At 35.8% G+C, this 144,179-nt stretch overlaps 1 protein-coding gene, 1 long non-coding RNA gene and 2 pseudogenes across 6 annotated transcripts in view; 2 read left to right on the top strand and 2 right to left on the bottom strand.

The window, feature by feature from the left end:
* LOC149555603 (uncharacterized) overlaps window positions 1-16,058 on the top strand; it is a 22,528-nt pseudogene extending 6,470 nt beyond the window's left edge.
* A 14,687-nt stretch (window positions 16,059-30,745) lies between these two features.
* LOC149555602 (uncharacterized) lies at window positions 30,746-71,521 on the top strand (annotated as a pseudogene). Its single transcript, XR_016364530.1, has 3 exons — window positions 30,746-31,582; window positions 70,619-70,906; window positions 71,101-71,521. The product of XR_016364530.1 is annotated as an uncharacterized LOC149555602 (transcript).
* A 58,012-nt stretch (window positions 71,522-129,533) lies between these two features.
* The window catches only part of LOC149555601 (uncharacterized), a 15,323-nt gene continuing 677 nt past the window's right edge, over window positions 129,534-144,179 (bottom strand). The window contains exons 1-2 of one of the 2 annotated variants that reach the window (XR_016364529.1): window positions 130,188-130,256; window positions 129,534-129,903 (exon numbers count right to left, since the gene is read on the bottom strand). This is a non-coding gene — a long non-coding RNA (uncharacterized LOC149555601). Of the gene's footprint in view, window positions 129,904-130,187; window positions 130,257-144,179 lie in introns of those variants that run through there. The other variant, XR_016364528.1, reaches the window with a different exon arrangement.
* LOC149555600 (DNA/RNA-binding protein Kin17, conserved region) overlaps window positions 130,032-144,179 on the bottom strand; it is a 24,892-nt gene continuing 10,744 nt past the window's right edge. For 2 of the 3 annotated variants that reach the window (XR_016364527.1, XM_089829716.1), the window contains one exon: window positions 144,081-144,179. This exon is cut by the window's right edge. The gene's annotated coding sequence lies outside the window, so the exon portion shown is untranslated. Of the gene's footprint in view, window positions 130,259-144,080 lie in introns of those variants that run through there. The other variant, XM_089829717.1, reaches the window with a different exon arrangement.

Here is a 144,179-nt window from a genome sequence, read left to right as displayed (position 1 = left end):
TCATTTTGAAAGTTTTTGGTCTTTTATGCATATTAATATAGCTTGGTTTGGTTCCTTAAGTGCAAAAATGACCCAAGATTAAGATTTGATAATCTAATTATCATGATTTAGCCTTGGGGATTCCTAATGATGTAAATAAACTAGTAACAAGTTGTTTACTTTTACACAAGAATATATTTGTATGATAAGCATTCTATCAGTAAAAAAAAGTGACTCCAAACGAAAAGACTTAAGTGAATAGATATAATTATGTGATCATTTTTACCTATCTTTTTTGTTTATTTGAAGATTTTTCTGATCTACAATAGTTTCTTTTATGTTAATATTTCAACTTATTTATTATATAATATTGTGTTTATTTTTATTTTTAAACTAAATTATTTTCTTTTTTTTTTTTGTTTGGATTGGTGGGCCGAATCTGATATCTGCATGCGGATCGAGTAGACTCAAACCCAAGAACTCTTGAATAAGAGGCTCACAACTTACTATAGTGTTGAAAGGTGTTCTCCCTTTTTTCATTTTTTTTTAATTTCATAATTGAATTCATGTACTCTTTTTGCCAATTTTGGAGGCTTTCAAACCTTGTTTACTAGAGAATGAGAATATCTTCAAATTTTAGATTTCTACGAGCAACATTTTCTTTGATGTTTCTTTGTGATCACTTTCTCAATTTGACCTTTAGCCAAAGACCTTTGGGCTCGTAAAGGGATTTGATTATTATTATTCAAACTCATCTCAAACATCTTTTCCATATTTAGAAAAAGTCTACCTTGGATTGAATCCATGGTCAATTTGTGGTTTTCAATAAAGATTTTAACTTCAACCATTCTTGAGTTATCTTCTTTTATAAATGCTTCATAGGATTATGGTCAAATGTTCTAGGTCATACTAGAAAGATTAGAGATAGTTTCTAGATACTCCTTTCACATATACAAGCCTTGCAAAGTCTACGTAGAACTTTATATACATCATCTTTGGTTCTAAATCTAAATAGTACACTAATTTTTTAGTCTACAACCATTATATGACAAAAAGACTTCATGCAATATCTGAATATCTTGCTTTGTATATTCTTACTTCTCTCCCTATAATGTATTGGTTGATCCATTGAAGTGTTGTAATCCATGTTGTCCTTTTGTGTTCACCTAGAAATTCTTAATTACATCTTTTGATTTTGTTTATGGGATCTTTTTGGACTTAGGCACATGATTTATCTGAGCATATTAGATATACGATACTTCTTGGCACATTATTTAAGTGTGGTTGTAAATTTTGGTTGAATCCGCTGAAACTTGGTTTTTGGTTTTACAATTTTTGTTGAATATTTGAGGAAAGATAAAATATCAACTCTTTCTAGAAGCTTCTATTGACTCACATTTACCCTTGTATATTGTTATGACCTATCCTTTGATGTTCTTTATATTTTGCTTGGTTGGTGACTTTGATGACCTTTGACTTGGTCAAACTATGTTTGTAGATATTGATTAAGAGAAATATTTAAGCTAAATCTATTACTTTTGTATTTTAATGGGAATTAGATGATGCATTAATGACCAGGTTAAAGATGCTTTTAAATTTTGTGGATATTATATGATGCCTTAATGAATGTTCATGAATCATGATATTAATGATAATGTTGCTACATCATCTCATTATATGAACATGATAGTAATTATTAATTTGGATTAGTTAAATTATTTTATCTATTAATGATTATAGCATTAATGTGTGGATACTAAGTCATCATATATTTTGAGTGTCTAAGTGGTTGTGGGAATGACAATACAAGGGTGTGGTTGAGGTAGAGGAGGCTAGCTCCTCAAAAGGACATGGTTAAATCATCTGGCAGCCCACACACCACTGAGGAAACTCTAAATGGACTTAGTTATGAATTTTGTGTTTATTTCTACCTTACTCTTTCTTGTGATGGTAATTATGAAATGATGGAGATGGGATAAAATAAGTGGAAATGAAATTTATAATTTATTGTAGAATCAAATGCTAAAAGAAATCTTTACATGATTGTATGAAATATTGTACTTGTAAACATGATAGGATGTTATAATTGGATGAGGTTACAATTAAATATTTGTTAAATTCACACTAGGCAATATGAATTTTTAAATTTAGTATTAAAAATTATACAAGTTGAAGTGTGGGATTTGTTAGCCAATGACAACTAATAAAAAGTGTGGAAACTAATTCCTTGTATTCATCTTCTTTAACTTTAGCACATTAAGTTAGAAGATCAATTTTTTATGTCCAATTTTTTTTAGGAAAACACCAAATTGGGTCAACTACAGACAACAAGGTAGTTAAAAGAGCCTTGGCAATATTCTTTGGGAATATCATTGGGTCTTGGAGAGTTGGAGAAGAAATGACAACAAGATAGGAAGGGAACCAAACTTGTAGTTGGCATTTACTATCTAGAATTACCAGGTTCCTATTCTTATATTTTTGCATTAAAGTTTTTTTCTTGATATCTGAAACTATAATTAAATTTGAGAAAATATCTTGATAGGTTGAGTTAAATTGTAGCTTAGTAAATTGCATTGTATTGACTCTACATGTTTGAGCATTTTTGTATTGTATTGGCCCATGTGTTGAAAAATGTCATATTTGTAATGGATGTGTGCTTGAACCCTTCTGTAGCATGCATATATAAACAATTCCTATGCTTGTATTCTTACAACCTGCATGCATATTCATCTCTTTCTCCAAGGGATCAATTTTTAGAGGATTAAAAGGGATATGCCTCAAGTGAATCACACAATGTATGTGAGTTCCTAAAGATTGATATGATAAGGTTCTAAAATTAAATGATACACTTATCATTCCTTTAGCAAATCATGTTGAGTTCATTTATTCATCAATGATATCGCCTAATCCTCGAATACTTCCCTACCACTACTACTTAAAATGGAATTGTGTTGTTTGGATGTTATTTAGGGATGATTATAGTGTTAGGATTAACCATAGATAGAAATAATAATTACTTGCAAATATAACTAATATCATAAAATAATAAATCACATAGAAGAGAGCATAAGACACAAATATTTAACGTGATTCACCCAATCCTTGGGCTATGTCCACCAACAACAAGATCAATATTATTATTATCCAGCAATTACAAAGCATAATCCCTTACAACTCAATACCAGTTCAAGTAGCTACAATCTCATCATACATTATGAAATCCCTGAACCTAAGACATTTTATACAAGCTTCTTGTCGCTTACAAAATAAGGGCTAGAATTTAAGTCATCCAATAGAAAAATAGTAGTTGACACCTTTTACAGTAATAAAGTCCCATGAGATCTGCAGAAGTGCATTGGGGCTCTACCCCAGGACTCCACAAGGGGTGCTATCCCTTGACCACAACTTGGGGGCGTTGCCTCTAAACCCTTGTAGTAAAATATGGGGCAAAACTATGCTAAATAAAGTGGGGAAAACTTAACCTCTAAGTCTGATTAGGCTCCACATCATGATATATAGAGCCTTGCCATTGTAGAACATGTTGTGTCAATGCTCCCTTGTAAAATAAACTACATGATAACTAAATTCTTTAAAATACGAGTGGTTAGGAGGAATTTTCCAGCTATATTGGTACTTTGGGAATTAGTTACTCTCTTTAGTTAGATAAATGGTATTGTGACCATTGATCTTAGAACTAATCCAATGAATGTACTAGAAATATTTTATTTTCAATATCTAAACATTCTTCTTAAATGAATGATGTACATATGGATATGTACCATAGTGATAGCTCTAGTGTAACTAACTAGCTACACCAATTTGAAGAATTTCTTGCCTTAAATTGAACAGTTGGTTTGAGAAGAGTGAAAGTATGCAAATGAATAAACAAGTTACAATTAATTGGTAGGTACTAAGAGGTTATGTTTCCTTCTCTTTTGCAAGAAAATAACTTCAATGTATTATATGTAATCATGCATTGATCTTACATTATAAGTCTTCCTTGAAAGGTTAATTAGCCTAATCATATCATGTCCATTAGAATGGACCACACAAAATTAGAAAAAAAACAAAATATTGATGTCAGCATATGAATGACCCTGTGACTTTTGAACATAGAAGGGATGTACTTAATTAAGTTTCCATTTGTTAAAACTATTTTGGTGTCTAGATCTATTGTGTTCAACATAAAAGTGATGTAATTACATTGTATCTCTGCATCATAAATGGTATATAGGTAATGCATTCCTTATAAATTAGTCAATCAGATTTTAATATAGCGTGACACATTACACATAACCACTTTTTGGAAAAGAACAATGATTTATATATATTTTTATATATACATATATGTTGAAGTTTTCTTAATTGTTTTGGCAAATGCTTTACTATTGCATTAATAAACAAAGGATAAGTTGAACTACAACATTATGGTAAATGCTTGATTATTATATTAATAAACATATACGTTACACTAGTCTAGCTGGATAGATGTTCCATTATCTTATTGATAAACAAAGACTACTTCATCTTGGTACTGATAAAAAAATATGCTACATTAGTTATTTGAATATATGCTTCAATTGTGTTCATTAAGGAGTAGAACATATGCTACATAACAACAATTTTGATTAATGTTGTTGACTATATTATTAATTGACAAGGATGTGAGCCAGTATTAACTAATGAACTAGACATGAGTGTGTTATGTTACCTTATGAGATGGGTGCCAAGAGTGGATAATCGGGGAGGGATGTAAATGGATACATTATTTTTTTTTAAATTTCTATCACATAGTCATTCTAAATTGAAATGGATACATTGTTTTTGTTTATTTTTATCAATAATTTTGGATTAAGTGCTTTGACCAAAGTTGCTAATGCATGTGTTAGATATTTTTGTGTATTTCATTTCCCTACTACTTCCACAAATTATGTTCTATGTGTAGGTAATATTTTGGGATTGTAGTTACTTTCACGACTGCACCAGATCCATCTGATCCTCTTGTTATGGGTTGATAGGCTTCTCTAACTAGGGTTGGGGTCTTATTCATGTCAGGAAGAACCTCAAGGAAGCTAGCCTCTTTGTGGTATGGCGGTAGAAGAACTTGGGCCACACTCCTATCTCAAACAACAAATAGACAATGTCCAATGGCTAGGGAGATAGGGACTTACAGATAGACACTAAGGTCTAAGGGCATTTCTTATTTTCATATATATGTCTTTCTCTTTCATGATATGGTATTTGAATGATGTACATATTGTTCCATGTTCAATGTGTAGGTTGACATTTTCTATGATGCTCATTAATAAATGACACTTCAAAGTTATGTATAATGTATTACTATGTTGGAATGAAGTTTGATGTGTAGATTTACTTTCTTAAATTGTATTTTATTAATGACATAGTCACGTGATGATATATGTTTGATAGTTTGGTTGACATGTGGCTTATGAAATGTAATTAATTATGTAGTTTTTCATTCAACATGTAGATCAAAATCTAGTGTAGTTTATATAATTATTGAATTGACTATTATAGTCAACCATTGACTTTACTTGACTTTTTTGCATTTAACATTCATTGATTAGGTGACAATATCTAGTAGAATTGGGATCTAACATGTGGTATAAGAGAAGTGTTAAACCTTGGGGCCTTGGGATATTGTACTAAGTGCATAATTATTTTTGGGTGCAAGTGTCGAATTGTTACCCTAACCACCATAAGTAAGACATGGGATAGGTTGAACAATGGTCCACAAAATGATAGATCTAACGAGAGGTTGAATAAGATTTTAGCCCTTTTTACCAACAAGGAGCCTTATTGCAAAAACAAGTTTGTCATATGGATACCTTGGAAAATGATGTGAAAAGTAGACATGGCAAGGATGAAGCTAGGAAGAAGGATGAGGATCACTACCTAGAGGCCCCACATAGGCAAGATGAAGAGAAGAAGAATAAAAATGAAGAAGATAAATTATCATAGGCACACAAGAAGTTGAAGGAAGATAGGAGGAATGAGGAGAAACAAAAGATGGAAGTTGACCATTGAGTTGTTGAGAATGTTACTGATAGAATTCAAATTGTAGTTGATTTAAGCAAGGCCCTCAAGAAAGGTCACTTATCCTACCTTCAATGGCAAGAAACCCAGGGAAGATGTCGAGGCATAGATAGCTACCATGGAAAAATATTTCCCTTTCTGGAATTTTATAGGAAAATCAAAGGTAGTATGAGGCACTTGTCAGCTAGTTGGTGAAGCAACAATATGGTGGGAGAATGTAATGGCTTAGAAGAAGATACATTATGGTGAGATCTCATGGGAAGAATTCTTGCATCTATTTTATAAGAGGTGATTGCCTTAGTTATTTTATGATAAGAAGGATACTGAGCTCTACAAGTTGATATAGGGAGTTAAGACAATTACTCAGTACCATGAGTAGTTCTATCACTTGATTAAATATGTATCTCAATACCAGAATGATGAATTGTTCAAGTTCCATAAGTTTTTTATGGGATTATGTCTAGAAATATACAATGAGGTAGACATGTACAAGCCAAAGAAATGGATTATTCACTTAGGAAGAACCTCAAATAGGAACAAAGGTAGAAGGATGCAATCTTGGTGAAAATACACTACTCTCAAGGATTCAAAAGGAAATTTTAGGATGATAAACAGGAGAATAGTGGACATCAATAGATTCGGAAAATGAAGGGGAAATGATCTTTTGGAAGGAATTTCACTTGGCATTCTTGAAATAAGAACATATGTTATAATTGGAAGGATAAATTAGAGGGTACAGACAAGGATCTTGAGGCAATTATTTTGAACATGGAGATGAACATTATGCTAGGGATTGTCCACAACACATGAACTATAGAGAGGGAAAATCCTCTATGACACCACATCATAAAAATGTAGTTGTTGATCATAGACATGAAGATAACTAAATTTTTCATGTTCAATTCAAAATTTCATGATTCAGGGTTGATGTCAAGGAGCTCACTTGTCTCATTGACTATAATGTTATTTGAGTATACGAAAGAGATGTATTGTAGTACAAGGTCTAGTGGGATAAATTTTTGGCATTACCACTTGGAGGAGGATGATGCACAGGATGTGCATGGACCTTTTTCTTATTTCTTTTGGATATTTTATGTGTGACTTCATCTTATTAGATATCTGGGTGTATTGTGTGATTGATTAGACGTCAAATTGATATCTCTTCCCAATGGAGAGGGATGTCACAACCCAACCTTTGATGTTCTTGATATTTTTCTTGGTTGGTGACTTTGAAGACCTTTTTCTTGGTCAAATTATATTTGTGGATATCAATTGAAAAAGATAATTATTTATGTTAAATACATTAATTTCATATTTTAATGGAATTAGACAATGCATTGATTACTAGGTTAAAGATGCTTTAAAATTTTGTGGAAATTATATGATGCCTTAATGAATATTTATGAATCACGATGTTAATGATAATGTTGTTACATTATCTCATTATATGAACATATTAGTAATGATTAATTTGGATTAGTTAAAGTGTTTTATGAATTTTTGATTATAGCCTTATTATGCGGATATTGACTTATCCTATGTGTTGAGTGTTTGAGTGGTTGTAGGAATGATAAGATGAGGAGGTGGTTGAGATAGAGGAGGCTAGCTCCTCAGAAGGGGATGGTTGAATCATCTGGTAGACTACACATGACCTAGGAAACTCTAATTGGTTGACTTAGTAATGAATTTTGTGTTATATTTATACCTTACTCTTTCTTGTAATGATAAATATGAAATGACGAGAATGAATAATATGAGTGGAAATAAAATTTATAGTATATTGTAGGATCAAATGATAAAGTGAAATTTTACATGATTGTATGAAATATTGTACTTGTAAATATCAAAGTATGTTATAATTGGATGAGGTTACAATAAAATATTTGTTAAGTTCACACTAGGAAACAAGAATTTCTAAATTTGTTATTATATATCATACAAGTTGAACTATGGGATTTGTTGGCTAATAATAGACAATGAAAAGTGTGGAAACTAATTCTTTGTACTCATCTCCTTTAGCTTTAATGCATACAGTTAGAAGATCAACTTTTGATGCTTAATTAAAAAATTAGGGAAATACCAAATTGACGTAGTGCAAGGCAAGAGAATCCCCAAAGGAGATGTCCTAGCCCCCATAAAATAATCACATAGCACAAATAATATAATAATTCAAGACCAAATACCAATTTAGAACTCTTTATTCATAAAATAATTGTTACATGCAATGTGCCCAACTATAAGGCCTTCTAGGTTATGGCCAAATAAAATAGCAATTACAATAATAGTTCTGCAAGATCCCTCAAGATCTAACTCAATTTCTAGCTAGGCTAGATCTGCAACATAACAACAATCTGATAGAAACCTCTAATATCTCAACTTGTGCTTGCAAGCCACCAAAAAACCTCCTTGTTTCTAAACCGCAGCCACTAGCTCTTCTCCAAATTCATTATCTCAGCTACTCCTCTACTGATGATAGTGAGTCCTTCAAATTATGATCCAGAATAATAATCCTCCATTTATGATTTCTACATGAACTCAAGCTCCTTATATAGCTAGCAAGCCACAAGTTGGCTAGTCAAGCATTTAATTACATTATAGGTCCACCTTGGAAAAGTAATCCAAAACTATAGAAAATATGAATAAAAATTGATACCAAGTTATATTTAGGTCCACACATGACATAATAATATTTCCCTAACTTAAAAAGATCACATTTCATCATACAAAACCGTGCAAGATGAAACACTCCACACATTTTGCAAAAACTGGCCAAAAATCGATACCCGAGGAAAATAATGATATCTCCCAACTCTTAATAAATTAGGACTTGAGATATTAACTAAAGGTAGAATTTTAGGTCCTATTTAACCTATTAAATGCAAAAAATCTGATTCATTAAGGATACATAGCTACACATCCCACAACTAGCATGCAAAAAATAGAAAATATAGCTCCAACTGCAAGGTAAAACAACTTTAACTTCAACACAATAACTCCAATCTCTATGTTCACATAAGGAAAGGTTACCCAATGTACCTTGAAAAATCCCCCAACCACACAAATCATAACTCCAAAACTTAAGCATGAATCCCCATCATACATGATTGCTGACTTCCCTAGGATGCTCCTACATCAGACACCCTAAGTGAGAAGAAAAGATGTTCTTAATGGCTAGAAGAACATTTTTCAAGGTTCAACACATAAACCCTGAACTAGTTCATCACATACATGTCCTCCACCACATCAACTTGTATATTCTTTCCTTTATTATTCTTTTGCAACTTCTTTTCTACAATTGTCATCTTCACATATATCTTTGGTGTACAACAGGTTTTCTTTCCATCATTATATCTAGCCCTTTCAAAATCCTTTAACTCAACTTGGATACCAATACTCAGGTTCCTATTGAGCTCTTCATTCCACAAAGGAATCAAGGAATTCTTCCTACCACCCTTCTCAAGCATAAACACATTCTTGACACAATCATGCACAACTCTGCAATCATACTGCCAAGGTCTACCAAGTAATATGTAACAACTACTCATGTCCACAATATCAAACAACATTTGATCCTTATATATCCCAATCTAAAATTTAACAATACATTTCTCCCTCGCTTCTAGAGCATGTTCATCTTGTAACCAACCAATCCTATAAGGACAAGGATGTCTTACCCTCTTTAAACCAAGTTTTTGAACCATCTTTTCAAAAATTAAGTTATCAATACTACCACCATTTACAATCACATTGTAGATCTTACCACCATACTTACAATAAGTCCTAAACAAATTCCTCATTTGACAAGATTATAGTGTCTTCTTTCCAAGGAAAACTATTTGAATCAACAAGTTATCCCCATCCATCTCAAGTTCATCTACAGAATCTTCATCTTCTTGCACTACAATAGTTCTACTATCACTAGCCTTAGGACATTCATAAGATCCATGTCCTTCTTCATGACATCTATAGCAAGTACTCTTAAATGCACCTTTGTTTGTTCTCTTCCTCTATTCAAAAGTTTTTAGTTCATCGGCAACTATTTCTTTATGCTTCACTAAGTGATCTTGCTTCTCCTTTCCTTTACGGTTACTGTGATGTCTTCTCTTCATCGTCTCTTCTGCTCTCAAAGTATATTAATAAGCATCCTCAACCGAAGTAATATTAAGAATACCAACCTAATCTTGAATATTCAATATCAAACCATTAATATATCTAGCCACCTTCTCCTTAGACAATTCTTTAGGTTCAAACCAAATAGTCAACTTGTAGAACTCCTCTATATAATCTTTCACAATCATATCATTCTACTTTAGATTCTACAATTTCTTAAACAACTCAAGTTCATAATCTACAAGAATGAACTTAGCCTTCAATTTAGTCACCATCAATATCCATCGATAGTAATTTTTAATTCACCTTATTCTTCTTGATCTTGCTATGATTCTTTCCACCAAGGAGCAACATGCCCTTTCAACTTAGTTAGTGTCAACCTCACCCTAAGTGGATCTTCAATATCCTCTAACTCAAAGTAGTCTTCCAATTATCCAATCCAATAAATTAGGTCTTCAGGATTCAAATTACCTAAGAAATTAGAAACTTCCATCTTATGCTTCAATTTCAACTAAGATCCAGGCCTAACAAATTGACTAGCCCTATTTCCCATAGGTGTGTCCAAACAATCAGTTCTACCCTCACCACTTGATCCAACAACTTCAAAGTATTCAACAACTTTCTCATAACTATCTTTAGTACCCATATGTCAAGGTAAACCACATATATGACTTACGATCTCAACAATCATATCACTCTTCATCAGTGCCATCTCAGATCTAAAACTAGCTTAACCTCCTCCATTTTAGATCTAAAATCTTTTTTAACCTTCTTTGCAATCCTTTCTTCCACAACATCACTAAGATTTTCAATCACCCTAGGGTCCAATATTCTTGGAGGTCTCTTCTAAGATCTTCACAAACCCTCTACAATAATCAACTAGATCATACCTTCACTCTGATAATCTTCACCCTAGGTCCTAGTGAAAACTACCTCAACTTCGGTGATCTATCTACACACTTAGGAAAAACATTCGCTCTAATAACACCCAACATAGTGCAAGGTAGGAGAATCCCCAAAGGAGATTTCCTATCCCCCAACAAATAACCACACAGTGGAAATAATACAACAATGCAAGATTTGATACCAATTCACAACTCTTTATTCATAAGATATCTGTTATATGCAATGTACTACACTGTAAGGCATTCTAGGTTACAAAAAAATATAATAGCAATTACAATAACAATTCTACAAGATCCCTCAAGATCCAACTCAATTCCTAGCTAGCCCGAATTTGTAACATAACAACAATATGTTGGTCTCAAAATTGGTCTTGATAGAAATTTACTAAGTTCATGCCAAGTTGCAATGAGTGCCGAGTGACTCATGTGCTAAGTAAATAGTAAGTGAAAAACAAATAGACAGAGCCAAGAAAGTTTGAAGTGCTGAGTGAATAGTTAATGCCGAGAAAATTCAAGTGTCGAGCCAAACATAATTATAATATGTGCCAAGCACTAGTATCAACAACTGTCGAGTAACACAGAATTGGCCTAGTTATTTATGATGGCACAAACAACTATGTAAACCATTTTTGAGCTAACATATGGATAGATCTTGAAGCTTTGAAGATAAGATAGAATCTATTTGATTCCATATGCGATCAACATGTAACCAATTAGAAAAATGGAAGGAATTGAGCGAGAAATTTGGATGAATCTCAATCGTAGATTCATACCTAACCCTGAGCCACCAAAGTCTTTTTAAAGGGAGACAAGACCCCATAATTTAGTATGAATGCATGGGAAGAGGTAATGCTAGCAAAGATTTGATAGCAGTGAAAGGGGTGAATTGATCAACATACATTCAAGGTGACTTAGAAGAAGGACAAAATTGCAGAATCAGTGAGCAGAACAAAGGATCAAGGTTTAAAAAAATTTATATCAAATCAGAGAGGATAGAGATGAACTGAATTGGGATATGAAATCAATAATATCAGATTATAAGTGTATTAGATCAAACATTCTACTGTACTTTCTAACAATTGTATCATCAGAATGAAATCCTTTGTATTAAGGTTCATTTAACAATCATTGAGAAATCCTTTAACAGGGTGACATTCCAAGTGAGTGTTCTAAAGTCCTTTAGCCAGGCACACTTTTAATAGGGTGTTAAAATCCTTTAATAGGGTAGGATCTAAAAATCCTTTGTAAGCCTTTAACAGGGTAGATCATGAGAATGGTCAAATCATGTAACCTTAATAGGTGAACTTTATTGTTGCAGTAGTGAAGAATTGTGGGTATCATCCCCACCCTAGTTTTACCTTCTCATTGGAGAGTTTCTAGGTAATCATATTTGGTGTCAAGCGTTTATGTGGATGCATTTACTTTACATGTTAATACTTTGTTTTAAAGTTCAAATTTTTTATTGGTTAGAGTTTATACTTTTGATTCACCACCCCCCCTTCAAAAGTATACATTTCCCATTTGTAAGTCCAACAATCAGTATCAGAGCTAAGTTCTCATTAGGAGAAGCCTTATAGCTTGGAGAAAAGATCTTAAGATGGAAGTCTACAAGTTGGGAAAAACCATTGAGAATCAAGAGATTGAGATACATCTCTTACTACAACAATTGAATGAAGCTAGAGATGCCTTGAGAAGTTCACTAAAGAGAAGGAAAGAGATTGTGATAGCTGAAAATGACACTCAAAAAAAAGAGATTGACACCACAAAGCTATTTGTAGATGGTAACTCCTATAAATTTGATGCAGCAATTACAGATCTCATCAATAAGAATAGAGCATAAGTTGAGGAGATCAGAAATCTCAAGTTGGAGCAAGAATCACAAGCAATATTATTATGTGAAGTGACTAAACAAAAGAAAAAAGCTATAGAAGACAAGGCCATGATTGAAGAAGACAAAATAATTTTGGTTAATAGATTTATCTAGGATTTCAAACATGCAATTGGACACCCTAAGCCAAATGATGAACACCCATCATGAGTTGAATTTCAAGGACATTGAGACAACTACATTGAAGTTGCAAAATGAGCAACGACAGAATGACTTAAAAAGAGAGGAGTTTGCTAAAAAAATTAACAAGTCAAATGAAGCCATCAAGTACTTTGAGAAATTATTGAAATCTCCTAGATCTAGTAAAGACAAATCAAGATTGGGCTACACAAGCACTGAAGAAGGAGAATCATCCAAAGCTGCTAAGGAAAGAAACAATAAAGGTAAGAACTCTGGAGCTTGCCCCCAGTGTAGAGTGCAAGAGGAAGAAGAAAATTGAATGGATGGATAAGTGGAAGTGGAAGTGGAAGGCAATGGATACATGAGGACTAGCATCTTCGAAACATGGAGGAAGAGGACACATGTCATGGAAGGTGGAATTTTTATGTTGACTTGCTAAGAGATAATTCTTTAGTTGCTCCATTTCTATGGCAAGGGTATTTTTGTTGGAGGAATTGTGTGGGCTATGAATGGAATCGTATGTAGTGGAAGAGTAATGAGGTGGATTTCCCTTGTCAAAGGTAGAAGAATAAGGAACATGAGATGGATGCGAGTTGGGTATGAAATGTTGAGGATGAATTTGATATGTAGGTTGAACGGGAGATAGAAATCCATATTGTCTTTGAAGATCGTCAACCATTTGATTAAGCCAACTCGGATCCATGGATGTTAGATGAAGAGTGATGAAAGATTCAAGGATGGATGGAATATGAACTTAGGACTAGGAGAAATTTAGGACTTTGTGTTGACTTGATTTGAATTAGATTGGACTTGATATTGATTTGATTGAATTTGATATTGATTTGATTGAATTTGATATTGATTGGATATGATATGATTTGATGAGGGTTTGATTTGATTTGATAAAAATCCTATGAGATTATGAACAAGTGAATGTGAGATTTGAATTAAAGTCCAATGTTGATGACAATACTCCTATGCCCAAAGTAGAAGATTGATGCAAAGTTGAATTAGAAGAAGATGTGAATGAAATTAGGAAGATTGATTATGCAGGAAGATATAAATGGATTGAATTAAGAATTGATTTGAAAAGAATGAATTTGACAAGGGATTGGATTAAGAATCATGAGGATGAATCATTGAATGAGGTAATTGGATCTTGATGCAGATTATGAAACATGATTAGGATGAAGATTATGAATTTTATTAAATGATTAAGAAAATGAGGAAATGATTTGGATGAATAGAGATGATTAAGACTTCAAGGAATGGTTTGAATGATGAAGACTAGAGATTTATAAGGTTGATGAATGTGATGGAAAGAAGAAGTGACGTGGAAGTGATTTGGAAAACTTGACTAGGGGAATCTAAACCAAGACTTGTTTTTGTTGTTTTTGAAATTGTTTTTTGATTTTTTGGATTTTTATGTTTTATGATTTTTTTGGATTTTTATGTTTAAGATGAAAAATCAAACAAGGAAATATGTACAAGGCAAGTGTGTTTCAAACACTCAAGAACGTCAAACACACCAACAATCCTATAAAGTTTTGACTAGGATGTACAAGGATCAACTAGAGGACGTCCTCGATATACACAACGTACGTGAGGCCCAAATCTATAGATGAAAAAAAATATTGCCACACAGTCGGGGGGAGACGATAACCCAAATCTCCTCCTTCACTTCCCAAAGGTATAAAGTTCTTTAGGGCTTAGCCAAGAGTGACAATATTATGCTTTCAAGAGAAGTGTCTTTCAATTCACCTCCCGATATTTATACTCTGCCAGAACACTGGAGTTGAGGTCGTCCCAAGGGTTGATGAAATCCCCAAGCAGGCCTCCTAAAAAAAAAGAAAAATAAGACCACTTATTTCTTGTGCACCCAAGATCACCCAAAGGCACGAGAGGAGAGAATAAGTAAGCGGCCTTGGGGTTTAAAAGACACTTGTTCATTCCCAATGGAGCTTTAAGTTTTCTATCTACTTGAAGACACTCATGATTAAAACATACAAGGTTCTTTCCAACTTTAAATAGCGCTAACGTAAATGAAAATGCTGATTCGTCAACAAGAAAGTAAAGCGAGTGTGCATAAATGAAATGTTGAAAATGAAAGATGTTGAAAATAAAGTCAATTTCTTTTAGGGCATTCAAGAGTGTGTGACTTCATTTTATGCACCAATTCCAAATGTTGCTTCTACCCTAAGCATTCATGTCAATTTTAAACACCAAGTCTAAATGTTTTCTATGCCAAGATTCATCCATTCAAATGAAAGTGATTAATCCATACAAGTTCATTAACTTTTGAGTCTAAGTGATAAAAATCACTTCAAATTCCTTTAGTGATAAAAATCACTATTGGTTTGTTTTATGTCTTTCAAGGTTAATTCTCAAGAACAATAAAACATTAAGAAAAATCTGCAAGAAAATAGGTTAGGTGTTTAAAATGCTCCAATCTGCAATGCTACAACAAACAAGTTAATTAGCTTCAACAAAAAAATTTAAAATGAAGGCTAACTATGGAAAAATTTTATTTTAACTTTTTTTGTTACTTTTTCTACATGTAAATATGCTTAAAATGATCCAATTCCTACAAAACCACCAAAAGTCAAAATTTGATTTATACTTTTAAAAAAATTGCAGACGACAGAATACAAATAGAGACGACAGAATGTGCAGACGACAAAAAAGCAAAGACGACAGAATAGAAGGTTGTCAAAAAAGTGCAAACGCCAAAATAGGAGGTTGTCAAAAAAGCACAGACAACCGAATAGGTCACAAAATGCACAGATGACAGTTTTAGAGGCAGAGACGACAATTTAGTGCACCCACAACGCAGACAACAACCTACGATGCGAAGATGACAAAAATTTGGAGACAACAAAACAAAAAAAATTTGAATTTTTTTGTAAAAATGCAAAAACGCTAATTTGCACAGACACCAATATGTGCAGACGCTAAATCTGCGTAGACACCGATTTGCAAAGACAACAGAACGCAGATGACACTGCATTCGATGCAAATGACAAAACAAGGTTTTCAGCGACAAATCATGGATTTTTTGACAAATTTTTGGATGAAAAATAGGGACGTGGGTCCCACCGAGCGTGCCAAAATGTGTGTTAGAAAATGTGACCTGATAGTAGCATGAGTTAACAAACAAACATTAGTTAAAAAAATCTTGAAAGTGTATCAAAGATTCATCAAAATGAAAGGAACAAATACTAACTAATGCTTGCTTGGGTTTCGCAACCCTAAACAACTAACAAACCCAATCTTCTTACGACCTCTACAGCTCAACAAAGGCACCCATAAGAGGTCTTGTTGGTGTGTTAAGATGGGGGGTATGTTTGGTGTGCTCTCCCAAACACAGCAATGGAGTGAATCTCTTGAGTCGATGTGCAAGTGTGAGTGAAAATAAAATATGAACTTAGGCTAGATGAAATGAAGAACACCTCAAGAAATGGCTATGGAGAAAGCCATACTTGAAGGTATTCAAGAATGAAACTATGAAATGCAACAAAGAAACTAAATAGATATTCAAGCTAAACTAAGATGTAAATGAAATGGAGACGAAAAAATGCATGTAAACTAAACCAATAATGCAAATGCAAAGCTAAACCAGCTACCAAATGGTTAGTATTCACCTAAAAATCTCTATGAAAACTCAAACTACAATGAAAATCCTAGCATGAAAATTCAAAATGGCATGGTAACAATGCAATAATGGGAGATACCAAATGTTTGAGACAAGGCCTCTATTTATAGGCTCAAGAGAGGGCTTGGTGAGGTGGCATCCATATAGATGCCACATAAGGTGACATGCAAGCCATGCAAATGGTCAAGAATTCAAAGTTTGGTCACACATGTGTGAGAAAACTTGAGAAGAAGAGTGAGAGACAAGAGTGCAAAGGGGAGTGTGTAGGCATGCCATTTCACACATGTGTGAGCACACTCTTAGGCTAATGAGGGGGATTAGAGAGGAGATTTGGAATGATTAAGTGGGATTAGAGAAAAAGTAGGCTTAAGAGGATGAAAATGATGGTTATAGGCTAGGCTCTAGGTTAGGCTTAAGATTAAATTAAATGAAATTTAATTTAATCATGGATTTAGAGGAATTAATAAGATGTGAGAATTAAATAAACAAAATTTATTTAAAAAGGGAATGATGGAGGATCATGTGTTAAATTAATTTAACACATTAAGGCTAGGAGTATTTAAATTAAATTTAAATACTTAGGAGAATGAACCCATTTAATTAAAATAATTTAATTAAATAAGTAGAAGAATGTGAACAATATAATTAATTAATTAATAATTAATTACAATGTCACGAGCAATATTAATAAATTAATATAGTCTTTAGGGATGATTTTAAGCTTCTACACCTACTTGTCATCATTGTGGAAAGAAAGGACATATAACCAATGCTTGCAGTAACAAGAATGCTAGTCAGAATGTCAAGCCAAAGAACATGATTCATTGTCACAAGTGCAAGAAACAAGGTCATCAAGAACATGAATGCAAAATAAGGACCATGCATGCACCAAGATTTGAAGGACATTGCTACAATTCTCAAAATTTTGGACACAAACCCTTTGAATGTAGATCCAAGTCCACATGGTTAGTAAAAAAGGGAAGAAGCCATGAAAATTCCTATAATTGAGATTACAATACAAGACATAGTTGTCACTATTTTCAAGAGTATGAACACATTCCTAAGAATTTCATAAGAACACATTTTAGAGGTAGCTACAACAGATGGTTAAGTCAAACTACATGCTTTAGTTGTTTGAAGACTGGTCATATCGGCAAGCATTGCCCAACAAGGACAAAGGCACCTAACTTAGAGGCAAACAAGGAAAAAGGCAAGGTAGATATTGAGCACATCAGAGGAGAGATGAACAAAACATGAAAGAAGAAAGATGGATGCAGCACATCAAACAAAGGGATCACTTCACCTAAAGGGTTAAGTGGTTACACTTCATCAAACTAAGTAAAAGGAGGTATGCGGGACTGGCATATAAGTGCCTCATCATACATAAGTTCCAAGATAAAGTTAGTGCTGAAAAGGAAAAATTAGCATGAATAAAGATGCAATTCAATAAGGAAAAACCAAGGTAAAATCTCTAAGTTTTCATCTTACTGTCGAGTGTGAAAGTTCTCTTCAATTGCCAAGTAAGTTTTAGTGTGTGCCAAGTTGTCAACCAAAGTTAGTTGAGGCCGAGTCAGTAGTATCTGTTGAGTGAAGGTAATTCCTATTGAAGCCGAGTAAGGGTAATTCTAGTGACTGTTGAGTGATGGAAAATCAATGAATGTCAAGTGAAGTAGAAATTGTATAGAAGCCAAGTTTACAGCTATACATGCACCATGCATTAAATGTGATGTTTTGAAAGGGTATAAGGCAAATTTATGCTCATTTTTTGTCATTACGAACATAGAGCAAGATCGAGCAGAGAAAAGAAGTGACTAATGAGTAGAGATTGAAGCATTTGCACAAATTCCAGCCAAGATCAAAGCATTGTTTCATCAATTTAAAGATATTTCTTCACATGTCGAGTTATGTAGATATGCAATTTAATATTTTTAAAACCCTAGCTTGCAAAATGGCCTCTCATTCTAGAAATCCCAAGGATAAGGAACCTTTTGAGGTTCAATTGGTTAGTAATGAGGTTAAGCAACCAGATTTTAGGCCTATTCCTGAAGTTGCATATAAGAATGACCCGACAAAGGCATTGTCAACCATTCTACCCAAGGTTGTAATGGTTTAGGATGTAAGAAACTACAAGGTTGGAGGGTTAGGAGACATGAAAATTTGCTAGGAATATGAAAAATTATATGAGAATGGAGTATTGAAGGAAGAATTCCAAATTGTTGAAAGGGTTTAACCCATGCCCTAGATTTCCCCACCATTTTTAAGACTGAATGGATATGAATTGTTTTGAGTAGAATCCATGATGGATGCATATGGTTAGAAGGAGGACCCATCAAGTTGTCAAAAAGGATTATGCATAGGGTTACAAGGTTTCCAACCCTAGAATGGCCCAAAACCCTAAGAAGCGATTCTAAAGAAGCAATTGAGAATAATACAAGGCCAAAGTGGAATAAGAGGGGAATGACTATTGATGCCATCAAAGATCCACTTTTAGAATTCGTAGTGAGGGTCATATCTCACAAATTCTATCATTCAAGTTGACTAAACAGTGTGTCATGCATTGCAATTGATGTAGGGTACAAAGTTGTGAAGAAAGATCACACTCATGATCTGACAGAGCTATAGTTGCAACAGATCATGGAGAATTTAGGAGCAATAAGGAGATCAAAAGGTGCTCAATGCAAATTTGGATCAATTTTGATATGTATATTTTTCTATGTTCAAAATGAGTTTCCTTCTTTTGGTAAGATAGGATGGAAGATTAATAGGTTTGTAGCTATACAAATTAATGAGTACATAGAGCAAATGGGAGACAATTTTGAGTCTATAATGACTAGTTATTTTGAGGATTTCAAGAAAACCATGAAACAAAGACTGAGAATCCTAGTTTCATTGGTAGAGAAGTATTACAATGACATATGTTTCTTAGTAGACATTGATTACACATTTATCCAGGCTATAGTACCCAAAGTAAGATGGCTAAGGCCTTTGGGGTATGAGATCAATATAGATGAAGCATCAACAGCCATCACTGCATTACTTGCAAAAGAAATTGATAAGTTAGCAAAGATCTTTGGCAACTATGATGTTGTGAAATCCAAGGTAGAAATGGAGTTGAAAACTACCTCAACTCTCAAAAAGAATGATAAACTGGTGAAAAAGTTGAAAGCCAAATTCAGTGAAAGTGCTGAAGGAGATGATGATGAAGAAGAACAAGAACAAGAACAGGGACAAGAACCTCTTGCCCTAACACAAGGAATGGGTGAAGATGAAGAAGAAAGTGTTGAGGAGGAACAAGCTAAGGAAGCACCAGCAGTACAAGAGCCAAAGAAAAGAAAGGCTTAGAAAAAACCTGCAATGTAGCTCAAAGGAAAGAAAATTGCTAAACCAAGCCCTGCTAAGCCTATACTCTAGCCACAAGAGCACCTACAAGGGCCACAACTCAGAAGGCTAAGGAGCAAACAAAAGAAAAGAAGAAGGCTACAGAGAAACCAGGTCTAGTGCAAAAGAAAACAAGGAGGAAATATGTTGCATAACTTGAATCTGATGAAGAGAGGACCGAGTCAGATGACAATAGCCAGTTTAGAGTGGTAAGTCATGTACCCAAGTCTAATCTTGAAAATATTTGTGATAGTATTAGGGATAATGCAGACTTAACTGGTTTTAAAAGTATTGAATTCAATAAATTGAATAGAGAGGATCAAAATAAGATTGAGGAATCAATATATGCCATGATGACAAAATTCAAGAATACTCCACTTGAATTTGACACTAACATACCTAAGGATTTATATTCCATTGTTGAAAATAAATGGCATTATTACCTAAACATGGAGAAAGAAATAAGAGAATCCACATTGGCACAAGTGATGCCAAATTTATCAAAAGGACAAATAACAGAGGCAAATAAAAAGCATGGTAGCAAATTTGCACCTAAGTATAGAGCCTTCAACATTCTTCAAAACAAGATTGAAGATGTTGTCAAGAAGTCCACTCAAATGTGGAAATTGACATATGGGCTAACCATTGTTAAGGAAGGAGAGTAGGATCCCTTTAAGGGAAGAAACAATGGAGAAGAAGAAGAGAATGATAAAGAAGGAGAAGTTGAGAAAGAAACGGAAGGCAACACAATGGAGGAGGCATCACAAAAGGGAGAAGAAATGGCAACTGCTGAGGAGTAGAAAATAGATCAAAGTGTGCAAGACACATAATTTCCACCACTAAGCCCTCCACATGACTCCAACACACTTGCAAAGACAATCAAAGTAAAAGATATTCTTGACAGCTTTGTTCAGAACATCAACCCACTCACTATAGAGGATCTAAAGAAGATCCTTGACTAATCAAGGTTATAAGAAAAGTAGTGTGATAATCTAGTATTGGTTAGTGTAGATGAGTTACAAAAGGCAGTAGTTGACCTAACTAGGGACAAGGTGAATACACAAGAACCACCTTCTGCCATCCCTACAGCTACTAGAGGACAACCTCAAGAGCAAGCATCAAAGGATACATCAGTTAAGGTTGATACCACAGTTAAATTTGTTATGATTGAACAACAAACTCAAACTGCAGAAGAGCCAACAAAGGAACAAACATGACAGACAGAGGTATTTGTTCCTATTGCACAAACACAAGGTACACCATCAATAATTGTGATTGATCGAGGATGATCACAAGAAGAAAAGGACATTCCAAAGTAAAAGGAGTAGGAAGAAATTCAAACTTTGGTTAATCTACCAACTACTGGAACTCCTAAAAAAGTACTTCAGAAGCCAAGCAGTGATGCAATGCCACTCCAAATTTTAGCACCAAGCTCAAGCTCCACAAAGGTTGCAAGGGTACTTCACTATGGAGACCCAACATTAGATGAAGAAATTGTCATACCAAAGTATGATTATGCAACCATGAACATTGAACAAATCATTGAAATGTAGGAGGCATTGGAAAGAAAGAAAAACCAACAAATACTTAGAAAGGAGTATAAACAAAGGCAAGAATTACATGAAATAAAATACATCTTTCTAGATGCATTCATCTTGCAAACACCTGATGAAGCGAAGCCAATATTGGAACAATTGTCTGAAATTGTTGAACAAGTGAGAGATGAAGACCAAGAGACTAATACAAAACTCATGGAATGGTCTAAAAAGAAGTTTCAAGGTAAGGTAAATGAGAAAATATCTAGTGGAATAGCACTATCACAAGTGGAATTGGCTACAAAAATAGAAAAAGTGAAGAAGGTACTTGAGAATATATTCTCACTATACACTAAATTGTGTGACCCCACACTCTTCACACAAGAAATGAGCCAAAGGATTTTGAGTTTGGAGAGAAATCTAAAAGTATCTAGTATGCAATTATCACAAAACCTAGCTCAAGCTGAGAAGAACTTTCATTCCACTCTTCACACACAAAAGGAGCCAGCTGTATTGATAGCAGAAGAGGCTAATACTAGAGCCAAATTAGTTCAAATTCAAGCCTCCCTGACCCCACACATGGAGATTCTACAAAAGAAACTAGCCTATGATGAGACAGTACTTAAGAAAAATCCCAATCTTTCAACATTAGATAGCTTAGTTCACCTTGCAGTAGAGACAATTATCCAAATCAAGTCACTAGATGTTGCAATAAACAACTGGGATACTACTCTCAAAATTGTTAAGGAAGTTAATAAGAATTTACTGGATAAACACACACTTAATGTATAAACCCTTTGACATCATTGTCAAAAAGGGGGAGCAATAGTTATGCAAGGGGGAGACATGTGAAAGGGGGAATAAACAGAGAAAAGAAATGGGGAGCAACAAGCAAAAAAGCAAAAACAAGGCATCATATTAGAACATATCAGATAAAGAGTATTAGAATTCAGAATGAAGACAAGAGTTATAATAGAAGAAAATCTACTCAAAAAGTTTTTGGATATAGAAAAGACACATTAACTCATGGGGAGTTACAAAATTTTGAGGTATATAGTCTATTACTAACTTTTGACCAATTTTGAAGTTTTGTATATATGTCGAACATAACAAATATTATACTCGAGGAATTTAGATTCATCATGTATAGTTAAGTGTTTTTTCCACTCATGTCAAAGGGGGAGGTTGTTGGTCTCAAAATTGGTCTTGACAATTGAGAGTCAACACACTTAAGAAATTTACTAAGTTCATGCCAAGCTAGTAACATATGATGAGTACATAGATGCTAAGCTAGTAACATATGTCGAGAATAATAGATGCCAAGTTGTAATGAGTTTCGAGTCACTCATGTGCCAAGTAAATAGTAAGTGCCGAGAAAATAGACAGATCCGAGCAAGTTTCAAGTGCTAAGTGAACAGTTAATGATGAGCAAGTTCAAGTTTTGAGCCAAATAGATTACCAGTATCAACAAGTGCCAAGTAACACATAATTGGCCTAGTTTTTTGTGATGGCACAAACAACTATGTAAATTGTTTTAAAGATGACATATGGATAAATCTTGAAGCTTTGAACATAAGATAGAATCTATTTGATTCCCTATGCGATCAACATGGAACCAATCAGAAAAATGGAAGGAATTGAGTGGGAAAGTTGGATTCTCAATCGTAGATTCATACCTAAGCCTAAGCCACCAAAATCTTTTTAAAGGGAGATGAGACCCCATAATTTAGTATGAATGCATGTGAAGAGGTAATGCTAGTGAAGATTTGATAGTAGTTTAAGGGGTGAATTGATCAGCATACATTCAAGGTGACTTAGAAGAAGGATAGAATTACAGAATCAGTGAGTAGAATAGAGGATCAAGGTTACATAAATTTCATATCAAATCAAAGAGGATCAAGATGAATTGAATTGGGATTTGAAATCAGCAATATCATATTGTAAGTGTATTAGATCAAACATTCTACTGTACTTTCTAACAACTATATTAGCAGAATGAAATCCTTTGTATTAAGGTTGATATAATAGTCATTGAGAAATTCTTTAACAGGGTGACATTCCAAGTGAGTTTTCTAAAGTCCTTAGCCAGGAACAATTTTAACAAGGTGTTAAAATCCTTTAACAATGTAGGATCTAACAATTCTTTATAAGCCTTTAACAAGACAGGCCTTTCACAATGCAGATCATGAGAATGGTCAAATCATGTAACTTAACAGTGAACTTTATTGCTGTAGTAGTGAAGAATTATGGGTGTCATCCCCACCCTAATTTTAACTTCTCATTGGAGGGTTTCTGGGTCATCATATCTAGTGTCAAGTGTTTATGTGGATGCATTTACTTTACATGTTATTTCAATATGTTTATGCATACTTTGTTTTAAAGTTTTAAAGTTTTATTGGCTAGAGTTTAGTACTTCTGATTCACCCCCCACGCCCCCCCACCCTCTCTCAAAAGTATACATTTTCCATTTGTAATTCCAACACAATATATTAGAAACCTCTAAGATCTCAACTTGTGCTCGTAAGCCACCAAGCAACCTCCTTGTTTCTAAATTACAGCCACTAGCTCTTCTCCAAATTGTCTATCTCAGCTACTCTTCTACTAATGATATTGAATCCTCCAAATTATGATCCATAATAATAATCCTCCAATTATGATCTCTACATGAACTCAAGCTCCTTATATAGCTAGCTAAACCACAAGTCGACTAGTCAAGCATTTAATTACATTATAGGTCCACCTTGGAAGAGTAAACCAAAACTATAGAAAATATCAAAAAAACTTGATACCAAATTATATTTAGATCCACATATGACCCAATAATATTTTCCTAACTTAACAAGATCCCATTTCATCATATGAAACCATGCAAGATGAAAAACTCCACACGTTTTGCGAAAATTGGCTAAAAATTGATACTTGAGGAAAACAATGATATCTCCCAAATCTTGATGAATTAGGACTTATTCTCTTAACTTAAGACAATATTTTAGGTCCTATTTAAGCCCTTAAATTCACAAAGCCTGATTCATTAAGGATCAATAGCTACATAGCCTGCAACTAGCATGTGGGAAAAAAAAAATACAGCTCTGGCTGCAAGGTAAAACAACTTTAACTTCAACACGATAACTCCAATCTCTATGTGCACATAAGGAAAGGTTCCCCAATGTTCCTTTAAAAAATCCCCAACCATGAAAATAATAACTCCACAACTTAAGCATGAATCCCCACCATACAGGATTGCTAACTTCTCTAGGATGCTCCTCCATCACAAATTGGGTCAGTTATAGACAATAGGGTAGTTAAAAGAGCCTTGGAAACATTCTTGGGGAATATTGCTAGGAATTGGAGCGATGGATGAGAAAAAAAGAAAATATGGAAGGGAGATGAACTTGTACTTGGTGTATATTGTCTAGCATTGCTAGGTTCACAATCTCACATTTTTTGTATTTAAATCTTATGCTTTATATCTAAGACTACAATTGAATGTAAGAACAAATCTTGATAAGCTTGGTTAAAATTTATCTTAATGAATTGTATTGCATTAACCCTGCATGTTTGAGCACTTTTTTATTGCATTGGCATGTGTGTTAAATAATGCCATACTTGCAATGGTTGTGTTCTTGAACCCTTTTCTAGCACGCATATATAAATAATTTTTATGCTTGGATTCTTGCAACCTGCATTCATATTCATCACTTTATTTGAGGAATCATTCTTTAGTGGATGAGAAAGGTGTTGGGAGGTTGGTGCCTCCATCCCCTCTAGGTGAAAGTACCATTCAACATAGACCGATGGATTTGTGATATGTGTTTAACCACCTCCTATGGATCTTTGTCTCTAGTTGTTGTGACGTTCATTGACAGCTCGAGCTTTTGGTGTAACAACAACAATGATTTCCAACAAGTGGTATTAGAGCATTGGGTTATGGGTTCAAATCCCTCAAGTCATGCTAAGGGGGGAATTGTTGGGAGGTTGGTGCCTCCATCCCCTTTAGGTGAAAGTATTGTTCAACATAGACTGATGGATTTGTGACATGTGTTTAACTACCTCCCATGGATCCTTATCTCTAGTTGTTGTGACGTTCATTGACAGTTCAAGATTTTGGTGTAATGGAAACATTGATTCAACAAAAGGATATGCCTCAAGTAAGCCATACAATGTATATGAGTTCCTAAAGCTAGGTATGATTGGGTTCTAATTAAAATGCTACACTTACCATGCCTTTAGAAAGTCATGTTGAGTTCATTTAATCATTGCTTATGTCGATCAATCCTTGAATGCTTTTTCGCTACCACTATTGCTCAAAATTGTATTATAGTGTTTGGATGTTATTTAGGCATAATTATAGAGCCTTGCCATTTTAAAACATGTTGTGTCAACGTTCCCTCAAACAATGAACTGCATGATAACTAACTTCTTTAAAATACCAATGATTAGGTGGAATTGCCTAGCCGTGTTGGTGTTGGTGATTAATTCTAACATCTCGCTGACACCTCTTTGAATTAGAATAACCTCAAATGATGGCTCTCTCTTTTTCAATTAAGACAGTGTAACTATAGATGCTATCTTCATGCGTTATTAGATTAATGGAGGATATAATTTACATGTAGAAGAACTACATATACTTCTATGCATTTCACCATGATTTCTCATTATATGTGGTGATTAATATTGTATAAAGCATGCATAACTTTGCAAATTGTAATAAGATCAATGAATAATGAAAATTCATTCTTGATTCTAAAACTTTATTTCTCTATTTTTTTAATCTACAATTTGTGTCTTTTTATTTCAGCAAGATCTTTAATATATTTCATAGAATATTTCTGAAATTCTACATGGTATCAGAGCATAGGAGGTTGGAAGAAGAAGTGTTATTTTTGTTGCAAGTATTGCAGATCAGAGCTTGTTTAGAATGAAATTCTTTCATTAGATTTGGGTTGTTAATGTCTTTCTTTTTGTAATCACGAACTGAGGTAAAGCTTCATTTTTTGGGGAGATCAATGGCATCTTGTATTTATTTTCATCCTTTTGTTGTCAAGCTAACCTCAGAGAATTATTTGTCTTGGGAAAAAGGGGATAAAGAGTTACTACCTTGAGCAAGATCTATTACCCTATCTCCTCAGACACATTTCTAAGCCTAGCAATTATGAACAAAAAATTGCATGGTTTAATAGTAATGATATTGTTTATGGACTAATACGTCTTACCATTTCTGAGGATATTTTATATCATATAGAGCACATAGAGTGCCTTTTCATTGCTTGGATTATCATCCAACAATTGTATGGAGACTTTGACTCTTCATTTGAAAGTGATGATTCCTTAGATAACCAGGCTTCTATGGGTGATACTAAGATTTCAATTTCCCCATCTTGTGTGGACACATCCTTCTTGGATGATTAGTTTATTGACAACCCTGGTGCTCTTGTTGTTTCTTTAGAGATTAGAGTTTCTTTATTGAAAGCTTCCAATGATTCTTTGTAGCAGGATCATTTGTGTCTTGTAGATTCAATTCATTGGGATCAATTTCTATTGGGCATATCTTCTTTGTTTGTAGAATCTCTCATTTCAAATCTAGATGACGATATTGATTCCATACATCTTCTCTTTGATGAAGGTGATTATTCTTCAGTTGTTGTGAGGGAACCTATCGTCCCTCTTCTTCCTTCTCTACATGGTCATTCTTCACAGATTGATACGAGTTTGGATACATTTGCACAAAATTCTAAGGAGATCTATTGTCCTTCTGAGGAGACAAATGTGTCTTTTCTAAAATATTCTAGCTATTTCAAGATCTACATGAAGACAATGGAGCAAGTTTCAAAGACATCATACATATGGAGTTTTCCTCCTACATATTATTTTTAGGATTGGGAAGACTCCATTCGTACATCTTCATTTTTGTTTCTTCCTAAAGGGAAGAACATTGTTCGAAGATCATGGACCACCTTTTATACACAGTTGTCTACATCTACCATTCACTACACACCACAAAGGGATCTATCTTCTCTTCCATTTCACTTTCTTGGAGATATTCTTGAGGTGATTTTTTTAGTATGGTGGTTTTATTTCTTTATTAGCATCTATTTTGACATGGGGGACCCCGGGGGGGGTTGGGTTTGGGGTTATTCCCACTCGATATTCCCTCTTACCCCTTTCTCTTTATTAGATTTCCCTTATCTCCTCAGTTAGAATCAAGGGAGGGGTGTTAGTGATTAATTATAACATCTTGTTGACCACCTCTTCATATTAGAATAACCTCAAATGATGGCTCTTTTCTTTTAGTTAAGACAGTGTAACTGTAGATGCTATCTTCATGTGTTATTAGATTAATGGAGGATATAATTTACATGTAGAAGAACTGTAGATACTTCTATACATTTCACCATGATTTCTCATTATATTGGTGATCAATATTGTATAAAGCATGTATAGCTTTGTAGATTGTAATAAGATCAATGAATAATGAAAATTCATTCTTGATTCTAAAGCTCTATTTCTCTATTTTTTATCTGCAATTTGTGTATTTTTATTTTAGTGAGATCTTAAATAGATTTCATAGAATATCAGTGAAATTCTACAGTTGGTACTTTAAGGATTAGTTACTCTCTCTAGTTAGATCAATGGTATTGTGACTGTTAATCTTAGAACTAATCCAACTAATGTGCTAAAAAAATTTTTTTCAATATCTAAACATTCTTCTAAGTATTAATAATGTATAGATGGATATGTATCGTAGTGATAGCTCCAGTCTAACTAACCAGCTACCTCAATTTGAAAAATTTCTTACCTTAAATTAAATGGTTAGTTTGAGAAGAATGAAAGTACCCAATTGGATAAACAAGTTACAGTTACATGGTAGGCACTAAGAGGTTATGTTTCCTTCTCTGTTGCAAGACAAAAATTTCAATGTATTGTATGTAATTATGTGTTTATCTTGCATTAGAAGTCTTCCTTGAAAGGTTAATTAGCCTAACCAGATCATGTCGATTAGAATGGATGACACAAAATTAGAAAAACGATAAAAGATTGTTGTCAGCGTATGCATGAACCTCTGTCTATTGAGCATAGAAGGGGTGTATTTTATTAAGTTTCAATTGTTAAAATTGTTTTGGTGTCTATATCTATTGTGTTTAGCATAAAAGTGATGCAATTATGTTGTATCTCTACACAATTAATGGTAAAATGCATTCCTTATAAATTAGTCAATCATATGTTATTGTAGTGTGGCACGTTACAGAGAACCACTCTTTGGAAAACATCATTGATTTATATTTATTTTTATATATACATATGTTTCTTAAGTATTCGGAAAATGCTTTACTATTTGCATTAATAAACAAAGGATAAGCTAAACTATAACAATATTGTATTAATAAACATATATGTTGCATTGGTTTAGCTGGATAGATGTTCCATTACCTTATTGTTGAGCATAGTATAGACTACTTCATCTTGGTACTAATGAACAAATATGCTACATTAGTTATTTGAATAGATGCTTCAAAGTTTTTATTAAGGAATTGAACATACACTACATAACATTAATTTCGATTAATGTTGTTCACTTTAATATATTATTAATCAACATGGATGTAAGCCATTATTGACTAATGGACTAGAAGTTGCTTCTACCATTTTATTTTCTTTCATGTGCTTCCACATGATAAAATGATATAAGAGTGATGTGAATCCCTTGTTCACCATAGTTCATGAATATTGTTTTGTATAAGAACTTTTGATGAAAGCTTGAAGAATTGAGTTCAAGAAAACAATGGGTGTGTCGTGAATTTTTATTTGATTTATTGCATGAGTGTGTTATGCTACCTTATGGGATGGGTGCCAAAAGTAGATGATCAGTGAGGCATAGAAATGGATACATTATTTAATTGTTTCTTTCTATCAGAAATTTTGGATTTAGTGCTTTGGCCAAAGTTGTTAATGCATATGTGCAGATGTGTATTTAGGACTTGTAGATGGACACCGAGGTTTGAGGGCATTTCGTATTTACATGTATATGTTTTCTCTTTCATGATATGGTATTTGTATGATGTACTTATTGTTCCATGTTCGATGCGCGGGTCAACATTTTCTATTATGCTCATTAATGTACAACACTTCATAATTATGTATAATGAATTACTATGTTGGAATGAAGTTCGATGGGTAGATTGTCTTGCTAATTGTATTTTATTAATGATATACTCACGTGCTCGATAGTTTTACTAACACATGGCTTATGAAATGTAACTAATTCAATCTTTTTCATTCGACATGTAGGTCAAAATCGGGTCTAATTTATTTAATTATTGAAGCGATTACGTGTAGTTGACCATTGACTTGACTTGAATTTTCTACATTTTACGCTCATTGATGATGTGGCAATGTCTAGTAGGATTGAGATCTTAGATATATTAAAGCAATGGTTTGTCCTAATGTTCTTCTATAGGTCCAAGTGTAATTTGACAATGGTACTCTACAATTACCTTTCTATTTGTAGACTATTCTAGAGCATCGAGCTCATTTACATTATAGCATTGCATGTCTGCTAACTTCCCCTTCCAATAGAGGCACATCTCCTCCTCAAAGACATGCATGGCCATAATCATATTGCTTGTACCAAACATATTTATTGCAATTTACATGATTCTCCTTCACACTAAGGAGATGGATGGTACTAGCAAACATGTGTGTTTTATGTTATTTCTTAGTAACACGACAAGGCCAACTAGTGAAAAGGTCTCTTAGTCAAGTTTATCTCTCTTGTAAGGAACACACCTTACACACCATAGTTCGATGAGAACAAATAAAAATACATCATTATGAAATGGGAGACAATTCTTGATGACCATGGACTCTTAAATGACTAAATAAAACTCTTTGATTATATGTTGCCTCTACAATTCTTTAAATAGAATGTTTTTAATTTGTTTGTATTCTATTTATTTTGTTTTAAACATCAGCTGGCAAACATTTTGGAGGTGTAATCAAAATTTTCAATTAATGAAAATATAAAAGACATTTATTTATTTAACAACTAATTAATTTTTCTGGTTCCTATCTTAAGTGGCTATAAAAGTACCTTCACACTCGACGTCAGAAGGCCTATTGTATCGTCACGCCATTTGTCCTTATTTATTGAAAATTTTGTAAACACGTTTGATATTTTGGGTATCAGATGATATTTTCAAATATTCCTAGCAGACAAGTGCAATGAGTAAACAGTCACTCGACTATGGCTATGGCCGTGGCAGTATGCCGGGCAACAAGCACCTCAGGCCAATTTGCAGCGCTCGTCAATAAGAAAGACATTCAAATTCTGAAGAGGAGTAGTGCCTGTGCATATACAAAAGGTAATGTGAATAACTCATCTTCTTCTCGTACCCAGTTATTTGACGTCTCTGGCCAAAGAGGCTTTCTGCCAGCCGTGAATCCTCTGCTTCATCTCTCACACCCACAATTCAGTCCATGGGAGGAAACACTGCACGACCTCCCCAAGTTGCTTGTTGCCTTCGACCATGGCCAAAAGCTCCGCCAAACCATAGAGAAATTACCGCCATTCTCTTACCAACAATTGTTGGTAGAAGGGGATTCAGTGATTTGGAGAGGAATGTTGGTTTTGGCGTTCATCGCACACGCTTATGTATGGGGCGCTCCATCTCCAGTAAGTGTGCTTCCCAGTAAAGTGGCAATTCCATTCTGCAAAGTTTCTTCAAGCCTGGGCATGCCTCCTGTTCTCACATATGCCACTTATAATCTCTTGAATTGGCGGGTTTTGGACGAAAATTCTGCAATTGAGTTGGGAAACATAGTTTGTCTTCATAATTTCTATGGGGGTTTGGACGAAGAATGGTTTCGTCTTGTTCATGTTGATATTGAGGTCAAGGCAGCTGTGGGATTGAAGGCCGTGGTGGATGCCCATAATGCTATTGCTCATCAAGACGTGGCTCAGGTAAGGGAATCTCCTATATCATTTGCTTTTAACGACATGTTTGGGTCAAATAATTTCTTTTAATTGCTATGGGCTGCTTGTTCATGAGGTCTTTGTAGGCAGAAGACATGCTTACCATTACACTTGACCTTTTTTTTGGAAGACTCACACGTTTAGTGATAGAGCACTTCCCCATGCAAATGGGAGGTTTTAGGTTACACTTCAGTGATATTCTATATATGGATCCTAACATGATTTTAGAGAATAAATGCATTGGGTAAGTAGAAGTAGGTTAAACTTTTTTGTTTACGGATAACAAGCTCTACAAATTGCTGTTTGAAAAATTGAACAATTTGAAAAATTGAACAATGACTACTAATCAAAATAACTAAACTGTTGTATTGAGACCAACCCTTATTGGCAGTGAAATCTAAGCCCATGCATTCAATTAAATTTAATATCAAATATCGACGTGACACGAACTGAAAGCTACCGGAATTTTATCATTTGGAGAATCCGACCTCTTTCTCCCCCAGCCTATAGAGTGCTAATCAATCTTATCTTTACTAAAATCTCGGTTGGCTGATTTTTGAGCCATCAAGTGTATCTTTAGGGTTCTCTACAATGGCAGTTGGATTCATTAATAGTTTTCTACTTCAAATGACCTTATAAGTTGAGGCTACACAGTCTCATCGAAGGGACTAAGGACTTTTCTTGCAAGGTGCTACTTAAAGACTTTAAGGGTTTTTTTGTACATAACTTGTCTATATGCTTCTTGAGAATGCTGATTTTCCTAGAGGATGTAAATGTACTAACACGGTTTGTAACTTCCGTGTCTTCCAAAATAACATTCTCATTGTATATGTATATGTAACTTAAGAGGCATGTCTCCGTAGAGACATGTCTGTTTAACACTCATTAGTTATGAATAACATTTGTTTATTATGATTAAGTAAGTGATAATAACATTCCCTCTTAGCTAGGGAGGATAAACACAAGACATATATAACCTCAATGCAATATAAGAATATCTTTGATCAGAAGATATTCAACATTTTGATATCACATTTGATATCATGTGTATGGCCTTCAAAATATCAACATGATATTCACCAAAGCTCTTAAGTAATGATCTCTAGAATATCAACACTTGATATTCACCATATATTCAATAAGGCAATGGTCCGCAGAATATCAACATATGATATTCACCATTTTGATATCACATTTCAGTATTGGTCTCCAGAATAAAATATATGTTAAATATTAACCACGATATTCATACTGGTCTGAGAAGTGCAGACTGCACCTTAATCTTCTCCCATTATATCATAGAAAGCATATATATACACTAGACTTGGCATTAGAATGGGCGGCAATCCTTGGCAGAAATTATATCTTGTACTAACTATAACAAATTGTTATGTTAGTTAAACATTTTATTATTTCCTTAAGGCGCCAATTTCTACAAGTGGTGTTTGGGCTGACCTAGAGAGGGTCATGTCCCTTTAAGGGACATGCCCTTTGGTCTTGATATAAAGGGTAGGTGTTATTGTAGTTTGAGGACACACAATAAACATAAGTCTCCTCCCTCAGGCAATAATACTTATAAGACTTTATTGTAGATATAAAACAAATTCAAATTAGAGTTAAAGGTGATAACTCCTCCTATCTTCAGAACATTAAGAAGATCATCTTCAACAATATAAATGATATTATAGAAGTCTGAGTTTTAAGAATAGAATTTGCAGAAACTTTACAATATATGATATTCACCAAATACTCTTTGAGTAATGGCCTTCAAAATGTTGAGATGCAAGATATTCACCAAGTAGTGTGAGTAATGGTCTCCTGAACGTTAAGTTGCATAATATTCACCAAGCACTCTATGTAATGGGCTCCAGAACATCAATTTCCATTACATTCACCATGTACTCAAAAATGTTTATAAGGTATGTGTACACACACTCTCATAATGCGTACCATATAAACATCCACCATGCAAGGTATAATCTATCACTATCTGCATAGATAACGTAAGGTATCCATCATAATAGAAATGTAAGTTATTGTAAGATCGTCACCTTTCAATAACTTTTACAAATACAAGTGATGATCATTTGCAAGTCGTCACTTCCTCATGATGTACATAGGTGGTAGGCCCATTAAATCATGTAGTCACATGCATGATATCAAAAGTTTACATGAAGTCAAAACTACTTTTGATTCTAATATGATCAAGATCTTCCAGGATCAATTGAAACATATCCTCTATCTGCTCCTTCAGACGAATGTGTCAAATTCCCTTTGAACATCAATCTTCTAAACTCCTCATCCAAGGTTGCCTTTGAAGAAGTGTCAGACTCCCTCTGAATCAATTTCCCTTTTTCTGCAATAGCATTCTCGAAGGAAAAAATCAAGGCACATAGCTCTTATAAAAATACAAGTAAGTATGTTAATTTAGATGTTAGTAATTTAACTCATGTCTATTACTAACAACATTACATAACTCTTCATTAATATATCATAAATGAATAAGATAACACTATGTACTAAACAAATATAAGTATACCTGATTTTAACTTTTTCTACCCACATGTACCTTGGTGGTCATCTTATTATATTATATCAGCATTATTTTCTACCCACTTTCATATAATACAAGAATTTTTCAATCTATAATATTCCCACCATGGAAGTAGTTCATGAGGGCACCACCACTATGGAGAGTTCAAGACTTACACTATGTCGGTAACACTCATTTAGTGCAGTCAAATTCTTTCTTCCTTATACTCTCCTCCAAGTGATTTTGCCACCTATCGGTCTTTTCACTCCACTTTGCCAATGTTGATCAGAAATGGCTTATTTATAATGCTCTCTATGTACGCCATGTGGCAAGGTATGGGCTTACGTGGCAGATGATCTAGTGGAATGTTTATTTTCGTCCTTTGGTGAATATGTCTCTACCGACTCTTGTTTTAATAATTCTCTTCCTTGTACTCGGTTATCCCTGGCGAGATTTACCTGTCTTTAACATTTATGCGGACCAATCAGATTAATAATTTGCACGACTGTTACCATCCTGTCAAAGTCTTCTCTTGATGACGTGGACCCTTAATATCCTTATGGGTTTGTTGTTCAACCTATGTGTGGTCCTCTTAGGATAGGTAAACCTATGCTCCGTTTTTTTTTCTTTTTCTTCAGTATTTCCTTCCTTCTGTGATTGGTTGTTTAGATATTATTCTCCCGTTATTTGATTGTATCATTGGAAGCCACACTATCAACCCCGTGGCTGTTGAGTATATCCCCTCGCTATCCCTTTGCGAAAGACAAAGATTTCCTTCTCTTTGGTCACTTGTATATCCTTCCATGGTGAGCTGTGTGTGATCGAGTTTAGGAATTTTCTTCCAATTAATATTTATCTTGCTGAGGTTTTCCTCTTGTCTATGCTCTACAATCGCTTCAGCCTACTACTATTTTGTTTTTGACTCCCTTGCTTGTAGTTCTTTTGGTGTCCACAGAGGCTCCGAATATCTAACATGCCTTCAATGTACACCTCCTATTTAATATGACAACTAACATTGCTGAGGTCCTGAAATACCAAGTTAGATCTGCATTTTAATTCAATCTTAATCTTTTTATATGAAAGAGAAGATATATATATATATATATATATATATATAACATTCACACCCACATAGGACGAGACTCGGTTGCCATCTAATTGATAGTTTTCCAGTTATATTTTCAACTGTCACTCCAACTACATGCAACTCTTTCCACGCTGCTAACGATCCCTCTTTCTTTTTTTCTTATGTTTGACAATTCTTTATAAAGTTGCTGTGTAAGCACTCTCAAAACTTTGTTTATATTGTCGACTATCATCAACACACAACCCTACAAAACCAAACAATCAGTTTTAGGAATGAACTTGCTAAGTCGACATTCAAATATATACTGCTGCCTTGAGATTTCTGAGAATTCACTAGTTAAAACATTTCCAGAATTTTTATTTTGTTCCTATCAGTTTGCTGGTTAGCCCGATAGTGAGAGGCACATGTCAACTCACAGACACTATCATTTGGATTTGTCTTCTACTGCCTTTGAGGAAGATTGAATTGTTGGAGGCTATAGTGTATAAAAAAATTGACCTTCTTGTTTGTTTGTCTGACACAAGAAATTTAATATTATAAAAAATATTTCCAGAACTTCAGATAACATCTTTGATCTTGACTGTCAATGCTGATTCTCCAGAGTACAAACTGGAACGCTATGTACTATTTTATCCAACAAGAGGCTAGTTTCCTTAACTATACTGAGTTCCTCTGCAATCTTAACAACATAGAGATCTCCTTGTATTTGCCAGTCTTTTGAACAAGACGGAAACAAATGTTTGGAACTTTGAAAATAATTCCAAAACCATTGCATAAACAATATCATGCTCATATAGAGGACTTATCTCCAAATTCTTTACATATTACTGGTATATTCTTTCCAACATCAAAAGCCTTATTGCATCAAGTTAAAGCCTTATTGCATCAAGTTACAGGCAGGGAAACGACCTCTCTGATACCATGTTGATTTTCCTGGAGGATGTAAATGTACTAACACTGTTTGTAACTTCCGTGTCTTCCAAAATAACATTCTCAATGCATATGTATATGTCATTTAAGAGGCATGTCTCTGTAAAGACATGTCTCTTTAACACTCATTAGTTATGAATAACATTTGTTTATTATGATTAAGAAAGTGATAATAACTCGTATATATATATCTTCAATGAGTTTTATCTAGCTCCCCATAGTCTATTGAATCTTATGTTTTGTGTTCCTACCTTTGCTTTTCAAATATCTGGCTGTTCCAGTTTGCATTGCAGATATAGTGAGGCTGACTTGAGGCCAAGTGTAAGAACTCATTTATGTGGTTTAAATTAAAGATGCATGTGGTTTAGCAAGAATATGGAGTTTCATTCAGAATAGTGTACATATATGCATATGCACACAGTTGATTAATTGTCAAATAATAGAGTAAATTTTTTCAGAAAATCTATGCATACAACACTGTTTATGCCCTTCTCCTTTTCCTGTACTCCAAGGTGGAAAGTATTAAATGAAGTTTCAGAGGGGTAAGAAAGAATGATTCTTTTTCTTCTGCCTTCAATGTTAATCTTGGAGAAATTAATTTTAATGTTAAGGCAACATAATGAAGATAATTGATATCTATTTCTTTGGGAAACAAGAGAAAGCTACTATTAGAAAATAACTTTTTTTTACAGTGGCTAAAGCTCCATACAGAAAAACTAAGGTGCCAAATGATGGTAGTGTATAATATACATCAGAGCAGTGGAAAGTGCCTAAAGAGTTACAATAAGTGATTTTCTACCAGAAGTGAAAATGCCCCTCCAGTGTAGCTCTTATAAAGAGTAACAGGGTTTTCAGATTTGGCAGTGGCAGGGATAGACAGAGGAGGCTTCCTGTCCACAAAAGCTTGGTTGGACAGCATGCCTTTTATTGGCCATGATATTTTATTGCATTACTTTAGTGAGCCATTTCTGTTTTCTCCATAATGAGTATTTATTTAATGGCTTCAGATGTGCTTAGGTCCCATTTGGTTGCTGGAATAGGAATAGGAAATTAGGAATATGTTTTCTTGAAACTGTAATACCCTGGCTTGGTATCAGCTTCAAACTCTCAAGTGAAATCTCAGAAAATATTGAACAACAAATGCATGCAATGGAATTTAACAAAGTAACCTGCAATTCATCCAATGTAACAGTTTCTATAACCTCAAGTTCATTATTGCATTATACATCAGCAATACAATAACTTATTATCATCACAATCCAATCTTAAAAACAGTATCACAGTCAGATTGGAAATACTAGATCAAATACAATGTAGGTACAAGTGAGACACTTGAAACGACGCCTCCACCATGATGAGTTTTCCTTCATCCTCCGACTTGTGGATTTTCATCCTCCAAGTGGGTTGAAAGTTGAAGCTTCCAATTGACTCTCCAAGAGAGCTCAATATCAAAAATCAATTCCAAGCATATATCCAAGCATGAAGAAATGAGCTTCTCCTCTGCCTTTTAAAGACCCAACCCATGACTCTTCAGCTTTTGTATTCTTGTCCCTGTCCCTAGTGCCAACTCATCTCTTTTTCACTCTCCTTTGATTAAAGTTTGACTTAATAATTCTATATTAAATCCTCAAAGATCATATATTGGATTGGCCTATCAGTTTTTAATGTCCCAGAGAAATGGGACATTACAGTCCTCTCCCCTCAAGATTGTTTGCCCTCAAACAACTACAAGCATGCGGCCATAATACCTAAGTCCCATATCAACCTCATGAATAATGCTCTAACAATCCGTTGCGCCACTGTGATATGAACGAAGGATTGAGAACTACAAAGCCATTCACCGACTTCCCATAATAACACTACATCAAGCGTGCTAATACTAGGATCCCAAACCATGTCATGACCTAAGTCATAGGGTTTGCCTTATTTTTGGCTCCAAGTTCGTAATCGGTGAACCATTAAAAACGTAAAAAATTTGCTAAAATTCGTCATAAATTCATATGGAGCTTTTTTTTTGTCCATTTGTAGGAAATGATTTAATACTCCAGTTATTTTTTGGCGTCTGCTGCTGCTTAATTGGCTGACGTCCATTTTTTGGCGTTTGTTGCTCGAGCATTGTCAGCTTAAGGTCCCTTCTCAAGCATCTAACATTTCCGACTGACTGCATCTTCCATCTTCAACTGCATCTTTGTTTTACTGCATTGATGGCCAATGCTCTGCATTTTCTTTGGTGTCATCTGCATTTGCCCCAGTGTCTGCATTTTGCTCCAGTGAAGTTGAGGGCCGATGACATTCAACTAGTCCTTAATAATACTTTTACAATAGATACGATATATATTATTAGGTTTTAATATTTTTTGTTTCGGTTTTAAATCTTTGATAAGGCTATTATAATGAATATGATTTGTATTATTAGATTTAAATATTTTATAAGATTATAATTATGCAAAGTAAAAGTTATTTTTATTATTTTTTACTTACAAGTTTTTTAATAATAAATAGCATAATATCTATCAGAAAAGAGTAAAAAAATAACATTATAATAATAAATAAAATCATAAACAAATAATAATAAATAAACTCAATATATTATTATTTCTTTGCATGAAACTCATAAACATGTAATAATAAATTGTATATACTTACTGTTTTTTTAAAATTACACGAGCCGAATTTAATGTCGAATTTGTTTTCATTTTTTGACTCGTTGAATTTCATCCAAACTTCATAGTTGTCGAACTTGAACTCGAACTCAAACCTTGTGACTTAGGTCATGACCATCAGATATGATGAGATAGAAATGTATCAAGGAGTTATGTATATCACAGTAGATGGTGATGACCCGACTTTAATTGTTGATGTAAGAAACAAACTGCGCAATAGCTGAAATCAACACCATGGGCACATAAAATACCATATTGTCGTCATCAATCTGGAGAACCCCTAAGTGCATAGGTGCTATGAGTAAGAATGAGGTTGAAAAACCATTCCCTATGATCAAAACATAACTCTCATCAATCCTCCACCAAGATCTATTAAGTGGCTGATGTATGAAATCCATCCAACTCATATATAGGTTGGAATCTGGAACCATATATGGGTTGATCAAAGGATGAGTGACCATAGTCACTTCACCACACCAATCCTGTGACCAAGATTCACCCCTAGGAACTGTATTTGGATCCAAAATTCTGAATTCAAGATCATCCTCTTCATGACAATCAAAAAGAGCCCCTCATTTATCTCAAAAAAGGGATTATTGGAAGTTGAATTGGCGTCTACTTCAAACAAGGGGTTGTCTACAAGCTGAATATGATCTGAAATTTCGGTACTTGGTCTTTTAGGACAACTATCCAAGTCATAAATCTGCTGAATGCTATCAAGTTCATTAATTACTTATTGGAAAAACTCCTGCCCCTCTTTACTCTCACTCTCCCTAGTCTGATTTGTGACCCTAACCTGAATTTCTGCTTCATGAAGAGCAATTTGTGTATCATCCAATGCCTCATGAGCATACTTAAGCTCCCTATTGAGCTCCATAATCTCATTTTTTCCTTTACTCAACTGATCAACATATATTCCAACAACCTTAAGAATATAACCCTTGTCGGAAAGCAAACATAAATAATCTGATTACATAGATTCCAAAGCTGTTTTGACTACCAGCAAATCAGCAACAAGTAAATTTTGTTCCACTCCCTTTTGAGCCTTCTATGGAGATCCTCAACCATCCTGTGAGTGCTGTCATAACGTACCAAAGAGGCCACAACCATGTCTTCACTGGCCTTTAACTATTTTTTTAAGGCATGCATCTCATTATTGTTATGTTGATACAACTTATCGTCTTGTAGTGTTATCTTGGACTGTTCCTCGAAGTTAATATCATGCATATAAGAACATGGTTCATCACACCTCTCAAAATTATAATCATAGGCCTCAATTTCCATGTTCCTTTAATTTGTATGCAAAGGCAAAAGTATTGCTATGTTATCATTTTCACGCAAAGGCTCATCATACAAAGACTTCAACATGCTATTACTTCAAGTACAACTAACCTCATCAACATGTTTGTCAAGGCTAAACCTCCAAATCATCAACGTAGAAACTTGTATTTTCCTCCTTATCCACAGCTAAAATCATCTTATCTACATTTTTCGTAGTGCTGGTTTGAATTTCTTTAGCCTCCTCTTCGTTATTATGATTCCCACAAAAATGATCGGGTGTGCTGGTGTCCTCACATGTCAAGCAAATTTGTTCTTGCCTCATACGGGTTCCTTTAACTTGTAAATCCGTGGAGATCAACTCACTATCGTCATGCGATTTTGAAATCTATTGATTCTATGCTTAATTACTTCTTCCATGAACTTGAAGGTTGCAAATGAGATCATCAATTTAAATAGGCCTTTGCGATATCTATGTTCCCTCCTCCAAAATGCTAACAAGGTTGATTGCAGCCTCTTGTAAATTTCAACATCTACATCAAGAATTGAAGATATAATAGTGTGCATGCAATTCTTTATACTTCCTAAATGGTAGGTCCTAATTTCGAATAAGAAGCATTCTAATAGCTGAAGAATTAAATCATTACATTCAAGGTCAATCATAATATAAAATAATCTCATCTCTACCATCATATCGAAAATCTGAACCCTCTTGTCAAAAGCAAGATCTTTGTCATCAAGTAATCCCTCCAAGTTCTTCACTATCAGCGGCAAAACTTTCTTCAATACCACATCATTGTAGGCTGTTGTAGGAGATGTTATTCGCATTATCTCATTGAGACAAGAGGCAACTGCAAGCCTCACATCTTTATGTGGATGTTCCATAAACTTGGGTTCGACCAAGGTAACCATTGAAGGTTGTAAAGCCCAATTCATGAGCCTACAATCTGCTTGCTCTACATTGGTCAAATATGTTTCTATCTCTTCCAATTTGGAGAGAACATCATTTGAGGATTCTATGTGTTCTAGTGGCAACCGAAGTACGTATAGCCAACCCAATTGTTTTTCTTTTTGCAAGTTTCTTGGCGAAGGGCCATTGAATGTTTTGTTAAATTCCTCTGAAAAAACACTGCTTTTTAGATCTTCCATGTTTTTAAAGTGGTTTCGTTATCACCAAATCTGAAGTGCTCAAAACTTTAGAAGATTGTAAGCAACAGTCAGATACCTTGCAAGATAGAAAAGGAATGTTGTAAATGCTCTAGACCACGTCACCCACTTCCAATTCTAATTCATGTAACTGCTCCAATCTTGATGACTGATAGAGAAATCGTGGAAACATTATTTGCAACCCGATAGGCTTCCTTCCATTTTGATATAGTTTACGACAACTCCCCTATTATACACAAAATTGTTCAGTCATGTTGGAGTAGAAATCAGTGTCTTCCAAGGGTCTTGAATGTCTTGAAACAATGCCCAAGTAGCCTAGACGTATTCAACTCAGAACTAAGATGTGTCAATCTTCCACATGTCTGTTCAATCAACAAATACAGAAGTGGTTGCCAGACAACCTAGAAATTGTTACCTCTCGGTTACTTTGTTTGTTTCCACTCTAATACAACCGGTAACCTAAGCTTGGCGTTGTCAATTACGAGAATATACCACCACCCCAATTTAGCTCGCAACAAGTAGTTGGTAGAATTCCTTCATAATAACTAAAATAATGCTATTGTCAGTAGTAATGACACCCTCAAAGACTATTTATGGTCCTAGTCACCATAAGTTTTTCTCATCGACAACTATTTCTAGCTCCTGTTGTGGTAACATACAAGTAAGATGTTATCTTGGCAATTGGAGATGATTCTGCAAATAAAGGATTCATTCACTTGCTAGCATATTTATCCAATTTGTTGTGAATTTTGACAATTTTTCTCTTCCAGTCAGTATCGTCCTTGTATTTTGTTGTCTGTTCACATTGCTATATTTCTTCCACTATTTAGCTACTTAGTTGTTATATCTAGAAGACATAATGTTTTGCAACAACTGCTTGTATACTCAATAGAGAAAGTCTTAGCTTTTGTAAACCTTTAACTCCACCTACTGTAGTTTCCTATCTAATACAAGCTTGAATGCAGAGCATCAATTCCATATCATATCTAACTTCCTTTGTCTTAGCTCGTAAACTTCCAGCTCACTGAATATCCAAATCCTCTTATATATTTTGAGTGCGGTCAGGCTAGGGGGCTCATGAGCTATGAGGTTATTCAAAAAAAATTTACAAGTCTTGCACACGCAAATTTCGCGTCTCAGAACACTTGGGCTCCAAAATAAGCGATTTGTGTGGCTTAGCTTTCACCAATTATGCATGTGATATTTGCTCTCCTAATGACGTTTGCTTGTCAAATGAAATGATACAATTAATGAAATATTTTATTGCAATAGATGATGTATTCTTGAGTCTTGTCACTTGCAATGCTTTCTCCGTTAGTCACCTGTCCGAGCATCTATGAATATTAGTCGCACCAAGTAAAATTTCCCAGTTCTAGATACTGTTTGGTGTTGCTACAGAGTAACAACTCACCCAAAACAAATATTTCAGAATGTAACGACACTCCTAATTATTATATTTGCAATTGACGGCTTGTGCGATGTTGACTGTGACGGTGGTAGTTCACAATTATGGAAAAACGAAGAGTCGTGGTTCTAGAAAATGATTAGATTCCTGACTCTCAATGCAAATTCGTAACTAATGGAATGCCTTCCTCAAATATTTTTCCCATGTAATGTTTATAGGAACCTCGACTTATGCGAAACAAAACATTTGCAGGAATCTCTCCAAATACAATATGATCTCGAATAGTCAAATTCACTAGTTGCAATTAAATGAAGGCTTGTTAATTTTAATAAGGCCTTCAAAAATATTTCATCCGAGTGCTTCTTAATTTTGCCTATCACAATACATTAAATTATCAATCTCTGCAAACTTGTCTCACGGCAAACCAATTCCAAAAATAAATGCCTCCAAATCTTATACTCTCTCCAATAAACTTTCACAAATTAAAAAATATTGTAAAGTCTTGGGCAACAATATTTGTAAAATATATTGGGGTCGATTTAATACAAAATCTTATGCACGTCTTTTGGACCCACTATTTGTTTTCTAACTTTGTTCACTCAATTTTTTTTTGCAAATAATGTTAAGTTTGCGGTTAATAACTATAGAAACCGTGATGAGCTAAATATTTATGTGATTAATAATCCAATCGTAGCTTAAATATGAATTCCACTGTAATGTTCTAGCCTGTCAAAAAAACCAAAATGTCTCCTGTTGCACAAATATGAAACAGTCTCACCTTTAATAAAATCACCTTTGATTATTTTATTATTCCCTTCAGTGGACAATGTAATATTTTGTTCATACGCCAATATGAGACTTCCCCAAATTCATAGAATCTGATAGCCTATGTGCCCATGAATTATTCAAGATCAAATTTGATATTATTGAAAATCTCTCAAGATAATTTTAGGATTTTTTTGTAAAACCTTTCTTATAAAAATCTTTTATGTAACTTTGTCTCATAAATGCCTGATAAAACCTTCGATGGAAAATTCCGAAAACTAATTTTTCAGTAAACACCACAGGATAGTAGGTAACATTGCTCTGATAAAAATCTTTCTATAAATATGTTTCTAATGAACCCTCAAACTATGCCCATAGGATGACAAGTACGAAAGCTCTGATACCATTGTAATACCCTTCAAACTCTCAAGTGAAATCTTAGAAAGTATTGAACAACAAATGAATGCAACTGAATTTAACATAATAACCAGCAATTCATCCAATATAACAGTTTCTATAACCTCAAGTTCATTATTGCATTATACATCAGCAATACAATAACTTATTATCACCACAGTCCAATCTTAAAAATAGTATCACAGTCAGATTGGAAATACTAAACCAAATACAATATAGGTACAAGTGAGACACTTGAAACAATGCCTCCATCACGATGGGTTTTTGTCCACCGTCCTCTGACTTGTGGATTTTCGTCCTCCAAGTGGGTTGAAAGCTGAAGCTTCCAATTGACTCTTCAAAAGGGCTCAATATCAAAAATCAATTTGAAGCATATATCCAAGCATGAAGAAATGAGCTTCTCCTCTGCCTTTTAAAGACCCAACCTGTGACTCTTCAGCTTTTGTATTCTTGTCCTTGTCCCTTATGCCAACTCATCTCTTATTCACTCTCCTTTAATTAAAATTGACTTAATAATTCTGTATTAAGTCCTCAAAGGTCATATATTGGATTGGCCTATCAGTTTTTAATGTCCTAGGAAAAGGGGACATTACAGCTTAGTGATCCCACATTATGTCAAATTTGTAACATTTGACTTTACAAGTTGCATCTAATTCATTTGTGAATCAATTCTTATCGAATGTGAATATTAAGCATGTATAGGCTTTGAGAATATTCTTAATGTCCAATGTTACAAGGTCAAAGTCCCTTTTATAAACGAGTGAAAGCCTTCTGAATGAATTGAATGTTTCAAACCATTAACCATGAACAAAAGCCATGTAAATGTCAATCATAAAGTGTTATTTGTAACAAAGAGGCCAGATTGTGAATTTGTGGTGATAAGTGGTTAAAAGCGTTCAGTCTAGAATTAAAGAATAGCTATAAAACTATTTCTGAAACACAAGGAATCACAAAAGACATTTAAAGGAATGGAAAAACATTCTTCATTTCTTGAATGTCTATTGGTTTATCAAATGTCTTTATTGAGCAATTCAATGTGTGTCTCATTCTTGACAATTTAGAAATGTGTATTTCATTATTTGCATTTTGGGGTTTTCTCAGTTACTGTACTGTCATAACTTGTGTTGGTAAGGTGATATTTTTTTACATTCATGATGAGTCAATGTGGTAGACTGAATGTTTCATTAGATTTGTCTCAATTGGGGACACCCAAACATGCTCTATGAATTTTAATTAATAGGTGTAGAGACATGCGTTGAGATCTAGAGGACTTTGTGCCAAAAAAATTAGGTCTGATTGAAGCATGTTTGTGCTTTTGGTGTTGAGCTAGGGATTTTGGGGCCTTGTTTTTTTCAAAAATCTGGTCACTGGTGTATGCAACTAGCTTTCACATACATCTGTCGTGTGTTTTACAAGAGAGCAGAAACTTTTCACTCCTGACTATCTTCCTTTGTTTATCTGCATTCATTTTTTGGGATCACTCATTTCCATATTTTCTACAAAAGGCCAACAATACTGTCACACAAGGGATGTTATCTCTCCAAGGTGGAGAGGAATCACTTGTTTGGTGTTGCGATTTCTCCTATTACTTTCTTTGTTAATTGGGTCTCAATCAACTCAATCGAAAAATAAAGCAAAACTTTATGTAACGAAAAAAAGAGAGTGATATTTCAGCTGCTTCTCATGGGAGACGCATGACAATCATCTCAGAGAAGGAAGTTGAGCAGCACCAGCATTAATCTAGGTACATGAGTTTTTGAAACAAGAGTGTATACTGAAAGCAGGTGCTCGAACTGAGGAGAGTGACGAGGCCCAAGGATATCAAAAGTAAAGGAAGGGAGGAAATTATATGAATGAGCAAAAGATCTTAGGTTATGGATACCTTAATGGTAAGAGGGATAGTACATCTTGGGGAAACCTAGTGTGTATAGGCTGGTCATCATCAATAATGAGTTGATCTTTTTCTGGGGGGTAAGCTACCTCTGATTTTAAAATGCTTACATTTGCACTGGGCTTGAGGTAGCTGTTCAGGTTTCTAGTATTTGTGCATAGCTGTCTCTATGGTTGTATTAAAAGCAACGAGACTGGGTGAAAATACTTAAGAAAATCATTGCACACATTGCAGAGAAATCATTCAGATCTCTTCCCCAAGAAAGCTATTGAGAGTTAGAGGAAATTAATGTCACTGAGGTGATGTGACATGTCTTGCATTCGTTTATAAAATCTGATTGACACAACAAGAGGCTCAGAAGCTCTCTTACGGTAGTTTGATTTGGTGGTAAATGTTTTCAATGAAGAGTTCATTGATTCCAAGATAAGCAGGAATCCAATTGTCTATACGAGTAAGCTTGCTTTTAGGTTTGTGTATGGAAATTTGCTATCTAAAATCTATCATTTGTCTCGTGGGAACTAATCATAATTTCATACTTTATGTAAATAAAAACATAGGTGTTATTTTGATTAGTATTTGAAAAAGTTTTTTTCCTTTTCTATTTCAAAATTATTTATTTTCTCGGCCAGAAAGTATTTGACTTAGCAATCTCACCAAATTGGATTTGTTCCATGGAACAAATATTTCTATCATGTAATCTTTCAATTTTGGCTGAACGCTAAAGAACCAAACTATTTCTTGGTTTTTCCATTCCCCACTGCCCTTCCCTTCCTATTGGTAACAAATGTCGTAATACTTTTCCTATGAACCAATGGTTTGATTTTGACTGCAAAGCTTTTCATCGCTTAGTTCATTCTGCTTTTGAGTCCCACTCCCTCAACTTTGCTTGCCTTCGTGTGTCTTCTCTTTATTTTCTTCATCGTAAGAAACGATCCTTTTCTGCTTCCTAGTGCAAATCCCTTTGCTCCATGCTGATTTGCAATCCCCAACTTTTTTGGCACACCCTTTTTCCCCGTTGTCCCCCTCCGTCCACCATCCTTGATTTTTGCTCCCTTATCGCTCATACTATGGCTCTTTATGACATTCTTGGATAGCCTCCTATTCTCGCCACCCCACCTCCTTTTTGCCACTTGTTCACCTCCTCTTTCATCTATGAGGCCATCAAATCCATGAGATGTAGCAGAGTAGTAGATGAAGAGGGATTCCAGGCAAAACTCTTTAAGTTTGGTGCCTTGGTTTTGGGCCCCTATATTTCTACTCTTTTCAACAGAGTAGTTTGCACTGGTTTCCCGACTTCTTGGTCCAAACATCTGATTTACCCTATTTACAAATCCGGCCCTGTCTCGGATCCTGAGAATTATAGAACCATTATGATTGGACACAAGTTTTCCAAACTTTATGCCATAGCTCTCAATGCTATGTTATCTAGTGAGCTTGACAGGAAAGGTTGCAGAGCTAGAGGTCAGGCTAGTTTCTGAGTAGATTACTAGACCATGGATCACATTTTTACTCTTCGGGCTATTATTGAGGAGGCTAGACATAAATCAGCGAAATTTTATTGTTGCTTTGTTGACTTTCGCAAGGCTTTTGATTTTGTTCCTCGGGTGGCTCTTTTCGAGAGGCTTCAGGCGATTGGGATTTCTGAGCTATTACTTACTGCTATTATGAGATTATATGAGACTGTTGTGGGTCAATTCAGGACCCTGGAGGGATTCTTCGTTCCAATCCATAGCACCATTTGGGTCAAACAGGGTTGTCCTCTCTCCCCTACTTTGTTTGGCTTATATATTGATGAGCTTGAGGACTTCCTTTTGAAGTCATCACTCCTAGGTGATGGTTGTTTTCTCCACCGGGTTTTGATCTCCATTCTTCTTTTCGCTGATGATGTGGTTCTTCGTGCCTCTTCTCCAGAGAGTTTACAGAGGCTGCTTGATGGTTTGGCTTCCTTTTGTGATCAGCGACAGCTTGCGGTTAACTTGGGTAAGACTCGGGTTATGATCTTTAATTGCCTAAAAAATTCTCACCTACATTTCATTTTTCAAGGTTAGGAGATTGAGATCACTTCTTCATATATGTAGCTAGGGGTGAAGTTTTTTGGTCCTCGCTTCAGTTTCAGACCAGTGATTCAGTCAAGAGTCAGCAAGGGTATGGGTTCTCTGGCTATGCTTGAGAAACAATGTTTCAGACACCACTTTCAGGATACCTTGACCAAATTATCCCTTTTGGACTTTCTTGTTCGGCCAACGGTTCTTTATGGCTTTGTGGTTTGGGGTCCATCTCTTCTTAGCTCAAAGTGGGCTTCGATTGAGTGGGTTTAGACTCTTCTTTTGCGACACATCATTAGATGCCACAGATTCACTCCTCACAGTATCATTCTTGTTGAGTTCAGTGCTCATCCTTTCAGTTTTGCTGCCATTTTTTATTTGATTTGGTTCCTTCATCGTTTGTGTTGTTTTGTGGATTCAACTATTGATCGTGATCAATACTCCTACTTGGCTTATTGTTCTTTTGTTGCTATTGCGAGTTCTGATACATGTTCTCGTGCTCGTTGCTGGTATGCACAGGCATCCTCCCTGTTGAGTTCGATTGGGATAGACATTGATCATCTCCCTCCCTATCAGTTCTCGTTGAATGCCTCTGCTCATCTTCTCCCCTCCCGACAGGAGTTAAATGAGCATGTCAGACTTGATATCTACAGATGGTACATTATCACTACCTGGACTAATTTGCTAGGCGGGCTGTGACCAAGGATGTCCTTTTATGTTGAACACTTTTTGGAGATCAATGATGGGATTATTGTCCGTCCTAGTTACCTATCTCAACGGTGGTCTCATGTTCTATATTTTTCCCTGGGGTCCTTCAGAGTTGGTTCTCACTTTTTTCGTGCTCAGACAGACCATCATATTGATAGTGGTGAGCAGATTTGTAAGCTATGTACTTTAGCTGAGGTCGAGATAGAGACTCACTTTTTATTCTGTTGCCCTATCCACTACGAGATCAAAGGGAGATTTCACTACTTGTTTCGAGATTGCTTTTCTCTTTCTAACTTCTTCAGTTACTATGACTAGCGATGTCTAGCTCTCTATCTTCAAGAGACCACTCTCTGTGATAGCACTCTACAATTACTTCTTCCTCACTGGCACTCTTCGATTCAACTCATCGCTACTTTTTTCACACCCTTATCTCCTTTGCATGGTGTGAAAAGGCAGTCTAGTTCTTCTAGTTCTGTTGATCATTCTAGGTTTGTTCGACCTCGCACCGGTTTCTTACATCAACGGCACTCCTCTACGAGCTCACAAAGACATACCAGAGCTTCTTTGCACTCACGGTCATATCCTTCTGTGACTGATTTCTTCTCGCCAAGAAAGATCTCCTAGTCTCTGTCTTTGTCTTGGCATCTCTCTCTCTGCGTCTAGTTCTGTCTCTCTTTTTCTTCTGTTCTTTAGTTGTTTTCTTTTTACGGACACCGTTTGGTGCTCCTACTGTTTTCAGCTTCTTGATTGTAACCTTCCAGTCCCATAGACCTTTGATAGTCTTTTGTTGGACATTAATACTATTATCTTATCTTATCTTATCTTATCTGATTACACAAAGATTCTTTTTTTTAAGGCATCCAAAAAATAAGTCGAAGTGGAAAAGATGGTGAAGGTTTAAGGTAAAGATGGAAGGGAGGGAGAATGTAATGCTAGACAACTGACTTTGAAAAAATAAAAGTAAATGCAGTCTCCGTGGTTAGGAAAATACAAGGGGCAAATAATACAAATATAAAAACCACTGTAATTGGGAGATTTGTTTATCCCCTGAGACACAACTTGAAGATGGAGACGCCTCTCCAATTCTTTGGACAATTCCTCAAATGCCATTTTGACTATGAGACTTCACATCCACACCTCTAGTTGTCTTCCCATCTCCGATTTTTTTTCTGTCTCCCACGCATCTCCTTCAATCTGGGTGACTTAAAAAGGTAAAGAAAACACAAATTCATTTTACATTATTTAACCATCGCTCAAAGCCTTGATACTATCCTAGAAGCAAGATACATGCCCAAAGGACAATAAAATCAACCCAGAATGCTGCCAAGTCTAAAATCATGTCAATCATTTTTATAAAAAATCCCTTGCCTCGCTATCATATCATTTGATGAATCCATATTTTAATTCTTTTCCAGGTACCTTTAGGACTTAAAGTGTTGACCTGACCTGTTCACAATTCACATGTTGTGGGAATGCTTCCATATTTGGGATGCATAGAAACTGCACTGGCATACATGCATGCAAAATGTGGAAGCATTCACAAGACACGCGAACTTCTGGTAGACATGTATGCAAATTTTGAAAGCATTCACAAGGCATGTTACTTGTGTTTGATCTCATCGAATGCCATGATTGCAAGTTGTGTCAACATATCCATTTTGTGCAAATTGCAAGTGCAAACTGAAACAATTGAATGCCATGATTGCAGGTTGAGTCAACATATCCATTTTGAGCTCTCTCATCCTGATGATGGATCATTGAGTATGATCTGAAACGTTGATGCTGTTAAAATAACACACAATCACACCCAGAAGCATACATAGAGCATTGTATCTGTTTTGATATTTTCGTGTAGAATTTCAGTGGGGGGAACACAAGTACTGTACTTACGGAAGTATTGTGAACTTTTTCTGGGGCAAACAGATATAGGTGTAACAAGCATGATTAAATGTAAGCTATTTCCAGTGGCATGGCAAGGTACATCCACGAGGGCGAGGGCTCATGTTCTTTGCCAATATGGAAGAGATGTTGATCCTTGTCTGAATGAGAGAGAACATCTTGAGGTTGTGAGCTATCAAGAAACGGCTGATGAGAAAGTTTATAATATTAGCTCCTCTCATCTTCAATGTTAGAGGCAACTGCTACAGCTAGTAATTAGAACAGAGAGATAAAGGCAAATGTGTGTTGTAGAGCTGTAGCAGCACAACATTCTCACAAGAGATGATTTGTAGGCATCTCAAACTCTATTGGAAGACTTTTTGATGTGCAAGGTCAAGAAGAGGTTGGTGCAGTGAGTACACACTTCTTTTAAGAAATTAGGATATAATTTAATGTTTTCCACTCACCTTTCTTTGGAGAGATTATCCAAGCTATCAGTAATGGATGAGTTGAGAATAAGTCAGTAAGGTCTAAATAGCCTTGCACTACTCTAATTGATAAAGAAAAAATTCAACAAGAGCAACAAATTGCACCAATTGTAGATGGGTAGAAAAATATTAGGATATAATTTAATGTTTTCCACTCACCTTTCTTTGGAGAGATTATCCAAGCTATCAGTAATGGATGAGTTGAGAAATAAGTCAGTAAGGTCTAAATAGCCTTGCACTACTCTAATTGATAAAGAAAAAATTCAACTAGAGCAACAAATTGCACCAATTGTAGATGGGTAGAAAAATATTAGAAATCATCCACTACTTAATGTCATGGTAACATGCAACATAGGACCTTATTTTTGAAGGCAGTAAATTGTTCAAAGGAAGGGAAAATAATATAATTTCTTCATAACCAGCTACGTGACAACATTGAGGAGGTCCAAAAATAGATAGTTCCAAGAGTGAAGTTTGTTCAATCCTTCCCTTGAGTGCCAATTTCTGTTGATGTGAGTGTTACAAGACTACAATACGTAGAATCAAATACTTAATACTCCAAATGAAACCCCAAACTGCCAGCTCTCTGCTAAACAAGGAAGCTCATATGCTAAACAGTGTATATAGATTGTGTAATCAGATGAGAAAACCCCAAGGTTCCTTCTAGTTGTGGATTTTCACCTAGTGGTAATGGTGTGATATGCTGGTATCGAAAAAAAGACTTATGTTGTTCATTCAATGGACATGTGTTGCCCTGCTAACAAAGGGTTAAATATGCTGTAAATTTTATTTCATTTTATTTTTAAACATGGAATAAACATCATCTAACAATGTGCATCTCATAACCATAATCTGTAAGCTTTCTGCAAACTCTGATTAATCAATACTGATATAATACCTTTAGTCTTGCTGGAGATGGTCCTTATATATACCGGACAGTATATTAATTGTTCTTGCTATGATGTATAGTTCTGCAATAAAATGTTTATTTCTACTATAAATCATATAAGGCAGTAAATGCTAAAGGAGCAGACTTGTATTTCAATGTGTCCTCTATCCACATTCACATCCCATATATATATATAACACCCAAGAGGCATGTCCTTAGAAAGGACAAGTTCCTCTGTAGGTCAGCCCTATACAAATTGTATTCATAAGATCGGCGTCTCTTATGGATGACAATTAGTTAGTAATTAAACTAACTATGTTTATGCATTTAGATTTTAACAAAAGTGCCCCAAGAAGATGCTGATCATAATGAAGACAATAACCAATTATATAGGCCTGTTCATTCAAGGATGTTTCATGCATATATTGGATCTGTTTGATCTGCAGATTTAGATCGGTATGATATCAGAGTTACCTTTTATAAAATTAGCACTCCCTCTTAACTTGATAATCATATTGAGAGATAACATATCTAGCACCATCAATTATGTTGAATAAGCATAGATTGATACTTTATATATATTTGAATCTTCTAAGCATGTGGTATCGTTGAACACATGATACTGTCATATTACTATACCTATGATATGACTTATCACTTGTGATAACAGTATTGTATGGGATGCAATATACAAGATAAAATTCGGAGAGTGATTAAATTCTCCCTTTGTCCAAGTTGTGACTCATAGGTATTGACAGGCCTATGTCACAATATGATCCCAAGTTAAGATCTGTGAGTACACAAGATAAAATCCGAAGAATAATTAAATTCTTCCTTTATCGAAGTTGTGATTCATAGACATAAAATGTCTATATCACAACGTAATCTTAAACTCATCCAAATCTGAAAGTAGTTCTCTACTGTTTAGTACATTATCTCAGAGATCGTCACCTCTTAGATAATGAATACAAATGGTGAAGCCCATAATAGTCAATAGCTTGACAATAATAATTATAACACAAAATTACTTCATTAATAATTAAAGAATACAAATGTATTATAATTCAACCATACCAAGTTTTTTTCTAAAGTGATCTATCTTCACTCGAGAGAGAGGTTTGGTAAGAATATCTTTTGTCCGATCTGCAGTGCAAATGTATTCTAACTTGACAGTTTTCCTGTCTACCATATCTCTTACATAATGGTAAAGAATTTTCATATGCTTGGATCTGTTATGAAAAAAAAGATTCACAGAAAGCTTGATGGAACTCTGATTATCACAGTGAATGATAGTGGGATTTATGGGTTGATCAAATAATTCCACAGGTAACTTTATAAGCCAAACTTCTTCCCGAGAAGCCATTGGAACTGCAATGCATTCAGCTATTGTGGAACTTTTTGCTACTGATGATTGCTTTCTACATATCCATGATATCATTGCTAAGCCCAAACTGAAACAACATCTTGAAGTGCTTTTCCTATCATTAACACTTCCACCCCAATTTGAGTCTGTGAATCCATGTGAGTTTAAGTCAACTTTCTTATACTTAAGCCCAAGGTTAAGAGTGTCTTGTAAGTATCTCAAAATGTGTTTGATTGCAACCAGGTGAATCTCCTTTGGCTCACACATAACTTGACTTAAGGCATTAACAACATAACAAATATCAAGTTTTGTATTTAACAAGTACATAAGAGACCCAATCATTTGTCTGTAAAGAGTATAATCTATAGAGGGTGATTTTGCTACTGCTTCCTTAAGTTTTTGTAGATTAGTCTCTATTGGAGAAGACATAGGTCTGCAGTTCCACATTCCAAATCTCTTCAAGATGTCTAATGTATACTTCCTTGATTAAGTATGGTGTTGTCAAAGTGTTTCTATACTTCCAGTCCTAAGAAGTAATGGAGTCAAATATTTCATATCGAATTCTTTGATTAGATCTTTCTTGCATCGCTCATTGATCTATAAGATGATCATCACCTATTATTAGTAAATCATCAACATATAGTATCAAAATTATCATATCATCTTCATCTCTTTTATAATAGAGATTTGGATCAGCTTCATTTTTAGAAAATCCTAAACTGGTGAGATATGTATCGATTTTTTCACACCATGCCCTGAGAGCCTGTTTAAGCCCATAGAGAGCTTTCTTGAGCCTGCAAACAATGATTTTAGGATTATGAGTTTCAAATCCTTCAAGTTGTTCCAAATATACCTCTTTTGTAATCTTTCCATTTAGAAATGTTGTTTTCACATCCATCTGATGTACTTTCCATCCCTTCGATGCTGTACAAGCTAGTAATGCTCTTACAGAGGTGTATCTAGCAACTGGAGCAAAGGTTTCTTCATAATCAATTCCCTCCTTCTGAGAGAATCCTCTAGCTATGAATCTGGCTTTATATTTTTGAATGCTACTGTCAACAACATGCTTATTTTAAATATCCACTTAGAAGAAACAATAGATTTTCCCTCAGGCCTTGGAACAATTTCCCAAACATCATTCTTAATAATGGATTTGTATTCTTCTGTCATAGCATCCTTCCAAGTTGTATGTTTAATCGCATCTAAAACATTGGTTGGTTCTGATGTAGATAAATTACTCATGTTTGCAGCATAGCTAGAGAATCTTTTGGGTCTTTTGCTTTTTCTGAAGGTTCCTTCTGGTGCAGAGAAGTCATGTGCTTCTTCTATAGTCTTAGAGGCCCAAAGTGGTCTTTTCTTAGGATTTTGAGTTTCCTCAAGATTAAGATTTTGAATTTCACCGTCAATTTCTTCAATGTTCTCCCTTTGAAACTCTGGTTCATGATTTTCTTCAGAATTAGGTATATGTGAAGGATCTTAAGAACTTAGGGCTCTTTTGAATGCTAAATCTTCTTCAAATATTACATCCCTACTAAGTTCAATGTTTTTCTGACCAAGTATGTAAACTCTATATGCTTTGGAGGCTTCACTATACTCGACAAAAGTACCTTTCCTCTCGAAGGGTTCTAACTTAGTTCTCTTTTCTTTTGAAACATGTATGTATATTGGGCACCCAAATATCCTAAGATGACTTATATTTGGTTTAACCTTAGAAAAGATTTCTTCAGGAGTTTTATCTCTAAGGTGGGAGTGAGGACTTTTGTTTTGGATATAGACAACAATAATGAAGCTTCCGCCCAAAGATAAAATTCTAAGTTTAGATCAAATATCATAGCTTTTACTGCTTCTATAATTGTCCTATTCTTCCTTTCTGCTACCCCATTTTGCTGAGGATTATAAGGAACAATATATTCCCTCTTAATTCCTACTTCTTGACAAAAATCTTTAAACAAATCTGAAGTATATTACCCTCCATTATCAGACCTAAGAGCTTTAATTTTATGTCATAATAGGTTTTCAGTTAAGGTTTTGAATTCTTTAAATCTTTTAAGAATTTCTTTTGATTCTTTACATTTCAAGAAGTAAATCCATGTCTTCCTAGAGAAGTCATCCATGAATAGTATGTAGTACACAAATCGTCTAAGAGAAGGAACAAACATAGGTCCACATAAATCTGAGTGGACTAATTCTAAAATATTTTTAGTTTTTCTAGTGGTATTTTGTAATGGACTTTTGGAGTTCTTACCTAGTGCACATCCTTTGCATATGCTTGAATGATCTTTGTTCAACTTAGGTAAACCAGTAACCATCTTCTCCATAGTTGATAAGGCTTTAAAGTTTAGGTGTCCTAACCTTCTATGTCACACTTCGTTTATATCAGCAGCTTCATGGATTAAGAATTGAATAGGTTCTATATTTAATTCATACAAGTATCCCTTTCTTTGACCAATCAAATTTGATTTCTTAAATGAAGAGTTCTTAGACTGGTTCATTACTTTACCGTCCATGAATGCAACCTTATGTCCATCATCTTCAAGTGTTGTAACAGAGATTAGATTCCTCTTGATTCCTGGTACATAGAATACTCTTTTGAGATGAAGAAAAATACCCGACTTCAGTTTCAAGGTGCAGTTCCCAATTTCTTTGACAGAATGAGTAGACTTATCACCTATGGTAATTTCGTCATTAACTTCTTTTGATATTGAGTCTAGTACTTCTTTGTATCCTGTAATTTTTCGAGATGATCCACTATCAATTACCCATGTTTTGCTTGATACTTCATTTGATAGCTCTGAATACAATACACGTTTCTCAGAATCATAGTTTTCCTCTTTCCTAGTAATGTTTGTACAATTTACTTGCTGCTTTGTATTCTCAGGCAATTAGATTTATAGTGTCCAAATTTTTCACATTTGAAATATTTTATTTTGGATAGATCTCTCTTAGGTTTGTCATTTCTTTGATTACCCTTCTTCTTGAAGTGCTTCTTGTTACCTTTATAGGAATTTGTGTTGAGGGCATGAAGTTCTTCATCTTCAGTTTTCAATTTCCCTCCTTTCTTGAGTTTCCTAGATTCTTCTTGAAGGCAATCCCCTTTAAGTCTATTGAGGGCTGGAAGTTTGTCTCTATCACTTACTCCTTGTGAGAATGTTTCCCATGAATCCGATAACCCATCTATAGCCATAAGTGATAGCTTCTTTTCTTCAATTATGGTCCCTATTCTTGCAAGTTCATCTCTTAGACTAGCCACCCTTAGGAAGTATGAATTGATAGATTCTCCCTTTATTTTTATATGATTTAGTTGCTTTTTTAGTGCAAGGGTTCTAGTTGCATTGTTAACCTCGTATGCATTTAATAATGCACTCATCATATTAAACGTTGTTTGATGTTTCATTAGCATAGGGACTATTTCATTTTTAACTCCATCTAATATGATTTTCATGGCTTTCTTGTTTCCTTTAACCCAAATAGTTTTATTAGGATTAGCATCAGGTTGCTTGGATTCCCTATCAACAAACTATATTACATCAATGTCTTCAAGAGTCATTAAATTCTGAATTTCTATGCAACGAAGTGTTATTTTCCATCAAACCTGTCTTCAGGTCTGATTGTGTTGGCCATTGAAGGTAGAAGGATGTTGCTTAGATATTTTCAAATCTGATTGTCAATTTGCAGAGCCTAGTTTCGAGAACTTGGCTCTAATACAATGTAACTTTTTTGCAAGTTCTGATTAATCAATACTGATATAATACCTTTACTCTTGTTGGAGATGGTCCTTATATATATCGGATAGTATATTATGTGTTCTTGCTATGATGTATAGTTCTGCAATAAAATGTTTATGTCTGCTATAAATCGTATAAGGCAGTAAATGCTAAAGGAGCAGACTTGTATTTCGATGTGTGTCCTTTATCCACATTCACACCCCATATATATATATATAACACCCAAGGGGCATGTCCTTAGAAAGGACAAGTTCCTCTCTAGTTCGGCCCTATACAAATTATATTCATAAGATCGGCGTCTCTTATGGATGACAATTAGTTAGTAATTAAACTAACTATGTTTATGTATTTAGACTTTAACAAAAGTGCCCCAAGGAGATGCTGATCATAATGAAGATAATAACCAATTATATAGGCCTGTTCATTCAAGGATATTTCATGCATATATTGGATCTGTTCAATCTGCAGATTCATATTGGTATGATATCAGAGTTACTTTTATAAAATTAACATAATCATCTGCAAGGTACAACATGCAATGATCCTCAAACGATTTTGCACAAAAGGAAGAATTTAGATTATGTTCAAGTCACCACAAGAGAATCATGCTGAAGAAAACATGTTAATTTCTGAAATTTTGTAAAAAGCCTCAAAATATAGAATCTTTATTATAACTATGAATCTGAAACCACTCTCAAACATCTTGAAAGTATTACGTAAAGTGTAATTTAAAGTATACTTAAATTTTACATTTTATCTATCGCCTTGAGTCTGAATTTGGATTGTGAAAACATGGAAGATGTCCTAGGAAAAAGGGTGTCCAAATTTCCAATTACATTTTTGACCAACCCTCAGGAATCACTCACTACTTTGTATACAATAAATCATATGTGATAAAACAAGAGGTAAATGCAATAAAACACAAGGCAAATGTGGCAATTTTGGAAATTCACCAATCACAATCAAATGTGATACTTTACCTGGGCATATGCAATATTTCACGAAGCGCACAAAATTATTGTTCATATGCAATAAAATATGAGGCATATGTGATGGAGCATGGTCATATGTGCAACTTTATACTCATATGCTCATTGGTGCTTTGGAAAACATTAAAATTAATGCAGAGGCCAAGTTAGAAGGTCATCGTGACTCTAATAGTGGGAAGGCTTTCCGACACCAACATACGACTAAAATAAAGGCTTTTTCCACTCCAAGAGTGCCATATCGTTACACATAGAGGCAATGCACACTCGAGAATCAAAAGTATAATACATAAGGGAGCTACACTAATAGTATGACTTCAAGAGCATGAAATATGTACATATTGTTAGGATTAGTAGGTACTGAGGGGGGTGAATCAGTGCAATCAAATGATTCCAAAATTTAATTGCTGATCTATAAAATTGAATTGCTAACTTCCAAATGACTAACATATAACCGTTATCAACAAATAAAGCACAATAAGATTAAACCATCACACACATATGACACATAACACAATGATTTTGGTCACATGAAAACCCTTGTTAGAAGGTAAAAAGCACGGTGGGGATTATACCACAAATCTTCACTACTGCAGTAAATGAATTTGCCTGGTTAAGAGCATACAACTACCCTTCTTGAGGATTCACCCTATTAGGAGTGACTTTGTACAATGATAGAAATACAAACAAATTTGCTAAGATCTACCTTGTTAAAGGATTTACAAAACCCTTTTGAGAGTCTACTCTATTAGGGGAATTACAACTTAGATCCTATTAGGGTCCACTCGATCTAGGGATTTACTGGTTGTAACTGCTAGGATACAACTAAATCTCTGATCTGGATATGGCACTCCTTGCCTATCAGATCCCTTATGCGCTGTGATCTGAATCTTCTACATTGTGCACTTCTCATCTATGTGTCTTGATCACAATTTCTAGATCACTCTCTTCTGCTAGCTTACACTAATTCTTTTCTTTTGTTGGTTTCTTTCTCAAAAACTTACACACCACATCAACCTGTCCTTTATAGATCCTATAGGTTTACCTATAGTATTTTTGCCTCCTAATCTTGACCCTTCATTTGAACTTTTTGTTTTCCTCTTTTTTTTCTCAAACATTTAACAAATCTCAATAATTAGATTTGACTGGTTTGGCCTACATCTCTATTTTACCCGACCACTGCTTAGACTAGTCCAAACATATTGCCTATCCCAGGGTAACCCTCCATTTTTTTAGTGTATCAATCTAATGATCCAACTAATATCTCTTGTCCTTCTCTATGTGAATTCATCCTATCCAACGTACCTCTTCTTTGACTGGTTTGCAAATCATCCACACTATCATATAATCACCCATCATCACTTAGTGATCACCGATTGTGACATGTGTCCTTCCTTTGCCTATTAACCTGTACTTTTACCAATGAACCTATTGGTTGGTCAACTCAGTTCTCACCGATCAATGTATAATTGCCATTAATGACAACCATTAGTTAATCATATACCTTTTCAATTGGGAAATCGTTAGGTAGTGCCAATTGTCTCCTTTTTATCTTCCAATGCCAATTATCTCAACAATCTTCCACTTTGGCATTGATGGAAATACCTTTAATCAATATCACTAATTCTCAAATGTCCTTGAGATCGTTGAGTTATGAACTAACTCACTTCTTCTGATCTACTCCCCCTTAGAGCACCCTCCTTACAACTTGTGATCTCTAGTTTTCTCCTCTAGTCTTCTTTGGTCTCCACCTTTGGTCTTTTCCTTTAGTCTTCTCTCTCTTTGACAACAATGCCAAAGGTGTAATGTTTAACAATATGTATCCATTAATTTACAATCTGTCAAAGATATCCTTGTAACTAGCTTGTGTTGACTTTAGGGATGTCTCCAAAGTCTTGTTCATATGACCTAATGCAATAACTTGTTCTTGCATCCTGATTCGAAGCTCATCCAATCTGTCAATTGATTCTGCACTCGGTAGTGCCAATACTTCCTTTGTTGTCTTAATGTTTCTCTGCATAGCCTCCATGGTAAGGGATAGAAGTGCTTGCACTTCTAATATATTCATCATTTTGCTATCTTGTTCTTCTTGTAGCTATCTTATCTTGTTTGTGTCTTCTTTAATGCAGTTATTGAACTTGATAATGGATCAAGTTGGTTGCTTATATTCTCCAATTCCTTTCATGCATCACCTTTCTGCTGCTCCAAATCTTTCACTGATTCAGAGTAGTTTGATATTTTGGTAAAGGAGTTTCCCACCTCTGTTAGTGTTCCTTTTATCTCCTTTACGAAATTTGTCAGTTTGTCTCTGACTTTAGCAATCTTCTCTGCCATTTTGTCTTCCATCTTCTTCTCCAAGTTTTCTTCAACCATGTTCATAGCTGCAGATTGTAAATCTGTTTTCCTGATTATAGATAGCTTTAATTAGCATCTCTAACTGATCAATTACTGGATCATCCCTGTTGTATTCAACTTTATGTACTAACTCTGCTAAGATGTTCTTAGCCCATCTCAACACTTGTTTCTTCTTCTTGTCTCTAATAGCTTTCCTCTTCACTTTTTTAGAATACTCCATCAATTCTTTGAGTTTTAACTTATTGACATCCATAGGTGTAGGAATGATCTCCTCTTCACCTAGATCTTCAACTTCTTCTTCAATCAGAAGTTTTGACTGGTTTTCTTTTCTTCACCAGACTTGGCTCAAGATCAAGCTTCCTTCTTACTTGATACTCTTCTTCACTCTTTTCCTTTTGCCTTTCTTGTTGGCTCATTTCATCTTTCTTCTTTTATGCAATTGTCTCTGCCTATCCTAAAGGTAGTTCTGGTTGACTGGTTATGTCAACATCTCTGGCTTCACTGGTTGGTATCTCCTCCTGTTGTGCTTCTAGTTCCTGTACCTATTGTGGAATGCCTTGAACCTCACTACCAATTATCTCTTCAACTATAAAAGTATCATCAACTTGTATTGGTGATGAGTGTCCTTGTGACTTCTCATCATTTTTTAGAATCTTTCTCCATGTATCGTCTCTTTATGTAATCTTTGAACATTTTCCACTAGGATTCTTGTTGCTCTTTCCTTTACATCAAATTTCTTCTTATTATCTTCACACATCTTCTTTGCATCTTCAGAACTTAGCTCTAGTTCAGCTTCCATCAAAGCTTTCTCAATGATGTCTTTATCCATTTGTAATGCAGATGTCCATCTTGCATTAATAAGCTGTTCAATTTTCTTCTTGTCTTCTTCTTTTGCCAAGTTTTATCTTCTTTTCACTGCTGCCAAGCCTCCTGATTCTGCTACACCTTTGACAACATCATCATTGTGGGTGCTTTTCTCTGCACTCCTATTTTCTTTAGTTCTGCAACCTATTGATTTGACTCAGTGCTTTTTGCTTCTTGTTCAACCTCTTGTTGTTTCTGGTCATGTTTCTTCTTCCTGGTAACTTCCTTTGTTGCTTGTCTCGTCTTCTTTTATGATTCAACCATTTCTTCTTTTGTAGCAGAACAAGTTGCCTTCCTCTTTACTCTCTTGTAGGTAGAGGGGATGTTGGGAGATGGATCCTCTATCACCATCTTTGTTGTACCAGATGTTTTTGCTCCTTCACTTAGTGTCTGTTAGGCTTGACTGATAGACCTTCTCCTGGTTGAGACTGGTGCCTTCATTTCCTTGACTATACCTACAAGAATTTCTTCAAAGGTGCCAAACATTTTCTCACTTTTGTCCACAGGTTTGGACAATAACATGTTAGCATGAAGACTGACCTCTTCTACATCAACCTCCTAGGTGGAAGCCAATGGGTTCTGGGTTCAACTGCTTGTAGAATACAATAATTTGTGTCCACTAGAAAACAAATATCATTTTTATACTTTTCTATGGCATTAGCCGGAATTCTTACATGAGTATGCATGTTAGTCTGAAAATTCCTAAAGTATTCATTCATGATATAACTGAAATTTTCACCTTGCTCCTTTATAATTTCACCTATTTGTCGTGTGTTCTTTGACCATTCAACCTTTACTTTTCCTGGAAAATAGTTCTGAATGTAAAAGAAAATGCATACCAATAAAGCTCCATACTTTACTAATTACTTGTTGTCCTTTATTCTTTTTATATTCTCCAGAAGTTGTGTCCTCACCATTTCACATAGATGGTAAACCTCATCGTTCTTAACAATTTCATAAGCGTCATGGTGTACTCATCATATAAATAGTATTATATTAACATGAATAATAATAATATGTATAACAATATATATATTATTAACAAGGCCCGTTAATGGGCTTGGTAGGGCTAATCCTAATCTGAAAAGGGATAAGGCATGTTGGACATCACCAAAGGAAGGATGGGTTAAAATAAACTTTGAGGGGGCTACCAAGGGAAATCCGAGGGTCTCGGGGTGTATTTGTGTAGCGAGAGTTCATAAGGGCAACACTCTTGCCTTTGTGGCCAAACGACTGAGCAATGGCATGAATAATGTGGTTGAATGTTGTGCGGCAAAAGAGGCTCTAGTATTAGGAGCTAAATTGGGTATTCGAAGAGTCCATCTTGAAGGGGACTTGGACATAATCATTAAGGGAATAAAGAAAGGGAAGTTAGGAAGCGTGGCAACTTGACAAATACATTCAACAGATCAGAGGACTGTTAATGGAATTTGAAGATATTAAGGTTTCTCATATTTACAGAGAAGCAAATAGGGTGGTAGACAAGCTAGCCAATATGAGCGCGAATGTAACTTTGGGGATTCATAATGAAATATATGAAGACCTTAGACTTCTCGTTTTAGATTAAAGAGAGGAAGTTATTATGAAGAGGTCAAAAATAAAAAATTGTTCTTGCTGATCATTTAGGGAGTGCAACTTTCATCATGATTCCATCCCTCGATGACATTCATGAAATTACGGTATTCAGAGCTCACAATCTCCAACGCATGTCAGAATTTGATATAGTTTTTTGGCACCTTGACGTATGCTTGCTTCTAGAGTGTTCGAAGCAAGTGAATATAAGGAGGAAAGATAGGGCAATAGATAGAGTTTTAAACAAGGGAGATGGAAATGGAGGCGAATCTTGCACTAGGATCAAAGAACCAGATGCAAACTTATGAAGGAAAGATTATAGTCCAGTGCTTGAAGAATATTTTCATGGTTGAAGATCCGAAATTTTTGGAGGCATACAACAAATGTACAATGGATGCTTACTGGGAGCGACACTTAAATCTGGACATGGCTTCACTTTTCGGGGTGCTGGCACTAATGGTGGGCGAATCGAAGGAGGAAGTATGTCGAGTCATGGCAACTTGTGTCGACCCACAATTGTTGCTGGGGTTGGAAGAGATTGTGGAACACGCTATGTTGGGTGTGGGATTAGAGATGGGACAAGAGCTGTGGAGATTGATTGGAGGTGGGGAGTCTTCTATACAACCCCTGGTCATTTGGTCTTTGGCAAGCCCAAAAGGGATGCATGATGTAGCCCAAACCCTTCAAAGCAATAACTTAGAAAATCACACAATACAGAAATTACAGAATGCCAAATTCTTCATTAAATTTTTCCAACTCTACTCTGCCTCTACAATGAAATAAAACGACTACTTATTACAATTTCAAAAATTACCATGTTTGGCAGATTTTTGAGAAAAATAGATGTTTCCATTTTAGGCAATTTTAAAAGCCCATCCGACAAATACCAATTTTTCCTAAGAAAAGACCCCAACTAAGGCAAGATGAATTGCCAACTAATCTACGAAATCAAGAATATGATTTTGGATTTATTAAAAAAACAACTTTCTAAAAAATTGGAAAAAAACACAAAAATCCAAATTCGGAGGCCAAGATGAAATTCCAAGCTTCCGAAAAATGTTGAAACGGCCACCGATCAAGCTGAGCTCAGTCAACAATCCAAATAACTCGTCACGCAACTGCCTGTAAAATTTCAGCCAAAACCCACATCCAAGTCAAAAGTTATGACCTCCATATGCTCTTGCATCAGTGCACATCCCCAAGACAAAGCAAGGATGGAGGAAGATAGTGGACTTCCTACGAGGGAGGATTTGGGTGTCAGCTGAGGATAAGTGTGGATTCAAGAACGCAACACTGTGCAAGAGTGTGTTAGTGCCAGGATAGCCCCTATGGCATCAGCTTGTGAGGAAGAATCAGAAGGAAGGGGGCGAATCCAAGCTAAAAGGCATGTGGGTGGATGTTTCATTGACAGAACAGGCAGGAGCAAGCAGCAACAAGCATTGCTAAGATGCCATTCCGCATGGGAAGCCAAGGCCAAGGTCTGTACCGGATGATCGATCCACCCCAACATTCACACGAGAGGAGGCAGCTCGTTGGTTCAAGGACTAGCTACAAGGTGTTGGTGGAGGTGGATGTCATCAGCTCTTTAGGCACCTAAATGTTTTCTTTTTGGTGGTTAAGTGGATTTAAGCGGCTAGTGTTAGTGGCAGGGTGTTAATGCCCAGTTTCTTGTACATACGAATATCTATGGCCTTGGGGTTGGGTAGATATAAGTTTGTAAGGACTTTGGCCAAACTTTGCATATGATAATATTTGTAATTCTTCTTTTAATATTGATACAAAATCACAATGTTACCTATCAAAAATAAAATAAATACACACACACACACACACACACACACACACACACACATATATATATATATATTATATTAAAATGGATAAGTATATATATAGAAAATGATGATTACCAATAATAATAATATATATTAGATTGATTCAATCCAATTGAAGCTACAACTTTAACACTCCCTCTTAGTTAGGGAGGATTGATATAGAACACTTTATGCTCTCAGTTATACGAAGGGATACCATCTCACCTTTTATAACACACAATTGAAATAAATTCCATAACTTTAATATAAGCTTAAACACCACCTGAAGTGTGGTCTATAACAGACTACAGTAACTATGTCATGGTGTTTGACAAGATCCGGCCCAAAAAACCATAACAAGTTGGTTATCATGGTGTTTGGCAAAATCTGGCCCAAAGAACCATGATGAGTTGGTTATCATAGTATTCGGCAAATCCAGCCCAAAGAACCATGATAACAGGTCTACCATTTATAAGATCACCACCTTACAATGGTTACCTTCTGTTTGTTCATTATCATGACTTCTAGCACTCTGGGACAACAATTTACTAAAGTTTGTCATGATAACAGGTTTATAAGATCGTCACCTTACAATGGTTACCTTCTGTTTATATATGTCAATGAAAGATAATTAGCTTTCATTACATATCATATGTGAAATAGTAACCACCATGAACCTAGTTAGAGGGTGGTACAAAGGCTTTCACCTTAATTTTCTCTCAGAGAGAAGAATGCATTACAAGGAGTTTCACTTAGAACTTCTCCTCATAAAGAAGATATCATTCACAAAGGATTGCACCTCAAAAAATTCTCCCTCTGCACAATGATCTTGGGAAGTCAGGTCAAGTAGTTTCTCCCTTATAGACTCTCTTCCCCAAGGATTCTTGTCAAACTCACTCTGAATCATATATCTAATTTTTTGGTGATAAGTCATCACTTTCTCATGATATACATAGGAGTGGGCCCATCAAAATCAAGTACTCACACACATGTATTTTTAGACTCCCTTTGAGTATCAATCTTCTAAACTCTTGCATTGCCTTAGAAGTGTCATACTCCCTCTTAATGTAGAAGATGTTTGTTTCAAGAACTTCACTTTACCCATCTTGGTCATTAAGGTCTTTGGAGCTACTATCGATAGATTGAGTCTGCACAATATTTGGTAGCATATGTAAATTACCAACCTTCTTTTCTTGTAAGAATATCCTCAAACATAAAGGAAAAGATCAAATCAAATAGCCTTTATAGTATGTATAGAATTACAAATAAGAGAGACTACAAAGAGTAGATAAATGTAAAAAAAATACTTATTTGCATATGAAGATTCAAAAATTGCCCTTTCAAAATATTTGAGAATGGAACATCTCCCCTCTAAATAAGGTTCAAATGGGAATGGAACATTGACTATTATTCCCCCCACAATGTATAATTTTCACTCATTCTTATATTGTTTAAACAATTTTGTATCAAATATGACAACTCCTTTTTAAGTTCCAACTTGCTCTTTTCGTCCAAACATTTATTTAGTTTAACAATAGAAGCGAACATGTCCTTCCATTTTATCAAACTCATCCACAGTACGCCAATATCTTGATTAAGTATGATTGTGCCGTATGAATGACTCTACAACTCATACGTCAAGTTTCATTCATCAAGGAGAGACTCGTAGATGGTTCAAATGAATTCTTAAAAAACTTCATTAACGTCTCACAACTCAAATATCCTTACAGTAACTTCTGTAAATATAAGTGACATCATTTAGAAGTCATTACTTCCTTATGATGTACACAGGGGGTAGGCCCATCACATGGTCACAATGCATGAATCACAATCCTCTTAACAGTGGCAATTTATTGATTGCTAAAGAAATCCATCTCAACATTGTTCACTTCCTCTTAATCAATAAGACTGAGATCACTAAAGATTAACTAAATAACATCCTCAGTCTTCTCCCTCTCTTTCAAGGTTATCTAAAATATCAACCTCCCTCTTTTTCCTATAATAACATTCTCGGAGGAAAACATCAAGGCACATAGGTCTTATAAAAAAATATAAGAGAGATTTACTTCTATTACAAAATATGATACTAAAATTGTACTCAAAAGAGAATACTTATCTCAAGCAGTAAAACGATAATGCCCTCCAAAAGATTTATTTTAAAATCATAGAAAGGAATGTAATGGGTTTAATTCATATCCCTTGGTTTGCTAATTTTATTTTCTTCCAAATTAAACCATTTATCACTTTATCATTTTCTCCTTCACACATTTATCAACTTATCATTTATATACTTTTATCTTGATTCATAGTTATTTTTCATCTCATGACCTTCAAAATCGCTTCTTTGCTACATCATTATCCTTCCTGCCATATGATTCAATGAAAATTTGAAGTTTGGACACTATCTACGTGGAGTTCTCATATTACCCCAACGTGAGCATTTTACTCATCCCCTTTTGCATACTCCCTATCCACCACATACTTATACCAGAGTCCTCATCAACATATTTAATAACATTAGTTGTTGACTATATTAGATCTAAAATAATTTACAAAGTAAGGTCTATAATATGAAAACAAATCCAACTTGTGATCTCAATCATATTTAGATATTTGAACTCAATCATTTTCTTATAATAACATTAGAAATTATAATACTAGTTGGAATCAATTTATTCTCTCCTAAGAGATAATATTGGTTTCCATGAAATATAAACCTAATCTCACTTAAATATTAAACATCTATTGCATAAAAGTAAAAAATGAGAATAAGGCATACCTTATATGTTGTCTTTCAACATATCTTTACTAAACTCATAGATGTTATTAGTCATGTAATATATTTATACACCGTTTATATGGCTGGATACTTTGATGGTGTGGCAAGTTATCTTCGCCCAATGGAAATGTGAATTTTCTTTTCTTCATCAGCTTTTATTTATGCCTTCACCCGATACAAGTCATGACTTTTCATTTTCAAAAAATGCACGCCTTTAGTTATATAAAAACAATGTGGCCCGCCACTCCTCTCCTTCATTTCTGATGTGGACTTGTATATGTTGTGGCACTGCTTTTTACGGATATGTCTCTGCTCCTTTATCGTGACTTCCTTCAACACCGAAAATATATAGTTCAAACATGTTTGAATGCCCCAATGGTATATCTATAATCAACGTTGACTAGGTATTGATATGGCTACCATCAATCTCCAATGCTACAAGTCGTCATGATCCTTCAAGTGTTTGTTCTCTCCTCCTATGCCGTTAAATTACATTTCTATCGACTGCTCCAATTTGGGTATCACTGTCATGTTATCATTGGATTCTGTACATATCGCCCGATGGTACCTTGACATGGGTCATGCTAATAATCACCGTAAACCTTGTAAAGCTTCCTCATTATTATTACCATGGTGTTTTTATTTTAATTAGTGCTGCTGTCTATTGCTATGGCTGAGGACTTCATCGCATCATCCCATTTTTATTCATTCTTTGACTGCACATGTATCTCCAAATATATCTATCACTAGAACCTTATTTATAATGATTAGCTTATAAACTTTATTGCTGTAACTCCATAGACACCTTTTAATAGTTTATTTGTCTTTTGATTCACAATATATCTCTGACCCATATTCATCTCTTAACAACTGATATGTGTTTGTTGATCATCACTGCATTTACACTAATAGATGTTTCTGATTGAATACTGCTGTTGTGAATGTTCATGCTGAACATCGTTTTGCCATCATTTCTTACACATATGTTCAACTCAAAAAGATGTCTCTCTGAATGCTCAATCTAGCACCTATCTCTCTTCAACCTTCCACGCTATCAGATGACATGGTGACCTTCGTGGCATATTGTCTTCTTCTTTTGACCATCCATGTTTGCTCTTTCGTTGACCTTCACCATTCTTGGCGGACTATGTGACATTGCACATGTATAACTGTCATCTTAATCTTTAATTGCGCACTTGGTATGAGTGATTCACATATGAACAAAACTCCGTTGACTAATATTCTTCTCTTCATTGCAAATGATGAATCACCTTTTTAGAGAAAACTTCTTCCTATTTCTTTTTATTCAATGGTTCTTATAGTATGATCTTGTTGATGAAATAGACTTATATAATTTCATTAGTCACTGTTCTTTTCTTTTTATTATTAATGCTTTGCAGATCATTGTCCTTCCTTTAGGTATATTCAACATGTGGAGACTGTCATGTCCCCAAATTTTAATGTATTATTTGCTGAGAATCCTTTATATACACTAGGTGGAAGTGGCTCACTCTGTTTTCATGGCAATAAAAATGTATCATTTTATATATGAATAATTCTGTTTGCACGTGGAGATATGAGCTTCCATCTCACACACACATAGATGGAAATGACACAGATTTGTCATTCTCGCTTCTAAATTGGTTGTACCTGCCACTTCATGTGGTCCATATGTATGCCTTCTGACCATACTAAGCGTTATTCTCCACGACTTCCCTGATTGCATTTGCAACCCACTCTGCTACCATGTTAATTTTAGGATCGTTTATGCAAATGTAGAATCATAGCCATTGTTATTGATGATGTCCAAATGCAGATTTGGATCTCATAAAAATATGAGGAGACATGTCTCTTAATCATCATTTAACTAATATTATATTAACATGAATAATAATATGTATAACAATATACATATATTATTAACATGGATAAGTATATATATAGAAAATGATGATTACCAATAACAATAATATATATCAGATTGAATCAATCGGACTGAAGCTACAACTTTAACAAAATTTACCATTACTCCCTTTAGGTTCAGATTTACACTCATAGGTGGCATGCCCATACTTTTGACAATTGTAGCTACTAGCAATGACCTTCAAATGAATTTGACTTATCGACAGGTTTGCCTCTATACAAATTTGTAGTATGACCAATCTTTCCACGCTTAAAGCAAGTGGGTTTGTTAGGCCTCTTACCTTATTTGCTTGTGGTTGCCTTTGGACTGTTTTGATGCTTCCCGAGTTTTTCTTTTGATGCTTTATCGATCATGTCTGCCTTCTGACCTTTGTATCCAAGACCGGTTGTATCACTGGGATTTCTTTGGTTCTTTAATTGCTCATCTAGTTTTTGCAGGCTCTCATTGTATTGCTTCAGCTTATCATTTGCATCTTTGTCTGTTTGCAGTTCTTTCTTTAGTTTCTCATTTTCCCCTTTAATCCTTAGTTTCTTAGTTACAATCTCTTGATTCTCCATAGTCTTTGCATGAAGGTATTTGTGCATGATAATATTCTCCTGTGATATGCTGAAGAGTTGTTCATCCTTTTCATGTAGTGCTTTCTTAGCATTTCTCTTACCATCTTCAACAATTTTCCTAGCATCTTCTACAGCTCTTTTTCCTTCTAGGTCTTCAAACATTTTGACTGACTGACTTTCTAATTCTCTTTTCAGATCAACTTTTCATTTTTCTCCATTAGTTCCTCAATAGCTTTCTCAGACTCTTCTGACATAGCACCTTTTGACAGTTTCTCCATGTGTTCAATGTAGTCATGATTTTCATTCAGATCTCCTTATTGTGAGGGATTTTGTTAGCTTCTCTTGTAGCTTCTGAATCATGTTTGTAACATCCAAATTTTCTAACCCTTAGTTACTTTTTAGTCTACCAATTAAAAATAAGCTATCTACATAATCACACACCTGGGATTAATGGTTGTAACTAATTAACTATGTTCACATGATATGCCTTAACCACCTTTCAAAGATTTACTTCTTTTATTCAATTTTGTTTCAATGAATTAGTTGGAAATACATTTGGTTATAAACAACCTATAAGTTTAATTTTGGTGGAGAATTTAAATTTGCCAGCTTCATTTAAATTATAAACAATGTTAGATAATATGGTACATTTTTTGTTGATTGAAGAATGCTTGGAGAAAACAAATCTTGTGCATGCAAGCATGCAATGCATGGATAGTAAATGATGCATTACAAATTGAAATAGTCAAAAAAAGGTTCATTGGTTGTTATTTATGTATTATATTACATCACATGTTCTTCTCAAATTGAATAAATGATCAACTGTAAAAATGTTGAATTTATAATGACATACGTAAAATTCAGAAGTCCTCTGTATGGTTCTCTGATAATTAATAGTTAAATTGTTTTAATTTGTGTGTTGAATTTGATGCTTACTGCAGGTTCATTCAAGCTTGACAAAAATTGCCCATACCTTGAAAATGGTGCAACAGACATTGAGCCGAATGGGAGAGAAATGTGATACTCACATATATTACCATCGAGTTAGGAAGTTCATGTCAGGCTGGCGAGGTAATCCAGCACTTCCAAATGGAATGTTTTATGAGGGTGTGTGGAGTGACTCCAAATTTTTCTATGGAGAAACAGGTGCTCAGTCATCTATCATTCCAGCCTTTGATGCTGCTTTAGGGGTAACTCATGCTAGTGGTCCTCTTTCAGATTATTTGCAGGTATCTTGATTTTGATCTCAAGGAAATGATTGTCATACTGATCAAATCACAGCTGCCCTTTTTGATTGGGCAATTTTTCTTGACCTAAATCAATACCAGATTGGTTTGTGTCTAATATGTCAAGTATTCAGTTGTTTCATCTTTTTACATGGAAAACTTCAATCATTATGTTCTAAGTCTGGTCATTTCTTCAGGTCATGCGTTTGCACATGCCCCTACTCCATCGTTCTTATATTGAACAGATTGAGAATGGCCCTTCAATACGATTATTTGTCGCTGCTCATATGTCAGAGCTTGGCGAGTGCTATGATACATGCTTGACTGAGCTTTTCAGGTTTAGGGCTCTTCACAGGAAGTATGCCTCAGCAGATATCGCCCAACCAGGTAAGAAATCTCAAAAAGAGGAAAAAGGAACTGGGGGAACAGATTTTATTCCTTGCTACAAAATGCAACAACTACAAAAGAACATCTTATCAATGCTAATGAAGTTTGAAGGACGGTGCCTCATCTGGTTAACAAGCATATGCATATTGATTGAATCTTAGTAACTATAACTTGTTACTCTCAAATAATTTACTTAATATCCTGAACATCCAGGCACTCCCATTCAACATTCTCATGCCTTTTATTTGGATCTTCAAAGGAGAAGTTGAAAATAATTTTCACTCATGGTATCGATATCTTTCTGTGCAAAGTTTAAGAGACAAGGTTCCTATGAATGCAAAAGTTTACAATATATTGTGATAAATTAACATTTCGCAAAAAAGGATGTATTAGTCAGATCAGTAAAACTTGTGGAGATCATTATTTCAGAAATTACGGCACACCCCAATTGTGAAATATTTTGTGTACTTTAAGGTCCGCTATTTTGTTAAGATAATGGCAGAACTCAGAGAATCTAATTGTGCAGGAATGATCTCCACATAATCCAAGGTAAGGCAGGCCTTATCATCCTCCGGGTTGGGTGTAGACTCGCAACTCAAGATATTATCATGAGAAGTCTACACTTTGCTGCTGGCACTTGGATTGGGAGTTAGATTCATCATAGGGTCACCTGTAATCTGGTTTTTTGTTGATCTAGAGTATTGGAAACATTGGTTACTTTAGTTCCTTTGTGCTCTGAAATGATGTGTGCAAAGGAAACCTCCACCAATTGGTCCCAAGTAGAACCACGATTTTGTCCTTTTTTATGTCAGTAAAATATTTCTTTTCAGGGGACGCTTAAATCTTGTCCCTTTGCACGACCTTGTCATTTCCAGTTCTATGCTTGTGTCTAGTTAGACCTATTGTTAATTCTTGTATTTAAAAAAACTATTCTACATCCCCCAATTTTATGTTTTTGATAAGATAAACAAGTTTTATAGGGACCTTGAAACCCAAAAGTAGCTACAAACCAAGACTGATAATAAGCAATAAAGCCCAGCCAAATAAAACGAGTCTAAAGGCTGATAATAAGCATGAGGCCCAACCAACAACAAAAGCCAACAAAAAGGCCAAAATAAACAGTCTTTAGCGAAACTAAGCAAAAGCCAAAACGAAAAGCCAGTAGAACAACAAAAACACAAAAGACAAAACCAGAGGACTACTATTCATTCTTCTTCTCGAAGTCCTGCATGGTCTGGGCAGCCTCATAAATCTTCTGGTGCTCCTCGGCCTTCTGCTCCTGGACGTTCTCGGTTTCCTTGTCCTAACTAGTAAAGGTGATGTCAATAGCCATATCATCATCAGACTTGGTTCTTTCTCTGCCCTTTCCTTCCTCACCTACCAGCAGGCCTCTATCTTTGATCACACCGATTAAAGAGAGCATATTGTCATTGATCGAATTGAGGAGAGAGATCATCTGACTAGCCAAGTTGTGATTGTAGTTTTTAAGATTCTTAATTCTCCTCTCAACCAGACTGGCTCTATCGCTCTGATCCTCCTGGTTCTCATTTTCAGTCTTCTTGTTGTTGCCCTCCAACTGACACACCTTCGCTTTGACCTCTTCCAGCGCATGGTATAGCCACTTGATTGCGCTGAAATTATCAATCATGCTGTTACAAGCGTTGTTCATAAGGTTCATTCCTGTCTCCCTTGCATTATCAAAGATGGCCACAATAGCTGGATCAATGAGCTCTTCAAGCCTGGGCTCTTCCTGATTCTCCACCAGAATCTGAGGATTCATAGCTTCTCTATAAATTCCCAATGTCGCAGTCCTAACATTGAAATTCCTCCTAGCTTTTCTCCTATTTTTGACAAGCACTTCCCCCTCTTTAACACCGGCATTATCCTTTTCCTTCTCGAAATGAGATTGAGGGTGGGGATGAACAAGGGAAAGGGGGAGAATCGAAACATCCGGTTCTTGATTCGAAGCCCTTGCTATATCCGCATTATCCCACTTTCATTTTTTTCTCGGCACAGTCCTCTTTAATCTCCTCTTCCATCTCCTTGTCTTCATCCTCAGAGTCCATGTCCTTCTCATCCTCATTGTAATCCATATCCTCTTTGCCGGAGGTTTGGCCATGGTCCCTAGGGCTCTTTCTCCTAGGGGTTAAATCAAAGGACTACTTCTTAACATGGCCCTTAATTTTATTTCCAGAAGAAACATTCCCCTCCTCCGAGCTTATGCTCTGAATTTCATCAGAGTCAGAAGAATAGCTAGAGCTACCATTGTCCTTGTCTACATCCAGCGAAGGATTGTTGCTAATCGTCTGAGCTTTGAAGTACTCATGGATTAGTAGCAACAATCCCTCATGCAGAGCGGGGTTGACAATGGGTTTCTTCTTAAAGCTATTGATAGCCTTGCTCATGGAATTAAGTAGAAAGGGAAAGAAATTTTCTTATCATGGCGGAAATGATTGAGAAGAACAAAATGGTAAGTTCTTACTCGATCAAACCTAGGGTCCAGAGTTATATATTCAACGATAGCACGCAACACATACCTCCAGAGCTTTTTGATGGATTCCGTCACATAAAATGTCTCGCTCTTAATTAGTTCATTCATTTCCTCGGTGCTTTTCACAAAATCCTTCACAACATTGGTAGAGAGTTTTTTGTCCCTGTAAAACTTGAAACCCTCCAAAGGAATCTCAGTGACCGTAGCAACAACCTCCTCAGTGATCAAAAAGGAGACACCATTCACTTTCACCTTGTCGTCTTTCCACAAATTCACCATACTGTTGGTGACCTTAGGATTGAAACTGTGAAGTTTGGCAATGTAACTAGCAACCCCTCCCTTTTTCAATTTTTTCCAAACTTTTCCCCTTTTCCTCCATTTCTCCAACTCCCCCACCGCTTCCTTTTGCAGCGTTCTCCCACCATCTCTTCAGTATATGCTCCAACAATTCTCATAAATTCCAATCTTTGCAAATCCTTCGCAGACAAGATTTTGGCACAGTTTCTCTGATACGCGCCAAGATAATTCCCCTTACTTAAACACAAGCAATAAATGACAATTTCGACCCACAAAATGTGTCGAAAAGACAAAGAAAGCCTCAATTACTTGTGTAAACCAAAAAGGCCTTTATGACTCGTACTCATATCCCATATACCTTTAATATTCATTATTACCATTAGATTTTTTCTAGGTCGATAAGGGTCTTGGCTTCCGCCAGAATATCTATTCCCGATTGCCATGTAATCAACTTGTCAGATCGCACACCTTTATTGGCAAACCAATCCGCAACAGGATTTGCTTCTTTGAACGCATGTGTGATGTGGATAGTCTCAAATTTAGCAAGGGTGTCACGTGTCTCTTCAGTTAGATTGGCAATCGACCAGGAAGGATGAGATTTTCCATTAATACAATTAATTATGTAATTTGAATCCCCTTCTAACCAAAGCTTAGTTATTCTGACTTCAAAGGCCAGATTAACCACTTGGCACGCTGCTCTGGCTTCCGCAAAATGATTAGTTTGGATTCCCAATGGAAGAGAAAAAGCCGCGACTCCCTCTCCAAAATTATTTCTTATTATTCTACCACTTCTCGAGGGACCTAGATTTCCATTTGAGGCACTATCAAAATTGGCTTTATGCCATCCCTTTGGGGGAAGAAGCCATTTGGCTTCCTATCTTTTAATCTTCCTGTCTTTTTCCTCATCTATCTTGCTACCACCAACTTCAAAATCTCCTTCCTTCTTAACTTGATAGTTTTCCTTAATGTTTTTCATTAATCTTCCTCCCAAGAACAAGAGTCGGCTCCTCTCTATCCCTAAAAATTCTGTTATTCCTTTCCTTCCAGATACTCTAGCAGAAGTGAGGCAAAATCCAGGTGTTTAATTCTTGCAAAACAGAAGATTTAAACAGACTTTTCCATTGACTGAAAAAATGCAAAAGATTATCCGGCATACACCAGCTAATCTCAAATTCCTAGATTAGGAACTCCCAAACCTCCCTAGAGTAAACACAATGAATGAAAAGATGGTTTCCCGTCTCCAGCTGGTTTTTACAAAGAGGACATCTATTAGGCATTACATGCCCTCTCTTTTAAAGATTATCTTGAGTAAGGATTTTATTCTAAAGGGCCAGCCAATAGAAGATGTTGATCTTGGGAATGAGGCCAGGAAGCCAGACATTCGCCCAAGGGGGTTTCTCCCTCAAACACCAAAGAGAGTTATAGCCTAAAGCCACTGAATAACTTCCATTAGGATTATCCTCCCAAATCATTTCATCTTTCTTATTACTGAGAACCACAGAGTTTAATATAATCATAATTGGATTCAAATCTTTAGATATGAGGGAAAGATCTCTCCATCCCTGGCCATTCCTATAATTGCTAATTTTAAACCCAGATTGTCGCGTACATTCATTCACCCAAACGTCATATGCAGGATTGTTAATAAGGGGACCTTGGAATAGCCAACTATCAGACCAGAACTGAATATCCTCTCCAATTCCTAGTTTCTAAGAAACCTTGGCCCTTGCCAGGTCCCTAGCCTTCAGAATACCATTCCAGATAACCGACCCTTTTGGAATATCCTCATTGTTTAAAATAAAATGAAGAGAAGGCCTTCTAATATATTTATTAACTTGGATATCCCTCCATTCACTAGTGCTGTTGAATATATGCCATATTTGCTTCTCCAGCAAAGCCTTATTGAGATGGGTTAACTTTCTTATGCCAAGGCAACCATACTTCTTTGGGAGACAAACATTCTCCCAGGCAACCAGAGGATACCTTTTTCTCCCTTCAAGACCAGTCCATAGAAAGTCTGTGAATTTTTTCCATCTTTTCTGCAAATCTCCCAGGAATTCCATACAAGCTCAAAGCATACATAGGCAAGTTCTGTACAGTAGATTTGACCAACTGACATTTGCCTTCCTAGTTGAGCGAAGCACCTTTCCACCCAACCAGCTTTCTACTAAATCTGTCCAAAATCCCATTCCAGAAGGAGTCTAGGGGAGAAGATCCCAAAGGGAGACCAAGATAAGTTGAGGGAAGCTTTCCCACTACACAGCCAAGGATCCTTGCAATTTTTCTTTGTCAGACCTCAATGGTGTTAACAAAGAAAATAGAGCTCTTTTCCCAATTGATCAGCTGACTAGACCCTCTAGTGTATATTTCAAGAATCTCCTTCATGGCCTTAGCCTCCCTGACAGAGGCCTCCCCCCCCATTATTGTGTCATCCACAAATTGTTGGTGGGAGAAAGGTTCACATTTTGATGAAGGCTTGATACCCTTGAGACTTCCATCTCTCTTTTTGCGCTCAATAAGCCTACCAATACATTCAGCCAAAATAATGAAAAGAATAGGCGAGAGGAGGTCTCCTTTCGAAGACCTCTAGAAGGTTTAAAGAAATTTGAGGGAGCTCCATTGACCAAAATAGCAAGAGAGGAGGTAGAAACAAGCTAAGAGATAATCTTACAGACTTTATGATCAAAACCAAAGGCCTGAAGGACTAACCCAAGAAAAGACCAGTCAACCCGATCATAGGCTTTAGAGAGATCCAATTTAATCAACATACCTTCATGTTTACTAGCTTCCAAAGAATGAATAACTTCATGAACCATCATAATTGAATCTAAAATTCGTCTTCCAGGGACAAAGCCAGTTTGTTGGGGAGAAATAATCAAAGGGAGAATTTTCAGCATTCTTGAAGTAAGCACCTTCAAGATGATCTTATAAAAGGAGTTGCATAAATTGATAGGTTTGAACTTGTCCAAAGAGTTAGCCCCCGGAGATTTAGGAATGAGGACCAAGAAAGTGGAATTAATCTCCTTGAGAATACTTCTCGCTCCAAAGAACTCCTGAACCGCCTTTACCACATCTTCCATAATCACTTGCCAATACATTTGAAAAAAGAAGGTAGGGAACCCATCCGGACCTAGAGATTTATCAGCAGGCAAGGAAAAAAGAGCTTCTTTCACCTCCAGCGCATTTGGAATAGCCCGAAGCATTTTATTGTGGTGGGGTTGGACTTTCTGAGGGATACTAGAAACAATATCCTCCTGATCCACCCTTGATAACAAGGGGTCCCAAGACAGAAGAGAAGAGAAGAAAGACACCGCCTCAGCAGAGATATCATTTTCTTTGGTCAGCAAAACCTACCCCATCTTGATTCCAGAAATTTTGTTATTAGTGCTATGCTTAAGAGTGGAGAGGTGAAAAAACTTCGTGTTGAGATCTCCATCCTTAAGCCAGTTTATCCTTGATCTCTGTCTCCAAAAAATTTCCTCCTTATTGATGATATTGTGCAAGTCTAAAAGGATAGACAGCTCAACCTCCCTATTAATCTCATTGTAACCTTCCTGCTGGATATTGTCTTGAATTGAAGAAAGTTTATCTGATAGATCCTCCTTATCATGAAAGATGTGACCAAAGTCCATCTTGTTCTAGACTTTAATCATCCTCTTCACATTGCTCAATTTCCTAGCAACTCTAAACATAGCAGTGCCTTCCACCTCAATCCCCCACCAGAGTTTCACATTATCTAGTAGCTCTGGGTGGGAAGTCCACATTTTTTCATACCTAAAAGGGAAGTTCCTTCTAGGTTCAATAGAAACAACCGAAAGGGAAATAGGAGAGTGATCGGAGCCAACTCAAGGAAGCGGAGATAACTTACATGAGAAAGATTGCAACCAATCATGAGATATTAAGGCTTTGTCTAGCCTGACCTGAATACACTTCTAACCAACTCTTTTGTTAGACCAAGTGAAAACACCTCCCGAGAGATCCAAATCCAAAAAAGCCAAACCATTGATAAAGCTTGAGAGGTCCTGCTTACTCTCCCAATCCAGTGCCAAGCCTCCCATCTTCTCCTCATCCACAAGTGGAGTATTGAAATCTCCCATTATTATGCCCCTTAATTTACTGGACTACACCAGCTCTCCAACTTTAGACCAATAATTCTTTCTTTCTCTTTTATTCTTAGGAGCATAAAGATTCAACAAAAACCAGCTTTCATCAGAATGCATATGATAGACTCTACAAAAGAGAATGTTACCTTCATTGTATAAAATTAGCAGCCCCCCCAACGCACCCTCTGAGTCAGAAACAACACTACTCATGATATTGCTAAATTGAATATTCCCCAAACTCATGATATTGCTAAATTTAATATTCCCCAAACTTTCCTTTCTCATCTTAGTTTCGTGAACTAAGAAGACATCAGGTCTTCGGTCCTTGATCATATTCCTTACAATCTCCTGTTTGTGGCTACCATTGAGACCACGGATGTTCCAAGATAGGATCTTCATGCTTTGATTGATGAACAAGATTCCTGGATGGTACGTTGCGTTCCATCCATTCAATTTCTTCTCGTTTCCTCCTTTCTTAGTTGGTTCTTGCTTTTCCTGCCCGACTGATTGGAGATAAGGCCAAGATCAGCTTTGACTCTGCTCCTTGTTATAGCTGGAGATGCAGGAGAAGGATCAAGACTGTTCTTCTTCTTTCTATATCTGACCACAGACCAAGTAGCATCATCAACATCCTTGCAATCATCAAACAAAGCCTCCAGTCTGGCCAGACGTCCCAGTGAGGTGGCTGAGAGACGCTCAATGATTTTGTTCACAGTCTTAGGGGTTACCCTCTTGACCGGGCTTGTGTTGGATTCTTGGGACAGAGGAGGATCGACAACCATTGGCTCCTCCAAAGAGTCTGGGACAAAGGATAACTCTGGTTCTGGATCAGTGGATTCCATCACCTCTTAAACCTTCTAAGGCCCCAGAGTCGCCCCCTTACCAACCTCTTCTAGTATGACAGTAGTTGCCTTCAAGTGAGGGAGGCAAATGGTGCCATTAGGTTTTTCCTTCGTATCTTTATCTAGGTCTGCACCCACCTCTTGGGGGGCTAAGACCTCAACTTGAGGATTTGTTACCAAATTAGTATTAGCTTTCCCCACTAACTCCCTTGCTTTCTTGTCTGAAGTATCTTTCTTCTTCCATTCCTTTTTGGGAGCATTGGCAGTATTCTTGCCAGCTTTGGTTTGGCCCTTCCCCTCCTTACCTTTGCCTTTGAATAACGGCCACGTGCCTGCTTTGTGGCCTGCCTTTTTGTAGTGAAAACACGCAAAAGGGACACTCTCATAGTTGATTTGTTGGAATCTACTTCCCAAACGGGATTGAAGTTCGATGACTTGGGGCATGTCCTGGCCTTCTGCCACACCAAGACAAATCCTTGCATAAGTAAGCCTCTTCTTAGCTGCTGTGACAGGATCAATGGAAAGGAGTTCTCCAAACGATCGCGCAATACCATCGAAAACAGCCTCGTGCCAATATTCAAGAGGAAGTTCCGGCAGTCTGATCCAAACCGGGGCCTGGGAAAGGAAGTCATTGTTCAAATCCAGATTAGAGGTCCATTTTTGCAGGATCAGAGTAGATCTCCCTAGAGACCAGTTTCCCACACACAAGAGTTTAGCATAGTCCTCCGAGCAAGAAAACTCAAATGACATGAACCCTTTGGCCATAGCAGTCACCTCAACATGCCCCTTCAGCTCCCATTTATTCGTTGTGAAGACCCTCACTAGGTCAATGTTGGGCCGTAGGCCGATGAATTTGCCCACCAGAGTAGATGCCATACTAAGGATATTATGATCTATGATTTCTCTGGGGACTTCCAAAGCGAAAGTGCCCTTCTCCTTATCAGATTTATCAATAACTTTAGGAAAGGTCGGCTTACCTGTCAATTTGACCCCGAAAAGATTCAACCACCAACCCCTGGCCCCAGAAGACCCTCCAACGAGAGGGGGAGGAAGAATCTTCTCACCTGGATGCGGTTGTAGTGCCTGTGGGTCCCCGTCCTTGGATGCATCGGCATCTTGCCCCCCTTTTCCTGCTTTGCACTAGCAGGATGGTCCCCGATGCCCGTGATCTCCAGGTTCCTGCCTAAAGCCCTATTCAAATTTTCGCTTCTCCCTGCTTCGCTCTCCATTCAAAATTTACGATTCTTGGAAATGTTAATTGCACTAGTGTTATCACAGAAAATAACAATTGGATCTTTGATCTCTTCTTTCATACCTATCAGCAATTGTTTGAACCAAACAATTTTATGTTTACTATATGAGATTATTTCTGATTTTTGGACAAAATTACAAATTAAAAAGTACCGAGTTTATCATGAACACCTCATTGATTTTTGCATTATATTACATTGTGTTTTGACTTATAAAGCCTTATTTTTCCCTCGACTAAACTACCCAAATTATGTGATGGGGCAGCAACCCTCAAAACTACATTATTAATTTATAATAATAAAAGGTAACATCTGTTTATAAATGAACATTAACAAGTTGATTTATTATTTATTATGTAACCTGTACTATTGATGTAATATAAATTCCATCATTCATCCATTCTACATCAAAAAGAACAAAACACTACATGGACTAAACATGGTAAGCCATTTGGAAATTTGATGGAGTGTCCACCAAATTTTCCACTCATCTAACACATTAAGTTGATGGCAAGAGTGGATGTCTTGATTGTAGAACTTTGCAAATCCTTTGTACTACATGTGAACCAATTCCAATCTCCATGTACAACGAGAGAACAACTCTCTTGTAAGAGTCCACCCTCCACTAAGCATGTCAAAATCCCTCTAGTACCTACACATGAGAAAATAACTCTCAAAGGAGAGTCCAATTTTTTTTTTAAAAGGTCAATATCTCCTTTTCTGTCGGAGACAAATCGATCCTTTCATATTCAACAAGAATAATTCCTCCTCTGATAATTCTTCACAGGCTAATGATGACTACCCCCTCGGTGATGCACCTGCTTTTTTGGCAAACCTGGTGGACCCAATTCCACCTCTTGCTACTAGTGCAGTTGTGGTGCATACCCTCCTCTAACGGCTCCTTGTGATCTTCTCCAACCTTTGGTTGTGTAGGCACAACATTGCCAAAACTTTGTTCCTAGTGCTGATTGTCTTGAGAAAGGATTTACACCAACTTTCTTTGGTGGTGGGTGTTACAAGTATGGTTGTTGATGCACTGAAAGATTGACCCGTCAATGTTTGGTATAACCACTAGACTTATAGAATCCACAGGATGTGGTTAGTCCCTTGTCATGAATCCCGAGGGGAGAGCTGATTGTTTTGCCAATAGTGGGGACCCTCATTCTCCCCCCATGATATAGGCGAATTTTTCCCATGATGTGGGTTTCTTGTTGTGCTGCTAGTTTGTTGCTAATGATCTGTTCTAGACCTTGTTATTCTTAGTTGTTTCTATATTCACTTTAGGGCTGGTGTAAGGCACAACACCCTCTAAATATTCATGTGTAGTGGTTGTGTATGGTCAGCCTCATTGTCAGCCTGCTAATTTGTTCAAAAACAAGAACAGAACCACTGTAAAAGCACTAACACACTATGAGCAAGTTCAGATACACTTACTCCACCCAATTTTAGATATTACACTATCTATCTAACTTGTCATGCCAATCTGCTTGCCTGAAAAATGGACATAAATGTGGCGATGCTTCTCAAATAATCTACAATCTTGGACTGAGAAGCTAGCTTGAGCATGGAAATCCTCCAGTATCTTTGTGATTTTTTACACTTTATCTATTTTGTATCACAGCAAACTCTCCAATACCACAAGTGTGTGAATTCATGAAATATCTTTTAAACATAGCATGGGTCACAAGGTACAAGAATTGTATGATACATACATGATCGTTATTGACAGCAGAAAAGTAGGGTGTCTGATGTCATTGGCACTGCACTTGATAATAACATAAACAAATTATATGAATTAAAAAAATTGGTATGGTTCCTTCATTTAAAAACTTTATTTCTTCTTTTACATCAGATATTAACCTTATCACTCCATTACAAAATCTCAAAGATGTGAAAATTATAGAAATAAACTCCACAAAGGACAAAACCCCTTATTCCTCTGCGAAAATGATCAGCAAGAACTCTCCAATTTCACCAGCCTCTATACATAATAGAAAGTCAAAATACCCCCAATGCAATAGTGAAAAGCACTCGAAACTTTCCCTCCACAATTGAAATTTAGTTGCTCATATTCTATTAAACTCTCTCCACCTTTCCTAGATTAAAAAAAAACTTTATATAAAATGACCTCAGGAACAACCATTAAATTGTGCTTTACTTGAACCATGTATCACCAACACAGCAGGGACAACCGTTAATCATTAGCAGCCCCTGGGTTTATTCAATCAGTAGTTTTCAAAACCAAAATCGAAAAGCAATGCAAATTTTTAAATACTACAAATTTCTTAGCATCTATCTTCTTACCAAATGAAATTTTTTTTGTGATATCTGCTATTCAGAAATGCTTCCTTTATCAAACTTGCAAAATATACCATTAAAAATGATTGAACTGTATGAAAATGCTACAGCAACCTTGATCATGATATCATCATATCAGCTAAAACACACTTCAGTGTGCAATTGTTCTCACACCAACAAGGCTCAACCATTCCTGGAAACTTTATAATAGGAATCGATTACTAATGGCAAGATATAATACAACTGATAGTTGTCAAGTATTCAAGATAACTTGATCAAATAATTGCAAAGAATGCACAGAACGCCCAACCAACAACAACTTCTATTTTCTACTAGTCACTTGGCTTTGGAATGTGCTCTTTGGCATCACAAAGGTGTTGTTTCTTGGTGGAAGGCTGCTTGTTTTTTATTAAGAAAAACAAGTTTTGAAGGGTGCTTGAAACTCTGTACAAGTCTAAAGATTTTCAATGAGTGCATAAATGAAAGGTACAACAAACAAATGCTGAGTTTGTCACCCCCCAATCTAAGGGTAACCATGGTGACAAAAAGCCAGTCACCAGCCAAAACAAAAAATTCAGCAAGGAGGCAGGGCTAGATACATCATGATTTGCCCTTTGATTTAGAGTGTCCATTGCATGATCGGAGATTCATTTCTAAAGGAGGAGCAGATGGCCTAGATTTCTTTCTTCTTATTGCAATCCAACCATCCTCCACCTTAGCTGGCTTAGCAGTCCAATCCCCAGAAGAGATAGAACAATGGAGCCCAAGGGAATCCGAAAAAACAACAATCTCCCTAGAAGATCCCAAAGCCAGCTGGCCCCCCACAAAAACAAGAGGAAAGTCCAGAATAAGGGCGGGGCCAGGAGAGTGTATAGGGTCCTAGCCCTAGAGGAACAACAAACTCCTCCACCAAAGAAACATTTGCAGAGGAGACATCTGCAGACAAGGGTAGAACAGAGGAGGTTTCCAACAAAGCGGCCACAGGAGGACCATTTGGGACAACAGTCGTGGCAACCACCAAAGAGTCCTGAGAAGGGTCACCATCCCCAACATAGGGTGCTTTGAGGACAGTGTAATGATCATCTGACACATTCTTCCACCAAGAAGGAGACTTCTTTTGTTTAGGTTTTTCAGAGGAGCAACGAGCAGCAAGGTGACCAGTCTTGTGGCACTTCCTGCATCAGAAAGGGATACCTTCGTAATCAAGACACTGGATCCAAGATCCAATCGAAGAGGCCAAACAAATCATCGCTGGGAGACCCTTGGAGATATCGACCTCAACTAGGATCTGAGCATAAGTGGTGTGATACACATTGGAAGAAGCATAATCCACTAGCAAGAAATCCCCAACGGCCTCCCCCACTGCCTCTAGGACAGAATCCACCCAAAGGTGAAGGGGAAGGTTCGGCAACCTGACCCACAGAGGGACTTTGTTAAAGGATTCCGTTGATGGGTCAAAATTGTTGAACCAAGGTTTAGCTATCAAGGGGTATTTCTCTTCCCAAGAGAAACCCCAACGAAGAATAGCATTTCCATCTTCAGTTGAATCAAACTTCACAATGAAAAAGCATCTAGCAATTGGGTATATCTGAAACCCTTAAAGTGAAAAATAGCAGCAATAGAGGAGAAACTAACCAATTGTTCTGAGATATCCTCAACAATGTCCGGTTCTAACTCCAATATCAATGATTTGCCAACAGCAATAGGCTCAACAACTCGAGACCCTAACTTCACCTTTGGACCACCAATGCTGCCCGAGAAGCTCGTCCACGCAACGTCATGAAGTCTGGCCTCGAAAGTAGTGACATTAGCAAAAGAGCCCCACGGATCAAAGGCCGTGAAACCTGCAGAGGCACTGGGAGAGGCCGAAGTAGTAGCACGGGTGCCAAATGGAGAGCCCTTCCCACCAACAATGTCATCCACAGACCCCAGCAGAGGGAAGTCGTCAGCTACAAAACTGGAAACCGAAATGGGAAGGGAAGGAACCATGCATGTAGGGGATTTCAAATTTCCGCAGGAGCGGGAAGCCATTCTGAAGTCAAAACATTATCTATTTTCAGTAAAATTTGTGGAAGGTTGCTTGTTATGACCATTTGACTGTTTGAGTTTATGACTCCCTCTTGAAGTCCTCCTCTGATGGTTCCCAAAATGCTGGCAAGGATGACATCCTTGTGGAAGATCTTGCTAAGGCATTTGTTGTTGTTCATGACCTGACCACAGTTGTTGTCCGTGGAAAGGCTTCTGATGTTATTCCAAGTCTTATTACTACTGTTTCCCTTGTTCTTGCCACCATTATGACTCCCTCTCGAAGTCCTCCTCTGATGATTCCCAAATTGCTGGCAAGGATGACATCCTTGTGGAAGATCTTGCTAAGGCACTTGCTGTTGTTCATGACCTAACCACAATTGTTGTTTGTGGAAAGGCTTCTGATGTTATTCCAAATCTTATTACTACTGTTTCCCTTGTTCTTACCACCAACTTTGTTGTGCTCAAGCCTCAGGCTAAGAGGGCACTTCTGCTCCCTCTTCTTTCGCGGCCTTGCACCATGGTTTTGTAGACATTGCCCAGCTTCTTTAGCATTCTGGCTATTGTGTTGTCGGTTGTCCAAGCGGTGTCTCTTTTCTTGGGGAATATAAGGATTGTATCGCTTGGATAGTTGTCCAAAGGCAAAGAAGGACCTCGCGCCTTCCTTCTTTTGTGGTGTGAGTTTGGCCCTCTTTTGTGGGCTTCCCCTTTGTGTTTCGTCAGTTGTCTGAAGGCTTGGAATGTTTCTCGCCCGCCTGCTCTTGTGGTGTGAGTTTTGATGCACTCTACTTAAGGTAAGGCCTCAATGCCTTGTTCTTTTAGTTTTGTTCTCTCAGCACCCCTCATGCCAACTTCGTGTTGTCTTTGTGCTATTGTTGGTCCGTTGTTATTTGTTGGGCCTTGTATTTGTTAAAAGAGCTAACCCCCTTAATTGGCTGTTGCTATTTTTTTTAAAACAGCTTACATTTTCAGCATTAAAAAATAATTGAAAACAATTTGCTTCCTCTTTCGATATGTTCGGCAGTCCAAACCACCTTGTCATTAAATACAAGAAGCGGAAAACTTGGTAGTTTGAAAACCTGACATTGATTGCTTAAAACAAATCATAATTTTTTTTAAAGAATAGTCTAAATTACTAAATGCTACAATTTGTAGTATTTAAATTTGGTTTTCTTGTTTCTTCAAAGAAGATGGCAAATTTATGGTATTTAGCTGAGTCTATTCATGAGTAGCTATACTGACTGTATTAGCTCAATGAATCACAATCTTCCTACATTTTGCAAGTGAAAATACCTAAAAATTAATTGCCTAGCAGATTCTCTATGTGGTGTAGATTTCTCCATCATTAAGTGATTATTATGATACATACATAGAATGAATATGCTAGATTAATCTAGCTTAAATAGGATTGAGGTGAGAAAATTAAACTAGAATATGACGTGTTTAAAGAAGTAGAGCCCTTACAGAACTTCTAAATAACAAATATCTATTATAGAAAGGACAACATAGTTAATATATCAAATTGTGATACCAATGGATTCATAATACAAGAACTCTTAGGGTACTAACTCATGGATGGGGACTTCTTAAAAAAATTAGCGAGTGCATAAGAATAAAAATATAATTTTTTTGTTGATAAATATAGTATTAAAAAATATTAATAAGAATTGAAATTTTGTATATGATTGAAAGTGCATAAAAAAAGTCTAAGCTAATGGGACAATTTCTAGCCACCCACCTTTTCCACCTACTTAGTTTTACACACTAAAAGTAGAGGTTGCTACTTTTGAAGAGGAGATTCCAATTAATCCCGTGACAGACTTTTTTGGGGTTCATGAGACCATTTGCTTCATAAAAATAGATCATGAAGCTCCCCTCATGAGACCTCATCCTTAGGGGTATGAATAAAGTAGAACATATATGCACCAAGTTAATTATATGTACATGATATTAGGGAGTGAAATTAGGATGTAATTTCCCTCATTTTTAACATGGGATTATCCAAAATCTAAGGTTGACATATTTCAATCTTGGTTGGAACAAAGTAAACACAATTTTTACCAACCCATCACACACTTGATTACCCAAAGCTTAACAATGACATAATTCAATCTTGGTTGTGACAAAAGAAACACATTTTCTACCAATCCAACACACACTAGATGGAATAAAAAATTACCTAAATTTGTGCAAACCAAGTTGGTACTTCCTTTAGTATCAATTAAATTGATTTAGATTAAGAACTACTTAACTACTTTTTAGGTTGTTATTGAAATCAAATTGACTCTTCGTACAACATGTCATCTAGAGACTAGTAGATAGACATTGATGATCATGAATGATAAAAAATTATAGATCAACCAGACTCTTTTGTACTTTCTTTCTCTTTTTTGATCGGTAATAGAGATGATATTTTATTAATATAAAAAAGATTGCATCATGAGATATGTCAGCTTGAATACACTAAACACCCACCCTCCCATCTACTTCATCACATTGATAACACCCTCACATTATCATTCCAAAAGTGCTTTCCAAGCCTTTGCATTAACCTTTATAATCCTAGGTAAAACATCAAATAGGCTTAGGATTTTCCTTTCCTGCCCTACACTCCAAAAAAATACTTATATACTTGAATTAAATTCACCTTACCATCCTTTAACCTTGACTTTTATCTACAACTACACCAACACCAACAAAACAATCCTCCTTCATCCCTATCCTTCATGGACAACACTCCAAAAATCAAGCCAAAAAATGATGCACTTGAATAAATCAAAGCTTGAAATAGCCTTATACATTCTGGCATCTGTAGTTGGGTTTTTGCTCACACGGTGCAAGAGGCACTACTACATTTGGGCCCAAAATGTGCGAAAGGTCGTTGCAATTACGACAACCACCTGTCACCCAAGTGATAGTACTACAAATTGGCTCCCGTTGGATAGTTGTCGGATGTTTGCTGTCACAAATTGTGACGGCAAGCTCGTCTGTTGCAATCGGGACGCCCAAAGTTGTTGCAATTTGGAAGAAGGCAAGGGCAATCTAGTTCATCTTCAAGCTGTCCCAATTGCGACAATAAGTCATCACAATAACAACGGCTTACATTTTTAGTATGTTGTCGCAAGTGAGATGGTTGTGCTATAGGGCTAATGACTAGCTGTCGGAAGGGGTTGTCACTACTACGATGGTATGCGACGACAATGTTGTTGGAGCGACGCCTACCCACCAGAAGAGTCTGTCGCAACGACGACGGTATGTGACGACAACGCTATTGGAGTGACAACTATTTTTAGAACAATTGTGATGGTTTGCTGAAGTATTAAAAAAAAAATGGTGGCAAATGTTAGTTCCTGCCCTGGCAGAGAAATCTAGAGGCATAGGCATTTCTAATCATGTTTTTTTCTTTCTTTCTCTATCAATTCCTTCTAGGGAAAGTACCCATATGTGCATACCTTAATGAAAGGTAACGAACTTTAAAACAAGGTATTAATAGTATGTTACAGGATTAGCAATGCATTGTAGACTATACAAGAGAAATGTCACCTTTAAATAAATATTTATATGTAGAGCACCATATAATTCAAGGGTTTCCTTTCAAACAACGAATCTTTGCAACTACTTATTGCATTTCTTCTATAATTTTTTAAGCGTTTACGACCGAGCTATTCTATGTAAATCTTCACTCATTCAAAAACATGAGAGTGTATGCCAAACCTTTCATCTATACTATAAATATTTATCATGTGTCATTTTGAGCTTTGAAAATTTGCACCGGTATATGCTGATGCATTTGAAATGACAATAAATAAGACAAAGAGTGCATGTGCAAGTATGATCAACAATGGATGAAAGACTTGAATGTGCACATGGGACGAATGACCAAGTATCATTGAGCTCTGCAAATGGCTACAACCCCACTGGTCAGGATGGAAAAGCTATGATCAATGTCCCCATTTAAAGATTGTGTGAATTATTTGAGCCAATGCCTCATGATGACTGTGCTCTCATAGGCATTCATCCAAAATGTGGAATCATAAATTTGGCTTGCATACCGTTTAGTTGAATACCCCAAATTGACATAGCCATCTTCGACATACTTCCACACAGGTTCAATTTCCTATTTCATCTATCATCGTGGACTTCACTTGTAAATTTTTGGTAGCGACAAAATGAAGAAGTTGGTAGGACAAATTTTTAAAAGCATGCATGCCGCATATGTAGATCTCTCACTTAAATTGTCTTCTCTCCATTCTAGTTGTGGTAGGAATGAGTTACTGGACTGTTTGATTAAGTGTCTCGTGAATAGTTATTTCAAATGCAAGGTGAATTTGTAGGAAGTACACAAAGTGAATAAATTTTTATCCTGCCACCTCTTACAATTTCTCCACCTTGGTTGAGGTCTCCATGCACACAGACACACCCTAAATCTCCTTCCAACCCGTGGGCCAGAGGACAAGCCTTGAATCAACATTTTAATATCTTTTAAAGCATGAATGAAGTCATTGAAACAATGTGGATAGTATTGGTGATTCAAACAATGCCTAACAACATACATCGAAATTTTAAAAAGAAAAGCGTGACCTAAGTCTTAAACAAAATAAGGACCACATTGGTGCAATGATCACATCCTTTGGATCACATTGTCTACAACTTGAACATACAAGATTGCTCAAATAAAGCCAAACATAACTTTTGCATGTTCGTTTTGAATTAAACAAAAAATATTTAATACATAGATCATAAATGTATTTGGAGTTGCATGTTGTTGTTGTTCACTAAACCATTAGATGGCATACTTCGAGATAAACATGTCAAACATATAACAAAAAATTTATTGTGTTGATGACATTTATTAGGTTCATACAAAAGGCCCTCAAATAACTAAAGCAATTTAGAAATAAATACTTACTTTCATGATCAAGAGTAGTGCTCCTTAATGTGAAAGCAAGCTAGAAACTTCGAATTAGTGTACTATGATTTGAACTCTACAAGCATGTATATTCCATCTCTGAATTAGTATGTTGTGACAAGGCTCATTGACAAGATGCAATAGCCATGTTGACAAACAAGGAATCATATCCTCTTCAAAACGGTTCCATCTACATCCACACCTCATTATGCAAATATAAAAATGTCTTTGCCCTAGTGAATGAACACAGATCAAACCAATATTCAAAAAGGTTAATTGAAATCATATCACAAAAATTAATTAGAATGTAGTACTCTTATTTCAGTACTTAATTGTGCCAGTGGAGAACGTGGTATCCCAATGACTGAAAATGTCTAAATTATCATATGGGAAGGGAACAAGTACAATGTTGTGCACCTCTTCTTCAAGCTTATACATATATGTTGTACTGTAGTTACAGGTCAACAAGAACATAAGTATAGCTTTATTGATGAATCCCACCCATTGTAATCATTGTCGCACATTTAAAATCTACCATCAATTAGCATAAACAAATAGATACCCATTTGCTTCGACTTGCCAAATTTGACCCTGCCTTTACAAGGTTGTGATAAATGATGTAACTCCTAAGGAAAACATTTTCCATAATCCAAGTTTTATGTCCAACTAAAGAAATGCACAATATACTTAAGCAGTAACTTGTAAAGGAAAATGAAAGGCAAACTCTCGATAGCTCCAACTCCCGACCGCGTGATGTTTCAAACTCTTGCTCCCGCCCATTGCTCCCTAGCTACTACTAATGTGAAGGTTGCCCATCCTTCTGTTGTGGCCCAGTTCCACATTGCTTCTACTCACGTGGCACCCGCCCTGGTGAATCCTGTCGTGGCTCTCGCTCAAGAGCTTGCTTCTGATCGGGTTCCTGTGCCTAGTGTTGTTCGGAATCTTGTGCATGGTTCCAACGTTGCTACTTGTTTTGGGGCTCATCTAGTTGTCTCTCCTACCCTTTGTCCTCTGGTGGCTGTCGAGGATTCTTCCCTTCTTGCATCAAAGGTTGTTGTGGGGAGATTAGCTATTTCTTTTGCAGATGTGGTTGCGTTTGAAGCGGGTATTGGTGCTCCTATTCTGAAGTTGGGGTCTCGTATGGCTGTGCCCTTTGTTAGTTGTTCGACGGTGCCTGTTCCTATAAGTAAATTGATTGAGATTCAATTCGATTCAGATATTATTGATGAGGTTTCTACATATGTGGAAGATTACTCTTCCACTGCTACTATTTTTAAGTTTAGGGGTTTCTGGCCTTCTCTTTCAGCTTTGCATGCTTGGATCTCTAAATTCTAGGAAACTATCATTTTAGATTTAGCTTAGATTTACCCTGTGGCAAGGGGTTTTTTTATTGTGAAATTTTCTAATGTTGATGACAGAAATTCCATCCTAGGATGTGGCTTCTCTTGGGAGGAAAGGTTCCCCCTAATGACTAAGCCTTGGTATCCGACTTTAATCCGAATACTGAAACCTTCAATAAGATTCCTCTTTGGGTTCGATTGCCCAACCTCCCCCTTCACCTTTGGCTGGATTCAGTCTTGGAGATTGTAGGGGACGCCCTTGGGGATTTCTTGATGGTTGATGTGGCTTCCTCCAACATTTATAGTACAATGTATGCCCGCATCGTTGTGGAGATTGATGTCTCCAAGGGGCATTCGAAAAAGATAAAGTTGGCTTCTCCTCATGGGTCTTGGATTCAACTTCTTGATTATGAGGGTATCCCCTTTAGATGCAGGAAATGTCATATGACCGGCCATCTAGTGGTGCATTGTTCCTCTGACAAAGTTCGTTCAATGAAATCACCTTCCTGGTGATTGAGGGTTTCAGATGATCACTATATGGTTTAGAAAGTGTCCACAGTGGTAGATGAGTCAGTTTGTTCTTCTCTTGCTAATTCGGATGAGGTTTCAGTTTCTGCCCCTAGCGATTTGAATGTTGTCCCTTTGACTGTTGACACTTCTCTTGTTGATGGCTCTTCTCCCACTGTTGACTTTGTTGATTCATTTGCTATCCCTTTGGCGGATTTGAGTCAGAAGGTTGATGTTGGCCCTTTTTCTACTAATGACTCTAGCCAGAACTCTGTTGCTGGTGCTTTTCCTGGAGCTGGGGTTTTGGGGGTTAGTGGAGATTGGCAAAAGGCTATTGGGAAGGTGGAGGATGGTTGGACATCTGTTAAAGGAAAAAAAGGCAAGTCCACTAAACCCTCATTTGATATGGCCTTACGTTGTCAAAAGTTGGGACCAAAATGTAAATCTTGATGATTTTTGATTTCTTGGGTTGTTTTCCCTCTTGTAGGGAACTTGGGTGTGTCCCTCTAGTTTGTCAGGTGGTTTTCCACAGTTGTGGTATGGTCTTCATTGTTATATCTTTCTTCTCCCTTTGTACAAGATTTCGGGTCCTTTCAAAACCTGTTTTTACTTAATCAAAACTTGTAAAAGAAAATATAATATTTCAACCCTAAAGTTAAAAGTTCTACCACACCATACGAATGGGAAAAACATAAGTCTTTCAAAGAGAGATGCAGAAAAAGGTTTAAGACTTATAACATGTATACTTACCGCATTCTTCATAGTTTTCCTAGAGAAATTTCCATCAGTTATAGCACATAATGTAGGAAGCTTCAAGCTATGGGTTTGAGTATGACTTGGATAAATTGTACAATGTTTAATACCAGCATCACTTTTTGGTCCATCCACCTCTTGGGGCATGTACCATGTTTTTTGCATCTTCTGAATAGCTTTTATATCATTTTCTTGAGCATTATCTTTACTTTTGTCTCCATGTAGAGATCCCTTTTCCTTTCTTAGTTTCTCAAATAAGGAAGCTGCTGAAGAAAACACTGAAGTAGTTCTTGAACATGTCCTCTTGAGTCCTTGCACTCTTGGTGAATCTGGAGGATGCAACTTAGGCTGAGGACAAGTAGAAGATGACACAAGGACAATTCAAAGAATTTGATGGGCTCCAACCCTTGTTTCATTATTTGGATGTGCCATAGCTTGCAATAGCTGATGAAATAGAGCCTCTAGAAAATCCTGGACAAGAGAGATTCTATGTCTTGAGAACCCTTGTGCCTCAAATGCTTAAAAAGGAAAAGCCCAAAAAATTGAGTAATTATCTAATGATGCTAGCAATAACTAGGAAAATAAGTAAGCCTCAAATGCTAGCAATAACTAGATATACCCACATAACTCATTACTCTTCATGTGATGCCTCCTACTCCCGCTTCTGTCTCTGATGACGATGCCCTTTCTAGGTTTGAACTCGTGTCTTCTCCCGCCCATTCTTTGGTGGTCAATGGGGCAAGGTTTCGTCATTTGGCCATGGCGGTGGGCGGCCCCTCTATTGCGTTTAGGGGTGGGGCTTCTACTCATGTGGCTCCTGTTGGGGTGACTCTCTGTTCCCTTGATGCTCTACCTCGAGGTATTGTGGGAAGACCCGCAATCTCTTATGCTAATGTGGCTGCCTATGAGACAGGTATTGGAGGTCAAGTTGTGCATTTGGGGCTTCATGTTGTTGTGTCTGTTGCTATAAGTAACCCAATTATGATTGAACTAGAGTCTAATATAATTGATGAGATTTTCACAATGTGGTGAACTTCTCTTCTACTACTGCTATCTTTTGTTTTAGGGGAGTTTGGCCCTCTGTCAGATCTACATGCTTGGATATCCAAATATTGGGAGCCTATCATTTCAAATTTAGTTCAGATTTACCTTGTGTCAAGGGGTTTTTTTATTGTAAAATTTGCTACTACTGAAGATAGAAATGCCATCCTCCACCGTGGTTTCTCTTAGGAGGAGAGGTTCCCCATGATGGCTAAACCTTGGTATAAGGATTTTGACCTATGGATTGAATCCTTCAATAGGATTCCTGTGTGGGTAAGATTGTTGAATCTCCCCTTCACTTATGGCTGGATTATGTCATGGGGGCTGTGGAGGAGGCCCTTGGGGACTTCTTGCTGGTTGATGCTGCATTTTCTAATGTGTATTAGATGACGTATGCTCGCATTCTTGTGGAGATTAATGTCTCTAAGGGGCTCCCTGAAATGATTAAGTATAACTTCTTGATTATGAGGGTATTCCCTTCATATTCAAGAAATGTCATAAGACTGGTCACCAAGCTACGCAATGCTCCTCTGAAAATGTTAGATTGAAGAAGTCACCTTCATGGTGGAAGGGGGTTTCGGATGATCACCAAAACGGTTCAAAAAGTTTCCTCTGTTGGGGATGGGTTGGTTGGCTCCTCTCATGTTTCTTTGGTGGTGGATTATGTTGTTGTCTCTGATGGTTCAAATGATGCCCCTACGGTGGTGACCAATACAGTTGTCCCTCCTTTAGATGTTGTAATTGTTGCTCCGATTGTTGCCTCTCTTGCGGCTCTGTCTCAGGACGATGTTGTTGTCCCTTCTATTGTAGTGGTCCCGACATCATCTGGTGGTGGCGTTTCTTCTCCTGTCGCGAGGGTATTAGAGGTTGGTTGTGATGTTGCTGACCTTGCATGGAAAAATGTTGCTGGGAAGGTGGAGGATGGATGGACAATAGTAAAAGGAAAAAGGTCAAGCCCTCCAATCCATCATTTGATATGTCATTATGTTCTCAAAAGACGAGACCGAAATGTAAATCTTGAGACTTGGTTTTCTTTACCTATTGCTTGCCTGTTCTTTTCGAGGTTGTCCCTTTTTGGCCTATTGTTCTTTTTAGTTTGACATGGTTTAGGACTAATTGTCTATTTCTTTTGTAACCATGGGGTTTCAGGCACTTGTTCAAAACCTGTTTTGGTGGTAGAAGTGTACTGTGTTATTTGTGAGGCCGCCCTGGTCACCTAGTTTTCGTTGTCGACTTGTTTCACCCTTCAGCTATTGTATTTTTTCTTCGGACTTCATTGAAAATATTATGATTTGTAAAGGGTTTCAAGCTCCCTTCAAAACCTATTTTCCTTAATAAAAAACTAGAAATATAAGGAACACAGACATGCCTTATTATAATATGAATGATTTGGTATAGATGATATGATATGTGTAATAAGATATGTTGCTACAATTGTTGTTCTAGCTACAAGGGTGGTTATAGAAAGATTCTCCAATGAGACAACCATCATGTTGAGAATTGGACTTGCATCACCAACCTGAAAACCCCAAAGTTAATCAAAGATGTCATGGTAGGTTCCTATAGAGAAAAAATGTAAGAAGTTATTGTGATTAAACTCGTTCACTATCTAACATCTATGGTTTTCTAGGAAAAAATCCACTTTCCTTGTCTATAGGCATTTCTTATTCTTTCAGACAATTTCTTGTCACCTCTTTAGGATTGTAGCTAAACAAGTTGAACTTTGCAGTTATATTGACCAACTCTACATATTAGTGGATATTTAATACTAATTTCATGTGTGTCTAGCAACATAAGCATTCAAGAAAGGAAAAGAACTATCAAATTTATCACCTTTTTTCGCAAATTGCACCAGATACTCTTCAATTGTAGCCTGAAGAGACTTATTCTAATTGTTTATATCATCACTGAGATTTGATGCTTCATAAGTGCAATGCATGCTCTTGCGCAAATGCCTTGCCAGATCAGACATGGCACCAACCATTGCTATAGAAGCTTGGGATTTTGACTGTTGTGCAAGGATAGCAGAAATTCCAATGATATTAATTTGTATTTGAGGTTGTTGCACCACATTCTTGTGATCAAGATGTTTAATGAGCATGGACAATAGAAAATGAGTAGAATGGCTTGCAAATCGATCAACAGAAAAGCATGAAATATTATAAAATATTAAAATCAAAAGGTGAACTTGGCATTTGGAAATAGTAACTGAAATATTCATGTATAAATAATAATTTAACCAAAGTATTTTGAAAGTAAAATTCAAAATTCAAATCAGTAGATATCATATATAAACCTAGAGATGTAGTCCATGAAGTTTGACTTTTGCATATTGTAATTTGCAAGAAGGATTATAAATTGTGAAATTATAAATGTTACCTGTTTTCTCTATTAAGCATTGCATGTCATATAGAACACATAGTGCAAGTCCGTTCTAAAGGGACTAGTGTTTCCCACTATCAAAAAAAATGAAACATAGGTTCAAGTACACGACGTATTGTGGTGGCCTCCTTTGCTAATTTGGCCATGTTTTGAAGATCTAATATCATTTGTTTCCACTATTTAAATTCTTCTTAATGTCTCCCAATTTACAACAGAAGTTATCAAATGCAATTACTCAATGAGAAAATGGAAAATATTAGACTAACTAGTTGAAAATTCATAATCCAGTGTTTTAGTCTCTTCCTCCTATGATTTCCATTTCTTCATCTGCAAAGGTATTATAATATTTAACCATGACCACAAATTTCTTTTGCATATAACAATAAGAGGAGGAAAGCCTACTGACTCATACCTTTGCCCATCCTAGTGTCATAATTTCATTGCAAGACAAGACATGAGAAACTGCCAATACAAAAATGAGAATATGTAGTTGATGGAGTCCATCTTGTGATATAAGAGGAACTTTCCCTTGCATCACAAGAACAAAGGACAAGATCATTTAATATTCTTTCCATTAGAAAAATAGCTCCATTCGATATGAATATACAAGAAAAAAATTCTACCTTTGAAGCACAATGACCAATTGCAACCTCATATGTTGCCAAGCTTCGCCTTAATGTTGTTTCATGAGAAGCTATGAACATGAGCTTTCTATGTATTGAAAACTTTTCAGTCTCCTCAACACTACTATCTTCTTTTGAGGCACTTCGATGCTTATGATTTTTGTGGAGGAAGTGCCTATTCTCATCAAACACCTGCTTTCTTAAACTTTTGGAATGACTAGATTTCATCTTTGGACCACACGTGGGACATGCACATTTTCCCTTTGTTTGAAGACCTACAAGATAATGATACAATTGGATTAAATATGTTAATTTTTGGAATTAGTATTATCATGTATAGTTAGATTTCAACATACCACAGAAATGTGTCAACCCTGGGGCATCATGAATTGTCCACACAAGAATTGCATGGAATTGAAATTATTTTTGTCAAATTGGTCTAAAGATATCATACATAGCGAAACCATTCCATAACACCAACAACTCATTAATAAGAGGCACAATATATACATTCATATCTTTCTCTTGGTACTTACATAGTTGAATGAACAACATCAGATAATTATTGTGGTCATTTCACTCCAAGACTTATGATTACATGTAGGTAACAATAAAATAATAAAATACCTCGAACAATCATTGCCAACATAATGTGCTCCCTCTTTATTGACATCCATGGAGGAAAGTTATTGTTGATAACAAAAACAGGGCACACCAAGTAAATAGATCTCATCTCTCCAAATGGATTGACACTGCTAGTTGCCAGAGAAAGCCCGGGATTTTGAGGTTCTTCTTTAAAGTGTGGCCACTTTTCCTCTATGTCCATAAATGTTGAACCATCTACAGGCATTCGAAAAATGTCATCTCAACTTCTATTGTGTACATGGTAATCCATAAATAGTGCTAAGCTACTACACCTCAATAATCGTTTAAGATGTGGAATAATGAGGATGTAACGAATAACCTTGTGAAGCACCTTTTTTATCACTTGATCATCTCGATATCTTCTCGTATGACATTCGGGGCATTCTGTTGCATTTTCATAATCTTTATGATAAATTACATGATCTTCAAGACAAACATCTATAGATTGATAATCCATTCCAATATGTTAAATAGTGGCACATAATTCTCGGTACGAGTGAGGGAGAACATTTGATATCTATTCCATTTCATGCTTCTTAACCATTTCAGGTATGAGGTGAAGATATCTATTCCTTTTTTCCTTCACTCGTCTATTAATGAGAATATTATTGACTATAAGGAGAAGCACTTAAGTAATCCAACCTTCCATGCTCTTGCTATTAATCTACGATTTTTTAAGGCCAGGTCTATGGGGAAAGAAATTAAGAGAAGGAAGGTGGGGAAGAAGGGTAAAGATGAATTAGATGAGTCAGGAGAGGACTATACTCCTGAAACTGAGGACAACCAAGAGATTCACTTGGACACGGAGGAGGATGCTACCCCACAGTACAAAATTGGTAAAAAGAGAATCAAAATGGAGAGAAAGGAGAAAAAAAGAGAATACCAAACCTAAATAGGGCTTTGAGATTTCATCTCATAGAGACTATAACGAAAGGGTGGAGGGCATGGATACGTAGGGCGACAACACTGATGGAGAAGAGGAAACCAATCTCAAAGAGGAGGATGATAAGAAGAGAACGGGTGGTAAGTAAAATATTACCATAAAAATGCCTGCCAATAGAGAGGAGGATTATGAGGGCAAGACTTTCAAAGGTTGGAAAAGAGGGAGAGATTTTGAATCCAAAGAGGAAAATCAGGAAGTGGGGAAGGATAGCGATGAGGATGATAAGAAGTAGGAGTGTGGGGAAGAGCACAAGCAGGATTACAAGGAATTTCCTATAAAAAAAATTCCTATTTCCCCCTTGGGAGCTTCTACTCTCACGTAATGTTCTTGTTTTGATAACTCAAAAGTAGGGGAAGTTTTTTTATTGATAAATCGAAATTCAAAATCGTTCCATTTTGAATCTTTTCCCTTATTTAAACGTCGAACCTCGAATCCAACCCTTACAAATGCATGATTTCAGGCAAAGACAGGAATGTGGTATGGAGGAATTTTGATATTGTTTCTGTGAGGATGGGGATCAATAGAGAAAATGATTAGAACAATGTTCAAGGAGAACAAAGAGGGCAAAATTCAAATGGAGGAGTTGATTGACCTAGCCCTTGTGATTTTAAGTGATATCACAAAGGGAAACCCTCAAATGGATGTATTTATCAATGGACAAAATGGTGTTGTGGATAGCTATCAAATCACTAAATGGACTTTCCATGAAATTCAAGAGTTCAAATATAGAGTGAGAAAATTGGAGAGGGATAATTGCAATTTTCAGAACAGAAAAATAGAGGAGGATAAGGACATGGATAACAGAGTGGAGGAAGTGAAGAGTAGAGTTCAAACCATGGAGGGCTTTATGTAAAATATTGCTGAGTAAAGCTAAAACATCTTCAAAAAGGAAAATGAAAACATAAAGGTGCTCATCAACAAAATTGAAGAACACAGGGTCAGCAAGGAGGATGACCATTCTCCTAACGGCGCTAAAGATAGTTCTACTGAGGATGGCTCAAGGAAGAGAACCAAATCCAACAAAAAGAAGAAGTATAACCATGAATTTGATAAAGATTCATCTGATATGAAAGAGGTGACTGGAAGAATGTCTGAGCTGGAAATTTGAGTTGCAGAAATATTTAGATTAGTTACCTGAGCTGCTCTCCTGGCTTTTGGGCCTTTCTTGGTTTTTTGTTCTGCTCTCATGTTTTTTTCTGGTTTTTATCTTGTTTCCCTGTGGGGGGCTATTTCAAAATGTTGCTTTTAGTTTTTTTGAGACTTTAAGCACTTTATCTATGTTTTACTTTCAGACATTTAAGGGTTTCAGGGCCCCATTAAAACTTATTTTCCTTAATCAAAAACATTTGATGGTGGTAAAAAATAGTACCTATCAATCTACAACAAAAAATATAATTGGTTAGTATAAACAATCTTAATAGTATATATTTCACCTTTTATAGACTATAATGGTGTATATCACAAACCTTAGCATACATGACATTGTCATGTTAGATAAACCTTTCATAACTTTCAAATTCACCAACAACAATACAACAAAGAGAAGAGTTGATTGGGATCCTTTGTAAAGGGTCGTGTTTGCCTTCTCAAGTAGAGGTATATCATAGACTACGTCAATGTCATCCTCATTATAATCATCATCATCATGAGCAGCAACACAAGTACCAAATGTGTCATGGATCAATGCATTTGTACCATAATCTTCAAATGTGTTTTCTGGTGCTTGATCGTCATCTTCCATGGGATCATGATCTTCTCCATCAATACTCACACCTCCATGTTCCTTTGAGATGTGTTGGTCCATATCATGTACTACCCTAGAGATATCGACCTATATAAAATGATGATAATCGAACCCCCATTCTATGGTTCATATGTATGTTAATTGCAAAAACAATATAACAAATAACATACCAGTGGATGATAATCAAACCCCCCTTCAATGTGACCACTCTCCCTACAATGTCTCTTGGTTGTTTTGATTTTGATTCTTCTTGTCTTTAAGTTGTTACAACGCTTGCAAGGACAATAATACTTGTCATCACCTTCTTTTTGAAAGTTTGCCAAAAATCTAGCGATTGTCTCCCTATTTTGATCAAACTCTCTTGTATTATCTAACATGATCCTTCTTCATGGGAATAACTTATTCTTGTACGCTTATTGAGTTGGTTGTACTTAATAGTTATATTTGCACATCTAGTTTTGAAAGAAAAATTTGGTGTAATTAATGTGGACATCTACAAAAATATGGGACATGTTGTACTTAATATTTATATCTGTACATATGGTTTTGAAAGAAAAATTTGGTGTAATTAATGTGTATATTTGCAAAAATGTTGGACATGTTGTACCTAATATTTATATCTCCACATGGTTTTGAAAGAAGAATTTGGTGTAAATAATGTGTAAATTTGCAAAAATATTGAACATGTTATACTTAATGTTTATATCTGCACATATGGTTTTGAAAGAAAATTTTGGTGTAATTAATGTGTATATCTGCAAAAATATTAGACATGTTGTACCTAATGTTTATATCTGCACGTATGGTTTTGAAAAAAAAAAATTGATGTAATTAATGTGTATATTTGCAAAAATATTGGACATGTTGTACTTAATGTTTATATCTACACATGGTTTTGAAAGAAAAATTTGGTGTAATTAATGTGTATATCTGCAAAAATATTGGACATGTTGTACTTAATGTCTATATCTGCACATATGGTTTTGAAAGAAAAATTTGGTGTAATTAATGTTTATATCTGCAAAAATATTGGACGTGTTGTACTTAATGTTTATATCTGTACATATGGTTTTGAAAGAAAAAATTGGTGTATTTATGCCTCTTCATTTTGTTCAAAGGAAGCCTGTCAATGGTAATAGAAAAAAAGAATACATTTTCCAAGATTTTACAATTGTTCAAAAAAAGAAAAAATTTATGAGAAAATGTTCCTAAAGAATTGTTAGCTCATAAGCAAAAACATGGTGTTAAACAATACAGAAAGTGCTTGACATGAGAGGTCTACGAGTGAGGGTGTTTACCCATCTTGAAAACTTGAATGCTGAAATTAAAAACTATTGAGGATCAAATAGATATGCTAGAGTTACAACACAATGTGAAGTTGATTATAGATATGGTAGAGGCAAATATTCAGAAGTTTGATCAAAATTTAAGGCACAAGAGAGTCTGTGGCAATATACTAGAAGGGGAAGGAGCAGCTTCAGAAAGAGACTACATGGCACAAACACCATCTAGACAACATAGAAGATATTATGGGAGCACTAGATAGAATCCAGGAAAGTGTTGCGGTAAATAAGATTGCATGAAGAAAACCAAATCCAAAGGTAAATATTAGATCTATCTTGCTAACTCCTAATGGGTTGGGCTATTATTATTTGTCCCCATCACATTCACTTTGATAGCCATGTTAGGGAGGTGATCTCACCTAGTTCATCCTCATGACTTTGAATTCCTTAATCACGATCTTGGGTGCCCAAATTAATGTCCAAGACATTTGCACCTTAGGGCCCTATTTGACCATCATTTGAAAGGGCCTCAATGTCAACCACAATATGTCTCTCAATATGTTGTTCTTTACTTTCATTAAAGTGGGAATCCGTCTCTTGCTTACTTGGACATAAGTGTGACCTTTTCTTCTTTTAAGGAGGTCCCTTGTCTTCTATCCCTTCCTCTTCATTCCTCTTGTTTTTCACTCCTTGTCACTCCCTCCATTCTTCTTCTTGTTTTGGCCTTCTTGTTTTCTTGAACATTCAGGGAGTTGTTCACATGATTCCTCATTTGGTTTTTCTACATCTTTCATTAGTTCATATTTCAATGGAATTCTTTTTTCCTTCAACTTAACCATCTATTGGTTTATCCATGTGTGAGTGAATGGTGTTAAACATGAATCGTTATTGTGTCAAAACTTCATCTTTGTTCGACCAATCCATAGTAGGAATTACATTCTTTCGTTTTGTGTCATGATCACATTGGGAATAGCATATGCATTTTCTTAAACCAACATATCTCAATAACTTAAATGCAATAAATTGGATGGTATAGTAACTCAACTATATGAGCTGATTCTATAGTTGACCACTACTTCCATTCATACTAATTATCAACATACTTTCTTGTAATTTTTGAGCTTATATTTGTTCTCTAATTATTTGCAGTCAAACAATGCTCTTTCCTGGATTTGGCTTGGGCTTGATCATGCAGGGACAATCTGTGTCTGTGATGATATGCCATTGGCACCTTGTAAGCCTTTTTTCATTTTAGATAAGTTCTAACCATGATTTTTCTATAGCTTTCTCATCTGAATGACATAAATTTTGGTATTGGTATTTTATTATGTAATAGCTGAGGCTTTAGCTCAACAGGTTAATAAATATCATTTAGAGGAGGATCTCATCTATCCACCATTACAAAATATTAGAAAAATATCAGTGCACATAGCTGCATAAGTTGTCACAATGTCCTATGAACTAGGTATTTTCCTAGGGATCATTTTCATTTTCTACACACAAAAAATCAGCTAAAATTCCTAAAAGTGGTTTAAGCTAATCTTTTGCATTCTCTCATCTACATTTTTTTAAGAAAATAAGACTGTACATACAGATGCGTAGGAGAAAAATATGTGTGTAAGCTTGATCTCAAGTCTATAGTTTGATTTTTCCATATTATTCTATTGTAATATGCCCTACCTTCCCTTATCTAGCTCATGAATTTTTGCTCTAGTCGGAGAGAGATATGGCCAAATTTGTTTGTTTGAAACATTTTGTTGGTTTTGGTGTACATTCTTTATCTAGTTTCTCCTTTAAAAGTTTGCATGCACAGGATCTTTAAAGAAAACACACTTCTCACAAGATTTTTACCCTCCAATCTATTGCATTTAAGATATTAAGATTTGTCATGATCACCTTGGAAATATCATCTGATCACTTTGGAATATGGCATGTATTGCATCTGCACTTGCTTTGCCATTTCTTATAAGAGTGTTTCAGAGTTGGGAACCACTTCAACATCCTTTGCATGGTTTAGAGGTAATATCATTGTGGCAGAGGCTTTTGCAAGGGAATGAGCCTTGTGATTATGGCATTTACACAAAAGCAAAACTTGCTTCTTCAACTTCTTTCACTCAAGCCAGCAATGAGAATAATTGCTACAAATTCCTGGGAGCCAAGGGACCCTAAACCTATGCTAAATTTTTTGGAGACATGGGAAAAGTTACTATCGGATTTAGTACTTCATAACATTCTGGATGATATAGTGATGCCCAAATTAATAGAAACAATAGATACTTGGGATCCTTGCAGGGAGATTATGCCAATGCATGCATGATTACATCCTTGGCTTCCATTGTTGGGCCAGCATATGGAGCCTTTATATCCAACCATTCAATATAAGTTGGGGAATGCACTTCATGCTTGGCATGCAAGTGATGCATCTGCATATGTAATTTTATCACCTTGAAATTTTGTGTTTGATCCTACTAGCTGGGAATAATTGATTGTTCATTTTATTGTACCTAATCTGATGATAGTTCTATAGGAATTTGTAATCAACCCAACTAATCAACAACTAGAGCAATTTAACTAGGTTATGGCTTGTTGCTTTCTAAAAATATTTTCTATGATATGTTTTTGTAAAATTTCTTGTGAACTCTGCCCTTTTTTTGTGGTCTACATTATTTTTGTGTAGGATCTTGAGCCAAGTCGCTTAGCACAGGTTGACTGAGTTTTATTGTTTTATTATTTGGATTATGAAATATGTATGCAGTTGGATCAATTTTTCTATTGTGCTAATATGTAATAAGCACCTTCAAAAAGATCTCTTTGTATATATAAAGAATACAAGTTGTGCAATTTGTCATGTATTGCATCTACATTTGCTTTGCCATTTCTTATAAGAGTGTTTCAAGGTTGGCAACCACTTCAACATCCTTTGCATGGTTTAGAGGTAATGCCATTGTGGAAGAGGCTTCTACAAGGGAATGAGCCTCGTGATTATGGCATTTATGCACAGAAGCAAAACTTGCTTATTCAACTCCTTACACTCAACTCTTCATTGAAGTTATTCTTCCAATAGTGAGAATAGTTGTTACAAATTCCCAGGAGCCAAGGGATCGTGAACCTATGCTAGAATTTCTGGATACATAGGAGAAGTTACTATAGGCTTCAGTACTTCATAACATTTTGGATCATATAGCAATGCCCAAATTAACAACAACAATAGATACTTGGGATCCTTGCAAGGAAACTCCAATACTTGCATGATTACATGCTTGGCTTCCATTGTTGGGCCAGCATATGGAGCCTTTATATCCAACCATACCTTATAAGTTGGGGAACGCACTTCATGATGTCATGCAAGTGATGCATTTGCATATGCAATTTTATCACTTTAAAAATGTGTATTTGATCCTGCTAGCTAGGAACCACTGATTGTTCATTTTATTGAACCTAATCTAATGACAGTTCTACACGAATTTGTAATCAACCTAGCTAATCAAAAACTAGACCAATTTAACTAGGTTATGGCTTGTTTCTTTCTAAAAATATCTGCTATTATATGTTTTTGTAAAATTTCTTGTGAACTCTACCCATTTTTCGTGGTCTACATTATTTTGTGCAAGATTTTGAGGTAAGTCACTTAGCATAGGGTTGAGTGAGTTTTATTGTTTTATTATTTGAATTCTGGAATATGTATGCAGCTGGATCATATTTCTCTATTGTGAGCTAATATGTAATAAGCACCTTTAAAATGATCTCTCTAAATATATAAAGAGATACATGTTTAGAAGGAAATATAAACACATACATGTTTATAAAGAAAAGAAAAGAACATTTACATAGGTACCTCTTCTCACCCTTAAAGAAAATTGCAGAGCAAGGGCACGTAGATCACAAGGGCACGACACGACAATGAAATCGTAGAGCAAGGGCATGACAAAGAAATGCAGAGATCACGAGGGCACAACAACGAAATGCACTGACCACAAGGGCACGACAACGTTCACAACTCTCCATCCTTGTTCAGAGCTCTCCACCTCTTTTGCGCGCAGCTCTCTACAATCAAAACAAATGGGGAATGACCATTTTTTCTTTTTTCTTTTATTTATGTTCACGCAGGCATCACAATTACAACTTCAAAGTTGGTATTGCAACGATATTGGGGACAATTGCAAAAAAAAAATGAAAATCACCACAAATTACATCGTCATCACAATTTGACCCCAAATGTACTAGTGAGGGGCCACCATTGTCCTTTACCATCCTCCCATCACTATAATTCACCGAGAATTTGATCCAATTCCATAGTCTTGGACATCATCTGCACCAACCACAATGTATTAGCTGCTTGTTTTTTTTAAGGCCCTTTATGAAAGAATTGTCATTTTTTCCAAAAAAAACTTAGTCAAAATTGAAGTCTTTCTTATGCCTTTCTCCTTAGCCAAAAATTCTTCTACGCCTTCCAAACTTGGTTCTCACCCTCCTTGGCACTGGTAGGCCAAAGACTCGTTAGGCACTAAAATTCCTTGCTCGTAACGAACAATCTTCCTTTTCACCTCCTCCCACTATTTCGCAATCATCCTTCTATATTCCACTTTCTCCACTCTGTCCCACCACCTTATAAAAGGAAATAACCCATAAATCCTAACATCCTCCCCATCCTCAAAACACTTTCAAATGTCAAACCCAACATCAAGAACCACCCCTTCTAGAATCAAATCTAGCCCTAGGAACAAATCTTGTTCAAACAAAGTTTGAATAACCCTTTTTCACCTCCATTGTGCTTCTCCTATTTCCAAACACTGTGCAATAATCATGGAAATCACATCCACATTAACCCACCATTTCTTTTTCCTCTCTTGAAATTGAGGTCCATTCATTCCCAACATTGCCTTCGTCTTGATTTTTAGAAGTCCTTGAAGACACTCCTCCTTCACTGGGCCCTTGAACTCCTTTTGTCTCTTCTTGATATCAATTGAAATGGTGGTTTCCATTTCTACAAAACTTCACTACCACCTTTTGAAAATTTATTTGCAAATTGCACTGCTCACCACTTACTATTTTACTCTCTTGTCAAAAGTTAACTTTAATCAAATTTTAACCTGGGTCGCACTCCTCATTTGATTACTTAAACATTTGGCACAAGACTGACACCAATTAGCGGTCTTTTCAACTGACATTTCCATTCATAAAAAACCAAACCAAACATGTGTGCTTTTCCAAGAATTATTACACACTCTCTTTAGGCACTTTTAAAAATGATTACCTCTTGCAACAACCTACCTTCGCTTAAATGAAATTACTTTTATGAAGTATTGACAAGGCTTTATGCCTAGCATCATAATGGTTATCTCATATCCTTTTGACTTTCAAAGGCCACCACCCACTTAGACAAAACATCTACTTCTTTGTTCCCTTCTTGCCTGATATGGTTGATTTTGAAGTTCTTGAAATGTTCCAAATCCTCCTAATTGCATTAATTAAGCCTTGTAGATGCCATGCAAAAATATTACTTTTTTGTATTGCATTAACAATTATTTTTGAGTCACCTTCTAAGTGGATGCAATCTATATTCATGATTCTACCTAGTTTAACTATGAGCAAAGTTGTCATGGCTTCAACCACATTGTTAGTCCAATCTATAATTATTTTAGCAGCAAAGGCCATGGCATCACCTTTCCAATCCCTTGTAATCACCTTGATTCTTAATAGGCCTACGTTACCTTTTGCTACACCATCAAAATTGAATTTATACTAGCCTTCCTTTGGGTTTTTCCATTTTATCTCTTTTAATCATCCTAATCTCAAGTTGTGCTCTTTACCATAACACTTAAAACTAATCTTTATCCTAGGCCACACAAAATCATCAATACATTTGTTCTTGTTAGTGAAAACTACGAAAGGCTTTATATGTGGTGTGGCCACACTCATGACTTCCTCAATACAAGAATTAATCATATTCTGAACCGTAACAATTGACTCATTTACATCTTGAAAGATCTTCCTTTTTCTTTCTTTCCAAATTTCCTTTATAACAAATGATGGGCAGATTATCTAGATCTTGGATAGAGAAAACTTTTGTAGGTCAATTGGTCAGCTTATAAAGACCTCTAAAATAATGTTTTACATAGGTCCTCACCAACTTAGCTTACCCTTCACCATATCCAAACACTCTTGTGAGAACTTACATTGAACCAATAGATGATCAACATCCTCTTGGGATTCTTCACATAGCACACACCTAATTGGGTCAATAAAACTAAACCTCTTTATTCTTTCCCTAGTTAAAATTATCCCATGTGTACCTAACCAAGTAAAGGAGCATGCCTTTGGTAGACAATCTCTATCCTGATATCAAGTAGCAGGTCATTCTTAACAATTGTCAGCATTAGCTAAAATATTATAACCCAACTTAACAGAATACAACCACTTTTAGATGCACACTATACAAGTCTATATGGCCCCCCAATAACATGCACATCTCTACTAAGCAATAAATTTTGCATACTTGTAAGTTGTTGCTTTGTCAATCTAATTATGTTGGCAGTGGGCCAGTGTCCCTCGTAGGGTTGTGACGTGGCTTAACTGCCTCTTATGGTTCTATAATACTATTGGTTGTATCAGGCATTAATAGGTTGATCTTTTGGTGCAATGGCAACCTTGTCCTTTCTAACAATTGGTACTAGAGCTTGGTCATAGGTTCGAATCGTACTGGCCACTACAAGTAATGCTAGGAGGGGTATTGTTGGTAGTGGGCCAGCATCCCTCGCAGGGTTTGCGACATGGCTTAACTATTTCTTGTGGTTCTATAAGACTATTGGTTGTACCAGACATTAACAGGTCGATCTTTTGGTGCAACAACTACCCTGTCCTCTCTAACAGATCAAACTTGCATTTCAAGTCCCATTGTGAATCCAAACTACTTTCCTTTAGCTCTAAATAATTTTCTTGTTTATCACCCCACCTATCAATTAAAAAAGTTCCAAGTCCTTGAAAATCCTCTAGATTTCTCAGGGAAGAGACACCATTCTAGGAATCATCCCAAAAGGACATAGATTTTCCATCCCCCACCTGCCATGTCAATTGATTAATGACCTCCCTGCTCTTAAGAATAAAGTTCCATATAGAAAAACCATTAGGTGGGTTTTGAATAGTAAGGATTCATACATTATACATTGAGTCAAGATATTTAGCCTTTAGAATTATGAACCATAGCATGTTGGGGGAAGAGAAAATTCCCCACACAAGTTTTTCTCCTTAAGCTTTATTCATAACTTGCCAATCTCTAAGACCAACACCGTCATAACTCTTTGGTTTACATATATTCTACCATGCAATTAAAGGTATTTTTTCCTCGTTCGAATTGTCATTCCGTAAAAATTTGTCATTCTTTGCTCTAAATATTGGAACACTTTAATTGTCATCTTAAGACAACTCATAGAGCAAATTGGAATTGTCAAAACCATAGATTGAAGCATAAGAATTATACTAGCATAATTAAGCCACCTACTTTTCCAACCTTCCAATTGTTTATCAAAACTGTCCACATATCTTTTCATAGATGAGTCCCATAAGCACCTTCAAACAAGGGGATTCCCAAGCACTTCCCAGGTAATTTGCCAATTTTCATACCAAGAATTCGATGGATATTTCTTTTAGTAGATTGATCAGCATTAAAAAAGAAAACTTCACATTTCTGGTAATTAATATGTTGTCAAAAAGCTCCACTATATATGTCTACGGTTGACTTAATGTAGTAGCTTTTCCCATTAGATATGTATCATCAACTGATTGTAAATGAGATAAGGGCTTAATTCCCTCTACAACCTTCACCCCTTTCCAAGCTCCTTTATTTCTTGAAGTTGAGATTCTTTTACCCAAAAATTCCTCAAGAATGATGAACAAAAGTGGGGAGAGAGGATCACCTTGCCTTATCCTAGTTGTAGTATCAAAGAAACCTTGGGGCTTCCATTAATTGCTCATGTATCCCAACCCATTTTATCCATTGTGCAAAAAGACCAAATTTCACTAGAACCTTAAGTGGAAAACCCCTATTAACTTTATCATAGGCCTTTTCTAGCCTTTAATATCAAGTTTTATAATCATTTTTTTTACCTTTTCCCTTTGATAGAATGCATAGCTTAATGGACAACAATGATCCCTTCATAAATTGACCTATATGGAGAAAACCCACTCTATTCTACCCAAATAATTGAGGTTAACACCAATTTCAGCCTATTTGCAATCATTTTAGTGATGACCTTGTAAACAGTGTTACATATGGCAATAGGCCTAAATTTATCAAAGGAATTCCTTTCTGATCTTTTAGGAACTAAAGAAAGGAAGATAATATTAAAGTCTTTAAAAAATGAAACCATCTTATCAAGATTCTTCAAACACTGCCCACAACTCCTCCCTCACAATATCCTAAGCTTTGTGAAAAAACATTATAGAAAAAGCCATTTGGTCATGGAACCTTATCTCTGCCTAATCGAAAAAGTACCTTTCTAACCTCCTCCTTCGATACTGACTTCAAAAGATTGGTATTTTGTTCCTGTGACACAACTTGGGATAACATCCAAAATGGTCTCATGCCCTACCCCAACAACAGCTACTGGAGCAAAGATATCAATGAAAAACCTAACAACCTTCTTACTAGTGGTTGTGGGATCTGAAAGAGTGTTACCTAAATACTCTACAATCGTTTTCAATTCTTGTGATTTTAACTAAATCATGGGAGAATTTTTTATTTTGGTCACCATCTTTCAGCCATTTTTCTCTAGACTTTTTCCTCTAAAAGGATTCCTCTCTAGCCAAAATCTCAACATACCTCTTTTGTAGCTCTTTCTCCTTAAAAAACTCAAGTTCACCCATGCCTTTACTAATGATCTTCGAATTTAAAGATTCTAATTCTACTTCCAAAAGAAATTCTTTGTGAATGCATTCTTAAAAACCTCCATGTTCTAGATCTTCAAAATTGCAAATTTTTAAAGAAAAGAAAGGCCTTGTTACCTAATCTTCTTGGAGTTGAATGCCACCATGGAGAAACTAGATCCAAAAAATCATCGTCACTAAATCACGTGTTTTTAAACCTCAAAGGATCCCTATCTGGATTTGAATCATCTTGTAATTTGAAACAAATACAATAGTGGTTTGAAACTATAAGAGGCAAGATCTTAGGATGAAACAACCAAGACTTTCAACTCTAATCCCAACCAATAGAAATCTATACAATTTCTCTGCCATATTTAAAAAACTAGTTCTCATATTATTCCAAGTGTAATATGCATTACTTAGCTCAATATCTAATAGTCCATTAGTAGCCAAATCTGCATGTAGTCCTCCCAAGAGTATTGTAAGATCATCCCACGCTTGCCTTTTAGAAGATGCATTATTGGGACCATGATATTAATGTCATAAAATCTATCTAGAATTTGCTTGGATCGTAACTCCACAAGTTTCTAATTACTACTTTGATTAACCACCCACACCTCTACCATAAAAGGATTTCATAACCTACAAACACCCATTTCCATTTAGCAAAGCTTCCCTTAAATTGAATCACATCTTCCTCTTTAACTTGTGTTTCTTACAATAGCACAAAATCTGATTTTTGTTGATCAAAACATCTTTTGATCATGCCAATCTTGTCACAGACTACAAGTTGTCAGGGGCATTGCGACCCTGAACATTCCACAATAAGACCTTCATTACTTCCAGGAAAAAGGCATAGCCTCTTCGCGATCTCAACAATTTTGTTCAGTTAGTTGCATTTCCTTCCAATGCCAACTTTCTTCTTCTTGTCCTAGCTCCCCACCTCTTTTTTCCTCCAATATTGGACTTGGAGATCAAAGAAGGGGTTTATCCAATCTCCCTGGTTTCTAAGATTTCCAACTGATCAAAAAAGCCCAAATCCTCTTGTTCACTTCCCTAAGTTGTGGATCAGTCACATAGTGTCCTTATAGTATTGTCTCCATTGTCCCTTACCCCTTCTTGACAGTCCTCCAAGTGTCTAATCGGGGAGATTTTAATATCCTTGAAAACATTTCCCTCCCTTAAAGACAATTTGCGCTCATTGTTGAGTTTTGGTCTTTCTGGGCTATGAAAAATACCTTAGTTTCACTAACATGCTTGAACCTCTTATTACCTTATCAAGATGTCTCTCATTTATTTGGAAAGTATTTGATAGCACCATATCTTGTTCTGGTCCTTTGGCTTTTTCATAAGGCCAAGATTCAAGAGACTTTATTACCCACTTGTAAAAACTATGCATCACCTTGGGGATCCACATGTATTCAACCCTCATAGGAGAGTGAAGGAATTTCCTTTATTATTTGAATAGACATCTCTACATTTTCCTTTAGGAGTTCACCCATCCCTTTAGTAGCTAAATACCAATCTATGCAATTCTTACGAGTTTCCACCCAATGCTAGATTTGGTCATCATCTCAAGGATGCCTTAAGACCATCATTCCCTCAACTTCTATGGCTTCCTCTATATCATATCTTTGAGGGCCTTCAGTGTGTTGGGCTATCAAATCCATTAGCAAATTAACCTCCAATCTTTTTCCCTTCTCATTCTCTATGATGTTCTTCATATGACACCTCTTTCTCATCCTTTTCCACAATTAGGGGTTGCCTCCACTCACCTTTATCTTAGCCTAAAACAACATAGTCTGGGGGCTTGAAGCATTCTTGCACTTTGACTAGGATATAGTGGTTACTAGAGAGGTCTAATGGATTAACATATTCATCCATCATGACAAAGGATCCTAGGATATCCCCAATCCTTTTTAAAGTTTGATCATCCATATATTCAAAGGATAAGTGCTTAAGTTGAAGCTAAGTAAAAATTGAACTTCCTCTTTACATGCATTAAATTTCAAAGTCTAATCCTTGACATAAATCCCCTTCCCATTTATTAGATAAGGTTCGCCATTAAGAATTCCTTTTTAATCCTATTTAGATGTGCAGGTAACAAGGTAAAATTCATTTTCTATAGTTTGAAAAATACAACTCGCCCCCAAATGCTCATTGCACCATTTTTTGATTAAACTGAGACATCCACGGGCTCATCCATTTCATGAAGAAAGCTCTATCTATTAGGAATAAACATAATCCAACCATTGTTTGTAGTTGATAAACAAAGAGGATGCCTCAACATGCATAATATTACTAGTCACCTTCAGGAAGATTGCATCATCACCCTTTGTTTGGGTCTCTAGAACTTTGAGCGATCTAATAGAATTTGAAATCCTTCAGCATAGGGAATATTCAAAATATTCCACCTTGTACATCAACCAACCTAGTCTAATTTTCCTAGCCCCTTCAATCCTATCATCAGATGTTTGCAGTAATCTCCATTTGGTTAGGCAATGGGCCACATGTTCAACTAGGGTTTATTTGAAACCTTGGTTGATTGTGTCTATTGAATGACCATCTCCCCATTCTGACATTATTCCCCCCAGGATTCCACTGCGAGTCTCCCCCAACTCTACTCCAAGTATCATAATCCCCATTCTTCCCCCATTGGTGATCCATTAATTATAATCTCCCAATATTAGTGGAAAATGTTAGCCTTTTTGTTTATTTCTTAAAATTTAGGTAGTGATTTTTTTAATTTTAGAATTAATCTCAATGGTAAGACTGTGGTATTTAAACTTCATAGAATTTTTTTTTTCTATCAAAGGATGTTAATATGCGAATGAAAGATTCTAAGAGATTACTTTAAAAATCAGATGAGGTGAGCATATATAGGATATAACACCAATAAATATAAATGTACAATCAATGTAGGATAAAGGAGATGTACTCAAATGTGTGTAGCATAATTCCACTAAACAAAAATAGTAGAAGTCACATGTATGAATGCAACGTAACTAATTAGGTTTATCATATCCTATTTACAAATACACAATAAAATAATTATCTAGATTTTTTTTAGAGTTAGGACCCTTGTCTCTTGTGGATTTCTTGCTCCAATCATAAGTGTTCTCTCTTTTCTTTTCTTTTCCCAATCTTGCTTCTCATGAGATTCACTCTTTTTGCCTTCATGGCTAATATGTAATGGGTTTGGCCCTTGTTTTTTAATCTAAGAAAAATAAATCATGACTAGGTAGGAAAAGTAGATCAATAGGTTTGAGAAGTTTTGTGTTCAAGTTAGGGTGTGCATGTGCAAAATGATTTCGCTCAAAATATGAGAGAAATTTTTGATAGGGAATAAATCCCTTCAATGGATAAAAAAGAAGAGACACCATGACTTCCCTAACCCTGGCATTGGTTGATCCACCCTGGCTTCCCTAACCCCCACCTTAGAGGGAAAGAAGTGTTATGCTCTTAGTGTAGATGTTTGACTTAAAATGTTTTAGATAAATTGAGAACCAACAACTAATTAACAACATTTTATAGCTTAGGAAAGTAACTTGGGGAAGAATGACAAGAAATTGGTGTCTTTGGAAAGTCTTCAAATATAATAGCTTTGGTCCAAGAGGTACAACCATTAAATCATGAGACATACCTAATTGAAGACTACAAAAATCCAAAACCTAATGGAGTCAAATGTAGAACAAGATCTAAAGATAATTATGTATTGAAAATTGTTCTGATGAAATTATTGTCAAAGAGGATATGGCACATGTTTTCAAGGGTGTCAAAAAATTCTATAAAAGGGACTCTAAAACAAACCTAATACATTTTTTAAATACTTGTCTCAAGATATTTTTAATATTGAGTATTAGTTTATACTTATAACAACCAATTTTGTAGATTAATCCACTTAGCAATAAGTGATTCCAAAGTATCAAAACATATTACAAAACCCTAGTTTAAAAGATAAATAGATCATATAAGATAGCTCCCAAGTGCATTTTTTTTGTATTCATAATTGCTGCATAAAAAATCTTGATAAGAGTATGAACTAAATTTTTTTATTCAGATCTTATTAGGAAGAAGATGATATTTTTTGTTAGATAGTTGAACTTTTTAATTCTATTAGTATACTCTATTTAGATCTCCAATTCCTTTGTATTTATGTTTCTTTTTTCATGAGGTCAAAAGTATATTCTTTTCACATCTTTTTTTGTATACCAATGTAAGACCTTCCTTGAGTAGAATAAAAAATATAGTTAATGAATAGGGTTTTAGAATAGTGCATATGAAAGAGACCCTAAACCCATATTCTACACACCCATTTAAATTATTAATGATATGAGATGTAAATATAGGAAATTAATATTGAAATGAAGAAATAAAAGATACTTACCTCCAAAAAAGAGTCGGTTGAAAACTTGTCAAACGGTCTCAAAAACTGTCGATTTTCATTGTTCTTAACTAAAACTACGAGATCTTCAAAACCCAGAAATATTTTTCTTTTTTGAGGGTAGCTTGACCTTTACCTAGTTAGTGGGGCACAATTGTGCCCCAAAAAGTTGACCTCAACCTGCACTGCTTCAACGAAATTTTTACACAAGTCCCGCAAGATCGATGAGAAGGGTATCCAAATATAAACTGAAATTCATTGTTCCACACCTATACCTACAAGAAAAAAAGTTTTTTTGTTTGGATGGGGGGTTTTCCTTGGTCAAACCCCAATTTGGAATCAATCTTGAAATGTAATTGAAATTGTAATATGAATAAACAAAGTAAATGGAATTGTTCACCTTGCTTATGTAGAAATCCTTGTGGAGGATTTGAATCCTTGAATCCACAAGTATGGATGCTCCAAATGAATGTACGATGTCTCAAATCAATTGCATGAGATCTTCAACACCAATCTTGAATGGATCTTGGATTAGGAAGAGGATTGAATGGAAATAGATGAATCTTCAACAAGAGGGCTCCATAGAGCTTAAATTCTTCAATGGCTTACTAATGGATCTCCTTGATGAATTGAATGTTGAAGATGGATGCTTGCTTGAACTTGATAATGCTTGAATGCTTGAACATGAAAGAGTATAACTTTGTCGTATCTCCTTATGCCTTGTTAGTGAGTGGATGCACAAGATAGTCATTAGATAAAATGAGAGACAAAGGCTTCCTTATATAGAGATCTAGGGCACAAACTTCTAGAGAAGGCCGACATGGGAGCATTAAATCCCAATTAACCTTAACCCCTAGAAATGGACCTAGATTAAATGTAATTTAAAAGTTAAACATTTCGAAGACCAAAACAACTGACCTGGAAGCATGAAAATAATTCTTTTGGAAACTCGACATTCGAAAATCATGGAACCTTGAAATTTAGACCTTGGGTCAAGGTCGAGGTCATCCTTGACCTAGGTTTGGGTCGATGTCGACCTTGACCTAAAAGGTTGTCCTTGACCCTAAGGTCGTCATTGACCCAAAAGTCAAGAATCTCTAGATTTCAGTCCAAAATGCTAGAAAAGTGTAGAAAGAAAGTGGAAAAGGGGGCAAAACAAGGGAAAAATCCAAATCCAAGTCAAAGACCCATTCAAGGTGCTTGACATGACCCCAAACCACCTACTCGAAGGCCTAAATACTCTTAACATGGAAGTGCTTCCATTTTAAGATGATACATTTAGCTCCCATTTTAGCAAGAGTATGGACTCGATGCAAACTCTTGGTAAAGTAGATCATAATGAAAAGATCATCTTATTAATATCAAAGGGACAAAGAGATCCTCAAGCCCCCAAGGACACAAGTCTTTGTCAACTCCAAGATTACAATAAGAGAGACATCTCTAGAAAAAAGAGAGAAGAAGAAGAGAGGAGTGGCTAGCTCAACTAGTAAGATGTGTATATCTCACTATGAACCACAAAAGGAATAGGATGGCCCACCAAGAAAAAACTTGATAGTCACCCCATAAAGTTATGCACCTTCTAGTGGCTTTTTGCATGTATGTAGTGTGTCTTATGATGGCTTTTATAAAGTACCCATGGATCCATATTCTCATATGACCATAGAATACATTTGTAAAATGTGTGTCTCTTTAGGGTTTACCAACTTATGTGCATTACCTTCCAAGGATTTAGCATATTGAAAATTGGAAATGTGTGTCTCTTCGGAATTTAGCAACTTATGTGTGTTACCTTCCAAGATTTAGCATGCTATAAAATAAAAGGTTAGAACAAAAATGCATAATATAGAATGACGGAGGCTGTATATATGCCCCCTCCTTAAGATGGAAAAAATACATACTATTTTGACATGTTAAGGAAAGAAAAGAGCAAGGATAAATCCTTCTTCAACATCAAGACAATATCCATAAACAACACCTAGTCCAAGCCAAGAAGGTCACAGCTCCTATGAGGCCATGGAAGGGACGAGTGCAAAGAGATATCATGTAAGAAGTGAAAAAGTAACCCTTGTGAGGGATAGAACACTATTCAACTTCCAAGGTGAGAGATTTATCAACCATGGAAACCCAATGTCAAACAACGAAATAGGTTATATTAAGGAGATAGATTCTCAATGCAAACCAAAATTTTCATGTGTGATTGAATATCACATAATAGATAGATATTGCTTAACAAAGGAAAAGGGGATCCTGGAAAGACAAAAATGAATAAGATGGCATCCTTGCCCCCCAAGTGTAGGAACAAAGATGGAAGGGGACCTATTACATCGCACGCAACACTATACAAGACAACAAGCCCTCAAAGATTAGGCTAACAATGTTTACATTATGTGGAGTTCCATAATAGGAACATAAATGTTATTTAGAGAAAATAGGAATGAAATACAACTCATTGCCACATCATATATAAATAACCTTAGTATCAATGAGCTACCTAATCTTATAATGTAAAGCTTGACATTCATTAGTAGAGTGATCATGAAATCTAGATATAAACAAAAAGGAAGAATCTTCAAGTGTGGACTACGTTTGTTTTTTGTAGGTCTAGTAATCATCTTAGAAAGAAGGAGTTTAGGCAAAAGAACTTTGTGATCAAAATCCTTCATAGTTTCATCATGTTTTGAAGTATTATTTGAGATGTTGTTAACATTCATTTGTTGTTGAGGATTAAATCCCAATCCAGAAGAATGTTCATGGCCCCCATTCTATAAGGGCATTTGAATTCCCTATTTATGCTTACCACATACTTGACCATTGAATCCTTTTTTAACTAGGAAATGATAACCAAGACCATAATAAGAAGTCATATCAAAAGGAGTCAATGGGACTTCAGTAGTCATTATATCATCATTAGCAAGTTTGATAGTTTCATTGTGGATAGAAGAAGCAACAAAGTTATTATGAAGAGATTTAGAAGTAAAAACTCATTGTTCAAACTCTCTTTGTGGCTTCATAAAATCAAGATCAAAAACCTTATACTCTCTAATAAACGTAGGATTAAAATCCAAGGTTCCCTAATCATCACCAGGAAGAGCATTAGAGGGAAAATTATTACTATTAGAAATAGGAGTAGTTTGGTTTTGAATATTTATACAAGGATTTGGTGCATCATCCGCATGAATTATATACATCATGTTTTTATGTATAAACTTGACTTTACGATAAAGAGTGGAAGGGATAGCATGCATCTCATGCAACCAAGGTCTACCCAAAAGAAGGTTATAATTGAGAGGTCTAGGCATAACATTAATAGGCGTATTCAGGATGATCGTACCTCCTTTGATAGGCAAGGTAATGATTCCCAAAGTGATCTTAGAAATGTTATCAAAGCCATGTATAGGAACATTATCAGGTTGAATAATTGAAAGATCGGCATTAATTGCTTTGAGCATGTCCATGTTGCAAACATTAAGCCCAAATCCATTATAAATCAAGGTCCTACAAATGATACTTTTATTGATAGTGACAATCACCTTAAGAGCATCATATTGATTTTAAATTTCTTTAGAGGGCAAATCCTTTCGAGTAAATACAATGCTAGGAACACTCGAGGTAGTATGCATGCATTGTAAGAAGTTATTGATGTTCTCTTGATTAGGAGGTAACGTAGGAAGAGTTGCTAGAGATTTTCGCAAGGCTTCATAGTAGGTAGGTGAAGTTTGAAGAAGCTCCCATAAGGAAATCTTGGCAGGGGTATTTTGCAATTGGTTTATCAAAGCATACTCCTTGATAGGAAGACGAGGTGGAGGAGGAAGAATAGGTTGAGAAGGTGGCAATGAAGTAAAAACCATCGGATTAGGCTGAAGGTTAGTCCTTGTACAATATGTGTGTGTTATAGAACCTTGGTCACCTACCTTTGATAGTAATGTGAAGACAACATTTGATAGTCAAAAAAGGTTTTGGATAAACCAATTTAGTTGTCTTAACACTACAAACAAAGTCATAAGAAGAAAGCAAACAAGACATCCTAGGAGAAGATGAGGTAGAATCTTGATTCCCCATAAGATCCTCACTAAGAGAGAGAGCATTAAGGTAAAACATATCATTCTCCACTAATGCCTCGTCACTAGAAGGAATCTCAAATGGAGGTAAAGCATCTATAATATCTGCATAAGAGAAGTGTGTGTAAGAAAAAGAGTTATCATCATGCATGAATATATCATCCATTAATAAATCACTCTCTTGTATCAAAGATTCTCCATGAGGAGGGGATAAATCAATGTCTTTATCCACGTGATCATCCACAATGGTTTCGTGAGGAAGAGAGTAATCAACATCCAAATCCAAAGGTTCATCCCAAATAGGAGGATTATCATCCCTATCAATAAAGCACATTGTAGGAGTGTCATAAATCTCTAAAGATGGATCCCTAAAGGGGGAACAAGGTAAATTATATTCTAAAGCAGGCTCATAGAAAGGACATATATTAGGAGAATAATTAACATCAATCCCTAACTCATGTCCATAAAGAGAAATATGAGGGAGAGATAGATTAAAGTCATCTTCGTGCTCTAATATATCCTTACAAGATAATTGAAAAGAGGACAAACCAACATCACACACTAGGAAATATCATTTTAGGTTTATCAATATTGCAAATAGTGGAACATGAAGGCAACATGCACGCAACCTATGGTAAAGGTCAATTGAAAAGGTTGCAGAGGAAGATGAAATAAAAATAGGATCAATGGAGATCTCATTCGAACAATTTTCATTCTCACTTCCATCTACATTATTAGGAATCTATCCGCTTTTTCTATAAAAGCCTCATCGAAGTTTTCAGAACAAGAATCATACTTATTGAAATACTAAAAGCATAAAAATGTAAATATTTTTGTATTTTTTAAGAAATTTTGGAACTTTTTTTGTATTTTTGAAATATAAATGAAAGAAATGCAAAATAATATAAAGGGATATCTAACACCAAAAATGCAATAGGGCATCAATTCCACAAAAGAGGAGGTAAGTGTGTTGGGTTCACCAAAATGTATAGGGTAAAATATAGTTAATGAATAAGGTTTTAGAATAGTGTATATGAAAGAGACCCTAAACCCATATTCTTTCTACACATACATTTAAATTATTATGATATGAGATGTAAATATAGGAAATTAATATTGAAATGAAGAAACAAAAGGTACTTACCTCCGAAAAAGAATCGGCTGAAAACCTTGTCAAATGATCTCAAAAATTGTCAATTTTTGTATTACTAAACCGAAACTGCAAGATCTTCAAAACCTAGAAATATTTTTCTTTTTTGAGGGTAGGTCGACCTTGACCTAGTTAGCGAGGCACAATTGTGCCCCAAAAAGTCAACCTTGACCTATATTGCTCTGACAAAATTTTCATTCACAGAACCCACAAGTTTGATGAAAAGGGTATCCAAATCTACATTGATATTCGTTGTTCCACACCTGTACTTGCAAGAAAAATGGTTTTTTTTTTGGATGGGGCTTTGCCTTGGTCAAACCCCAGTTTGGAATGAACCTTGAAATGTAATTGAAATTATAATATGAATAAACAAAGCAAATGGAACTATTCACCTTTCTTATGTAGAAATCCTTGTGGAGGATTCAAATCCTTGAATCCACAATTATGGATACTCCAAATGAATGTAAGATGTCTCAAATAAATTGCATTAGATATTCAAAACCTCTCTTGAATGGATCTTGGATTAGGAAGAGGCTTGAATGGAAATAGATGAATCTTCAACAAGAGGACTCCATAGAGCTTGAATTCTTCAATGGCTTACTAATGGATCTCCTTGATGAATTGAATGCTTGAAGATGAATGCTTGCTTGAACTTGATAATGCTTAAATGCTTGATCATGAAAGAGTATAACTTTGTCTCATATCCTTATGCCTTGTTAGTGAGCAGATGCACAAGATAATGGTTAGATAAAATGAGAGAGGAATGCTTCCTTACATAGAGATCTAGGGCACAAACTTCTAAAGAAGGTCAACATGGGAGCATTAAATCCCAATTAACCTTAACCCCTAGAAATGGACCTAGATTAAATGCAATTTAAAATTTTACCATTTCAGAGACCAAAACAGCCGACCCGAAAGTGGGAAAACAACTCTTTTTGAAACTCGACATCTGAAAATCATGGAACCTTAAAATTTGGACCTTGGGTCATTGGGTCAGGGTCAAGTTTATCCTTGACCTTGAGGTCGTCCTTGACCCAAAAGTCAAGAATCTCATAATTTCAGTCTAGAATGCTAAAAAAGTGCAGAAAGAAAGTGGGAAAGGGGCAGAGCAGGGGAAAAAACCAGATCCAAGTCAAAGACCCATTCAAGGCACTTGACATGACCCAAACCACTTACTCTAAGGGATAAAAACTCTTAATATGAAAGTACTTCCATTTTAAGATGATACTCTGTGTGTGTGTGGGTGGGTGGGGAGGGGCGGGGGGACATACACACGCATATATAGTTGTAAGAGTGCTCTTAGTGTGAATCAGCAAGGTGACTTTTTTTCCTAAAAGACTTACCATTCTTCAACTAACAAATATGCCACAAAATATCACTAATAACAAACAACTAAAATTGATTTGGCACCTTAGATACAATAAAAACAGTTGTTCATTAATTGCATACATCTTAAATACAATTAAAAAAAGTTTAGTTAATTTCATACATCTTAACTACAATAAAAATAAGTTGTTTGTTAATTTTTGACTTGTTACAAGAAAGATGGATTTAATAGATATGTTAGAGAATGTTAGTTTAGAATTAACGAAAAACTTATTTGAAATCAACCACCACCTAAAGTACACTTTTTTTCGTATCAAATAACATAAGACCAAATATTATGCAATACATAAGATCGTCAATTTATAGACAAATTCAATTTTCAAATAGAATTTAGACAAAAGGATCTCCTTAGTATCATTTAAAAGAAAAGGAAAAAAATGTGTATTAGTCAGTTCAATATAAATGCAAAGTCATCATCCCATCTCAAAGTTCTCATAAACCTTAATATTCAACTTAACAAAAAAATTAGAAAAATAACCCCATGCAATTTTTCATTAAAATATTTTAATTTTTTCTTTGCATGCAAGAAATGCTCATCTCATGCAATAGCATTTGGAAGATAATAAATATGACTCAACTTTTAAAAAGCTTTAGCAAGAGATGAAGGAGAGAAATGTCAACACATTTATGTAAAACCTTTGAAATGATACTAAATTTCAAGGGATCATAGTATCTATTTAAAAGGGTCCACACTAGATGTGAAAGTGAAAAGTGGTTAAAGACCATTGGGTACAATTAATGAGGTGTTTAGTGTAGGTCAATTATCTACCTTTGCAACTATAATATTTTTTCTATGGTGTAAATATTGAATGACCACCAATAAAAAGAAATTACATTTGTTGGAAATGCAAACATTTGTTGTTATTGATCTAGATATGTGGTGTAAGATAAGTCTCGAATGAAAAAATATATACTCTATGATAAATTCATGTGATCTAAAGAGTCAAAGAACCATCTCCTTGATTTAGGATTTGCAAATGCAACAAATGCCCCTTTTTGTTCCTTTAAGCATGTACGAACACTTACACTAAGAAGAGTTGTTGTTCTCATTCATCTAGATATGTGGTGTGAAACAAGTCTCAAATGAAAAAAAAAAAAACTTTATGATAAAGTCATGTGAACTAAAGAGTCAAAGATCCATCTCCTTGATTTAGAATTTACAAATGCAATAAATGTCCCTTGTTGTTCCTTTAAGCATGTAGAAGCACTTGCACTACAGAATTGTATCTAAGCAACATATTAGAGAGTATAATTTTTATTAAAGGCATATAGATTTAATTTACTATTTTTTATTTGATTTTGAAATATAACATCAAGTACATACAATGTCATTTGTGATATTTTAAATATTATTATATTATAAAAAATTAAGTAAGTTGAGTGATTATTTATAACAACTTCAACTTTATTTGGAATACAGAACACAATTTCCAACATATTGGTAAAAAATGTTTGACATTGAAAAGGTATTATCTATGTTAAACAAAAACTAAGACTATAAAAAAAATTAGGAAAACGGGTTTTGATGGTGCCCTGAAACCCATTACATCAAGCTTTTGGAGGGAATTTGAAACTCAACATAGATGAAATGCTACTTATTGATTTTCAACAAAAGAACTGCAATAAGAAGTCATTCCAGGGCCAATAGAAGGACACCAATAGAAAGATGAAAAAATTGAGCCTCGACTACAAAAACGAACCAACAAGAACAACCAAATCATGAGGCAAAAGGGAAGTTATCCCTTAATCCAGAGGCTTGAAGATCATGATCAACCACTTGAAGATATATATTCTAATCTTGTTGAAACCATATGGTGCTCTCCATACCAGCCTTACCATCAAAACTCCCTTCCACCTCAATGGAAAGAGAGCCCACCTCAAAAGGGTAGATGGGAAGGAAGAAAAATCTCGAACTATCCATCTACTAGGGTTATCCTGAACTCCAAACAAAGGTATAAGGAGAGAGAAAGTTCTTTACTCCATCAGCTTCACCCGCTCACCAAATCACCACCACAAAGGATGATAACAGGTTTTGATGGGGCCTTGAAATCCATTACATCCATATTTTGGAGGGAATTTGAAACCCAACATAGATGAAACGCTGCATATAGATCTTCAACAAATGAACCACAATAAGAAGTTGGCCCAGGGCCAACAGAAGGACATGAGTAGAAAGATGAAAAAATTAAGACTCAATTGCAAAAAAGAACCAACAAGAACAACCAAATCACGAGGAAAAAGGAAAGCTATCCCTTAATCTAGAGGCTTGAAGATCATGAGTAGCCACTTGAAGATATATATTCTTAATCCTATTGAAACCAAATGGGAGAGCAATCTTCTCCATACTAACCTTGCCCTCAAAACTCTCATCCACCTCAATAGAAAGAGAGCCCACCTCAAAAGGGTAGATGGGAAGGAAGAAAAATCTCGAACCATCCATCTACTGAGGCCATCCTAAACTCCAAACAAAGGTATAAGGAGATGAAAAGTTCGTCCCACCATCAGCTTTCCCCGCTCACTAAATCACCACCACAAAGGATGATAACACAACCTCAATATGTGTTGAGCTCAGAAGAGGCAGTAACAAAAAACAATCCTTAAACCATAAGACCTTTAGAAGGAGCTAGAAAGACCAAAAGAGGGATGTTATCACCACAAATTTCTTCTAGAGATGATGCACTATAGAGCTCACGATCCACCAAAAAATCAAAACAAAGAGGCACCAGACTCCAAAAAAGGGGAAACCCTCACAAAAGAAACTTTCCCTTAAATCAAAAACACCAAGAGGCCAAGGAGGGCCCTTCAAAACTTCTAGCATCCACCTGGCCCAAAAACTACTGAGCAAAAAGCAACCGAAATCTCTCAAATAAGATAACATCATGAGAGTTAAGTGACATCACAACCTCAAGAATGACATCCCAACTGAGTTGAGAGATAAGAGCCCCCCAAACTAGGGAAACCCACTATCAACAAATCTAATCCTAACCCCACCAAAGAGGGAAGGGAGACCCAAATAGTGTATCGCCTCGCTCGGGAACCCAATACTATAAATACACAACTCACAATAAGTAATGTATTGTATCAATTTTGCATGATGCATTTGATATAAATGAAAATACAATGAATTAACTTCTAATTTCATGATTAACTCTATATTTTTATATTTTATTACAACACCCATACAAAAACAGTATGAAATGCATGCATATATATATTCAAAATTATATTAAAGAGAATGTTCAATATAATATTGTAATATAGTAGGTTAATTTCTCTTAAGTTCTCAAATGAGGTGTTACAGATAGAACCCAACCAAAAAAATCCAAAGCTCAAAGCAACAACACAAAAGAAGAACCCAAAACTACCATACCAGAAAGCAACACTAAGCTCCCACCAACAACCCTTAGCTTGACTAGGAAAACCAAAGGAAAGCAATCCCAAATCCCTCCAATCAATAAAGTCCATGACAGTTGAAGAGTCGCTATCAACACAAGATCCATCAATGTTTGAATCATATCCACCTACATCTCCAAGCCACACCTAACATGCCGACCCCAGGCCCATAATGCCCAAATGCAAATAGATTCCCAACCATATCACAAGGGCCAATGCAATCCCCATCTTCATCATCATCATCTTCTCCTCTTGCCTACTCGGTTTTCAAACACCTGCCTTCACTCCTCTTCCCCCTCCTTTTCCCACCCGACAAAGCCATAATACCATAAGACAATATAAAGTTACTTTGTGTTAAGAAAATAATATAAAGAGAATACAATAAAATATGGATAAGGCAAAAGAATTTTCAATGTGTCAATATATGTTGCATTATTTTAAAAATTCTTTTTGTAAAGAATATAATTAGAAGTTGATAATGATAATCAAAAATTGAAATATTATTTACAATCAATTATATTGAAATTTGTAGTAAAATTTGCATGCCTGCACTTTATTTTTTCTTTGGAATTGTATAAGCTTTTTTCTTATTCTTGGGTCAAGAATAGGCCTATGACATTTTTAGTTAATTTTTTTAACATATGGACTCTTTATTTACTTAGTCCTAGAAAAGACCATGCTTTTCAATGAAGCAACCAACACCATATCCCTTCATTCGAACCATACAACAGTCAAGACTCGTCATATCATTTCTTAAGATCCTATTATCTGCAAAAACCACCTTCTTTTATGTCAACACATAGTTAAAGTAATGTGAAACAAAATTAACTATGATAAGGAAAACAATTATCAATAGGATTGAGATAAGAATTTCTTAAAAGATTAATACATTCAATATTGCAAAGAAATTTTCAAATCATAATTAGATTTTTAATCACATCTCTAGAAGATTTCAATGAAAAAATAGTTAATCAAAGATACGATATAGACTACACAACCGAGTCGAAGAATAAATCAAGAGTACTAATAGCCCTTGGAATTAACATATTTGAACATAACTTCATTAGTTTTTCAATATCACACACAAATATTACTTAGATTACATAATTTTATCTACCCTAAAAGTTTTAAGTCTCCAATTTGGAGTTGATTGGGTCCTTAATGCATTAATGCATTAATAATGTTGGCATAATCTCCTTTGATTTCTAATGTTTTAATGTCCAAATCTTTACATAGTTTTAGTCCCTCAAATAAGGCCAAGGGATCGGCCTATTTATTTATCTATATACCTATAGGCTTCACAATTGTCTCTATACCTCTCAACGCTCGATCCAAATTTAACTTAAACCATCCATATAAAGGAGGTGTCCAAGAATATTCCTTTCTCAAACATTGAGAGGAGTTTTCTTTTGAACCAACAAAGGGAGGTCGCTTAAGACCCAACAATTTCCTTTGTTGCTTCTCATTCCAATAAGTCATAATCTTATCCTTACCAAAATTATGTTTTTGCGATTATTGAGAATCTCTATTATTGAAGATTCAATTTTGTTTAAAAGATGACTAACCTCGAGCTTCTTATCTCGGAAGATTCTTCTCTTACATTTCGTCCGTAATTCCCACAAAATGATTGTAGGAGCGATTATCCATAATCTTAAATATATACAAGACTTTTTAAGGAAAGGACAACTTTGAAGAGTTTTTTAAAATTTGAGTTGGAGAAGGTGGAGGACCATTCTAACTAAGAGCTAATCCATTTCCAACACTGGTCTACATATGAACATTGGAGAAAGATATGATCTATACTTTCTTTTCCATTTTCACAATGAGGGCATCTACTTGGTCCTTGATAGCTATCCTCCTAAATTTGTTCTCAATTAAAACTTTCTTATTGAGGACTAGCCAAGTGAAAATACCAACCTTGGATAAACAAAGTTTATCCCAAAAAATCTTTAGAGGGAGGTGAGATTTAGGATATAAGTGCTTGGAAGTCAATAGAGAGTATCCTATCTTAACCAAATGTTCCCCATAACTATTGCCATCCCAAACTATTTTATCACTTACTTGATTCAGTAAAATCTTTCTAGATTTATGGGATTTCTCAAGAGAAGTTTTTTCCAAGGGAGGGATGTCAATGTCAACCAAATTCCAATTCCATTTATTACATAAAGCATCCCATTCTATGTAGTCCTTAACTTTAGATCCTCATTTATTTTCCAAAAAAACCTTTGAGTTTGGCTACTTCATCACTTTATCCAGATTACTATACCCACCCCACGAGTCTAAACAGAATTGTGCTTCCTCCCCATTCCCAATGTTCTGAGTGAGCTTCTCCAGAATAACATTACGACATTCTAGTATGAAGCTCCAAATTCTAGATCCCTTAAGAGGAGTTTGTTCTCTAAAAATATTAATCGAGTCTAAATTGTTCAAGCATTTCTAAATAAGGATCCTTGCCCATCTAAGATGAGACTGACAATACATTCTCCAAACCAATTTGGCTCCTAAAACTTTTTCTTGATCTCTAAATTTTTTTATGTTGACTATTTTTCATTCTTGAATATCAATCAAAATAGAATGTTGTTTCATTCAAAGTCCCTTTATTAGTTTAACTTAATATAAAATTGTAAGAGTTAAAATTCTTATTATTCCTTTTAATTGTAATCAAATTTTGTTTTACTTGGTGTTTATCCTTCGAATTTGTATCTAAGAATCTCCCAAAGATATTTTTCCACTACTACATACCATTACTACATATTTATATAAGTATTACAAGTATTTTTTTTGAATCTTGGTTCAAGTATGGACAATTATATTTATCAATCAGCCCCATTATGTACACAAAATATATTGCAAGACATATTTAATCCATACGTTTGTTATGATTATTTGGCCTCCACATTGCAAAGGATCCTACAGAAGCTCATGAACATCAATATCAATGTTTGATTTTATGTGTTTTTATTACAATATTAAGCACAACTAGGATATTTTGTACATCAATATTTTTTTATTGTGTAGCTTCACTAAATCATTTGTAGAAAATATGTGTATTGAGCGGTTAAAATGGTCGGTCCTAATCATATGTTCGAAAGAAAGTCAACTTGAGTGTTACCTTGTTGATTATTTTTTAAATAATTTATAATTATTATAGCATATATTTGCCAAAGGAATTTTGCATTTAGGTCTGATACATAGATAAGTTTTTAACATATGGCTTTCCCAAGACACCACCTACGATACAAATAGCCGTCCCACTAAAGATCAGATGGTGGTGGTGGGGAAAAGCTTTATGCATTATGTTGCCCATTTTCAGCGATGTTTGTTCCTACGAAGCTCATCGCATTGACAAAGGTGCATTTCATTTGCCTCCTATTTTCTTGAAATAATATTAATGAGTACGCCTTTTACAAGCTTGTATGTTCATCTTATAGGAATAACAGCATGAAGCAGATTGTATTTTTTGTGATGCAAAACTACAGTGTGTGTCTAATGCTATGTATCAAACAGTATTTTTCTACACGTGATCCCTTGAATGATCATATGCAAGTGTTTATTGAAGGGACTAGTGTGACAGTTATCTTGCAGAGATTGCATCTGGTGGATCATTTAACTCTAATATGGACTGGTCATATTGTTGGCATATCATGCTTGTGCTTATGGAATGTCGTGCAATGTCATGTAAAACTGGTGTTGCAATGTGCTCGTTCTATTTATGATAGTGTAAACATATCATCTACCAAACCTTTTAATTGCATTTATGTTTCTTCTATTATTAATGCCTATTAGTTATTATAATTTATAACTCCAACTTTTATTCCTACTGTATTTCTTGTAAGGGTGGTTCTATTCCTCAGTTGTTTCTTATTCCTAAATTATAAGCACTAATCATCTTATTAGCAAGATACAAAAAATAAAGAAAAACATTGCACTTTTCAAGCACTACAAAATGAAAACTACCCCCTTGCCCCTTGCAAACTTTTGATTAATTGTTCCCAAATGGCTAACCAACCACTAACATTTGGCATAATATTGCTGTGTTACACTTATAATATATAAAAATCAAATGGAGGTGTTGCATTGCAGATGGGGACGGGGGTGGGGGGTGCGGTGTAAGAGCCCAAGACAAGGGCCTTTACAACTGTTGGAAAGGCCAAGCTAATGTTGTGGAGGGAAGGGACCACACATAGGGATGAAACAACTTGTCATGCGCCAGAATGGAGGAAACATGATTGGTGCTTAGAAGACGAGAACCAGAAGTAATGCCTTGATGAACTTTTTATACCACTCCATTAGGCGACTTGGTGTGCAAAGACAAGAACTTGAGCACCAAAAGAGGGCGAGAAGATGGCAGTTGGGAGAAGGGATTGTCAGGAATGTAAAGCCCAAGTCAATGCAAAATCAAATGCATTTACTATTGTGTAACACCATAACAAACCCTCTACAGACTCCAATGCACATGAATGGGGAGGCTGAGCATTCAGTTGATGAAGAACCACGAAAAGTGTTGTTTCAAGTGCTTTTCTGCTGGTTGCACGAGGGTTATCAAGGAATGAAGGAAACAGTTGGAGTTTGTAGGTGGCATCGCTGTGTGCTGAATGGTCTACAAGGGGATGGAAATCCACAAATTTAACTGATTGGATGCAACAGACTGATCACAAAGGTCACTAAACAGCATACACCAAAGGAACCACATGAAGGCTCAAGTTTTGTGATTATAGTGCCAACTTGCAGGCCTCCAATGCAAAACGCAATATGACTGCATAGGCTCACCCAATAAATCTACACAAAAAGCAAAGTTTGCACTGCAGATTGCTATGGGGCACGTGCAGCCAGCCAAAGATGCAGCCAATGGTGTTCAATAGCAGAGACTAGTGCCACAAAATAGAGAATTCTGCTCAAGCAGCAACAAATTTGACATTGTTGTCAACAGGCAAGAAATTGCCACCAAAAACGGCACAAACCCCTGCACAAAAAGACAAACCTCTCCAAATAGGCTGGATAAGGCAATAATTTTGAAATTCTACCAAAAATAGCAGATGGGCAGAGGACAGACTGGCACACTACATTTTTTTTCAAAAGACTTGTCAAACAGCAGGGAAAGCTTGCACAATAAATGCCTAAGTTAAAAACTAAAAAGCTACAATAAAAGTGAATGAAATATAATACAATATCTTCTTTTGCACAGCAAAAGCCTAAACCAAAAAGCTACAATAAAAGTGAATGAAATATAAACAATCTCTCCTTGAATATGTAATATGAGCAAAGAAGGTAGAAGTAGACATTTCTTTCCTTTTTTAATAGAATAGCAGTAGACAATTGACTTACCCTCCAATAGGCATTGCACCAGGAAAATTTGCAACAAGTGTCAGTACGTGTAAATTCCCTAAAAGGTTATACAAAGATATGAAAACCTTTATAATGAACATAAGTGTAGCCCATGTTTACAGGGTAATGTAAAACAGATTTGGAAGAAGGCAAATACTATAAGAAAATTGATTCCAAAAATTATTAATGTTTTCCTCTCACGATGTCAATGGAACAAATAGCACTTCACTTTCATATTTATTTGGATCTTATTTTACATATCCAGCAATTTATATCCCACAGTCCCGTTACTTAGAACTAGACCATGCAGCCAGTCCATCCACAGCTTAGAAGAACAGATTTCAATATGACATACACTAACATTTTATCGTTCAGTGCATTTTTTTCATTACCGGAGTGGCACAAAACACAGTTGACTGAGTACAACTACAGCTAAGAATAAACTGAGCCATAAGAAGTACCCCACTATCCACTGGATCTAAAACCATGTTCTGAACTGCAATTCTGCCAGGATTATCATAGCAGCCAGATTGGGACTGCATTGCAACATCTAACAGACATTCTGGTAGATTCTCAAACCTGAAATTGAAATAATGTTTGGAGTTACCCAACTAATGAAGGCATTTGTAGACATCAGATACAATTCCAGCACCTTGCATTTTCTTAAAAGTCAAAAACAGCAAATGATCATGACCTTTATCCAACACTAAATGCAAAACATATGGTGGTAATAATTTTAACAAGAGATGATCGAAGATGTCAAGAGAATTAATATAGAACTAGTTTATCCAGCCACATGCTATCAAGTAATAATCTTGATTCTCAATTCCAGAAACCAAAAAAGCCAAATTATCAAAGACAACCTAAGCCATATTTGTAGTAAGCACTTGTCAAAGCCATAATCAATCAGTGCTTTCATAGCATTCCCATTGTCCTGTTAATCAAAGAAAAATTCCTCATAAATCACACAACAATATATACTTCCCTTATTAAGCTACATTTTATCAGACTGCATATCCCACTCACAAATTTCAAGTACAACTGGATTCCTCTCTAAAAGAAACCATTTAGAAATTCAAAAATTAAAAAAATCTTAAACAAAATGACTACTATATGCACAACATGTGACCATGATTTGAATATACTGGAAGAGAGAACTTCAGGCATCCAGACAGCAAATTAAAAATTCAGATTCCAGAGAAGATACGAGTGTGAACAAGAAGGGCATGAAGTTATATATCCAAGACGGATACATCCAAACTACCAGGCACCTATTTTTGTAGTAAATACATGGAAATCAAGTCTGACAATGGTCATGAACACATTTTTAAAGATCAATATCAATTTAGAATGGCATTCAAACTGAATCCATATGCAGTGCAAAACAGAAATACAATTAGAAGCAAAATTCAAGAGCTGGTGCACCTTATGAGAGAACCCCAAATCTCAGATAATTGATTACCTGGAATATCAGACAGACTGAAAATCGTAAATTAAAATCCCTTGTTCCAAGCCCCACTTGATATTGATCACTCGCCTATATCAATAAATGTGTTACTTGAGCCAATCAAAAAAACACTTTGCCGATGTTTTCATCATTTACCGCAACTAAGAATCTCACAAGGGATGGGCATGGAATGTGCTTTCACTGCTGATGCTATTCTATCAGGTACTGGATTTGCTATTGGGACATCTAAATGAATGACAGATGAAGATGTCCCACTCCATGATGCAAAAGTGGTCTTGATTCTTATCATAAACCAAATAGCAAATCTGCTGACTCGTAACCTTTGTATTTTGAAATTCCAAAGCCCATTTCTTCTACATATTTGACATCTTTTCAGTTTAAGCACACCATTCATTCCATTATTAATATGCTTCACTTTTCAACTTTCAGGTGCATGTACTCTGTATTCCAATTTTCACATTCAAGTGATTATTTTATATTCCAACTTTTTCAATCAGTTGTTTGATTATTTAAAGAAACGTCATCATTGTAAGTCCCCACCTCTCAAATTTTTGGCAAGCCTGTGACAACCCCAAAATGCACTTCCATTCACTTCCACACTCGTCTTAAAACAAGTTGTTACATGTTCTTTTTGTTAGAATTTGACGTCTTTGTACACCTAAAATAGCTTCCTCAAGATGTAATGTAATGGAACATTAATGTTTTTTAACTTTTTACACATCTAAAAGTAATATGTTAATCTTTTTAGAGACTGCTGTAGTTTTCCTCCATAAAATAGGAATAATAACAGTTGCATCATAAGGCAGGATTTTAAAACCTTACATACAGTTTATTGTGAGAACATATGTTTATTCTATTATTTATAAAAAAATAGTCACTGTGTCAAATCAATATTTAGTTTTACAATGAATAATATTTGCACCATGCAATCATGTGCTCTTTATGCCAGAATACTAAACCTCTATCAAAACCATGCTAATTAAGACATATAAGACTGGCAAAAGATTACCACTCTCTTCACAAGTGCTATTTTACAATGACGTTCAGTTCTAAAATGTTGCTTTTTGGGAGTATAAATCTCCACAATTGATTAGTGATTAATTGGCTTTTCATATCGTGTTTTAGACTGTTCATATACTAGTTTTTTATCATTGGAATATCCTTTTTGTATTGTTTTCTTATCACTCAGTCAACGTGTTATGATCACAAAAATCTTAACCCTTGTGTTTTTGATAAATAAATTTTCCTAATGAATTTTAAAGACTAAAGCATCACCAATGGAATATATAAGTTATACTCTTTTGTTATTTTACTTATAAAGAAGTGGAATTTCTCATGGCATTGAATTGTGTGATGCATGCTTGTGTTTGAAAAATAGCAGTCTTCCCTTGGAAAAATAAAATTCATAGTTTTCACAGTTGCCCTAGCTCACTCACTGCTACAGGAAAATGCTATATTAGAATAATGTGGAGAGTGCATGGTGTAAGCTAGTTTTAAGATCCAGTGCCAATCGAAGTGCAAATGACCTGTAACTTTCGTACGGCTAAGCTTCAGTTTGTAGATTATGCTGTTTTATTGATATTGATTTGCTACATTCACTGGACATGAGAACCAATTATTACACATTCCACAAAAAGCTATTTTTGGCTTCCGATCTTTTGCAAAAACTCTCAATTTTGTTCTTCCTGTCTAGATTCAATTGGGAACAATTATTTCTGACATTTTAGGGTATAGCAAGCCAAATAATTTACAAAAGTGAATGGCTTACTGACGCTGTGATGATATTGCCAAATGTTACAAAAACAATGCCAAGATAAATATTTCTTGTTTTTCCCTTTCTTCTTCTCATTCTTCTTGATCAGATAGTGCCTTTATGTAGCAGACTTATCCTCTTTCCCTGCAATTATATCCAGGCTCTCATTTCTCCTTCCATTGGTTACATTTTTTTTCTTTCCGAGCTCTTATCGGGCATATTTATGTCCATGCACCCATTTCTCATATGCTGGAAACATAATTTTTTTCTTCAAAGCTCTTTGGGATCATCTCTAGGAGAAAATGTTTATTGGTGCCCATTTTTCTTAGAGGGTTGGTATGCATGATTGATGTTATAGATTATTTGTGTAGGGTTTGTCTTTTGATGAAATGACATCCAAACTTCATTCTTTTTTATTCCATCTTAATGTGTTTAGGCTCAAAAGCACTTACCAAACCCCATATCAGTTCTTTTTTCTCTTCAAGAAATAGATTTATAAGTCTATTTTTAGAAACCTGCAATACCAGGATCGGAATTCATTGAAATTCCGTTACATAATGTTTCACTATTCCGTGTTGTTTTCAAGATTTTTTTATTGATTAAGAGCTTTTGTTGGTGTAAATACATATTTACTATTTACACTTGCTTAAGTTTACTTAGGTTAATGCATTATTTTATTTTGTGAGACACTTAGGAGTTTGCGCACCTTTTTGAGTTGTCATGTTGACAACACAAAAGTACGCAACTCTATTTTAGGACATGGTGTCTACAACACTGATTTGCGCGTCACACCCTTGTAGGCTTATCCTCTCATCATCGCACTTACTTCCGTGCTTAATGGAGGATAACCCATATCTGGTGGACACGTGTCTGGTTGTATGACATATCATGTAGCTGATTACAAGGCATTTTAGATGTATCTCAGAAGCTTTTATACACAGGCACTCCTAATGTACTTTCACAACGCATATTGAATGAATATATTGTCATTCTGATCATACCCTCTTTTTTTGGTCTACAGTTGTGCTTGTGTATGAGTTCTTAGTTCCTGGGTGAATTTTGGCCTAAGCCAAATTCTTACATAGTATCAGAGCTTGGAGATTTTCTCATCACATAGCCATTCGAAACCATTGTTGCTTCAGCACCTTAGCCCAAATCCGGAGTACTGTAGAAATTGGGAGCGTCAAGAGTCAAATCTGACCTCAGCATTGCATCTGGAACGCTATTTCGGTAAAGACCGACTATAAACTCAGCTACCTTGGCCCAAAGTCGACCACGAGGCAAAAAAAATTTGCAAATTGGCACCTAGAGGCCCCGATTTGCAAGTTCGGGTATGGTCATTTTTTGCAAATTTAATTAATTTTTTGAATCTGCATTTTTTATTTCTCTGCGTTTTTTCATCGGTATTTCTGAAAGAAAAAAAATGCGCCCTTCAAGCAACCAATAGGGAAAATTCTTTTAGGTATAGGAACCGGGTTGTCAAATCTCGGCCTTGCACCTGTCACAGGGAATTTATTATTTAATTGGCAGGCAATTATTTTCCAAGCCACAGTGGGCACTGTACACAATAATCCAGCAGCCAAATTAAATTTTGGCACTGCAGGCGACCCGCGGCAAGCCTCCCAAACATTCCCCACCGCAAGCTTAGTTTGTTTTAATGCCGTAGCCCTTTCATTAAAAAGTCCACAAACTTCAGGTTTGCAATGCATGTGGGATCTTTTTTAAATAAAATCCAGTGCCTTTTGTGTTCACCGGCCCCCGTGTGCAGATAAATCCAGCTCCCGTTTTTTGGAAAACCCAGTGACCAATTTCCGACTCTTGACACCGCACATAGCTTTCCGGCCTCCGCAGGTTCAAACTTCCCACGCGTGGTTTTAATTATCCAGTGAAACATTAAACTTTTCCAGCGGCTGTTTAAAACTTTCCTACCTTCATAGCTGTCAAACATTCCTGCCACGTCCGTGGACCCCAATACCTGCAACACGTGGACTGTTAATATTCTGCCACACGGACAACAACGAACACGCAGTGTACCTCCAACCACATCATCAGCAACAGTGATGTCAGCACCACCTACAAACACCTCAGCAACGTCCGAACCAACAGCTGCCTGCCACGTGTCCAATGTTTGACACATCATACTTTGCCAACTCAACTACCACGTCAGCTTGCCACCGCGACACTGTTGTACGACACATGCCCATCCGTACAGTACGGAAACACAGTCAGCCTGACACGTCAGCAAGGGGCTTGATTTTTTGCTGATGTCAGCCAGTCACTAGGTTATATTTGACGGCCATTTGACCATCAATCCTAGTCATTTTTCAATTGCTGCGACAGTCGTTTGATCGTCAAATTTAAGATCACAATTTTACTGCCAGACCCCTTTCCAAGATTGCTTTTCGATTTGGCACCCTGACTTTGCGAGCCTATAACTTGGACATCCGGACTCCGATTCAGGTGCAATTTTTTTTGAAATTGGGTAGAATTTCCTGAATTTTCTAGTGGCGGTGTCGTTTTCTAGTTTTGGTGCAAGGATTTTGCAGAAATTGCATTTTTTGGTGACTGTACCTACATAATCCTACATTTTACAACTTCAAACGCTCCGTACGGGCACATTTGGTCACTTTTTCAGGTTTTGTTTTTTTTTAAAGTGTTATATTTTTTGTCTACTTTCCAAATCTGCAGTTAGATTATAGGGTTGTGTGGACAAAATTCTCACTTTCAGAATTAGGGTTTTTTCTGCATTGTAAAGCTTTGATTACTTTTTAGAATTGTTGTACATCTGAGCTACAGTGCTTAGTGACAAATTTGGACCTCAAAAGGTAGTTGTAAAAGCAAAATCAGAAAGTCCACTTTGTTTATTTTGACAAATGGCCCATTGTACACACACTACTTATAAAGTGTCAAAAGCATCTTTTTTGGGGGGGTCTTTTGATTGAGTAAAAAAGGGGGGTGTGTACTGTGTTTTTGTGTCTCTCTATTGTGCTCTTTTCATTTTTTGCATTATGGGTTTTAAGTGTCCACCTCTAACTTCATGCAATTATTCTACATGGAAAGATATTGCATGGAGTAGATTAATGGAAAAAGGATATATTCTTTATGTTGATGGTACAATTACCAAACCTATTGATGCTAAAGAACTCATTAATTGGCAAGTTCAAGACCAACAGGCTTTAGGAGTTATCAAGAATTGTGTTCATAGAGATCTCTTGTTTCACATTGCCATTTGTACAGAATCGAAACCAGCTTGGGATAAACTTGCAGCATTATATGGTAAGGTGGATGAAGATAAGGGATTTCAGATTGAGGATGATCTACTTCTCTTGGATCCGAAGAACTACATCAACAAAGCCAATGAGTAGAGGGCACTACTTAAAGATTGTGGAAATCCCATGAAGGATGAAAAGTTGATTCATCACATCTTGAAGAGGCTACCTTCAGAGTATGCTTTGTTTGTTTTGAGTTCTAATAATCACAGGTTGACCATGGGATCTGCTTACCAGAAGCATAGATGTTAATTGTTGAACAATCTCACTTGATGGATTTAGGACTTCTCAAGTCATCAAAGACCAAAGCCTTGGTGGCTACTGATGAGCACCAAACAAGTCAAGGAGGGAAAAGCAACAACAAGAAGCACTGGAAGCAGAAATCACAATTTGAGACACAACAATCCTCCTCTCAACAAGGCAGTTCTTCTTCCAACAAGAAGGAAGTAATGAAAAGAAGGACAAACTCTTTTGTGCATACTACAAAAAGCCAAATCATAACGAGCATCATTGCAAAACTAAAAGAATCGATGAGTTAGAAAATCTACTCAGGAAGAACAAGATTCAAGTGCCAAGTACTTCCAAGGATTCTACTCCAACCTCTTCAAAGGGTAAAGGGCGAGCACTTATGGCAAACACAAGTTCTTCAAAATGGATACTCGACTCCGGTGCCTCTTACCATATGGGTTCTTCAAAGGAAGACTTTTCTTCATTGAAGCAGTCAAAGGTACCACACATCTTTGTTGGAAATGATACTAAAATGGAAGTTGAAGGGAAAGGACATGTGGAAATGGAAAATGGGGAATTCAAAGATGTTCTCTACGTTCCAAACCTTAGCTCCAATCTCCTCTCAGTTTACCAAATCACTCACCTTGGAGATGTTCATAAAGTTGAGTTCCTCCAGATTTAGTGATGGTGCGAAGTCTAAGAGATGATTCATTGGTTGCAATTGGGAAAGTCAATGATGACAAGAGGCTTTATTCCTTCTCCCACTTCATGCCTAAGTCTCCTTCTCAAGCCTTGTTGACTCACTCTACTTCACAAATCACATTATGGCATGAACAGTTTGGTTACCTTGACTTCCACTCTCTTCAGCAACTTTGCCTCAAACACAAGGTCAAAGGTCTACCTAATATCAACTTTTCTAAGGGAGAGTGTTCATCATGTTCAGTGGATATGCATTTCGAGGAGAAGTATGATAAAGGCAAGTCTTCTAGAGCACCAGTTGTTCTCCAGTTAGTTCACATGGTTTTAGCAAGACCCTTTGTAGTGATTTCAGTCAGCCAAGGTCGCTACATCCTCACATTTGTTGATGACTTTTCAAGATTCACATGAGTCTACTTCCTTCATCACAAGAATGAAGTGGTTCATAAGCTTCAAGCCTTCAAGACTCATGTTGAACACAAATCATAGAAAGCCATCAAGGTACTATAGGTGGACAATGAGAACAGATATGTAGACAAAAGGCTTCAAGACTTTTGCAAACTTGAGGGCATTGATCTTCACAATTCACTAGCATTCAATCTGCACAAGACAGATGTTGCAGCTATGAGGATTAGGACTCTCAAATCCATGGCAAGTTGCATGATAAAAGCCAAGTCTCTTGATCCTACATTAGAAGTTGAAGCCATTAGCAGTGCTACTCACATACTTAATAGGTCTCCTCTAATGCCTTAGATGGTAAGACAGCTTTTGAGGCATGGTGCGGCAGAAAACCAATTGTGAGTCACTTCTGAGTCTTCGGTTGTCCAGCATGGGCAAACCCATCTTCCAGGGGTTGCAAGGCACCGGCACCTAGGCCTTGTAACTTCATCGGTTATGAAGACAATGCTAAGGCATATCAACTAATGGATCCAAAGACTCATGAGATTTTTGTGAAGGATGTTCACTTTGAGGAAAGTTCACCAAGCTTATCCTCTAATCCTCTCCGCACTTCATACACAGTGGAAACTAATAGTGACACTAGTGATAGTGCTTCAACAAATTCAGACATGTGGGGTTCTATCGACAGTTGCAGTGAGAGGTTACATCATCAGTATAGTCCACATGCTTACATTGCCACAGTGAAGCACAGCATGGTACATCTTGTCTTCCAACGCCAACTTCGGCTGATGACTACATGGCAGACATTGCAAGTTTGTTCGTGGAGTCACACACCGCAGACTTGGGAGACAACCTTGAGGACTTACATCTTCTCATTGATGACGATGATCCTTCTACAGTTGTTGCGAGGGCTCACTCGGACCCTCATGTCCATTCTCTACATGATCAATCTTCACAGGTTGGCGTGATTGTGGATCCTTATGTACAGCAATTGGAGGTCTCTTTGTCAGTTGAGGAGACAGATGGTTCAATGGAACAGGTACAACAAACATCCTTGCCAGATCTGCATTCATTCTTTTTAGCACAGTTGGAAGAGGCAAGCATCAGCATTAGCACAAGGATACTTGAGCAGGTTTCAAGGCCAGCATACATCTTCAGGATTGTACCTTTGTCATTGTTTCTTCCAAAGGGGAGGAACGTCATTCTGCACTCTTGGACGAGCTTCTTTCTTGGAGCGGCTTTCACTAACAAGCATTCTTCATTTGTGGGGGGGGACGACCTTGTCTCTCTTCCTTTTCTTTCTTATGGGAGGACCTTTTCCTCTTATGAGGTCTTGTTCTTCTCCTTCTTCACTTATTGTATATACTGGATGTATGTCATAATGGGGGGGTCTTGATTACTCCATCCATCCATGCATCCCTATTTATCTCTCTTTTTGGGGGAGGGTTTTTCCCACAAGGCTTTCCCTCTTTCTCCGCTTTATGAGAGATTACATTTCATTATGTACATGGGTACCTAACATGGCCTAGTAGCCGAGACCCATTATGCATCTTCATCCTAGTTTTCGTAAGCTTAAGGGTATTCCCCTAAGTTGCACTTAAAGGGGGGTGTTGGTGTAAATACGTATTTACTATTTACACTTACTTAAGTTTACTTAGGTTAATGCATTATTTTATTATTTTGCATTATTTTATTTTGTGAGACACTTAGGAGTTTGTGCACCTTTTTGAGTTGTCATGTTGACAACACAAAAGTACACAACTCTATTTTAGCACATGGTGTCTACAACACTGATTTGCATGTCACACCCTTGTAGGCTTATCCTCTCATCATCGCACTTACTTCTGTGCTTAATGGAGGATAACCCATATTTGGTGGACATGTGCCTGGTTGTATGACATATCATGTAACTAATTACGAGGCATTCTAGATGTATCTCAGAGGCCTTTATATACAGCCACTCCTAGCGTACTTTCACAACGCATACTGATTGAATATATCATCATTCTGATCATACTCTCTCTTTCTGGTCTACAGTTGTGCTTGTGTTTGAGTTCTTAGTTCCTGGGTGAATTTTGGCCTGAGCCAAATTCTTACATCTTTTAATAAGCCTTTGGGTGAATTTATCATTGATTTTTATATTTCGATGTCCATGCCAATCGTTGGCATTTATTTCCAAATGTATAACAGCGATTTTGATAGCATCCTTTTCTGTCATAGGACTAAGGGAGATACAAGTTGTCCATATTTTGGACCCATGAACGGTCACTTTTTACATTCCATCAAAGTTGGGGGGTAATTTTACTCATCTTTTACTGTAAATTAATGTTAGAATTGCAATATTGCCTAACGGATATATTTCTCCTAATTTCAAAGTCCAAGCTTGAATAGGCTTCAGCAAGATTGTCAACAATATTAATTGGTGGATAATTTTCTCTTACTTCAATTGTCAGTTCTTCCCTGTTTGCCCAACAATAACAAATCCTATTATAAAGTTTATTTAGGAAAATAAGCAATTAACATCAAACAAAATGATACTGAAGATTACTATCATAAAAATGCACACTATAGCTTTTTCCTCATTACCAACCATATTAGAAAATGTCCATAACTACACCAAAGAGCGCGAAACAAGCAACCAAACAAACACCCTTAAGCACCTTTCGTCAATCCATCCAATTTGCGCACATGTTGAATTGGTGACCAAAAACGTTTGAGGCCCCAACATTCTTTGTCACCTCCTTCGAAATGATAAACTAGAAGTCTGTGTATCTATGTTTTTTGTGAACAATAAATGGCTTTATGGATATAGGGGCTAAATGTGAACGTAAGCAACATATTGATGAGTGACCAACATCTAAAATATCAATCTACTATCAAACCTTTCAATATTTTGACTATGAGAGTAATGCATAGCTTATAATCTCCAAAGGAGACAAATGAGCAACCAATAGAAGCTACATCTTTGACCACTACCAACCATGCATGATATGGGCATAGATGATTATCAGGATGAATGTACTGCCATTGTCACACCTTTAGAACCTTGATTTTGTTTCCATATGCAATACTTGAGCCTCTGTGATCTCATACTCTTTTATGTCTAGACAAACCTTAACTCCACCATATGTAACACCAAGAAATGAGACAATATTATTGTGTAGCTCCTAAAATATTTCTTGCAAATGTGACACAAACTCACTCCACTCCACACTAAATTTTTATTTTGACATCAAAAGGTGTCTCGAGCTGGAAAAGAGATTTTTAATGAGTTAAAAAGGCCCTTTTCAAGACAAGAGGAGCACTCAAATAGATCTGGTAGTGGTTCACCTCAACCCAATATTTCCACTCTCTAATGAGGCTGAACTCTTATATGCATTTCATTCTTGTCACAGCTCTCATCACCACAGCCATTCATTCTGATTCATGATATATAATGTATGTTTAAACTGAAAAATGAAGCAGGCATCTCTAATTTTAAACTTCAAAAAAATATTAAAAATGATAGAATGACTTACCTCTTTCACTATTTTCTTGTCTCATTAGAAATGATGCCATAATATCCAACTTCTCTTCTAGAATCTCCTTCAAACTTTGCTTTAGAAAAAAAAAAATTCCTTCCTTTTAATTGCAATATTTTTGGACAAGCAAGATTGAATTTAGAATAATGACTTTTTCTTTTTTTTTCCTCATTCAGGGCAAGCTAGCGGGTGGGGGGCACCAGAAAACAATAGATAATCCTTTTTTATGGTGCTAGGTTTTCCCTTTTTGAAATGTTACTTATTTTGTGTGGATTGTCAACCATTGCCAAGATGATTAAGAGATATCACAAACGTCCCCATTTGCCTGGAGTATGGCTGTTATTTTTAAAAATAGAAATGCATTCAAACAACTTGCAGAAATCTCAAAACACGAGCAGAAAAACACAAAAAATTTTATCTTGGGAAAACCTTCTAACATGAGGGGGAAAGCCCAGCCATGCCCAAAAATGATTCTCTATTGAATAATCACATAATCTAAATAGAATGCTCACAAGCTTAACTACAAAAATGAATCCTTAGCTGAGATTGTTAACAATCACACATATAATTCCTTATTACAATCACTGATGCAATACACGTCAAAATTCACATGATAATTACAGAGAATGTCTGCAGAAAAACAAAAACAAAAACGATGGTTTACTGTCCTCAAACAAGTATTACTTCTGAATGTTAACTGTAATGATGTCAATCTAAGTCACAGGATACGCCGAATTTCATCCATGAAGTTCAAATTCCAGCGAATTCCTACCCTTTCCAGACTTCATCCGAATTTCATGATATTGAATAATATTAAAATAATAGAGTTATTTAGTTTAATTATTTAGCAAAGTCAAACTATTTTGACAATTTTGTGGATATATTACTTATATTTAAAAATAAATAAATTTATTTAAGTTAAATTTAATGTCGATTGTTTTTCGAATTTTTACCCTTGCAGATTTCATCCTTATTTTATGATCGAAGAGGATTTCAAATTCGAACCTTGTGACTTAGATGTCCATCCCTGCTAGACTAGGAACCATCTATCACACCAGAATTCCAAAAGACCATGAAACTGACGCCACAATGTCTTTTAGTCACCGTCGGCAGTTCCGAAAAATTGTTATTTCATATTCAAGAGCTACAGATACCACAATGCCTTTTAATCACTGTCATCAATGATGGGGACCAACGCATAGATGAAAGGTTCCATATTAAAATCACAACAGCCAAAACCATCAGAAACAATAATGGATACAAAATAAAGAAAGGTAGACGTGTAAGAGGACTGCCACCGACAGTAGTAATGAACTGACCCGTTCTATCTTTGCATTCCCGTGGCACAAGAATGACCTTCGGTTATGCTAAAGAAGCTGCTACATACACATGGAGGAGTCGATCATCATAGATAATCGCAACATTCAGTGACACTATATTGCTGTGAAGGATCAACAATGTTGTGGATAACAATTTCAAATAAGAGCAATTATACAAGTATGCAGAAATCTCTCTGCAGCTACAAACTTCAAAAATGGCAAGCTGTCCCCTTTAATTTTTGGCACGTCCCCAAGATTTTATTGCAATTTGGGGATTACTCGAGGACATCCTCTAAGAATCCCTACATCTCCAAAACATTTAGGAAATGGGGACACCCCATAAAACACTAAGGACATCTCCCCTGGTTTCCATGTCCTAATGCAGATACTGTTATGGGTAAAAGACTGTGACTCCCTCAAAAGCATCTTATTATATTTCTTTTTACTCAAATAAAAAAAAGTTGTGCTCCAAGAAGGGATTTTGCTCCTCTCAGTATGTGCTTGGAATTCAATAGATCGTAGGTTCCTTATACAGAAAATGAGAGACTTTGTGGTGGAATTTAGAAGCCTTGGTTGTCATGTGGAGCATAGAGATAAAAAATTGAAAACTTTGCAATCTCAACTACTGTTATGCAAGCAAAAAATAAAAAAACACTTGCAACAAAGTGGAACAAAATTATGCCAAATGTGCCAAGGAAAAAGGTCCTAATAGTTGCTACATGAAGAAGGAATAAAAACAAAACACAAGGTGAAAATGTGTAGGTATAAACTTTGTTGACAACTGAAGTACATGGGTTGGTGAAATATGTCAAACTAACATACTGTACACAATTAATCATAACTGAGATTTAAGAATTCAGCAAAAACCAGGGGAAACAATCAAAACCAGTGAATCAATGCTTTTTACATTTATTTAGGAAAAAAGTCAAGGATTTCAAGTTTAGCAATTAGTAATTTAATAGTGATTTTGTTCTGATTTATACTTACATGATTTAAAGGGCATATAAATTAGAAAACACATTATGTCTCATATCAAGATTTCATTAACTCATCTGGATCTGAGTATGTGTTGTACACTCGCACTATTTTTTGTTTCCAAATCTTGCACTAAATATAAAATGTATTGGAGAAAAAGGGATAGAATTCATTGAAAATAGGAAATAATCTTTTTGAAACCTACCAAAGTTTCACATCAAGAATAGTATACTAGTTATCCAGATTCATTAATGTTTTAGTTATGTAAGCCACAGGATTTATCATTCATTAATGATTTAGCAATACCATCAAGGTTAACAATGATGTGAAATAGATCTTTCTGTTACAAGAAATAGTTACACATATATCAATATCACATTAAACACTTATAATGGTGACCATATAGGTTCACCAACTCCCAGAAAAGTTTGCTAAAATTTGGTATATGGTATTTAGATTCTGCATGCTTAAGGTTTGTATAAAATTGGTGAATGTTGACCTTCACTCAAATGTGCAGCTGAAGTGCCCTGACCTTCAACATAAAACTTAAAAAGTAAAAGTAACTAAAGCAATAAGATTAAATCAGAACAAATCTGCAACCTGAAAAATAATTACTGGAAACTTTTAACAGCAGTTCTCTGAGTTTTCTATTACAAACTAGTGATGCTGACGATTACTAGACAAGCCATGGATTAGGCACACAAAATCCACTTATTTTTATATTATTTTAATCACTTAAGTCCCTAAAAATGTCCAACTTTACAACAATAAAATAATAATCAATGAAGAGAAGAAAACTGTTATTGTAGCCCTTAAACAAAAGTGCCTGAAGAAAATCTGCTAACTATATGCAATCAAGGTCCAAAGAAAAAGACAATTTCCGTATTTTAATCACTTAAGTCCCTAAAAATATCCAACTTTCCAACAGTAAAATAACAGTCAATGAAGAGAAAAAAAACTGTTATTGTAGCCCTTAAACAAAAGTGTCTGGAGAAAATCTGCTAACTATATGCAATCAAGTTCCAAAGAAAAAGACCATTTCCGTAACCCTTAACTGCCAATTATAAGAGTTTCAACTTCCAGCAAAAGGCAAAAAAAATTTAATGCTCGCTTCTTGCAAGTAAGGTGTTTTCCGGTGATGCTAACTTCATTCTTAGTAATTCAAATTTTCCATTTGCTGGGACTGTCAAAATATGTAAAACCTTCTCATTCAGACCAATATACTGA

The sequence above is a fragment of the Cupressus sempervirens genome, chromosome 5 (genome assembly GCF_028749045.1).
Source record: "Cupressus sempervirens isolate cs-2001-9-10 chromosome 5, ASM2874904v1, whole genome shotgun sequence".
NCBI lineage: Eukaryota > Viridiplantae > Streptophyta > Pinopsida > Cupressales > Cupressaceae > Cupressus > Cupressus sempervirens.
Note: the sequence above shows the minus strand (reverse complement) of the source record. Positions and strands in the feature narration are given on the sequence as shown.